The sequence below is a fragment of the Columba livia genome, chromosome 9 (assembly GCF_036013475.1).
Source record: "Columba livia isolate bColLiv1 breed racing homer chromosome 9, bColLiv1.pat.W.v2, whole genome shotgun sequence".
Taxonomy (NCBI): domain Eukaryota; kingdom Metazoa; phylum Chordata; class Aves; order Columbiformes; family Columbidae; genus Columba; species Columba livia.
The window spans coordinates 21,599,919-21,741,647 of record NC_088610.1 but is presented as its reverse complement, the minus strand read 5'-3'; the positions used below and the strand labels follow the sequence as shown (position 1 = coordinate 21,741,647).

Here is a 141,729-nt window from a genome sequence, read left to right as displayed (position 1 = left end):
TAGCGCACGTTTTTTAAAGGGATTTTTGCTCATTGTGTTTGAAGAGTTAAATCAGGTTTGGGCTATTAAAGGCTGCAGAAGGAGACCTGATTTGCATGTGTGCTGTTGGTAGGAATCTTATACTTCGGTCTGGCATGTCCCCAAATTGGACAGCGGGCAAGATGCTCCTGCCTGGCAGCTCCCCTGGTCCTGGATTAGTGCTGATGGGGTGGAGGAAATGGAAAGGAATGAGCAGGAGGGAGAATATTTAATAGCAAAGAGGAGCATGTCAGCAGCAGGTCCAGAGGAGCTGGGGCCTGGATCTCAGCCCTGGCAGCTCTGCAGCCGGTTCCATTAATGTCATCGTTCCAGGCGGAGCTGGGGGACGCAAAATCTGCCACCACTGTAGAATGTGATAGCATTGTGTTCTTTGGAAAGTGTTGAAATACTCGGTGGAGAAGGTGTGTGAGAAGAACCTGGTACCTGAGGGTCCTTCCCAGGTGGTGCCAGGAGACCCATCCCTTCAAGTTGAAGATAAGACATTTGTGGGAGAGCAAGACATGTTTTCTTCTTCATGTATTTCCTCTTTTTCTTTGCAGAAAAAAATATGTGGATGCTGAAACAGATAACCGGTAGATGCACTCAACCCTAGTGCAAATGTGTAGCAGGTTTCCCCCCCGCCCCCAACAAAGCATCAGAAGACTTGAAGGTTGATGGACTAGTACGGTCGTGTACCCACCTCTTGCTTAACAGACAGGGCCCTTGACCAATGAAATGCCTTGGATCAGAGAAGTTTCTAGGCCACTGACATAAATGAGCGCAGCTCAGCTGATCCTAGTTGAGTTAATCATGGTCTGAGTGATGCTTCTGTGGTGGAAGAGGTTCCTCCTTAGATGAGGATGCTCTCTAGAGATAATTAATTGAGGACGGAGACACCTTGCTGAACTGGTAAGTGATTCTATGTCGAGAGTGGATAGGTGCACATTTTGTGAATCATCATTTTGTGAATCATCACTCTTGAGTTTTGGGATCCCTTGAGTCTGACTCAGCTGTGTAGCAATTAAGCTGGTGCCTGAATGTGTGTTTTATAATGTTGGAGTGCTAAATAGTTTTGGATAACCCCTTTTTAGTTAGAACAAAGTCTGTTTGGAGCTTACCACTTGCCTAGATTAATTTTTGAGGTGCTTCCATGAGATGTGGATCGGTGCCAAAAAATGGACGAATTAGATGGGGGGGGGGGGGGGGGGGCAGCACACAGATTGATGGTTTGATCCTGGCGTGGTCGCGCCTGCAGAAATGTCCATAAGCAACGGGAAAAAGGGGAATTTTGAGAATTCTGAGAGATAATGGGGGATAAAGGTAAAATTTAAAGCGAAGGGGAGCGGACACGTGCGCTGGAACAAAGGGTCTGATGGCGCCGTCCCCGTATCCCCCCCGGTGTTTGGGTGCAAATCGCGAGGGATCGGGACGGCGAAATCTGAGGAAACCCTGGCGAAAATAGCACCGAAAAGGGAGGATTTAGGAGGAAAAACGTGCGGCCGGGAAACCCCCGGCTGTTGTCTGTGCGGTCCCGAGTATAGTGAATTGCGAACTAAGTTTAGGCGCAGATCGGGAGAAGCGGAGCCTGTTACGAAGAGCCGGGGGGGTGCAGGGGGCCCGGAGTGCCCCCCCTGCAACGGGAACCTGATCCTTTCCGCCGACCGAGGCGTTAATTAATTAGTTTTCGGGCCCCCCCTCCCGGGGACACAAAGGAAGCGCCGGCCATCCGGCGCTGGGGTCCCGAACGGCCCCCAACGGGGGTCGAATTTCCCATCCAGGGGGGGATTTGCTGGAGGGGAAGAGCGGTTTGGCAAGTGTAACCCCCCCCTCCCGCTTTAAGGGGGGAAACTTGACCCTTTCATGCCTCTGCGGGGGGAGCAAAGTGAGTTAAAACAAGTAAAAGCCGCGGTTTGGGGCATAGGCCGCCTGCCTGGGTGGTGAATTAATGCCAGTGGTCCACTGAGAACCTTGTATACATACCTCTCTGTGTTAAAAACGGGTAAATTGAGAGGTTTTTTCATTAAGAGGGGAGCGGTGGGGTGGACTGTGGTGCTGTTTGGCAGGATTTATGTTGGTCAGCCTGTGTATTTGTGGGTGAAGCTGTTGCCATTTCATGCCTTCCCGGGGTGGGGGGTGGGAACTGCGCAGAGCTGCAGCAGACTAGACTTGGTTTTTGCTGGTCTGAGCTTGCAGAGGACCTCTAAGAACCCTGTGACAGCACTGACCTGTACTGACAGGTGTGCAAGAATCCTCAAAATCCTCATGTTTCCTTGTATCTCTGAGCTGTGATGGGCACTGTCTCTCCTGGGGTTTCTCACTCTTCAGTGCAGCATCGTGCTGCATAATACAAAAAGGTGTACAATGCTCTTTCTGTCCTTGCAAATCCTTAAAACACAGCTCTCTACAACTGTGCGAAAAGAGGTTGGAGTGTGGAGGGTGTTGGTTTCTTCATCCAAGTAACAAGTGATGGGACGAGAGGAAACGGCCTCAAGTTGCGCCAGGGGAGGTTGAGGTTGGATGTGGGGAACAATTTCTTCCCCAAAGGGCTGTGGGGCATTGGAACAGGCTGCCCAGGGCAGTGCTGGAGTCACCATCCCTGGAGGGTTGGACAGATGGACATGAGGTTCTCAGGACATGGGGCAGTGCCAGGGCTGGGTTATGGTTGAACTTGATGACCTTGAGGGGCTTTTCCAACCAGAATGGTTCTGTGGAGGCCACAGGAGGTTCTTGCCTAATTTAATGTGTCTGTTTCCCTGGCAGATCCACGGGCACAGGGTGTTCTGCAGCCTGGTGCGGTCTGTTTGTTCCTGTTGTGTTCCTCAGTCTCTGGTGTGGGGATGTGATCTGCTCTAGTGTCAAACACAGGTGTTTTTTTGTGGGGGGAATGGTGCTGAGTAAGCGCTCCCTCGTATTTATCACCCCATTTTCCGTGTCCGGTGTGGGCAGTGGGAGAAGGGGGTGTGAAGGAGTGAAAGGCGTTCCGGAGCCATAGCCGTTCATACTCTGGCACATCAGCCAGACAGGCTTGCACGCTCCCCCAGCCTCCTGATCGCGTTATTATATTACACCTGACATTCCTTTCTTCCACTAATATGTTATTTTTGTTCTGACAGCTTTATGAAGGAGAAAAGAGAGAGAGAGACACGCACCGGGACAGATACAGACAGTATTCATGCCTTATCAGCGAGGAACGGGTCTGACTCAGACACGAGAGATGTGCTGATGGAAACATCTGGCTGTCTCCAGCAGCTCCCGATCTGCCATGGGAAGGAGATTGCCAGAGCACGAGAGGGGAAGGGGCAGGATCAGGTCCTCTGGGGATGTCACCTTCCTGAGGTGCTCCCTGGACTTTCCTTTTTTAGTTGTGGTCAATGGGGCAGAGTCCAGTTGAGGCCTGTATCTAGTGCAGTGCCTCAAGGGTTGGTACTGGGACCGGTACTATTGAATATATTCATCAGTGACTTGGATGAGGGAATCCAGTGACTGTCAGCAAGTTTGCTGATGACACCAAGCTGTGAGGAGTGGCTGACACTGGAAGCTGTGCTGCCATCCAGAGACCTGGTCAGGCTGGAGAGCTGGGCAGGGAGAAATTTAATGAAATAGAACAAGGGCAAATGTAGAGTCTTGAATCTGGGCAGGAACAACCCCAGGTTCCCGTGTAAGTTGGGGAATGACCTATTAGAGAGCAGTGTAGGGGAAAGGGACCTGGGGGTCCTGGGAACAGCAGGGTGAGCATGAGCCAGCACTGGGCCCTTGTGGCCAGGAAGGCCAATGGTACCTGGGGTGGGTTAGAAGGGGGTGGTCAGTAGGTCAGAGAGGTTCTCCTGCCCCTCTGCTCTGCCCTGGGGAGACCACACCTGGAATCTTGTGTCTAGTTGTGGCCCCTCAGTTCCAGCAGGACAGGGAACTGCTGGAGAGAGTCCAGCGCAGCCACCAAGATGCTGAAGGGAGTGGAGCATCTCCCGTGTGAGGAAAGGCTGAGGGAGCTGGGGCTCTGGAGCTGGAGAAGAGGAGGCTGAGGGGTGACTCATTCCTGGGGATCAAGATGGAAAGGGGGAGTGTCAGGAGGATGGAGCCAGGCTCTTCTTGGTGACAACCAGTGATAGGACAAGGGGCAATGGGTGCAAACTGGAACACAGGAGGTTCCACTTAAATTTGAGAAGAAACTTGTTTGGGGTGAGGGTGGCAGAGCCTGGCCCAGGCTGCCCAGGGAGGTTGTGGAGTCTCCTTCTCTGCAGACATTCCAACCTGCCTGGACACCTTCCTGTGTAACCTCATCTGGGTGTTCCTGCTCCATGGGGGGATTGCACTGGATGAGCTTTCCAGGGCCCTTCCAACCCCTCACATTCTGGGATTTTGTGGGATAGCTGGTTTGTGGGAGAAACCAGGCTCTTGCTTATCTTGAGACGTTGCCAAACATGGTGGGAAGTTGGTCATCTGTTTGCCCACAGCGTCACTTTTAGTTCCAGGTTCTTGTGTCATGTAGAAAAGGTTCCACAGGCACTTGTAGTTCATGGGGAGATGTCCACCATGCCCAGGGTAAAGCGGTGTCCATGCCTTGGTGGACAAGCGGTGACCCCAGGGTGTTGGGAGGCCTGGTGCTGGTTTCATTTTGCATGGAGGAAGAGGGGAAATGAAAAAGCGTGTGTGTGGGAAATGCCGTGTCAGACGCGGCTGCTGGTTATTGTGTTCCGTTCAAAGGCCAGCGGGCAGAAGGAAGCCGGTGTGGGAAGTGGGAGAGGCAGGGACGAAACCTGGATTGTGTAAGTGGAAAAAAAAAGGTGCCTGAGACAAGCAGGAGTTCATTTGAGCTGTGTTTGCTGGCAAAATGTAAAAAGGAAAAAAAAGCTGGGGATGAAAGTGAGGGAAAAAATGTTCCAATATGAAAATAATGCTGATGCCGTATCTGATCTTCATCCCGTGATTCCCCAGGTGACCTGTAAAAGCCACAGTGTTGATTCTCATGGCTGGAGAGGTGATGGGCCCCCCCAGGCCAGTGGTCGGTGAGGAGGTGACCCCTGGCACCAGGTCCTTTTGGGTGCACCGATCCTGGAGGGCAGCCATCAGCTGGAAAAAGAAAAAAACCCACCAACCTGGTATCCTACACATCATATGCTTCTCTGCCTTTGGCCTGTATGCTTTTGCCAGGATGCTGAAGCTCTCTGAACACCTTCTGCAACAATATTTGCGTTGTGCTGTCCCCAGAATAGCCCATTTTGCTGGCTGCACGCTGGACTGTGTTCATCTGCCAGGGAGAAGCCGCTTCAAGCCTCTTCGTTCCCACATTGCAGCAAAAACATCTAATTCCCAAGCATTGTGGGAGAAAGGCCGATCAAACAGAGCAATTAATTCAACAAACAATACAATTAAGCCACGGTCCCAGTGTAGTTTCCACCCAGAAACAGAATAAACAGCCTTCCCAGCATGGATAAATAAACTCGCAGATGGAGGCTTTTGCAAGCGGCAAAGTTTTCCCTCCGCAGCCTTCTGGAGAGCACATAAAAACCACGGAGTACATAAATCTCTGGCTCTCCATCCTCCGGCTGGGGGAGGAGGGAGCGTTGTGCCAGCTGTGGGACAGATGTGCGCTGGCTGGAGAGCCAGGGCAGGGACCTGGGGACACTGAGGCGTGTGCAGGGAGGCTGCTGGCAAACAGCTGCCTCCCAGTGTCCCCTGAGTCCCGGTGTCATCACAGCCCTGATGCAAAATGCACAGTGCGAAAAGCCATGAAGGAGGAGACGGACCTGCTTCACACTTGGCTGCACTTGCTTGTTACTGTGGGAGCTGGTGGAAATCCCCTTATTTTGAATCCCAGAATCCCGGAATGTCAGCGGTTGGGAGGGCCCTGGAAAGCTCATCCAGTGCAATCCCCCCATGGAGCAGGAACACCCAGATGAGGTTACACAGGAAGGTGTCCAGGCGGGTTGGAATGTCTGCAGAGAAGGAGACTCCACAACCTCCCTGGGCAGCCTGGGCCAGTGTTCTGTCACTCTCCCTGGGAAGAAGTTTCTTCTACTCTTCCAGTGGAACCTCCTGTGTTGCAGGTTGCACCCACTGCCCCTTGTCCTGTCACTGGTTGTCACCCAGAAGAGCCTGGCTCCATCCTCCCCTTTTCCATCTTGATCCCCAGGAATGAGTCACCCCTCAGTCTCCTCTTGTCCAGCTCCAGAGCCCCAGCTCCCTCAGCCTTTCCTCACATGGGAGATGCTCCACTCCCTTCAGCATCTTGGTGGCTGCGCTGGACTCTCTCCAGCAGTTCCCTGTCCTGCTGGAACTGAGGGGCCACAACTGGACACAAGATTCCAGATGTGGTCTCACCAGGGCAGAGCAGAGGGGCAGGAGAACCTTTCTGACCTACTGACCACCCCCTTCTAGTCCACCCCAGGTACCACTGGCTTCCTGGCCACAAGGGCCCATTGCCCTTTTGAAATGGGTTTTGAAACTGTCTGAGCTGGTGGTGGAAAAAGAGGTGTTTGTGGAGTCTGTACCAAGTGAGTTGTTTGCCCAAAGAAAAGGGAAATAAATATTCCCAGGGATGCCGCTGGCAGCGTGGAGGTGACAGGATCCAGGCTGGCTGCTCTGACCTTTTCTAAAATCAGCCGGAGGCTTCTGGGAAAGGTTTTTCTGTGACAAATCAGCCTTTTTGCTGAGCTGTGGGAGCCAGTGAGATGTTCCCCCCTGTGACAGCAGGATGGTCACGGCACCCTGGGGTAGGAGGTGATGAGAATCTGGGCTGGACACCTGTGGGAAGAGCAGCTGGAGAGGAGATACTTGGCTGGCACCAGGGGTGAAAAGGATGGAAAGGGCAGCCTGGGGTTATATTGCAGCTTGTACTGTATTTGGGCTCATTTCTTTCAGAAGCAGCCAAGACGGAAGCAGGAGGGAATTGTGCCGTTTCAGAGAGGTGTGAAAAGCCTGTGTGCTGTGACCCTGTGATGAGCAGTTGTGGCAGTCTGGATAGACAAAGACTTTTTTTTTCCCCCGAGAAGAGCTTATATGATTCTATATTGTCATTGTTCTGCTGTGGAGGGCTGCTTGGAGACCAGGGAGGAGATGGGAGCTTCAGGTGAACTCCAGCTCTGCAGAATCCCCTCTGCTCAGCATTGTGGGGCTGAGGAATCGCCCAGCAAAACTCCCTGAAAAAAGAGCTGGAGCCAAACTCTCTCATTTTTCCTGCTAGAGGATGTTTCTCTTGTTCTTTCCCTCCTGTTCCTGGATGCGTTACTCATGAACTTGTCGAACACCCAGATGGTTTGATTTAGCGTACAGGGTCCCTGAGCAGGGACTTGAGGCAGCGAACCTGGCATCTGTCGCTGCTGTTGGAGCCTTGGCAGGCTGCCGTGCTAATGATGAAATTAGCTGGGGAAATTATTTCCAGCCTCAAATCGGGTCAGTGTGAACAGTGGGAAGAGTCATGCCAAAGCCGTTCAAGTCTTGGGAATGTCCAGTGGATGGCACACAGAGCTGAGCACCTGCGGGTTGGTGCAGAAGCAGTTTTGAGTCTATTAGTGCCGTGGAAGTTGTACAGATGTGCATCAGCTCTTGTGTTCACGGCAGGGAGGTCCTTTTACACCAAAGGCCACAGCCCGGCTTTAGGGAGCTGCCTTTCAAACACAACTGGTGGATTCTCAAAATAAAAACCTTCAGATGGTTCGTTAAGCCCAAGTCCAATGACGACGGCATGTGTGCTGTCACCCAGCCAGGGGTTTCCCAGAGATGTTTGCTTGGACTGATGGTATTAATGTATTTTCTGGAAACTACCCTGCTGTGGCTTCACATTTGTTGTTGCTTTTGTATTGCTGTTAGCTGTTACGCAGTGGTTTTGATGGTAGCACAGCAGATTTTCCAAGCCTACGTGTACCATAGGTCGGGTTTTGACTTGAAAGAAGAAGAGGGAAAACGTTCCTTTTGTCCTGATGAGTGACTCGCATGGGCTGAGACCAGAGCTCTTCCACTTCCAAATAGGAAACGGCTGCCGTGGTGTTGGTTCTCCAAGAGCTCCCAGCACTGGCCACCCTCCAGTTTCCTGCAGGAACACCCCAGTGTGAACTGGGAGGCCACAGCTGGTCCAGCTGCTGTGACCCTGCCCTGTCCCCAAGCCCAGCACTGACACCGCCAAATCCTGGGATGGAGGACAAGAAACTCAACGTTAAAGGCGTAAACCACATCTGGTTTGAGAGATTTAGCAAGGGAGTGGCCACGTCAGATTTTGAAGGCAGATGTGTGCTCATGCTCTGAGCTGGCCAGGAAAAAACGTCCTTGCGTCTGCAGTTCTGTGGCTCTGAGCTAAGCTAAACCTAAACCAAGTTTAACCAAGAGGCCAAGTACGTGGCTTGTGCTCGGCAGGACTCCAGTTTGACTGCGTGACTTGCGGCCATCTCCAAGTGAGCTCAGGAAAGAGTCATGTGGCTGTGCTGAGTCCTGCAGAAAAGGCCAAGGGATTTGTTCTTCAGCACCATCGTGGCTGCTAAAACTTCATCCAGCTCTGCTTCTCATCAGAAATAGCCTTAAATCAGAACTCTTTAGGACAAGGATCTTGCTCCATGGGAGGTGTCTCCATGCAGCGTGGCTCTCGCTGTGTACAGGCAAACGGGCACCAAATCCAGAATATGTTTGGTTTCTCGCACTGTGGCTGGAAACCTGGGATGCAGCTGATGATGCTGACCTGGGTCTGTCCTCTTGGCGCTAGAACTAAGGTGGGAACCCACCTTCCAGAAGCTGGCAAGGCTCTGGCTGAGAAAGCAGCTGCTCTGGCCACTCCGTGGGCATCAGTTTAGTTGGTAGATCAGCTTCTCCCTGGAGCACCAGGCTCTCTATTAAAGTTCTAAAAGGTAGCCTTGCTCTTAGTGAGGTGTTAGCGTTGTTAAGTGCTCGGTGCTGTTCTCCTGGATGATACCTGGTCAGAAATGCTGCTGGATGATGGGACGTGGTCTGCACTGGTGTGTCACCTCCTTGTCCCTCTTGTTGGCACAGAGGGGATGGCCCAGAAGCCGTCCCCGTTTGGCAGGTAAGCCCTGGGGGAGCTGTGTCCCCTGACCCTCAGTCCTTGCTGTTACCTTTCTTTTGTCACTTACAAATTCTGGGTCCCCTTTCAGCAAATACTGTCACCTTTCTATTGTCATTTACAAATTCTGGGGCCCCTTTCAGCACATACCGTTAGTGCTGTGTGACAAAGCGCGTTCCTCTCCTTGGCATCCCTTTTCTGTTGGACAGACTGTTTGTGTTCATTGACGTGAAACACGCTCAGCTGGATTGGAATCATTTGTAAGAGGCGAGAGGATTTGGATATTAGCAGTTCGTTTCCTGCCACATTCACCAGGCTGCAATTAACAGCAACCTGGAAGATTTCACAGTTCCACTTGTCCTGTTTGTTCTCTTTGATCCCTTGCTTCCTTTTTCCTTCCTCATTTCCTTCTCTTCCGTGCTGGACATATTGTGTGTCTCTATTTTGATGTTTTTTTCCTCTTTTCTCTGGTTATTTAATTCTGTTTTACTTTCTTCCCTTCTCTTCATGCTTTCTGTTTCTTTGCTTCCCTCGTCCTTTGTGTTCTTTTCTTTCTCTTGCTTTATTCTCCCTCTACACTTAAACCCAGGCAAAAACAAATTATTTATGAAGGGCTGTAATTTATGATGCGTTCTTAATGGCTTGGAAGACACAGATAATTTATTTAATGAGTGAAGACATGATAATTCACAGATGATGATTCCAGTCAGAAAATTAGTTTCATTAATTTGCTGTAAATTCTCTGCCTTGATTTAGTGCAGAAGGAGTTCCCGACACCCAGTGCAGGTCTTTGCCACGGTAATTTTTGTCATCACTGAACAAGTGTGCTGGTTTCCCTACCCCTCGCTGTCTCTGTTGCACTCCTGCTTGTGTCCTACCAAAAGCAAACCATGGTTAGAAACCTTTCTATTCTGTTTATTTGCAGTGTGCTTGGTTTGGAGGCCGGGGCAAAACGGGGATGGACGTGGTGTTCCTGTTCCAGGAGACAATAAAACACACAGGACGGTCTCAAAAGGCTTCCCTGAGGTTTTGCCTGGTAAGTTCAGCTCTAACAGAGAATAAAAGTGTCGGTTTGCTTTTCTTTAATAGAGTGTAAAAGGTACTTTTTCAAATAAATTTCAAGGCAGATGATTTTACAGTAGAGTCTTGCTGATAACTGCAGTATATATAAATATTATAGGAAACCTATAGAAGTGATTCATGGTATGCTATTGATCTAATCAGACTTAACTACGTGTTTGCATCGTGCCTTGTTAATCACAGATAACAGGGCTCCAAGGACACCTTGCAGAATCAGGGCTTTGCTCTTCATGTGGCTGTATCTTGCTTGGACCACTGTAGTCCATGGATGTTCCCCAGGGATGAGATTCTTTACCTGTATTTCACATATTTTTTTTTTAAACAGGTGTGTCGATGGTGCTCTAAACCACCTTATTAGGGACACTGTTCTTCTAAGTGATGTCAGGGTAGGAAGGTTTTCGTCCCCCTGTGCTGGGCACTGGGGAGGCCAAACCTCAAATCCTGGGGGCAGTTTTGGGCCCCTCAGGACAATAAAGCCCTTGAGGTGCTGGAGCGAGTTGAGAGAAGGGAATGGAGGTGGTGAGGGGCTGGAGCACAAGTGTGATGGGAGCGGCTGAGGGACCTCGGGGTTCAGCTGGAGAACAGGAGCTGAGGGGAGACCTTCTGATCTCTGAACTGCCTGAAAGGAGCTTGGAGCCAGGGGGGTCAGGCTCTGCTCCCCAGGAACAAGCGCCAGGAGCAGAGGAAACGGCCTCAAGTTGTGCCAGGGGAGGTTGAGGTTGGATGTGGGGAACAATTTCTTCCCCAAAGGGCTGTGGGGCATTGGAACAGGCTGCCCAGGGCAGTGCTGGAGTCACCATCCCTGGAGGGTTGGACAGACGGACATGAGGTTCACAGGGACATGGGGCAGTGCCAGGGCTGGGGGAACGGTTGGACTCGATGGTCTTGAGGGTCTCTTCCAACCTGAATGATTCTGTGATAGTGGGCCCTACTGAAAGGCATTTAAAGGGCAGTGCGATCAGGCAAAGTCAACATGGGTTCACAAGTGGAAAGTCCTGTCCACTTCCATCTTTGTCAGTGATCTGGATGAAGCACCATTAGCAAGTTTGCTGATGATACTGAAGTAGGAGATGCTGTTGGTTGCCTTGAGTGACGGGAAAACTTAAAGTTCTAATTACAAATGGGGAGAGGAGGGGCTGGAGGGCAGCTCTGCAAGATGGGACCTGGGGGTGCTGGTTGGCAGCAGCTCAACGGAGGGCAGTTAGTGTTGGTGTTGCCTCACCTTGATTGCTGTGCACAATTCTGGGCCCCACCATTTAAAAAAAGATGTTCAGGTATTTGAATGTGGGTGGTCAAACACGGTAGCAAGCTTCCTAGAGAGGTGGTTGATGCCCTGAGCCTTTGAGTGTTCCAAAGGCATTTGGACAATGCCCATAATAAAATGTGTTAACTTTTGGTCAGCCCTGAAATGGTCAGGCAGTTGCATGAGATAATGGGTTTAGGTCCCTTCCAACTGGACTGTTTGTAGCCCCATTCCAGTGGAGGAGTACAGTAACAAACAGGTATTATCAGCGCTGGTGGTGCTGCACATAACAGAAAACTGAGCACAGGATGGGATTCAATTTCCTCCGTACAGGCTGGGAATAGGCTTGTTCTGGGATTGATGTTTTGAGTATCTCATCTCTGTGGACTATTACACACAATTCCAGGACAAGCTCTGTCACATGCGGCTGTTGGCACTGGCTGGCTGCCTGGCTGATTGAAGTGAGTTACATTTCTCCTTGGTTCTGCCCTGTGGCTTGTGTGTTTTGATAAACCACAGCTGAGTTGATGTAAGCAGGTCTTGAAGAGATGTTTTAGAAGGTTATGAATATGCTTCAGACTGGGAGATTCGTTCCCCTCCCCAAACACACTCTTGGTGCCTATGAAATCTTGTACAGAGGATTGCTCAGGGCTGTGCTTGGTTTGTGGAAGGTGAAAATTCAGCCTTCTGCTGGGGCAGTTAGTGTGAAGTGAAAGCCTCTAGGAATTACAGAAAATGGTTGGAAAGTGGGGGATCAAAATGGTATTAAATGTCCAGACCCTTTTGAAAAATAAGTGCTGTCGGTGAGATTTGATTGTGCAGCTCTGCCAGGCTCCCCTGATCAGCTCAATCAGCAGGGGCAGCTGATGAAGAGAGTTAGAGAGGGCGATTCCTTTCAGTACAAGGTCCTGGGGGTCTGTCACCTATTTGCTGCCTGGTCTGGTACATCTTGAGCTTGGAATCGCTTTTTTTATTGCTTCTATAGCGTGAGCCAGACCCTTGTTCACCGTGAGGGCGGTCTCCCCTGGGTTCTTGCACTGTATGAGCGCTGAAGCAGCCGTTGCTGTTTAGCAGGGGCTCTGCTGGAGTCAGGGCTGTGCAGGTCAAGGCCTTAGCTGCTTCGGGCACGTCTGCTGCTTGAGCCTTTTTTTGGTGAGACTTTGAGGCAAAATGGTTCAGTTTGGGCCTAGCAGAGCCAAAACTTCAGTTGCTTCTCAGGAGAGTGTGCACCTGTGGCTGACCCCATCTTGCTTCCTGAGGTGCTCTGAGCACTGAGCTGGACGCTCAAATGGGCCATGGTGTGTCCTTTGGAACAGGCACTTTCACAGCTTGAAATGTCCTCAGACTACCACCTCGAGGTTATTTCTTAACAGGAAAGCAGTCTTTGCATCATTTCCAAAACTGGTTTATTTGGAAGGAGATTTGGGCTTCCCTGTGCTAGAGGGACCGTGTGTGGATGGGTCGTGCGGCCTGCAGCCTGTGTGCTGGGCGGCAGGGAGGGGTGGGACACACAGACATCCATCTGAATTCACACCTTGACCGTCTGTGTAAGGGACCTACATCCATCTGAATTCACACCTTGACCCTCTGTGTAAGGGACCTGTGCACCGTGTTTCAGATTTGCTTGTTTGTAATTGAGGCGTTACAAGGCCTGGCGTTTGCGGGGCCTCAGTGGCAGGAATGTTCAGGGTGAAGGTCACTGTTGCCTGGGGCAGGTTGTGGGTTTAAAGGCTACTCATGGCCTGCAACAGCGTGATTTTATTGTGCTTGGCTCCGCTGCCGGCCGTGGCTTGCTCATCCTTTACTAGCAGTCATCACAACGTGACCCGATCGCATTGTTCTGCACAAGGAGCAAGAGCTGCATCTTGGCAGAATTTGTCTTCCCTCCTACACGCAGGGGATGAGGCTCCACAGGTGCTGTCTCAAGTGTGCACTTGAGCACTGGAAACCTCTGCTCGGAGCTCGGCAGGTGAGGAATGAATATCCCGTGCAAAAATGTCTCGCCTTCCCCCGCGGCGGCGGTTTAGCAGCACGTTGGGCCCAGCTGTACAAACACGGGAGCACGGCGCAGCGTGAGCATGTTGCTCGGCTGTCCTCCCTCCTCCCCGCCACGTCCCCTCCATCTCTGCTCCTTTCTGAGGCTCTGAGGTGGTACCTCAGGTCTTTAGGTTGGTGATACGGCCCCTGCCTGTGGCCAGAGTGGATGGCTGGTAGTGTTGTCCCACCCAGAAGCAGTGGCTGACCCATCTTGATGCAGAAGTATTCCTGACTTCATCCCTCCATTCAGCTTTAGAGGACTTGACGTATGGCTTGGATACTTTGGGTTTGGTAATAGGCCAGCTGCTCTTCACAGTGGTCAACAGGGGCACTGTATATGAGTTTTCTGCAGAAAACAGGATTAAATGCTTCCCTCTCTGCACCTGTCTGTGACATGGCCCGTTGGCCACATCCAAAAGCAGCGGGATTTGTCTGCTGTCTGCTGAACGTCATGCACTGCCGCTCCTGCCTCGACAAGGTCTCCATCCCGTTGCTCCCGAGCTGTGGCCATATGGAGCTGCTTCAGCCGAGCAGGAGAGAAGAGGGCTTGTCCTTCAGCTGCTTTTGTGCTGTTCTTGGTCTCCTTCAAGCTCTCAGATAAATTTGCCTTTTTCCTACCAGCAGCACAGAGTGCAGTCCTGCTGCTTCGCTGGTCATCCCTCAGGTGTCTGCCCCTGAGCATCCCTTTGTCCCTTGTCCCACAGTGGTGCCTTGGCCATCGTTCTCACTGCAGGACACAGGCTGCCAAGGGCTGTCGCTGCAGGGTAACACTGATTATTCCCTTTCCTGCCTTTTTTTGTTTGTTTTTCCTAGCTGTTTCGAAATCTCCTTTCTCGTGGTGGCATGATGCAGCCTTTGGTGGTTGTGCCAGTGTCCTCAGCCAGTGTCCTCCAGATTCCATCTGGAGGAATCTCCTCTCTTCCCCATGGATCCCACTGCACCTGTCGCCCTGCAGAAACATCCCACCCCACCAGTCAGGTCTGGTGACCTTCTTTCTTTTGGGTGACTATTGCTTTTTCAACTGTTGTAGCAGAAACGAGTGCAGAAGTTGCTTTTTGTAGTTGCACATACACCCCCCCATGCCTTACTAGAGTCTTGGCTGGAAGTGGGATTGGTGGCTTGCAGAGGGGTCTGCCACCTCCTTCTGAAGATGTCAAGCTGCCCTGGGAGTTGGGAAGGCAAATCCCTGAGGCTGTCGTGGTCCCAAACAGAGCAAATGATCAGTCAGACTCCCTGGGAAAGGTTGTGGCTCGCCTGGATCCCAGGCGGGGAAGAAACGGGTCTCACAGAGTGGCTCGGGCTGCCTGCTAAATGCAAGTTCACATCCAGAGACCCTTTTCAAAGCAGGCAGAGGAATGTCTGCCTGGGGATGTCGCTGAGTGGCGAGTCCACAAAGCAGTCTGTTTGTGTTAATCTCGCATGGCGCAGAGTAATAGTGCTCAGCCAGAGCTAAGTGCTGGGCAAATATTGGTGTCTTTTTTAATTTTTGATTTGACTTGTTGCAGAAACTGGAGCTTGTCATGCACAGCTACAGCGCCTGTCCCTGCGGGAGGGCTGGCAGGAGCCTGGCTTTCCTCCTGGAGCACCTCAGGACAAGATTTTGCAGAGGGGTAAGCAGGGAACCTCGTTCTTACTTGCGTTTTGGACTTCTGACTCCCCCTTCCCTGACTCCAGCATTAAAGGCTGGCCTGGTTAGCTGCTTCCCACACCTTCTACCCATAAAAATCCCCCTGTGGAGACTCATGGGGGGAGTAACCTCATGCCAGAAGTTAACCAGGGTGCAGCACGCTGGATTTGCATCTGTTTGGGTGTCGCTGCTCGTTTTCCGCAAGCTCCAGCAAATGCCAGGCTGCTCATTACCGTTGCGCTGCTCCCTACGTAATGAGGTAAAATAAAAATAACATTTTTTTTCACTGCAGCTATGTGATCTGGGAACTGGTAAAGGCTAAAAGAGCTTTTAATTATGAGCTTGTTCTGATTATACCCAGGCTTTCTGTTTCCTCCCACGGAGCGGGCCAGCCCGCTGGGGTCAAGATGAACTTCAGCTACAGAACTCCTGGCACGTGCACTTTGGAAAGCTGGAGAGTTTCCCCCTCCTAAAACCAGGCACCTGCAATGTGTGATCTGTTGTCCCCCGGAGACCCGTTCTCCTGGCTATAGCATTGCTGAAAGCAGAACAAACACATTTATTTCTGGACGTTAAAAAAGCTTTTTCTGTGGCTCCGCAGTGCAGCAGGAGCCCTGTGTTCTCCTCCCAGCTGCGCGGTGGCTGAGCCTAATGAAGCAAGAGGCCACAGCCTTTAGGTAGTTCAAACTTCTCGCTCCTGGGCTTGAAGTGGAGATTTCCTAAGCTAGACTCACTCCCTGCAGCCTGAACTTGAGCTGATGTGAGGATGAACTCTGAGCCCTCTCTGGAGGGTCTGCAAGCAGAGCTTTAATCTGGGAGACCCCATCAGTCCCCAGTACATGCAAAAGGACAGATTGGGTCCCAGGAGCCGTGTACAAGGGGTCTCTACCAGCACTGTGAGGGTGAAAAGCATTTTGTTCTGGTTTGAAGCAGGGTTATTGGGGAAACTTGCAGTGGTACTGCATCTCTGTGTAAGCACTATTGCCCTGTATTTTGCTGGATGCCGGTACAGCTGGAACGGTTATGGGCAATTAATTAGAACCGCTTCCCCTTGGTTTTCCCCTTATAAATCACTTCCTTTTTAGTTGGCCTGCAGAGAAAACAAAGGAAGAGCGAAATAAGTCTGAAGTAAAATATGAACCTCCCTTTTATTCCATATTTCAGACAATAGCAGCCTGCGGGACACCCGGGGCAGAGGCTTTCTGAGCCAGCGCTCCGTGAATTCACTCTCTCTTTATGAGCCTCCTCAGCCTGTAAAGTGAAGTTTTTAATGGCTGTGGCTGTTCCTTTTGAACGGCTGTGAAACCCAGGTCGTGGCGGAGCAGGTTGAATTCCCCTCTTCTCCAGTGCCATCACAGTTAGCTTTTTCTGACCTGCAAAGCCTGATGAGGGCGGGTCGGCTCGGACCTTGTCCGTGATGAGGAAGGAAGGGTGGGGTGTGCTTTTTTTTGGTGTGTTTTGCTTGTTTTAAAGACTCTCAAGAAATTATGTTTGGCCAGACATAGGTGGGATGCTCTGCCACTGCCTAGAGGTGAGTCCTCTCTGTTCTCCATGGAAAAAGGACCAGACTCTGTGTATAGCTGTGCTTGGATGGGATAAGTCTGGTCCTGAATATTAATCTGAGGGCTCTCATCCATGTGCACCTCCCTATCAAAAGTCATGGGTCTAAATGTGATTTTATGTAAAGCTGGCAACGTGAGGTGGGTGTTGGTGTCCCACGTGGCAGCGTGATGGATAGACAGGATGCTGAGCATCCTTTGAGTGGGCAAAGGGGGGAAAAAATAACCCTGCTCTGCTTTCCAGACGTCTTTGGTAAGATCCCAAGTGCACAGGGTTGCTGAGTAATTGCAAAGCTTAGTTACACACAGAGTTACACACAGAATCACACACAGAATTGAATGGGTTGGAAAAGACCTCATCAAGTCCAACCCTTGGTCTAACTCCAGTCCGTTTCCTAGATCATGGCACTAAGTGCCATGTCCAGTCTCAGTTTAAAAACCTCCAGGTCCGGTGAGTCCAGCACCTCCCTGGGCAGCCATTCCAATGCCTGACCACTCTCTCTGCAAAGAATTTCTTCCTAATACCCAGCCTAAATTTCCCCTGGCAGAGTTGAAGCCCATGCCCCCTTGTCCTATTGCTGACTGCCTGGGAGAAGAGACCAATCCGCGCCTGGCTAGAACAGCCCTTCAGGTAGTTCTAGAGAGTGCTGAGCTCACCTCTAAGCCTCCTCTTCTCTAGACTAAACAACCCCAGCTCCCTCAGCCTCTCCCCATAGGTCTTATGTTCAAGTCCCTTCACCAGTCGTGTTGCTCTTCTCTGGACCCGCTCCAGCACTTCAATCTCTTTCCTGAGCTGAGGGGCCCAGAACTGAACACAACACTCCAGGTGTGGCCTCCCCAATGCAGAGTACAGGGGAAGGATCACTGCCCTTGTCCTGCTGACCACGCTAGTTTGGATACAGGACAGGATACCGTTGGCCTTCTTGGCCACCTGGGCACACTGTTGGCTCATGTTGAGCTTCCTGTCCATTAGTCCCCCCAGGTCCCTTTCTGCCTGACTGCTCTTCAGCCACTCTGTGCCCAGCCTGGAGCACCGCAGGGGGTTGTTGTGGCCAAAGTGCAGGACCTGGTACTTGGCCTTGCTGAACTTCATCCCATTGGAATCAGCCCATATTTCCAGTCTATCCAGATCCCTCTGCAGAGCCCTCCTGCCTTCCAGCAGGTTGACACTCCCTTACAGCTTGGTGTACACCAACACCAACACCCATGTACTCCCTTACAGCAAATTTGCTGATGATGGTCTCAATCCCCTCATCTAAATCATCAATAAAGATGTTAAACAGGACTGGACCCGACACTGACCCCTGGGGGACACCACTAGTGACTGGCCGCCAGCTGGATGCAGCCCCATTCACCAGCACTTCTGGTTCTGCCGCTGTCCTTTGGTTCCACATATCGTTCTCCTGCAGGTTCATCCTTCAGTACACGGGTCAGTGGTCCAGTGCCGTGAAGCTCATGACATCTCTTGATTCTAGAGGAAAGCTGGAAGCTGCAGAAATGCGGGTAAGCCAGAAGAACGTGTGTCTCAGTGACAGGTCTTGGGTCTTCCTGCATGGAACTCAGTTTCTCTTCTATCCAAAATTCAGAAAGCTTAAATGGAATAGCCCCTTGGCATTGTTCCTAGGAAACCGCTCACCAGGCAGTGGGAAATAATCATACAGATAATTCACTTGAACGCTGCCGATATGCACATTTTAGTCGTCTTTTTCTATTTCAAAGGAAATTGGAAAGAGGGATAGTGTTACTGTCTTTTGCAATATAATAGAGGCAGAGGGTTATGCAGGCAGCAACTCTTAAATTTCTTTTGTGCCATTAAGGGAAAATTTTTAAAAAAACCCCACCTGACCTGCAAGGAGCAGTAAGTAAATTAATTCTCTTCTTTCTTAATATAGAACAAAGTTAATTGATATTTTTTCTTCTGTAAAAGTATCCAAAGGCTATTTGGAGTTCTAATGAAGTATCTGATTAGGCTCTTGTTTTGAAGAGGGATCACCAGAAGTTTGTGAAGGAAGCAGATTCTGGCCGACATGGTTGTATTGTTGTAATCTTCAACCCCCTTCCTAAGTTTCCTTCCAAAACTACAGATTTTAATTAAAAAAAAAGGGGGAAAAATCTCGGCCTTTCAGCTCGGCAGCACATACAGACAAATAAATTAAAAAGTAGGAGAAGTGGAACTAACCCAATAATCCGTGAAAACCTAATTTCCCTCACAAGCGTTGCTGACGCAAGCGTCTCCCCTCTCCCTTCCCATTCTCCAGTTCAGGGGCAGTGATTGGAGAAATTGGCTAACAAGATCAGAAAATTTAATTACTGTTCTGCCTCCCCTTCCCAAGTAATTTGATGTCACACTTCCTTGTAGCCTGGTTTAAAGATGTGGCGTAGCCGCTTTTGACGTGATTTGAACCCGACTCCCTACGTTCTCCCTGTTTCCCATGGAAATGTCCACCCAACACGGCTGATCCTTGGGAGAGGTGAGAGAGACCTGGGCTGTATTGAAAGCTGTGCTAAAACTCTGGCCTAAATAGAGCCGGTTTTGGTTCCTGGATGGATCTAGGGAAAAATTTCTTCCCCAAAGGGCTGTGGGGCATTGGAACAGGCTGCTCAGGGCAGTGCTGGAGTCACCATCCCTGGAGGGTTGGACAGATGGACATGAGGTTCTCAGGACATGGGGCAGTGCCGAGGGTGGGTTATGGTTGGACTCAATGAGCTTGAGGGTCTCTTCCAAGCAAAGTGGTCTTGTGATTCTGTTTCAAAGGGGAGAGAAAAGGGGATGGGATGCACATGGAGCATCGTCTCGAGGTGCTCCCCTTCTGTGCATTTCATGCTCTAACAGGCAAAAGGAGAGGAAAGGGCTGGGAGAGGTTTGGATTTTGCGTTGCTCTCACTCCTGTGGTGTTACGTCTGGGCCACAGGCAGCACAAGTAGGAGTTTTCCTGTCTATTCAAGCTGCAGGTCTCAGATCTGAGCTCTCTCTTTTTCCTCCTTGCTCCCGGGCTGAGGCTTTTGTGGGGACCCTCTGGGTACCACAGAGCAGAGGCTGTTTGTGCTGGGCTGTTGCAAGGGTCTGGGCAGGGCAGAGATGAATGCAGTGCAGAAGAGAGGAAACATGGTTTGCTTTGTAATGTCACTTCTGTCATTGGAAGGGATCTCAGACGTGTAATTAGCTAAAAAAGAGGCTGTTGTGCATAACACAAGGCTGTTGTATCCAGCTCAGCAGGCCCGGTGACCCAGGCTTTGGTCTCCTTGCTGCCTGTGTCACCAGCGTCCCCTGGTAGCAGAGCAGCCTCGCTGGAGGCAGCTGCTCTATTTATTTTCCCATTTGTATTCCCAGCGTGTCCCGTGCTGTGCTAACTATAAGCCCGGCTTAGAAATTCAGTGCAAGCACCTTATCAGATAATGAATAATGATTTATTGAACATACGGGTAAACAGCATAGATAAGGTATAAATACACTTTGAAAATGCGGTTGTATTTGTAAGAACGTATGCCAAATCAGCCCCGGGGCTTTGGGCTCTGTTTGCAGTTAAAAGGCATCGCCTGCACGGGCTGCCACGCGTCCCTGCGAGTCCCTGGCTCTGTGCACATGCCCACAGGAGAAAACAGAGGACAGGGTGTGATGCCGGAGTCATCTGCAGAGAGGAACTCCCATGTATTTGCTTTTGCTGTAGGAGCTGGTCTCGTGCGGGTTAAAGTGGCGTGAAGTGCATCCCCAGCGGGGAAATGCCGGTGCTGGGAGCAGCTGGATGCTGAACAAGGAGCAGGTTTGCAGAGCCTGTGTTGAAGTCTTGGCTTCCATGGTTGCGCACCTGCTGCAACCCAAGGAAAGTTATCCTCAGAAATGTATCTTGTATTTCTGAATGGGGCGTAAACATTATTTGAGCTGAAAGTTGAGTTTTGATTTGATTTTAGGCAAAGGTGGAGATGGTTCAGCCGCTTTTAAATAAACCACCGCTGTGGAAGCATCATTGCTTGCATCAGCTGGGGTCTGGGCTAAGCCAGAATGAAGATGTGGGTCACGGCTGCTCTGTGCACGTGGTGCAGGGACCTCCAGGCCAGCACATGGGGCAGTGTAAGGGCTGGTGCTGCATTCTGGAGAATGGGTTCATGTCATTGAACCCTTGCGTGTGCATAAACCCGCTCACTGGGGTCCTTTGCCCCGCTCTGCCTCGTGTTGTTGTATGGTGCACAGAGGTTTGCTCCGGGTGTGTGGATACCCAGTTTTTGCAGGTAGTACCATGGCCGCCTCTGGAGGAAGACAGAATGCAGGATTCAGTTATTAAACATAGACTTATATATATATGAACATGCAATTATCAGGCAAAGTCAGCATGGGTTCACAAAGGCGAAGTCCTGTCCAGTTCTCTTCAATACTTTTATCAATTATCTGGATGCAGGAGTTGAATGCACCATTAGTAAGTTTGCTGATGATACTAAGCTGGGAGGTGCTGTTGACTGTATTGAGGGACAAGAGAACTTCAAGTTCTGATCATAAATGGGGATAGGAGGGGCTGGAGAGCAGCCCTGCAGGATGGGACCTGGGGGTGCTGGTCGGCAGCAACTCAGCAGAGCCAGTGCTGAGCTGGGACACCATCAGGGCAAATGCATCCTGGGGGCATCAAATGTGGCACCAGGGGAGGTTGAGTTTGGCTCTGGGGAACAATTTCTTCCCCAAAGGGCTGTGGGGCATTGGAACAGGCTGCCCAGGGCAGTGCTGGAGTCACCATCCCTGGAGGGCTGGACAGACAGACATGAGGTTCTCAGGACGTGGGGCAGTGCCAGGGCTGGGGGAACGGGTGGACTCAGTGATCTTGAAGGGTCTCTTGCAACCAAAATGATTCTGTGATTCTCTGGTGACTGGTGCTGTTTGCAATACCCTAAGTGTAGAAAGGCTAACTTGTTTTCCCTTTTGAAGTAACTCATTCTCAGAAAATACCAGCTCGTGACTTTGCTCAGCTAAACAATGCTGCCATGTGCTGCTTGTTGCTCCTGCCACATCTCTGTTGCCCTTGGGGTCTTCTCCATCACCTTTTGGCCAAGGGCCCTGCCGCCGGTGAGCCAGTAGTATTTGCACCCCCCCTAGGGTCATGGATAAATGGTAGCTGCAGTTTTCCCCTTTGCTTTAATCACCAGTGACAAAAGCAGTGATGTTGGAATCCTTTAAATGAGAGACAAGTCCAGCCTTGTGGGATGGGTTGTTGGGTGTCTGAGCCGTGGACATTGCAGGGTTGTAAAACCAGGACATGTTCTAGTTGGGAGCCTGGCGTTTGGTTGTTGGCGATCCCGGCTTTCAGAGCTGTGGGAGGCAGATAGAGGCGATGCTGGGTTTTTTTCAAGCTAAGGTGATAATCCTTTAAGTCGCGGAGGGGACATGGTTCAGGTCCTCTGAGATCATCCTTTGCATGCAGTGAGTGTGGGAATGCAGCTAGTTGGGCTTTTCCAGCTTCGGTCCCACCACCTGCGAGTGGAAAGATATATATTGTTTTTTCATGTGCTCTACAATAGTGACTGTGACATTACTCTCCCCGAGGCTTTTGTGAAGACTTGGGGTATCACTTCTTTTTTTAACCTTACTATTTCTCAGTGTGTCACTGAGTAAATGCCTTCTTGCTTCCTCTCTGTTTGTGCTCATCATCCCCTTGTTTTTCCCCTGGTTCATCATCGTGTGACTTCTAGCCTAAAAGGTAAATTGCAAAAGCCTGGGGACCAAGAGCTTGATAAAGCTTTGCGATCCAATCTGTTGGCAAATACAGCCACAGAGAGAATTCGATTTGCATACATTTCCCACCCTGAATTCCTCCGGTGCTATTAGGAGTCACCATAGCTAACACAATCTCTGAACTGTGGGGCTTATACGCATGCAGAAATACACCTATTTGCTTGCTTGGAAAGAGATTTACTGAAGCGTTTTTCATGTTATTGTCCACCCCCCTCCCTCCTTTTCCTCCCTATCAGAGGATTTTGTGCTGCTGTAGAGACTCTTTGATCCGAGTTAATTCTTTGACGAAGCTTCACAAGACTATAGGAGAACTAAGCGCTGCTCTGGGGAGAATCCTTCCTGCTCAAAATAAAGGTGGAAATCACTTGGTGAAGTGGTGAAGCCCAAAGGCAGAGAGTCCTGTTGGCTGCTCTGGTGGTGGCCACCAAGCTGTGGGTGCTGCTCCGGGCAGGGGGAATATTTGAGAGAAAAAATGGTTGCATGAGGGTTGTTTGTATTGACCTGGGGACTAATTAGGGCAAGTGATTATCAGAGTGACCATGGGGAGTTGCTCGGGTGGAAGGTTGTGGACCACGTGCGCTTGCCTTGCTCAGATGCTTTAGAGATCCAACTCCGTGGCCTCCCCTGGTTTTGGGTGAGATCTCTTCTACGGGGTGTTTCAAAAAGATAGACCCAACCTGTTATAATGACACAAAAATTTATGGATGGTTTAAGTTTTAGTAACCTTTCTATAAATGTTCTATGTGCCTTCTGCCTGCTGTATAAGCTGTAAGAGTTTCATTCTTGGGTGGTTCATGGTTGCAGAGATTGGGTCCATCTTTTTGAAACACCCTGTATTTCGGCAGCACCCGGGGGGCTGCATTTAAGCATCACATCTGGAAGTTTTAAACCCGAGTTCCTCTTTTTCAGGGTATCTCGGCTTTCACGTACAAACCAGAGTGGTTGTAGCTATGGATTTATGTCCCACCATCTCAGACTCCTCTGGCTGGTCTTCACCTTGGTGAAGCATCCTCCAAACGAAGGTATGTTCGTCACGGGCTCTGCAGGACCGGCTCCCGTGGGAAAGTTGGCGAGCTCCGTCTGGTTGGCCTCGCGTTTCCTGCGTCCCCTTCTTGTGCCCGGCTGCCTCGTTAATTGATTACTCCGCTGTGGGGCTCTTGCTCCTGGAGCTGAATACGTCGAGTGAAAACCGCAGGAGCAGAGAAAGGGAACAGTGATTCCGAGCGCCGGGCTCGCATCTGAAAGATTACGGCACAATCTAATGAGCTCATTAATTTCATTTCATTAACCAAACAGTGCTCGTGGAGAATGGCAAATATTTAAAGAAGCCCAGCAGGGTCAGCAACACATTTAATTAATGTTGTCACGTGACGCTGAGAACAGAAGGGGGAATAAATCCTGGTGCTATATATTAACATCCATGGTGACTTCTCTTTTATATTTAATGAGGTTTTGGGGTGAAAGTCCGCTCGCTCTTGCGTGTCTGCCTGGCTCCTGTGATCACAGCTCCCTGATCTGAATGTGATTCCCCTTCCATGGAAATGGAGCAGTGCATTGTCCCGTTCTGAGGTTCTGCTCTGGGCAAGAGCAGAGGATCCAGCACCGCTGTGCCAAGGGCCCGTGGTGGATGATGCCACTTTCTCCGTGGTCCTTTTCTTTGGTCAGCCATGCCCGCTGTGATTATCACAGTTAATTAGCGACAATCCAAGCTCGTCAGCTTTTTCTTCATCCATGCCCCAGATGCCACGGAATGAGTGAAATCAGAAACACACACAGACTATGGGGAGGAGAGAGGGTCAGATCCTTTCTCAGACCCTTTAAGGTCTGGTGCGCTTGGCCTGGCTGTTCATAGAGCGTGGTGTGAGTCCCACTGGTTACAAAGCAGGTTTTCCCCTGTGTCTTAGAGAATTTGGATGTGGGGATTTTGGGTGTGAACCAGCTGTGTATTCATTTATCTGTTGTTGTTGAGTGGGGCTTTGCTAAAAGCTCATTTTGATTTGGGGGGGCGGATATCTCATTTGCGGTTCTTGGGTTAGGTGTGCTGTGAGGCATCCGATGGAAAACTACATATTGCTTTTCTGATTGTCCTGGTACGCTCTGCTTCTTGGGGAAAATTGAATTAGGATGGATACCTGGAATGCACCTGGAAGTTTCTCACTGGGCAATTATTTCTATGGTTTCTGGTTCAAGAAGCATCCCAGCTAAAACAATCTCAGAGGGAGTGGAATTGTATTTTTACCCTGAAGTCTGCGGGTGTTCCTGCGTTGGTGCATGTACTGCTTTGTGACATTGGGACAGTATTAGCTCTGATAAAGGGCCCTGTTTTTGAGAGGGGCCGGAGGTGGCTCTGGTAAGTGGTCAAATGAGCGTGTTTGGGATGCTGATAGGGCCAAGCCTGCAGTACTGTAAAAATCAGCATGGCCAAGGAATTGTAAAACCATGTCAGCTTTGCTGTTAGTGGTTAATTTGACAGAGTACTCAAAAGAAGCCGTGCCCTCCTGAATTGCCAGTAGGTCTTCATTTAAATCCATGGGTCACCCACTGCTGGGCAGGCAGGTGTGAATTGTTTTTAGCTAAAGGTGGGAGCGAAGTGGTCGCAAATGCGGTTGGGAGACCATCCTGCCGGCAAACCTCAGAATTTCACCTGTCCCATCGCAAACCCCTGGAGCCGAGCCATGCCAGAGGTGTGTGTAGGCAGGACCTTTGGCAATGTTCCTTAGCGGTGATTACACCCACATTCAAGAAGTATCTGCTGCTAATGCAGTATTGATAGTGCGAGGGGTTCAAAGGAGTGATGCTTTCTGGCCAGCCAGGTAGGGAGCAGGCAGAGGGGTTTGCTGCCATTAATTGTGGCAGCTGGAGGAAGAGACAGTGCTGAGAGGCCAGGCATAAATTGTGAAGCACCTATGAATTAGCCTTTTGGTGACAGCTTTGTCCGACAGCTTTCTCGGTGACGTCTGGCACTCGTGCAGGCGGTGGGGAGCGGAGAGGGTCTCGTTTCGCTTTGCACTGTGGCAGATCGCCCGTTAGCCCATCGCTCACCCCTTGGCTTGTCATCACTCAGTTCTTTATTACAATAAAATGAAGCCGTGCTTGGGGCTCGTGAGTTCATCCTCCATCGTAGAGCACTAACCCATGTGGTTGGGGGCCAGGGGGTCCCCCACGGCTTAGCAAAACCTGCTGCTGAGGAGCTGCGATGGACGGACAGATGGACCTGGCTGGTGCTGGGGCGTCTCAGCACAGTTCTCTGAGAGCTCATGACCCCAGTGTGAGGCTGTCCCCATGGGATGAGGGGTTTGTCCCCCTTTGCTGGGGACTTGGAGGTGCGGGTGGCTCAGGTGACATCCCTCTGGGGATGTCTGGTTGCTGTGCCTGCCGCTGACAAGAGAGGACATGGTGTCGATCATTGCATTAAGGTCGTAGCAAAAACATCTGCTGGAGTAAATTTGTTTGGTTGCAGGCTTTCTGTTCACCTAAGCGGGACGTCTCTGCGATGGAGCCTGTGTCCTGGGCTGGCAGATGTTGTCTCGTGCCGGATGAGAATGTGATTAATGCCCACGAGGCAGATCGTAATTATTTCCACAGTGAGTTGGTTGGATGGTCCTTTCTGTTCTGACAGATGGGCCTTGGGCAGCTCCAGCTTGTACCTTCTGCTTGGGTGCATGGTCCCCATGTTCCGCCTGGCTTAGCAAGAGGCAAAATCCCTCCCTGCTGCGAAGGCCTCACCTTTCCTTGGGAAAAGCAATTAGGAAAGGTCCCTCCGGGTCCAGCACAGCCCAGAAATGTTTTTGTCTGGGCCAAAATCCTGGCCTGGAGCAGGAGGTTTGAACTGTGGGGAGCCTGGTAGGGCTGAGCCGGGCTTAGGGGATGCTGCCAAGCATTTGCGATGCTGGAGGCCGATGGCGTTTCTGTGCTCTCGGTGACATGGGGTGCCCTTTCTCAGGAGGTTTTTGTCCTGGCCTTGGAGCTGGTGAGCGAGCCACCCACTGCATCCTGCTCATCTGCTTCTCGTGCCTGGGAAAAAGGAATAAAGAAAAAGACAATTCCATCTTACTGCATCACAGGGACAAAAACCTCCGGTGGCCGAGGAAACAGCTGTGCTGTTCGGATGGTGGGTTTGCTGTATTGCCGTTTGCGCACATTAAAGCAGAGCATCCCCATCGCTTCCTGGCTCCTGAAAAAGCCAGGTCGCACCGGGGGTGATGTGACAGATCGGCCGGTGACCTGGAAGGACATCAAATGGAAGGATTGAGCTCCTGGAGGGGGCTCGTCCGGGGAACTCGTGGGTGGAGAAACAAAGGGCTTTCCAAATACCAATGCTGTCTGTTCTGCTGCTGCTCAGAGGGAGAAACTGGAGCGAAAGAGCGTCTGACAGCAAAATGCTCCGGAACTGCAGCTTCTGTACGTAATTCCCATTCCCAGCCTCTTTGATTAAGTGTTTGACTGTCTTCAAAGGTGTTTTCTAGTCCATTGGTGTCATCCATGAAGAGATTTTCTTGCCCTGCTCTCTGAGATTTGGACCATGACCAGAAGTTTGTTTACCCCTTTTGTGCTCAAAACACTGGGATGCCTGTCAGCCCACCAGCTTCTGGAAGCAGAACAAACTTTGATTTCAAACCTTCCCAGCCATATTGCAAAATCAGAGTATTTACACGATCGGGAAGAGCTTTGCCAATAGGAAACTTGAAAGTAGAACATAAACCCAAACTTGTGGATTTCAACAGAAAATAATACTGTTGTATAGTTTTTTTTCGTCTTTCCAGGGAGAGAAATATTCCCTGCTCATGAGCTGAAAGGCAAAGGTTTTCTCCCAGCTCTGGTAGTGGCACCTTCTGCTGTCAGAATTAATGGCTTTAGATTCTCTAGATACTTAGGCTTCAATAGTTATGCTCCCTTAATTGAGGTATTACAGCTCTTATGGATTTTGTTTTTAGCACATCCTTTACTTTTTTGTTGTTTGCCACGGTTCGATGGTTGCCTCTATGGGAGAACCTGGAGCTCTGTCCAGAAGGTAAACACAAATCCTTAAAAAAATACAACAGTAGGCGAGCCTAAACATAAATCTGTCAAAATGAGACTTTTTCTCTGCGCAGCATTAAAGGAAACCAGTTGGTTGCTGGTATCTATGTCTGAAGAGCCGGGGGGAACATCTTACCACGGTGGTGCCAAATGTCCGTCGTGGACATGGAGATGGATGAAACGCGAAGAGAAACAGCATGTAAAGTCGTGTTTCTGCTGAAGTCTGGGGCAAAATCCTATGGACTTCCATGGATTTCACCCTTGAAGAAAAAGGAAAAAAAGAAAAAAGGCAACATCTTTTTCTCCAAGTTTGGCCCAAGCATTTACTCAAGTTACTGGTTGTCAGCAGTTTTGATTTTTAGAAGATGCCGAGTACCCACCTCCAGAAAATTCAATTTCTTCACTCCTAAGAGATGCGCACCCAAAGGCACAGATGTGTGGAATTCTTGACCTTGCAGAAAGTGGTTTCCTAACGATTTCTTGGTAGCCCAGCACTCAGTCCGTAGAACACACTGTTTCCCTGCTCTGGCTCTTCATCGCAGCTCTGGTTGGGTGCTCTGGTAGTCGCTTCAGTCCATGATATGTTGGCCTGTACCTGAAGTATTTTAGTTTTCATTTCTTTTTAAACCAAGGAAGAAAAAATCTTTCTTATAGAGAAGTTTAGACAAAAAATGGTTTTCATTAGAAATTCCCACGGGATGGTCTAGGAGCTGAAATCCTGTTTTCTCACTAACTCTTGTTTCAAATACTGAGGCAGAGTGAATCTTTTATAAGCCCTTTTAGAGGAGGGATTGTAAACAGAATTGCCCATGAAAATGGAAAAAATGTCTTGCACATCCTAAAAAGCGCCGGGCCATTGTTGTGCAGGGGTCGCTACTGCTCCACCTCCTCCCGTTAAATACGAACTGCATTTAAGCAAAGCCTCCAGGCAAGCTTTCCATATTCATAAGGCAGCGGCTTTATCAGGAAAGGAGGCATTTTGGGGAAATGTCAATATGAATATTACAGTCTCTTTGCTCTTTGTATTGTCCCCTAAATCGTCAAAGTGAAGTTGTAGGAGATAATGCGCAATTATGCTGTCACTAAAGTTTGGGGAGCTGTTTGCAGGAGCTGATGAGAGAGATCCTGCCGGGCATGGAGGGGCTGCACGTTCCCATCTATACCGTGCTTCAAAAATGGACCAAAAACTGCATTTCAGTGCCTCCGTGAGGCCTTCTCACTGTGCTCTCCAGTGATGGAAGCATTACAAATGCTGTATTTGGGGACAACAGAGAGGAGGTGAGGTGGGTACGTTGCTGGTCTTGGGGACCAGGCTCGCCTTGATTTTTGTGAGTGATGTCCCCATTTAGGGAGAAATAATATTTTTCATTCTATTTATTATTTATTTCCCCCGTTTAATATTTAAACATGCTCAATCTTTAAATCTTTGCGATGGCTGGAGCTGGGACACGCGGAGACCCAGAGGCAGCGTCGATCAAACAGGAGCGCAGGTGAAGGGTGATGGAGAGCGGGATGGGGAAGGAGTTTAACTCCTGTTGCTGCTGGGATATGAGAAAGTCTGTCCCGATGGCTGTTTCGAGTGGAAAAAGGAAGGTGCTGAGTACCTGGTGCTGTAGTTTGCATAGCATTTATTTAGCATCCGTATGGCAAACAAAGCGGTTGGGCATGAGTGAGAGAAGTTGGAGGAACCCGGGTGAGTGGTGGGTGAGAAAAACCCTTCTGTTGCAATGGAGTAGTTTTATTGCGAGCATTAACAGTATTTACTGTGTTTTCTTAGAGCCCCAGAGCCAGGTTTCACGCAGCTCGGCTGTCACTAAGAAGCAAATGTACGTTTCTAGCCCCCTTGGCCTTGTTGACATGGTGGAAAATGAGATTCCTGAGCAAGAAAGAGCCAGCAGGCAAATACCCGCTCTCCAAAGCGCGTTGTCTTCAGCTCCTGGAGCAAAATGGGGCGGTTTGGGAGGCTGTGCTTGGGTTCCTCGATGCCGAACATCTGCCCAAATTCTCTTTGGCTTGTTAAGTCTGTTGCTGAGACCCACAAGGCTTGGCCTGAAAATGTGTTATTCAATGGCATTGATCTCAGGGGTAGCGAGATGTTGCATTTAATTGTTCTTTCGTTTCCTTGGGTGTTTTCATACGTTTTTTGGCGTACGAGCCTGACACTGCTAGTTCAGCCTTATCAAGAGTGTCCCCATCATCTGGGGAGCATCTTTGGGGAGGCACCATCCCTCTGTGGGTTGAGCAGTGATGTGTGTCCCAGGCTTTCCGTTTTCTGGTGAAGAAAAACCCATCGGGATGCAGCTTTTTCCCCAAGGGATGAAGAACAGGGTGATGCCCAGGGAGCCTGAGATTGCTGCTGGACTTTCGACTGAGAAAACAGTGCCTGTTCTCTCTGCTACCTTCTTTTTTCCCAGTTGAGATAATTAAATGGAAGGTGATGGTTGCAGGCGGGGGATGGAGAGGAGTCAGGCATCCCTCCCTGCATGGGTCCTTGGTCCTTCCTTCCTCCCAAAATGCCACCTCTGAGCAGGCGTCCGGTCACGTTCCCTTTATTTTTTGTTTTGCTTTATTTATGAATAAATAATTGCCGTGGTGGAGAATAAATCAAGCGTCACTTGCTGTGCCGATGCGTGCAGCCAGCTGGTTGCTCTGCCTTTATCCAGCTCTGAGTGATGATGCCTGGCGGACTTGGGAGCTTTCTCAGCCCTTTTCCCCATCTCTATTGTCCTCCCCACAGACCTGCCCCCCCGTTTAATGCCCCGCTGGGTGATTCCTCCCCAGCCCACACATGTGAAAGCGTTTCCGAGGCTGAACGAGCTTTCCCCTGGGTGGGTAAGTGGTGGAAATGGCACAACGGAGCCGTTTGTTATTCTGTACAGAATCAGGCGCTCGTGCTGGTCGGGGGAAAATTTGCTCTGGGGTGGTTTTGTGTTTTTTTCCTTCTAGTTCATCAAGTATATTGAAAGTTGTTTGGTGCAGAAGGTGTGTGCATGGGGGAGCTCTGTAGCATATGCAGGACTTGGGTAAAAACAGGTGTAGATTTGTCCTTGCTCCTTGAAAGCTTACCAGGTATCTGCAGGGAGAAATTTCCTATTTCGTATCAGGTAGAAATAAAATTAGAGGGCAGGGTTGTTGTTTTGGCTGCATACTAGTATGGAGTTGCTTTTTTGATGTAAATAAGCCTTCTGACTGTGCTTGCCCAAACAGCAAAACTGCAGCCTCAGTTTTGGTCCAGGGTGTTACTGCTAATGTTGGGGTAATATATAATATGTAATATTACTGTAGTGCCTAATGGTGTGGAAGAAATCAGTAAGGGTGGGAGAAGATGGAGTGAGGGTTATGGATGTTCTTTGCCAACTGTACATGACCTCTTTAGGTTTATATGGACTGCTGGTGAGGGGTTAGGTCCCAAAATAGTCTGTAAGATTTCATAGAACAAAGGGTGGTGGTTTTAAATTAAAGGAGGGAGATTCAGGCTGGATAAAGGGGAATTGTTGTCCCTGAGGGTGGTGAGAGCCTGGCCCAGGTTGGGCAGAGAGGTGGTGGATGAACCATCCCTGGAGACATCCCAGGCCAGGCTGGACGGGGCTCTGAGCAACCTGAGCTGGTGAACATGTCCCTGCTCATGGCAGGGGGGGCCCTGGGGGAGCTGGGAAGGTCCCTTCACCCCAAACCGTCTGTGATTCTATGATTGGAGCTGAAAATGGGTTGTGTAATGCCACAGCAAGCCCAGCCAGCTGTGTGCTGCTGGATGTTCCTCCCAGGGCAGCTTTCCAGTGTAGCATGCTTTAGTGGGCTGGTGACAAGCAGTCATGGGATGTGTGGAACAAGAGCCAAGAAAAAAGCCCTGACACAGAGGAAAGGGCACATGGGGACTCCGGCGTCAGCTGATCCTGGTGCACCCCAGTTGCAGGGATATTTAGCGTTCTGTGGGAGGAGAGGTCACAGCAGCCAAAAAAATGCATAGGTCCGCAAATCTCTCTGTTGGTGGGTACTTGGTAGCCAAACCAACCAAGGAACAGGTCTCTCCGAAACCTGAGCAAGCTCCTAAAGCTGTAACGCAGCCTCCTGCCAGGCTGGAACAGCAGGATGGGGATGACATGTGGCTTGTTGTGACTGGGCTTGTGGGTCAGGCCACATTTGGACCTTAATGTAGTAGCTTGTTGCACGTTTCCAAGGAGGAGGAGCAAGATACTTGTCCCTTGTTCCTGATTGAGGGGCTTGGATGTAGTTTTTCAGTTCTGTATAAACTTGGTTATTGCTAAGGAGGATTCTCTGGGAGCTACATCTAACCCTAGAAACACTCCGCATTTTCCTTTTATTTTAAATGCTGCTCCCATCAACTTTGGGTTCAGTTTTGTGCTGTGTTAGTCTTGAGCTTCAGGAAACACGAGAAACACATGATGTCATCAATTGTGCGCTAGCACATGCTTCTAAAACGCCGTCAGACTCACTAAATATTCAGTGTGTACTCTGTCTCAGCAGACTGCGTTGGCTGAAACTGCTTATGCAGATGAAAAGCGGTACCCCTTTAATAGCTTATTACAAACTGATGCTGAATAATTGGCGTCGAGCGGAGCAGTAAGTGGGAGAAGTCAGCAGAGGCAGTAATTAAGCAAGTGGCTTGGTGTCTGGCCTGGGTGTGTGTCCCAGCAAAGCCTCTTGGAAGGCAGGATGGGCTCTTGTGTTCCTGCCATGGCGCCTCTTCCATCCGCAGCTCCGGTTCTGCAGACCCCTTGTTTAGGTGTTGCCCAGTGACTCCCAAGGGAAGCCTGTTAGAAAGTCTTTGTGCTTTGAGCCTCTTAGCATGTATTTCTAAACTCCAGCTTATATGAATTCACAGCTGCTTTGTTCTTGTTTGTTCTTCGACTCAAATGGCTCTTTTTCACCCTTATTTCCTCCCTCCTTTTTTCCCTGCTCTGGTTCTCCGTGTATTTCTAGACCACAGCCGTGTCCCTTCTTGGCTTTTGTTTTGCCACACTAAGGGAGCCGAGCTCTTTTCATCTCCTCTCAAAAGGCAATGCTTTCTGTTTCATATATCACCCTTTATTTCTTGCAGCTCTTTCTGATCTGGAGCAGACCCAGCCCCCTAAATCACGGCTTTGAAAGATGACAGGGCTGGGATGGTGGGTGCCGGAGCAAGGAACCCGCTTTCCGGCCACGACCAAGAAGCCCCAGAGAAAAGCAGCAGCAAAGAGCTTAATTTTTGCACTCAGGCCAAATCCCCCATAAAGCTGAGAATTTTTCCTGTTGTAAAATGGGATATATGCAAAAAAATGTAGAATTGATTTATCTCGGTGGCTTGTTAAGAGTTAATCAATAAAATAACAGTCGCCACCTTATTGCGAGGAACTAGCTGATTAGAAACTTGATTAATGGGATGATTTTTCATGACTATAATTAAAGCTCTGCGTGGCTTCTCGTATAATTGATATTTAATGCTTACATGGCAAGCTAGTTGTCTATAAGAAACAGTTTTTTTTTTTTCAGTTATTCACCTGTGGGATGGGCAGAGGAGAGGACAAGGGGCTCATCTCACACTGGCGAAGGAGGAAGAAGAGGATGGGATGCAACCAGTCAGGGCCAGAAAGCAACATTAATTGTCCGAGAAAGGGGAAAAAATCAATGTTTCATAGCCATGCATGGGCTAAGACACCTGTATTGGGGTCTGTATACAGGAGAGAGAACCTATAGAAAATCCAACCCAGAAACAATACGCCAGCTCCTATCGGGTGGTGATACAGGAGCAGGGAGTCCAGAGGTGGTACCTCTGTGTCTAATTGTCCTAGAGGAACTTTCTTCATGGGCTTTGTAGAGTTCTGGACCGTTTCCCAAGAGAGGCAGTGGAGCCTCCGCAATGTTTGATGCTTTTACAGAAAGATTCTGAAATATTTGGCTCCAGCCCCATCACCCCTTTGGGAAAGACTCCCTGGCTTGTGTTCCCAGGGCATAATATCGTTGATCTTCCCTGGCTTTGAGGTCCACTAACTCTTTAGCTAAAATCAGTGTATTGCATCTGGGTCCCTTTGCCTTGTAGATCCTTCAGCGCTGATAAAGACTTTGTCCAAAACCTGCGACAGGTCCTGTGCCAACGTTAATGGTTTTTGGGTAAGTGTGAAGGACGTGAAGACAGATGATGGAGATCCAGAGTGTTTGACGCATATTTTTAGGCTGTAGCTCGTATTGTGTTATATGATCTTAATTAGATTACTGGGACATGCTGTATACATTTAACCACTAAACATGATGATGTTTGGTTGTAACCACCATATTCTCAATCTCTTTTAATTAGCGTTAATCCAGATTTTCTTCCATGACAGAAGGAAACTGTAAACCAGCATATGGGTGCGAGGCTCATTCCTTTCAAAAAACAAGTCTCTTCATTCCCATGCACCCCAAGTTTTGTTGTTTCTGTGTCGGGCAGCAGCCGTCACCCCACTTCTGTCCCCTGTGCCCTTCTCCTCCCTGTCAATCTGTCCATCACCGTCAGGATGGCAGCTTGCTTGGGGTGTGCGTATGCGTAATGAATGTCGTGCCACCCCGAGCGAATCTGCAAATCTAATAACAATCAAAACTGTCGCTGATGCATTATTAACATTTTGTTTTGTTTGGAGTTTTTTTTTCTTCCCTGCGAGCAAGAAGCCGAGTGTTTGGAGGTGGGTAGACGGTGCTAAATTGCATTTATTGCACGTCTGTTGAATATATAACGCGTCCGTGCGGCCTCCCTGAAGAGTTAGACAAGCGTTCGCGCAACATAATAATTCGCAAACACTTGGAAATGCAAATACTCTTGTGCAAGGAGGGGGATTTCAGACCTCACGTGCTGGGTGATGGATGCTGCTGGGGACCTAGGTTTGCAAAATACCACCTCTTTTTTTTGTTGTTGTTTCCAGGAGCAAAACGTTAATGTGTTTTTCTGCAACGGCAAAGGATTCAGTGGGAGGTTTTAAAGCCAATAGGCCCGATGGCTTTTTACAGGGATGCTCTAGAAGTCCTTGAGGGCACAAGGCAGTCTGCTGTCCCTTTTTTACATTGTAGTCAGCCAAACGGCAAGAAATCTTAATCACAGAAAGTTTCCTTGTCATTTTTATTCTAAAGTAACACAATGGAATGTGTGGGCTTTTCCTTTGGAAGCTGAGAGTGCATACAAATCTTAATTTTCTTCCTAATTTTTAAAACATAAATGTTTTTACTCTGGCTTCAGATGACATTCTGTAAAAAGCAGACTCTGCCGAGCAAACATTTTAATTCTGAAGCGTTGTCTCAAAGTGCTGACTTCTTATTTGGGTGGAAAAGAATTCATTGTCTCGCTGCAAGTCAGGAGATGGGCAGCATTTTTGAGGGTTGTGGTGTTTGATTCAGAAAGGAGACGCGTTCCAAAATGCTGTTTCTGGGAAGGGATGGAACCTGGGGGAGAATTGTCCGAGTAGCTCCTGCAGCTTTTTCCGTGGGCAAATTGGGGAGGGAAGCTTGATTATACTGTAATTGTAATAGCGTGGAGTTAATCCTGATGTAGAGATACCTATAGACTCCAGGGAGAAATAGATGCCTTGGACTGAAATGGGGTCTTGCGTAGGAGGTAGCGATGCGACTTTTGGCAGATTGGGTCTGCACATACTTATGGTTGTTTGGGTTCTGTTGGTCTCTCCCTGTCTGGCGTCCTTACAAGAGCTTGGTTTTACTGGAGTGCTTTGACTTGTGTATCCCAGGGTTTGCTCTGCGGTTAATCGTGTTTGGATAGCTGGCAGATAGATCAGCAGTACCTGCCCTTGCCTCTGTTTGCTTTGCTAATAGCAGAACGATTCCGGTTGTTACTTACTTGAGAGTTTGACAGGATCAAACCGAAACGGGTCAGAATTCACATTTACCGAAGTCTGGCGTGGGAGAGCGGTTTAACAAGAGGAAAAACTTGGCTGAAATAGCCATGAGTGTAACCCTGGTTGTATAGAAATGTATATAAGTGTGTCACCTATAAAACAGCACATGCGCTGTGTGTGCAGCTGCCAAGTGATGGGTACATGAGTCTCCAGCGCTCGCTTGTAGAAGCTGAGCCTGTGACCAGAGAAACCCTTGCTATGGAAAGCTTTACCAGGACAAACCTCCTGCCAGCTACCGGTTAATGAGTGACGGGAAACAGAGTCAGAGATATCCAGAAAAACTCCCCATGGGCTCATGTCTCCCACAGAAATTGGGGAGGCTGAGGGTGGACCGTACGCTGAGCGCATTGTCTAGTTTTCTGGTAGTCTTATTTATTGATGTGGCCTCCTCAAGAATGTGCTTGCTGCTGGGGAAAAGGTGGTTGTTAGTCTTTGGAAGGAGGAACCAGAGAGCTTACAAAGCCGGACTCAAAGTCTGTCTCCAAGATGTGGTTTGCAGTGCTTGCAATGAGCTCCCCTGTGTCTTCCACTCACTCTCCTCGTTTTTGGGCGCAGGCCATAGATTTGAACATTCTGATGCAAAGCCCAGCTGTCAAACAGTGAGTCTTTCACCCTGACGTGACCCAGCGGGCGGATCCAGGTTACTTAAGTTACGGCTCGGCAGTAAATCACCGCGAAGCACTCGGCAGCCGCCCCGATTTCCATGGAGGTTATTCAGCTTCCTCGGCTTGCACGTGGCTCCGGGCAGCTCAGAACAACCTGGGCGCGTGTTCCCGTTGTCCTGCTGGGAGCGGGGACGTGGGACGAGTGTGACAGGGACAGGACAGCCCCTGGCTCTGCTCTTCGGCACAGCCACACTCGCTTTGGCAATGGGAGGCAAATCGCTCACTGATTACAAAGGGGATGGGAGGGAAGAATAAATTAATTAAAAAGATATTTTAAAAAATTCCAGCTACTTTTTAATTTTCCAAAGCGCCTGTTTTCTTAACTGTTCCTCCAAATTATCATCTCATTAGATTTATTCTGTTTCCTCGATGATGTTGTTGTTCTGTTTATCCCACGTCACTCGGCAAATGTCTCCCGTCTCCTTCCAGCCAACTCACACAATACATTACAATTACATAATTACGCCATTGTAATCAAATAATTAAGTTGCACATTAAACATGCATTAGAGCTCGCGAAGGAGCTTCAGACACAGGCGCGGAATAGGAGGGAGCGAGCCAGTCGGTGTTGGCGCTAATTGCATCTTGCTTTTAGTGACTGGAGGACTCCAGGTTTTTGGTCTCAGGTGGCAAAATGGGAGTGAGCTGAGGCTGCTGGGTTTTAAATAAGCAAGTAGGTTTAGCGAGCAGACTCCCCTGCGGAGAGAAACAAGGCTGGGTGACCAAACGCCTGCAGAAAGGAAAAGGGAATAATTGTGAAGCCTGTTGGCTTTGAGTCTATTGAAATCCGCTTTAATTGATGCTTGGAATGAGCTCTCTGAGGAGGAGGAGGAGGAGACCTGCCCGTTACCATCATGGGACTCAAGCAGAAGGTTCTGGTGACTTTGGGGTGTCATTATTTTAGCTGTGGTAGATGAGTCTGCGGGTAACTTTTATATGTAAGGTGTTTTCCCCCCCATTTTGTGTTTGATGATTGGGTAAAATAACACGAAGCGGATTCAGATCTGTATTTCGGCCTCATCCTGACTCATGGATGGGATTTTCTGTTCACGGAACACCCAAGAGGCAAAAGCTGTGGCGCCGCTATTAGAAATCCGAACCCCGCAGGATTCCTGTGAGATGACCCTGGTCTAGCAGATTTCTGCTTTTTGATACAGTTTGGGGTGAGTTTTTCAGAGGATCCTGTTGAATATTGGACAGAACACCTCTGAATATCTCCTGGGTGATGTTAACCAGCGCTGGGACATGGAGAGGTAACACGGCCACGTCCCACCAAGGTGCAGAGGGCTGGAGAACAAGGTGCAGACTTACCTTGCGTTCTCTAAGAACTTTTTCAATGAGTTCTTTAATCTTGCAATTAAAAACCAAGGTTTGCGCTAAGTAATTGCTCAAAGGGGAAAAGGGGTGTGTTCTCTGATGCATGAATAAGCCTTAGAAGGAGAAAAAGTGTTTAAAAGTGAGAAAACAGTTGCAGGAGCCTGCAAGTGACCCAAAAGGATGGTGTGTCGGTCTTTGGCTCCTGGGAAGTGAATATGATCCAAAACAGTTTTCACAAACCCCTACTTACGTACGTACCCACGCTTAAAAGAAAAGAAAAATGCTGAGCTTTAGATAAAGAGCACTTTACTGTATTAAATCTGATGTACTGGCTTCTCATACCACATCTAGACATCACCAAATGCAAATGGTGCAGATTAGATAAGCTGGTGTTTAAAAGGAAAAAAATGTCCAACTATTGAAAGAAGATGCAATTTGATTAGCTGACTCGAGGCTTTAAGTGGAGATGGAATGGGCTATAAACAATTTAAGGCTTGGGAGAAGGCCAGGGCTGGCTGGGTGTTCATTTGTAGTCCATTGTGCTGTCGCTCTAACACACCAGGAGAAAGCGAGGAATAATTTTGGGGCAGAGTGAATCTTTCACACTGAGAGCTCATCACGTCGTCTTCAGAGACTTCTGAGTATCTCCAGGTCCATCTAATATTGCACGTGTACTTAAAACAAATATATATATACGCACTAGAATGCCAGAGCTGTATACTTTCAGCCCTCCCACTCCTGTTGGTGTGTGTGTCTGTCTTGTTTAAATCTTGCGATTTGTGTTGTGTCCACATCCAGATGGATTGCAGTGAACTATCAGTGCACCTCACAGTGTTGCGGTTTAAGCGTGGTTTTAAAAACAATGCTTCCAATCTGCTGCTCATCGCGGTTTCTTTGCATGCACTTCCAGGGTCTGCTTAAGAATCTTTGGACGTTTTTCTGGGTGCATGAATACATTGTTTGGCTCCTTTGAGCAGCCTGTGCTGCTGGCTGGAGAGGGATGCAAGGGGCTCTTATGAGAATTAATGTTTTCTTACAGCACCCATTGTGGGAATGGAGTGTTTATATAGCTTGTATTGAAGGAAAAAGGGCTGCTGAGGGGGAAAAAAGAAGCTTGGGGGTAAAATTTGTGTTGTGTTATGAAATCAGACCAGCCACCCATCCCCAGGCTTTGAGCAATGGGACTGGACTCCCATGGGGTGGTTGTGGGGATGTCCATGGGGCAGATCTTAGGTCTCCATTGTGATGTTCATGAGCTTCTGACTTTCTGAGAGTTTCCTTTTCAGACAGAAAAGATCCCCATCAACTAATCATCTGACACGTGTAACCCTGGGCACTCTCTTCTGGGGACAGTTTTGGGTTTTGTTTAACAACACCTACAAATCTGAAATCCCAAAAGCCTTTGCAGAGCAGAATTTCTGGTTGCTTGAATGGTTTTGAATCCCCTCTGTAAATCTGTCTGGACAGACATTTTTCTTTGCTGTTTTTTATTTTCTACCCTGATTACTAACCTGTCTCCTAATTTGTTTTATGTTCCTCTCCTTCCCTGGTGATGGCAACACTTCCTTAATCTCACCTGGTCTGCCAGTTCTGTTATTTGCTCTTTCCTTCTTTCTCTTATTTGCCTTTTGCTTCTTTTTCCAGGTGGTTGATGAAGAGGTGACAACAGGCGGGTCTGACAGTGATCTCCGCTGCACCACACCAGGCACATCTCCCCATCTTGACAAACTGTCGTTCATCATTTTGCCTGGTTTACGGTTCCTTACTCGCTTTCTGAAGCACACGGCGTGTCCAAACCAGTTGGAATGGAGCATCAGAGTGATGTTCCACAGGATGCCGGACCAAATGCCTTTTTCAGGTAAAATACAATTTTCTGCTCGAGTTGGGTGGAGGACCAGAGGATGTTGACTAGATAGGGGCTGAAAAATCACTCTTCTTGTTCTGACAGGCCCTGTTGGGGTGTGGTTGCTATGGGTGAGGTGAGAGCAGGGCAATAAATTTCATATGAGAGGCTTGAAAAAGCAGTGTGCTTTGATTTTCCTGCCATCCTGTGACTGGGACCAGGCTTGATTTTCTTCCTTGGACGCAGCAGGATGTCCCAGCATGACTGTGCTCCACAATGGCCCCTGCTCATCACCGGGAGAACTGTGATTTACCTTATGGCATCCGATTATTTTTTCTCCCCTCCTCCCCTAATTGGTTCTGTTAATTTATTGTGGACAGGAGCTTGTTCTGCCAAGTGCTAATTAAAAAGGTTATTGTTTCTGCCCTTTCCAGAGCGCAGCAGGAAAACTTTCCATTCCACCACATGAAAAACATGACCAAAAAAGCCAAAAGTTTTTGGACTGGGTGTGAGCCCGTTTGCTGCGGAGCATGTGCTGCTCTCCCGCTGCCTTCCCAAGGTTTGGGATCCTCTGCAGCAAAGCACCATCAGAATTAAATGTCCCCTTGAGCAGAGGTGTCTTCCATCCTCTGAGCTGTTCACCCTGGGATTTCGGAGCACCTACTCAGTGGGTGACACACAAGTTAGTCTCAGTTTAGTTGAGCTGGGCTAAACTCGGCTTAGCCCATCTCCTTTACTTTGGAGGAGTTTTCCTAGCTGGAAAAGTTGAGTACCTTGGGTGAAGTGGGATTACTCCAAAGCCAGGCTTTGCCCTAGCATGGGAGGGGAAGAACAGTTATTTCTTGGCTGCTTTTTCTCTGTAGCTGCCATTTGCTGATGGGGCTCCAGAATCTGCCTGGATTAAGCTGGATTGTATGGTGACCCCCAGCCATTTATCCCAGATTTGAAGGTGACAGGCTCATTTGGAAAAACCCAGAGTCTTTCAAGGGAGTTCTGATATTGCTGAAAGCTCATCTCGGTTCTCCTAGTGGAGCTTTTCCTTGGCCGTAGGTGTTCATGCCAGGCAGGACAGTGTCCTTTCCTCCTGTTTTCCATGGTCTCTGTCCCTTAGGGCTCTATATTCACTGTCCCAGGCTTCCTTCCTGCTGCAGCATTAAATGTAGCTTTTTTTCTGTGTCCCATATAATCGCTGGAGTTTGGTTTTGTTCAGCTGCTCGGAAGCTTTTGGAAGTGAGTGTTTATGAAGAGAGGGATGCCTGACACGGCATTTGGACTCACAGGCAATCAGCAGGTTCCAGTGATATTTTGTACTGATTATGGGGAGGATTTTGTGCTCCTGCTCTACTCCCTTTCCCAATATCCTTCTCATTTTTCGTAAATGCTCCAAATTTCTCCATCTCAACTCTTTCCCATCTCACTCCCAGCTGCTACCCAAGGCCAACCACCCTTCCTTGGGCAGGTTTGCTCGGAGCACCACATTCATGGAATGCTTTATTCCACTGTATTCTGCTCTAATGAAACTTATAATAAATCTATGCGCGCTATTCAGTTTCCTCTATATATGAATCCTGGATGGTGTCTGTGGGCAGCACCTTCATGTGGAGCAAGCACAGTTAAAAATCTAGATTTCACTGAAGAAGTGCATATATCATATTTAAAGGAGCTTTTCTTGAGCTTACGGCATAAAGGAGAATTATATTTTATATTGTAAGTTTAATAGCTAAGGAGCTGTATCTGAAATTGCTTTACAAAGCAGCGAGGTAGATGGTGGCAGTTCAGGCAATATGAAGGGAGAAGTGCCAGCCCTATGTGTGGCCCCATCTCACACGCAGCCTTGGAGGTTGTTTATTTTTATTGAAGGGATGAATTTGCCAGGATGTGAGGCCTCGTGAATAAGCGCCATGCTTCAATCTACAAAGGTTTGTGACAGGAGGGAGGCGAGTGCTGCCTCGCCAGGTATCTCCTGATATTTTCCCCACTATTCCTGCATTTTGGTGAATGAGGCTGGGCTCAACTTCAGCCTTGTCTCTCTCCATAATTCACGTTTTTCCTGCGTGTCAGGCATCTTTCCTTCTGCATTTGTGCTTTCGATCTGTCTTTCTGCCTAGCCATCCTTCCTCACAAATTCACATAGCTGTTTTCTTCCCAAATTTTGGCTGGGTCTCCGTGTTTTCTGTGGTTTGTGCTTTTGTAAAGCCTCATGCTAACGCCTGGCTGGGGCAAAAGCTTGACTATGCGTAGCTGCTTGCGAGAACTCAGCGATGCAGCGACTTTATCGCGTTGGCCAGAAGACAACACCTACGTGTTTATCTTCACAGAACCCCAGAATCCCGGAATGTCAGGGGTTGGAAGGGACCTGGAAAGCTCATCCAGTGCAATCCCCCCATGGAGCAGGAACACCCAGATGAGGTTACACAGGAAGGTGTCCAGGCGGGTTGGAATGTCTGCACAGAAGGAGACTCCACAACCTCCCTGGGCAGCCTGGGCCAGGCTCTGACACCCTCACCGGGACGAAGTTTCTTCTCAAATTTAAGTGGAACCTCCTTTGTTCCAGTTTGTACCCATTGCCCCTTGTCCTGTCACTGGTTGTCACCGAGAAGAGCCTGGCTCCATCCTTCTGACACTCCCCCTTTCCATATTGATCCCCAGGAATGAGTCACCCCTCAGTCTCCTCTTGTCCAGCTCCAGAGCCCCAGCTCCCTCAGCCTTTCCTCACACGGGAGATGCTCCACTCCCTTCAGCATCTTGGTGGCTGCACTGGACTCTCTCCAGCAGTTCCCTGTCCTGCTGGAACTGAGGGGCCACAACTGGACACAATATTCCAGATGTGGTCTCCCCAGGGCAGAGCAGAGGGGCAGGAGAACCTCTCTGACCTACTGACCACCCCCTTCTAACCCACCCCAGGTACCATTGGCCTTCCTGGCCACAAGAGCCCAGTGCTGGCTCATGGTCACCCTGCTGTCCCCAGGACCCCCAGGTCCCTTTCCCCTACACTGCTCTCTAATAGGTCATCTTCCCGATATATTAAAGGTGTGTTCTTTTTACATGCCTGAGATGGAGCAAAAAATGTCGGTAGTGAAAAAAACGCCATCGCAAAGAAATCTTTCTTGGTTATCCAATTTGTGCAATATTTTATTATAGGGGGAAAAACAACTGTTTGTTGCCTGTAAAGGTTAATATAATAATAAGCAGATACTGACTTCTATTGAGATGAACATGATGATTTATTGACCTGAGAGGTAAATATTCAGTGAAGCAAAGCCAGGGTCAATACTTACCATGAGGAGAATAAATCCTTATATTTTCTACGATGGGGAGACCATACAGACCAGTCACCACTAAAATGTCAGCTGCTTCGGCGTTGGCTGTTGCCATTTGTAGTCAGACAGCTAAATAGGGTAGACTACCAACAAGCACTTCACTTTCTTTTTAAAGAAAATGTCAATGTAGAAACATTTCCTTTGGATGTTTTTGTTCTTCTATTAAGTATTTAGAAGTACTTGCCTAAAACCCAACCAAATAAAAAAAGCACGGCAGTTTTGAATTGCTAGGTGTGTTCCTTGAGTAACCGCTGTGATTTTATTGCGTTTTGTTTTCCTTTATTAGAGAAACACTCGGCTGCCAATTTGTAAGCCTGGCAACTTTGAAGTTATTTTCTGCGTGCGTATTCATTTTGATTGCGAAGCCGCCCTCCGTTTGAGAAACGCTTCAGCGCAGAAATGTCAAGCATCTCTTGTCATTCCTGTACAAAGACAAGCTCTGACTGTTGTCACCTGCTTCTGCGCTGGACCGCGCTGGCGCCAGGTGGGTTTTTGGGAACGAGGATGCAGCGGGTCTGTGCATATGGATAACCTGAGTTTGGGCTGCGATGGGTGACGCTTTTCTAGGAGAAATGTTAGGTGTGTTGTGCGGTTTGGCTGGGAATCGCAGCCGTTTTCTCGCTGGATGCGCCCAAAACGCGATGCTGCGAGGTGACACCTGTCGGCTGCTCTCACCTGGCTGAGAAATGTGAATTCCTGTCCCAGAACACATCAAGGGCTTGTTCCGCTGGTGATGGGGATGTAGGAACCGTAAGTACCCTTGGCACTGGGCAGGGAGAGGAATTGCACTATCTGTTATCCAACTCGAGCAAAGTGACATGAACAAGGATATTATTTTAGTAAGTTTATCTCCTTTTTGTATCTATGGTGACAAGATCCTTATCGGAGTAAGACAGACTCACAGGCTGGCTGCTCCTTGTTATCTTGGTGTAGGATGACAGTCTAAGTATCATGGCTGGAAATGTTATCTATCCGTTATTATTGCACTTGCGAGGGGCTAACAAGAGCGTTATCAGGGTGTTTACAATCAAAACACGTGCGGCTCAAGTGATAAAAGGGAGAACAGACATCTGATCTCCAAGGATATGAAAACAATGCAGCCTTGAGCGGGAGGAGATGGATCTTACGATTGAGGATGGTTTGGCAGGCTGGGAATGGACAAACAAACCTAGGCGACCGTTCAGATCGTCAGCTTGAGAGATGGGTTGTGGCGAGAGACACACACACACGTGCACACGTGGGCTTGCAGAAAATGAAAAGGTGATCGTATCGACAGCACTCGCAGCTAAAAGAGAAATATTTTCCAATATGTTTTTTAATGATTTTTTTTTCTTATGTACTCTGATCTCACTTGGAGTGGTGATGTGGTGAGCTGTTGGCACCAGCCGGTGGAGTAGAATTGCTTCAAGTCACAAGTGGAGGAAGCTCAGCCAGGCTGGGAGGGTGGCGAGCAGACAGCTGCCAAGGTTACTCATCGCAGAGTTCATTTAGATTAATTTCTTGTCTTGCTCGGGTCAGTGCTGTGTTAATTTAGGGGGTGCACAGACACAGGGTGAGTGGTGACTGTAAACCTTACCAAAATCTCCTTAGGGACAGAGGCTAAATCCCCAAAGGATTTAAAACTCTGACCCTGGGACCTTTCTGTTGCTTTTAATTGAGAGGAGTTCAAAGATATCCTAGACATCAGATTCTTGTTAGTCTATAACGCGGGCAAACCAGGTGCAAAGTGGTGTCAAATTCCAATCCTCTTATCTGTTCAGCCTGGAGAACAGGAGCTGAGGGGAGACCTTCTGATCTCTGAACTGCCTGAAAGGAGCTTGGAGCCAGGGGGGGTCGGGCTCTGCTCCCCAGGAACAAGCGCCAGGAGCAGAGGAAACGGCCTCAAGTTGCGCCAGGGGAGGTTGAGGTTGGATGTGGGGAACAATTTCTTCCCCAAAGGGCTGTGGGGCATTGGAACAGGCTGCCCAGGGCAGTGCTGGAGTCACCATCCCTGGAGGGTTGGACAGACGGACATGAGGTTCTCAGGACATGGGGCAGTGCCAGGGCTGGGGGAACGGTTGGACTCCATGAGCTTGAGGGTCTTTTCCAACCAAAATGATTCTGTGATTCTATGACACAAATTAGCCTCATTTGTTAAAAGCGGGGTTGTGCAACGCTCCATCCAAATCCAGGCCTTGCTCCTGGAGGACGTTGTGTTCTCTGCATAGAGTCCATCGGCTGGCTTTCTGTTGTAGACAGTGTGGCAGGGGACAGTTCATGTCTGCATTCCACTCTTGATACCGAAGTTTTCTAAGCCAGGCTTTGTGGCTTTTATCGCAGTAGACAAAATGTCTTTCTATCCTCTTTCCTCACTTGTGCTGTGACACGATGGGATGTGGAAGCTTGCGATGTTGGATGGGGAGCAAACAGCAGGATCTGTGGTGGCCTCTGAGCCGGGAGAGGAGCTAAACTGAAGGCACAAACTACAGTACTAGGTGTCCCCCTGTCCCTTGAGAAGGAGATGGGGAGGGTGGAGAGTGTCTCTGTGGGACACACGTGTTGTGAGGGACAATGGAGGATGCAAACAGTGGCTCCTAGTGACATCCCCATCTCCGAGTATCACTTGGTTTGACTTTAGGGCTGGCTGAAAATGGGGAGCTTTTTTAGATAACAGGGAGGGAATTAACGTTAACTTTTTGCATGCATCATCATTCTGCATTAGACTGTCTGCTTAACTTCATATTCATCATATTTTGGGTATCGCGTGAAGCCGTGTTCAACCTGTCTAAATGACTCTCACATCACCCTCTAATGGTTGTCAGCTGCTGGTAACCCTTCGTCACCTTGTGGAGACTGGCAGCAACACCTCTGCCATGTTTATGAGAAATAATCACTGGTTGTAATACAGGGTGGGTTTTATTTGCTTGAACCCCGAGCTTTGGAGGGCCAATGGGGCCGTTTTGTATGGTAATAGGTGACCCATCGCTCCTCTCCTGCCCTTCATCTCTCACACCTTTAATTGCACTTGTGTTTCTGCAGCATATGGAATTCATTATTCAGCAAACAATGTCCTTTGCAACATCAGCCTTAATTAACTGCTCCCCTCTGTATTTTCTTGCTCTTATCCTCTCCAAGTCTGCGCCCTGAGACAAGCTGACGGCCCCCCACATGCATCAGTGCCAGCCAGTGAGCCATGACCAGATAAGAAGAAATGGAATTCCTTATCTCTTTTTTTATAAATACATACACATGCACACACAAACACACAGACCTGGAAAAGGTCAAGGTTACTGGGAAGGGAGAAGGCCCTTCAAGACAACAAACCCCCCTTGTTTTTTTAAGTCTCCATAGCAACTCGATGGAGCATCATGGGATGTCAGGATGAGAGAGGACTATTCTTCTCCTACAACACTCTTTCCACTTCATTAGACTCTTTATCAAGTATCTCTGCACTGGGCTGAGTGTATTTTTTTTGTGTCGGGGCGCAGTGCGGATGACTCAAAAGCACGCTGACCTTTTCAGTGGGACGTGGGGAGTTCCTTGGGGGACTCGCATCCTCTCCCCTTGCCTTCCACCCCCACAGCCCCCTTGTCTCCAGTTCGCATGACCCTTCTCATCAAAACCCTGTGGCCGGTGAGGTATGAAGGGTTGCTTTAAAAAGAGAAAAGGGGGAGGAAAAAAACAAGAGAAAAGTATGAGAATGTCCTTTGCTGGCACTGGAGGTGTCAAGACCTCAGCTGTCAGAGCTGGGCATCTGTGGGGAAGATTAATGGCTGTGCTTAGAGGAAATCCAAGTAAAATAGAAGGGAATAAATACCGAGTGACTGTGTGGGTGAGGAGGGGAAGGGTGAAGAAGGAGCAGGGGAGTGTGACGGCACAGAAGAAGGTATTCCTCAGCCTCTGAAGTGTTTAAGTTCCCCTTGGAAGAGCAAGTCAGCGTAGGAAAGCTCTTTAGATTTAGTCCTGTGGTCTTGAATGCAGCTGTGTATTGGTCTGTGAGCCAGCTTATAAAGCACTAGTTGTACTAAGGTACAAACACTGTCTATTTTTGTTTTAGTTTCCCTGGGAAAGCATCCACCATAGGGAAACCTTTTGTTTTCGGTTTCTCACGGCATAGCCTGCCTTGTCCTCAAGGTCTCTTGAATTGCACTGGTTGTTCTTAGGAAGCGTCAATCCCTGTTTTATGTCGGGCCGGGGCATGTAATGCAGCTCGGAGGTGGGTTTGGTTCTGAGATGGGTACGAAGCAATGGAAGCCTTGCTATGGGTGGTGAGATCGCAGTTACTGCACCACAGGTGAGTTGGACCTTGGACCTGGCCCTCTGGGCAGAACCAGCGCATTGCTGCTGCCTTTACCTTTTAAGATGATCCTCTGGATTTTCGCTTCTTCCGTGGAGCCGTTACGTGATGGTTTGCAGCTTAATGTGAGCAGACTTCACGCCATAAGAACCCAGCTGAGCATCTTAGCACAACAGCTCGCCGTGTGGAGCTCCGTGTGTTTGGAACCGTATGAATCAGGCAAGGAGATGGGCTCGTTAGCAGAGATGACTGACGAGGCCAAAGTCATTTAAGTAAGTGTTTGTAAAAAGCCTTGAACCTGGACACGCTTAGACTGTGTGCTTCTAGTTAAAAGATTTACATGGGTGTTTTTATGGGGGAAAATCATTAAAAAAAAAAAATACTCTGCACTTACAGAGGAGTCAGGGTTATGAATATCCCAGTCCAGCTGCTTCAGTCCTCACAGGAGTAATTTTGAAGTGGGAAATCCCATTAAATCATAATAGGGCTCTTAAGTAGTTCCCTCTGATGAATTTGTGGCACTCTGCAAGTCCCATAATTCCCAATATACAGATGAGGGAGCTGAGGTTAAGTGACTTAGCCAAGGTCACGTAGCAAATCAATAACCACTCCAGCCCATGCAGGCAGCACCTCTGATTGACTTCACGTGGCTCTGGCTTCAGTGAGCACATGGTCGGTGCTTGCAAATGGGAATAACCATCCCCACCACCGTCCCAGTCCTGGCCATGGAAACCCAGGGTCTGAAATGTTATGTTGCTAAATCTGTGTCCAGGCATAGCTGAGCCATGGGAGCAGCCAGGGGGTTTCTTCCTGCAGCTCTGTGCATGGAGACGTCCCTGGTTCCTTATGCTGCTCCCTATAAGCAGCCAGGCTTGGGGCAGTGGGACAGCTGGGACCAACCTCCATCATCACATCTTGCTCCTGTGCATGGATGAATATGAGGCAGCATGTGCCCAGGTGGCCAAAAAGGCCACCAGCATCTTGGCTTGTGTCAGTACAAGTGTGGCCAGCAGGCCCAGGGCAGTGACCGTCCCTGTGCTGGCCACTGGGGAGGCCAAACCGTGAATCCTGGGGGCAATTCTGGGCCCCTCACACCAAGAAAGGCCTTGAGGTGCTGGAGCGAGTGGAGAGAAGGGAACGGAGCTGGTGAGGGGCTGGAGCACAAGTGTGATGGGAGCGGCTGAGGGACCTGGTGTGTAGGAGAGGTTGAGGTTAGATCCGGGTAACTATTTCTTCCCCAAAGGGCTGTGGGGCATTGGAACAGGCTGCCCAGGGCAGTGCTGCAGTCACCATCCCTGGAGGGTTGGACAGACGGACATGAGGTTCTCAGGGACATGGGGCAGTGCCAGGGGTGGGGGAACGGTTGGACTCTGATATCAGAGTCTTTTCCAATCAAAATTATTCTGTTACTTTATGGGTGAGAAGGTCTGGGGGGGAAGGTGGGTGCACCCTCCATTGGGGTATCACAGCTTAGCTGCCTTCATGGCTCTGTGGAAGTTCTCTCTAAGAAAGATGCTTTTAACATCTCGCACCCCAAACAGAGCAACGTTGCTTAACTATCCCTGACAGGTTTTGTCTTGTTCTCTTGATCGTCAAATACAGAAACTCCACAGTCTGCTGGTCCCCTCGCTGTCCCGGTTTACCCCAGCGCCCTGTGCCATCTGTCCCAGCACCGTTGCTTTTCTGTGGCACGGCAGGTGGGAGCTGGAGCCCCGAGTGCTCCATCTGTGCGAGGCGCTCTGGTTGCACTTCACAGCGTGTGTCTTGTCACCTGCAGTGTTTGCAGGGAGAGCATCTCGCTTGCAGGTGGTGTGATGTTGGGACAGGAGCATTATCCCTGCAGTAGAAGGAAATTGTCACATGTGGGAGCTGTCGGTTGTGACAGCCTGTTCCAGCATCTGTGGGAGACCTGTCAACCTGTTCTTCTTCCTCTGTTCCCTCTGCTTGGCTCTTACCGCCTATGTTTCAGCTTCCACTACTAATTTCTTTTGTCTTAGGATCATGACGGAGAACGTATGAGTAGCTTGGGGTGTCTCAGGAGTAGGGATTTGTGTTTTCTCCCTCACCTTGCTTCCCATGGGTTCCTGGTCCCAGGGAAAAAGGTGGTTTTTCCCAGGATCTGGCAGGTTTTATTTCTGGGACCTGAGGCTGCTTTTTGTGGTAACACTGATAGTCACTTACACATCTTTTTTATCTCTTGTGACTCTTCCTAGTGCGGAGTCACGCGAGAGTGAGAGATGCTGGATGTAGACATATTGCATGGCCCATGCAGGAGCACTGGCTTGCATCCCTGTTCTTTTTCTCCTGCTTTCCTTTAGCTAATTGATAGCTATTTGAATTACTGTTTTCTACTCTTGGTGTTGCACACTGTTAATGATCTGGCTCTGTTTCCTTTCCCAGGTAAATGGTACAAAAGCACAGCAAGTAACATGGAGCGTATGGTGGGATTAACCTGCTGCCATGTGGCTTCACTGTGTTTTCTGTAGAGCCTCCCGCAGCCCTATCAGACGGTTCTCTGGAAGGCTGAAGAGGTGAGGTTAATGATAAGGTGTGTTCATAATACCAGGATCCTTCCTACTTTGCTGTAAGGTCTCTCAAGGCCAGTATATATTTCATAGAATCATTTTGGTTGGAAAGGCCCCGAACATCATCGAGTCCAGCCGTAACCCAACCCTGGCACTAACCCACGTTGATATTTTTCATGCCTCGGGGCAGTTTTCTGAACTTCTTATTGGGGTGAAGATCTCAGCATCCCTGTGAAGAAAACCCTCCTTTCTGCAGCATGTGGCAAAGCACCAATATTTGAGATTGAGTGGGAAGCATAGGAGATATTTGGACTACAAACTGTGGCTTTAAAAAAAACCACACTCAGCAGTGGTTTGAGGTTTCCTTCGTGAAGCCTTACTGACTTTGAATATATATTGAGTCTCTTTTTGTATGCAGGCTCTAGAGCAAGACAGACTTGTTCCAGGGATTATTATAACCACAGGTGTTAGCTGTTTTATATGAGATGACTTAGGCCCTCGTTCCCTGCCGTCAGGTGGTTTGATTTCACCTTCCTTCACATCGTGGCATTTCGGAAAAAGCTGCTTGTTTTACGTCGCAGGTGTGTTGTCTTAATGCAGCTGTAATGCGTGTTTGTCCAGGCATCGCCTTTGGGGGACAGCAGGACTGGGAGGATGTTTTATTAGATCCTTCACAAGTCTTAATAATCTCCGAGTCGCTCTAATATCTTTGCGTGTCAGCTGTTCTGCTCTCGCTTTGTGGGATAGGGTTGTAACCTGAAGATGGGAAATTGCTTGTGTGTGATGCTTTGTCTTGGTTTTAGCTCTCCCTTTCTGGCTGTCACCAGCAGTCAGGAGTTAGTCCAGACCTTAAACCATCTATGGGAGGTGAAACAGAGGATCCTGTGCAGCTTGCTGGTGGCACTGGGGATCCTGCCCTGCAGACCGAATCCCTGGAGCGTCCCCGTCCCCTCACCTCCGCCTGCCAGCATTGGAATGACAGGTAAGGCTGCAGTTTTCCGGCTCCGAGGTGCATGGTTTGTGTGTGCTCAGCTTCCAGAGCTGGGCTTTGCTGGGTCCTTTGGCCGGAAGAATTAGTATTTCCTCAGTCGCTTGTATTTGGATATGGTTCAGTTTGTTCAGTGGCATGCAAATATTTTAATTTTTGTTTTGCAAGACTCCTCTGCCATGCTGTTTATTTTGTGATGGTGACTTTTCTGGACCAGAAATAACTATTACTCTCATAATGATTTTCTTTCAATACAGTGTATTTCCCCCAAAATATTGCTTTTGTAGTGTATTACTATATTGCTCTTACCCAGTTGTGATTGTAGTGTGCTTGAGAGCCATCCCACTCCTTCAAATACCATTTGATATTCTCTCTTGCAGAGATGATGTGGGGATTGTGGAGGTCACTCCCTCTTTCCATTCCTTCCTGCATGTGCATCTTCTTTTATATTCATTTCCTGCAGCTTTTGCGTGGTAGCTTCATGGATCAAGTTGTATTTTAGGCTCAGGTAGCAGCTCCTGCACTGGCTGTACTGCTGAGTATTGCAGTCTCTTGTAGTTTTCCTGGCCCTTCAGCTTATGACTTGCATTGTCTTCATGGTGTTGTGACTGGTAGAGTAGTTTTAATTTGGCTGTATTCAGTTACATCTTTGTTTCCTTACTTTGGGGAAGGTCTTTGCTGTCCAGCTTCACTATCTCTTTGCCTTCTTGTTTGCAAACTGCTGATTTTGTTAACTCAGCCTGGAAAGGGATGCAGATGTTATCCCTGGGCTGTTGCAGTCCATGTTCACAGCAAGGATCTACATCGTACAAGCAGCTTCTTGCCTCTTTATTAGGCTGCTTTTTGTATTGCAGTTTTATTTGCAATGTTCGGTGTAACGCATAAGGGGTTTTTGTGTTGCTCAGTTATTTTATACAAGTCTCCATTCAGGAAATTTCTTGTTACTTTTTACTTAATTGCATTTACTTCAGTTGCCTGAAATGCCACCTAAAGTTGGGCATTGTGGATCTGAACACACACCAGCGTAGGAAATGGATGTGATCCAGGCAGGTGTGACCCCAAATTAGGGACAATCCCCCCTTACATCTCTGAGCCAGGCTGTGAGCTGAGCCTACTATACACAAAACAAAGGGCACCTTGTTTTGAGGTTTATTCCTATGGTGGGTTCATTGTGCTGTTTAGCAGCACAAAGGCACATTTAGCATCAGGTCCACCTGAACAGAGATGACACCTTTTGTATTTCGAGGTCCACGTGGGTCAAAAATGGCTTTGTGGAGCTTCCACAGCGTTTTGTGTGTTTTATTCTGTTTGCTGCTGATGTGACCAGAGGCTCTGGAATACAAAGCCGCCTTTTCCCGCTGCACCTTAAGCATGTTTGCTGTCACTTTCCTCCTTTATCCAACCCCTCTTGTAATTTCTACAAGCTAAAGAGCGTCCTGGTGCTGAACGCATCCCCTTTCACCTGCTCAGGGATCGGGTATGAACAGCTTCCCCTGTTTATTTGGATTCTCTTTCTTGCCACATTCACACCTTTCCGCTTTCATGTACCTGCAGGAGCCGCCTTGCTTCTGACACCGAGTTGAGTCTCCAAACATAAAAAGAAGAGGAAGTCAGGACAGAAAGACATTCAGGCTTTCTTCTTTCCTCCACACCCGCTGTTCTCACTCGTCAAGCACTTCCTAAGGGTAGAGTTCTCCAAGTTCCTAGTCATTACCCTTTATATAAGCATAATACAGTTCTGTAACACTCCCCATGGGGAAGCTATCTATTGTAGCAATCTGTAAAACAAAAGCTGGATTGATCCTTCTCCCATTGCTTCCAGAAGAGAAAAAAAAAAAAGCCGCATGCTGTTCCTCAAATGGAAAGTCTGAAAGCCTTCATCAGAGGGTAGTTCATTTTTACACGACATTTTTACACTCAAGCAAAACTGAAAGCAAGGCATAATTTGAAACAGCTAAGCTGGCCGTTAGAGCAGAACCACACAAATAAAATGCCTGGGATGATGGAACTGAATGCGTTGCAGTTAGAAAAATGACAGTGTACTAGGAATGAGCAGAACTAGGCAGATGAATGGGAATTAGTCAGGAGCAGATTTTCAAGGCAGAAAAATAAATTGAGAGCATAGATGGTTATATTCAAAAGAATCAGGTAAGAAGTACACTAAATTATACCTTGAATGGCAAAACAAGTGCCTCCACCTCCAGGCGGAGTGGATGGAGCAGTGTGGGACCTGGGCGACCTGGCTACCGGTCGTGTCTTTGTCACTGGGCTTGGTGGCCTTGCTGGGATCACTGTGTGTCCTTGTGCATTCGCTTCTGTGCTTGTGAGATGGGGCAGGCAGCTGATGGCAGAGATGCAGGTCCTGTTTGACCAACCTGATGTCCCTTCTACAAGAAGGTGAGCCACCTGGTAGATGAGGGAAAGGCTGTGGGTGTTGTGTTCTTAGACTGCAGCAAAGCCTTTGACACCGTGTCCCACAGCATCTCCTGGAGAAGCTGCAGCTCATGGCCTGGATGGTGTATCTGCGATGGATGAAGAACTGGCTGGAGGGACAAGCCCAAAGAGCTGTGGTGGACGGAGCCAAATGCAGTTGTTGGCCGGTCACAAGTGGTGTCTCCAGGGCTCAGTACTGGGGCCAGTTCTGTTTAATCTCTTTATCAATGGTCTGGATGAGGGGATCAAGTGCACCCTTAGTAAGTTTGCAGATGACACCGTGTTGGGTGGGAGTGTTGATGTGCTGGAGGGTAGGATGCCCATACAGAGGGATGTGGCCTGACTGGATTGTTGGGCTGAGGCCAGTTGTATGAGGTTCAACAAGGCCAAGTGCCAGGTCCAACACTTGAGTCATGACAACCCCATGAACTCTACTTGGGGAGGAGTGGCTGGAAAGTGCCTGGTGGAAAAGGACCTGGGATTGACAGTGTTTGAACGTGAGCCAGTGTGTGCCCAGGTGGCCAGAAAGGCCACCAGCATCCTGGCTTGTGTCAGGAATAGTGTGGCCAGCAGGACTAGAGAAGTGATTGTGCCAATGTGCTCGGCACTGGTGAGGCCCCACCTTGAATACTCTGTTCAGTTTTGGGCCCATCATCATAAGAAGGACATTGAGGGACTAGAGAGAGTACAGAGAAGGGAACGGAGCTGGTGAGGGGCTGGAGCACAAGTGTGATGGGAGCGGCTGAGGGACCTGGGGGGTTCAGCTGGAGAACAGGAGCTGAGGGGAGACCTCCTGATCTCTGAACTGCCTGAAAGGAGCTTGGAGCCAGGGGGGTCGGGCTCTGCTCCCCAGGAACAAGCGCCAGGAGCAGAGGAAACGGCCTCAAGTTGTGCCAGGGGAGGCTGAGGTTGGATGTGGGGAACAATTTCTTCCCCAAAGGGCTGTGGGGCATTGGAACAGGCTGCCCAGGGAAGTGCTGGAGTCACCATCCCTGTAGGGGTTTAAAGGCGTTTAGACGAGGTTCTCAGAGACATGGGGTAGTGCTGGAGTCAGGGTATGGTTGGACTTGATGATCCTGAGGGTCTCTTCCAACTGAAATGTTTCTATGATTCTGTGCTTTTTAAGATGTGCAGATGGGACTAGTTCCCGAAGAGGTCACTGAAGGTCCTTTGTGTATGGAGTGTCTTCCCACCTGCCAGGGATATCGCTGATGATAGTAAGTTGAACTGCCTTATTACATTGGAGCTTTGCTGGATCCAAGGTTAACTAGTATAGTTGCATACAAAATTTGCTGTAAGTTTTTAATGTCTTGAACCATCCCCAATAACATGGGAGCTTGGGTACTTTTTATCATTAAAAAGAAAAACCAAAAATATAATTGAATATAATTAATCAATAAAAATATTAATTAAACTAGTGAGCACCAGTCTTAAAAGCTAGGATGTGCCAGTGCTGAGGGAGTCTTGACTTGGCCATGTCCAGATAAATGCACTTGCAACACTGACCGGAAGCCAGTTTGTCTCGGCATCTTGGGTGCACTGGCAACATCTGCAGCTGCTCCTTTCTGAGGGCTCTGGCTGCCTGAGCTGGGCTCAGCTCTGTTAGGCAGCAGCTCAAGCCTTGCCCAGGCTGCCGTGCAGAAGCTGCAGTTAGGATCCGGTTTTTGCTCTCGAGCCAATCCTGCCTGGCCAGATCCCATGTCAGAAGTGAAGCGAGATTGGCCGTAGCCATTTCTGCCGAGTCTCAAGGGAACCAGGGTTCATCTGACGTCCCTCCAGCTCTCAGCTGCTGTTCTGATCCAGTTCCCCCAAGCTAAATATTTGATCTGGGTATGGGTGGAGTGAGTTTCATCCAAATGAGTAACTTGCTAAATGGTCTTTTCCCTTGTTATTGCGCGGCTTTGCCAAGCTTTCACCTCGCTTTGCTGATCTCTGACAGATGTGAATTGGAGATACAAATTCCCTTGGATGTGGGATGGAGGACTTGGAGAAGAAATGGGTGCCAGTCTGGAAAATAGCTCTGAAGGCAGATGGGAAAACTAGTGAATTATCCCAGAACTTTGATGTTCTCTGTGACCGTCCCAGTTCTTGATGTTCCATCTGGTAGAGCTGTAGCCCCTGGTCACGCTTTCCAGCTGCATGGCAGGTGAAGGATGTCCCATTTTCCTCCTTGCTGGATGCTACCAGCGCTTTGTGTTTTCCAGACAACTTTATTTTTGAAGGTCTTTTAAATCTGCGTGGGACTGTGTAGATTCCTGCTGTAGCAACCATACTTAGAGGAGGAAAAACCACCTTGTCCTTTACCACGGTCAGCTGGGTCATCCTTCTTTTGTTAATTTAACACTACTTGTTTTTTCTATAATTCTGGAGGACCCTTCGCCCCTTCATTCTTTCATATTCTGGGGGTGTTGATTTATTTATTTTCGAAATCAAAGGCTTTAGTGCTGAAGATGTTGATGTCCAGGGACTTGCACTTCACTTAGCAGCCTCCGAGATTTAAACCTGTTATCGCACCCATCGCAACTTGTTTGCCGCAGAAGGTGTTACAGAGCCTGTTTGGTCGACAAATCTGTGATGTGGCTTCATGCAGCAGCTCTTAAGAAAACCTTTGCACATTCTTTATTTTTAATGGGTGCTCCGGCTGCTGTAAATGCTAGTTAAAATCTGAGCAAGTAGCTGGTGTTTTACAGTTGTCTCTTAGCAATTTTGGTCTCTGGTGGTGTTCATAGATGCATTTCCTCTTGTTTTTTCTAGGTATACTTTAGTGTTTGGTCATTTGCATTGTGACAGCTTGCTGCTGGTTTTTGGAAGAGCTTTGCAGTGAATTAACTTGGGAGTTGATACCGACCTGTTTCCTTGGCTTCAGCAGCCGCTTGTGCCATGGACGCCGATGCCGGAATGAATTTCTGTCGACGCTTTGCAGTCGATACGTTCGGCTTTTGCTGTATGTCATTCATTTCTGGTGCAAGGTTCCCTGGGATGTTCTGAGATGAAACGTGCACCTGCAGAAGTGCTTGGTTTGGGTCCTGGGGAGAGGAGAAGACTCAGCCTGTGGGGTTTGCTCGGGACACTGAACCTGTGTTCTCTCATTTCTGAGCCATCCCAGGAGGCCACTTCACCTTTTGCAGAATGATTTGGGAGGATGTGGTGTTCAGGATTCCCGTTCGAGTCTTATTTATTGGTTTTGTAGTATCTCGCAGGCTGCTTTCTTCAGTGCCTTGCTGGTCCTCTGGGGACAAAGGAAACAAAGGAAGGAAAATGCTCGCAGGAGTGATAAAACAGGAGTATGACTAATATCTTCTCTCTCTCTCCGTAGTGTTTTTTCACAGATCAAAAATCAATTAAGGGCGAATTTCACTGGGAACTCTTTAAACAATGTAATATTTCATGAGAGATTATTGCCGGTTCTTTCACATTAGCAGCCCAGGTGTGAATTACAAAATTAGCGCATTTCTTTTGATCATCTCCTCGGAGGTAACATCACTCTGAGCACCCTGTGTTTAGCGCAGGCTGTGCAGCTGCTGTTGGAAAGGGTGTATGTAGTGTATTTATTGTCTCCCCCTGCATCCCGATAGAGATGCAGGGCTGAAAGGATGGGTTTTGCGGTGTGACGGCCGCCTGGCTGGATGCAGGGAGACGATAATTGAAGAAAATAAGTCTTGATTTTATAGGAGACCTAGACAGGGACTTTGGGATGAGTGGATTTGGCTTTTTTCCAGTCTCTGCTCGAGCTGTCTGTTACTGGCACAAACCTTGAACAGTGCAAAGCATCCGTGTTTCTGTAACTCACCATCTCCTGCGTTCCTGGCTCTGTCCCTGCTGCTGCTCGACCCCGTTGTGCTGAAAAATAGAAGAACTTTGGTTGTATGAGAGCGTTTTCACTGGCGTCTGGATTCCTGACTGCGTCAGCTCCTCCTGACATGGCCATCCCTCCAAAATTTTCCATTCCTGAAGACATGTAGAGCCAAGGAGCGTCTTCTCTGCTCAAACTCCCCCTCTCCATCATTAGTTCTCCCTAGAACTTGCCCTTTTCAGTATCCATTTGCTATGCGGTCCATCTTTCCTTAGTCACAGCCTGGTTATTGATTCTTATTTGGGTGTCATCTGTCTTACTGAGTCTCGGGGAGGCCAGATTTGGAAGGAGAGGTAGCAGCTTTTGTAAGTTCCAGTGTGACGTAGTCGGGTGAGGGCAAAATAGGTGAGATTTTGGGATGCTTGAGAGTTGTTCTCAGTTCGATACAGGGTGTTTGCACATCCCCAAGGCTGGCTGCTTTCCCCACACGAGCGGGTACCTTACTCAAAGATGGTACCTTTGCCTTTGAACTTCACCTTCCTTCTGACACCATCACAGCTACAACAGCCCAACTACAGCTGCTCAGCCCTCACTTGAAATCAGTAAAACCTGGATTAGAGCTGTAAGACCAACTATATACATCTGTGTTCACCTCTGTCTCCGTTTTTCCATGTCTTGTCCCCTGACATCAGTTCATTTCTGTGCATTTTCTTCTCCAGGAGAGCGTTGAGGGTTGGCTTGGTCAGATTGGTACCTCATGCTGTAGGGAGGAACCAGTAAAGGCCATTCCTAAAAACCCTAAAAAGCCCACCAAAAATCTCTACAGAAACCCACTGGCCATAGTTGCTTTCTTAGAGAATAGCCAGAAGAGGCGAGCAGTTATGATACTTTCCTTGAGTGCTCTCTTGGGCTCTAATTATTTCCAGCTCAGGCTATTTTCTGTGTCTGATATGACCTATCTGTCTAATAACCCTCGCTGGATGTTCCTTCTAGGTACTTACCCAGCCTCACCTTGCACCCCTGTAAACTTTCTGCACCCCATCTTTTTGCAAGCATCTGCTGCCGTGGATTTGCTGTGGACCTGGTTGATGACTTTCCTCTCATTCCTGGGCTGGACAAGATCGTTTAACAAGTTTTCCCCACCTTTCCAGTGCACTCAAGGTTTTGTAAACCTCTTTAAAATCCCCCTTGCCTGCCTCTTCTCTTGGCTGAAGCACCCCAACCCATTGGGCTGGTTTTTATGAAGAAGCCATTATATCGTATTTGTTGTCCTTGGTGAACCTTTCCCTGCTGTATTCCTTCTGCCTTGTACTGCTGTAGCTCTGCAGTGACACTGTCCCTGGAGTTTTGGGGCACTATGTATTGCTGCAATGACCAGAATTAGCCACGTGTTTTGGAGAAGCTGGCCCTTATTTGCAAAGGCTTTTATTACATGAACCTTTTCAGCGAAACGGCAATTATTAGAATCCTGAAAGTGGACCCTCTGCAGCTTCCAATTACAATCCTGCCGGCATCCCATTTGAATGTCGTTTGCTATTTAGGGAACATTTGAAAATGCATTTTGGGTGGTGTCTTTTCATTTCATTTATAGCGGCTAGCATTATTTCTAATGCTAAAGGAAATTAAAAAGCGTTTCCTGCTTAGAATCAATTAGGTTTAATGAAAAAAATAACAGGTTGCTGTATGCTGGCCACACCGTAGCTTTGCTGTAGAGAGAAGAAACCAAAGTATGGGCTGATTAAGTCGTGTGCTGTTTACTCTCTTCACCTGTTGGAAGTTCAGTGAAGTGCAAGGGGGTAAAGGCTCATGACAATTTGGGTTTGGGATCTTTTGGTTAACCCAGTCATGTGCATTTTGTTTCCTCTCTGTTGAATTATCCAGATCTCATGACACAGATGTGGTGTTGACCTGTCACAGAACCTGATTTGAGTCTGGCCTTGGCTCACCACCTTGTGTTCCATACAAGGGACACTAGGACAGAATTCACAGTGCAAAAGATCCCTGGCAGCGCTTTTAATGTGTTTGCAGTTACACCTCCCTGCTTGGAAAGGCACACAAATGGGTCATAAAAAGTGGTCTGGTGGATTCCAGCATTAAGTCAAGTGACTATTGGATCTTTTTCCATGGGCTCACCCAACTCTGCTAAAAAGTGAGTTGTTACGTGTTGGTCTGGAGCCCTTTTGTTCAGCCTCAGGTGCTTTTGTTCCCTTGATGGTATTTACTGATAGAACAACAAGAACTCAAGGTGGCATCATGCAAAAATTCCGTGTTCAGAATGTGAGTGCTACGTTTTGGCTTTTCCTTGAATGCAACTGTGATACCTTCCCCCCATTTAAGTCAAGTATCGGTTTAGAAGACTAGAAAGTAAAAGAATAACCCCCCTAAATGAAAATCCCAGTGAAAGAAAACTGCATTGCATGGTTTTCCTCCTCTGTGTGTGGGGAGAGGTGGTAAGGGGAGGTCAGGGTGGGAGGATGCGAGAGAAGGTGTCGTGATTGACAGATGTCAGTCATGCTGTTTGACGCTCAGGCTGCACTTGTGTGGCATCGGTGAGGGCAAGATATAGAAACATGAACAGAACTTTAAGTAATTAACTGTAATTGAACTACCTCATCCAGTCCAGTTTTAGCTGCTTATGCAGCAACAGGTTTTTAGGGTTTTTTTCTTCTTCCTTTTGTTTAGTTTAAGGTGCATCTTATTAAAGAGTCAAGAAAAGTGTTTTATTTAATTTCCAGGACATATTCCTAACTTAGTTTGTAACTCAGCTTCCCAAAAGCTACTTGGCTGGGAAGCTCCAGAAACACTTGAATTTATTTGAGCTGTATGTCCTGGAGTTTTGCCTTGGTTTGGATGATGGATTTAAACTAAGGGGAGACTGAATAAGGAGGCTTGGCTCTGTGTTTTGTGCAGTGGATTTTGCAGGCAGAGATTTAATAAGGGAGATTCATTATGTTTTGTTCAATGGTACTGTTACCCATATGCCGCTTTTCAAAGCCTGCGTGCTTCCTGAAAACATCTCGGTGTACTTGTAGCCTCGTCTCGTGTTTTGATTTTTGCTTGAAAATGGAGGGCAGAGTTAAGATTATTTATGATATTTAGCTCTGACCATAGCATCTCATTTGTTTGCGTGACTTGTTCAGGGCTTTCTCAGAGCCACCTCATTACTGAATCTTCTGGTTTTCTAGATGAGCGTAGCGCTCTTTTTAAGGATCATTTTAGGCAGCTAAAGGTACGCAGAAGCATTTATCTGGTGATACATTTGTGAACAAGATCATGTCTATTTTCACCCTAGACGGTGAAACCAGTAAGTCAAAGCTTTCACAAGTGCAGCCACACGTGATTAAAACAAGCTGAAATCTAGAGCTTGTGGAAGTGATTAAAAAGTTTTAATCAGATGCTTTGTTAGAATCCATCGTCCTGGTCCTGACATCTGAACCGGAGAGGGGACCATGCCCAGGATGGGGTGTGCAGGAACCACTGGCATCCCGGAGCTAAACCCCCTGCTCAGCCCAGTGCTTCTCCATTCAGCCCTTCCCTCCCTCCCGCTTGTTTGATCACTGCTAATCTCTTTGGTACGGTGGGTATTTGTTGTTGGACTTAGCTGCAAAGCTGCTGCGGAGCTCGGGGTGAAGGCGGGGAGCAGCTGGCAAGACGTTCCTCTGATGGATGCGGGTAGCCCTCCCCACCTTGTGTGCTCACCTCTTTATTTTCCTTCCTTTCCCACCCCTTCCCTGCCATCTCTTTGCTCTCTTTATCCCACTCTTCTCACCCTTCTGCTCCTGCCACACGCATTGCAGAGTTCCCATCGCACATGACCCTGATGCGACATGTCCCTGCCCAGAAGCTGGGGAGACTTGGTACTGGGTATGAAGGATGCAACCAGCAAAATACAGCTGATTTCTGTCTATTTCAGGCTTCTTAAAATGGATGGCAAATCCTATTTCTCTTCCTCCTCCCCTTCATAAGGACGAGCAAGGCTCTGGAGGATCAGTGTGGCCTTTGCAGTGCTTCACCCATGGCCATTGCAGAAATCCCAAAAAAACCTGTGGCTCATGCAAGTCCTGCCTTCTGTTGCAAATTCGTGGCACCTCGTGGCCTCTGCCCTCTCCTGAGCTAACGAGGGAAGAGCCGGAGCAAAATCCTGCCGGGATGCTGCATATTCACACTGACTCGAGTCAAGACACCACCTCTTGCAGCTCTAGTCATGTGGCAGTGATGTTAAATATGACCACAGGCAGCTCTCTAAAAGATTTAAGCACATCAGGCTTTTGCCAGCTGTGCAGGTGAATGAAATCTTCCCCCCTCTCCATAGAGACCAGCTCCCCGCGGCCTGGCCTGCCAGCCAGCCACACGCTAATTGGGGCTGTCATCAAAAGAAATGAGTTTCCAGGCGAGCGGAGTTCAAGCAGGTCTGGATCTGAAGTGTGCAGCTGCCCGTTCCCTTTTGTCCCCCTTCCCTTCTACCTTGCCTTTGTCTTCTCTTGCCTCTGTTGCTTTTGCTTGTGTTTCTTTTTTTAATGTTTTATTTTGAGGTTATGAATGTAAATTCGCTCCTCAAAACAGGAGGGGTGAAGCTCAATATCCAAATGACTTTAGAGAGGGCTCTGCTGCTTGAGGGGGTAGTGGAACATCGGTGTTGTGGGAATGTTCCTTGGCATGGAGCAAAAGGAGCAAGTGATAGGACAAGAGGAAACGGCCTCAAGTTGCGCCAGGGGAGGTTGAGGTTGGATCTGGGAACAATTTCTTCCCCAAAGGGCTGTGGGGCATTGGAACAGGCTGCCCAGGGCAGTGCTGGAGTCACCATCCCTGGAGGGTTGGACAGACGGACATGAGGTTCTCAGGACATGGGGCAGTGCCAGGGCTGGTTTATGGTTGGACTCGATCTCGAGGGTCTTTCCCAACCAAAATGATTTCCTGATTCTGTGCTTCCTCCTTGACTCCCTTCTCGATGCAAAGCAAATGCAATTTGGTCCTCAGAGCATCATCAGTTTTGGTAGCACTCATTAACACTCCCTGTTTCTCATTCTTGCAGGGCTGTAGTGATGGTTGAAATGTGACGGGGCCTTCTGTGTCATGCCTGTAAGAAATTCCATTTCCATCACATGAAAACTTTCCAAGTGCCTGTATCCTTGGGGTTTGTCTGGGACACAGGAGATGTCTGCACCCTAATGGGCTTGAGAAGTTGAACTGTGCGAAGACTCATGAGAGGCTGCAGCTTTGGGCTACATCTTCGCTTAGATACCCTCCATGCTCTTTGGGTACCAAAGCCACCAAGTGCTGCTCTTTGCTCAGGTTTTCTGAACATACCAGCAGCCACATCAGCGCTGTTGCTACCGGTTTGGGTCACCAGATAATACAGTTCCAGCTCTTGAAGGAGCTGAGTTGTCCCCTGTTCCTAATGTCCCCTGGCAGTTTGCTCCCCAGACCTTCTGGAGACCACATGTGTGATTCGTCAGGTGCAAAAGGTCGAGGGAGGGAGCAGAGGGAGGCACAACAGATGGAGACACTGCTCTGTGCTGTGAGAGAGCCAGCAATGACTTATCGATCAGCTCAGAAGGTGACGCTCCAGCTTGTGCAGATGGCGTTTGGCCAGAGGACTCTGCTCCAGGGCAGATGCTGAGTAAGCACCTGTGTCAGGGAGGTGGGGTTTTCTTGCTGAGGAAAACAAGGGTAGATCCCACCCTGGGGGCTTTGCTGTCTCTGAGGAAAATGTGAGAAGTTTCCCTTATCCTGGTGCTGACAGGCACGTTATTAATGGAGTGAGAGGAGACGAGGTGAAGCCTGGGCTCTGCTCGATGGCCATTGGCGGCGAGGAGTGACACCAGCCTTGCTGTAAGCCTTGTCTTCTCCTTGGGAGCACTTAAATCCTGCGCATCACTGAATTCCATAGAATTATTTTGGTTGGAAAAGACCCTCAAGCTCATCAAGTCCAACCATACCCACCCCTGGCACTACCCCGTCTCCCATGATTCTGATGCAGAAGGTGCCAGATCCAGGCCCTGGGTCCTGGCTACCCAAATGCTAAGCCAGGACTGCCAGGAGCAGTAAAACCACGCTTGCTATTCAACTTCTTTATCCTGAAGTGCTGGCTGAGCTCAAGGTGTTGCCCCGTCCTTCCAGCAGCACTCAGTATGGATTTCTTTCAACACAGGAGCCATAACCAGCTGCTGGAAATGTGATCTGTAGGAGTTCTGGAGAAGGGTTTTTTGAGACAAATATAATAAAATTACTTTGGTTGGAAGAAACCCTCAGGATCATGGAGTCCAGCTGTTTCCCCAGCCCTGGCACTGCCCCATGTCCTGAGAACCTCATCTCCGTCTGTCCAACCCTCCAGGGATGGTGACTCCAGCACTGCCCTGGGCAGCCTGTTCCAATGCCCCACAGCCCTTTGGGGAAGAAATTGTTCCCCACATCCAACCTCAACCTTCCCTGGCACAACTTGAGAATTTATTGAGGGCTGGACTGGGGCAAACTGGGGAAGTACATCAGAAACCATCTCCCCGAGCCCCACTTTCCCAGGGAAGCAGAACAGAGCATCTCCCACCATCGGGGTGTTTCTTCCAACTTGCAAAATTCACGGTTTGGGAGGTCATGGAGCCAAATGTCACCAATGGGTTCCATAAAGGGCTGGGTAATTTTTATGGCCAGTAATAACATTTGTAGTTATACATGCTGCAAGAAGATAAGGCTAATCAATTCTCATGCTTCAGGTCAGCAGCTGATTGCTGCAGGGGTCAGGAAGGAATTATTTCCTCACCATTTACAGCTTTATTTAATTGGCCAGATGCATTAAGAGCCTTTTAATTATTTTTTCCCCTCTTATTTCCTCTGAAGCATATGGAATGAAGCACTTTCAGAGACAACACTGCACTGGTAGGACACCACTGCTCTTGTCTGGCAGGGCAAATCTCCTGCATTAATGAAGCCTTTTAACGCTGGGACTTTCTCTGGGAGTTAGCAGGGTGGGTTTTCTTTTATTCCAGAAGAGGGTATTTCATTAGTGCTTCCTGATAACTCATAGGAAAATCCATTTGGTTCTTAAATGCAGTTTGCAGGACCTGCTCTCTGTTTGGGTCCAGAACTGGGTGGGAATTTTCCACTGTAGTGCTGGTTACACAGGCATAGCAATTGCTGTAGTTTTGATTTGGTAGCTTACAGTTTAAAAAAAAAGGCAAGTGGAGTAAATCCACATGGAAGAGCTTTGTTTTGAATCAGTTCTTTGCTTCAAATGAACCATAGTCTGACAATCCCAACCTACCGTTCCTATGACTCCAAATGGCTCTGTGGAAATACACAGTGTCCAGCTCTGAAATGATCTTGCACCATCACAATTTAAGATAAAACTGATTTTTTTTTTTTTTTTAATTTCATTCTGAATCTCGGATTGGGGGAAGCTCCATTACATCCCAGTTGGTTAAGTGGGCAGCAGCACAACGAGTTTTGGGCTCCTCATCTAATTTCCTCGCTGGAGCTGGGCAGGTTATAATCAACCTCCACACCAGCTCAGGGTTTGTCCAGAAACACCAATCTTTTGCATCAGGAAAGCAGATAGATCCCATCCACTTCAGTGAAAAAATACATAATGCCCTTTTCTCTTCAGAGGAAACCTGGCAAAGAGTTGTTCATTTCAGGAGCTTGCCGCTGAAAACCTGCTTTTGCCAGGGAATTATCTTTAAAAACTAATTTTCTCACTTGACTGAAACAAAAAGACTCAAACCCAGCAAATCTGGGATGTTTAAAATACTCTCTTTAAGTTAAAAGCTGTTTGGGACGTTCAGGTGAGCTGAAGTTTGCCCTGGTGCAAGCTGGAACGGCACAATCCCTGCATCAGTTTCTTCTCTTACTATTATGGGGAGCTTTTGTGTGTTTTTGCAAATTTTAGGAATTGCTGACCTTTTGTCTGACTTTTGAGAGGAAAGTACATAAAAGGCCTTCCCTGCTGTTGCAGGACAGCAACAGTATATGCTTCCCTACTCTAATTTAACACGTCTTTTAGTAGGAAGGGGAAGCTCCAGGCAAAGCCTGGCACTGCCCCACGTCTCCCATAAGCATCCTGCATCATTTCCTCTAATTTCTCTGTTTTTTGGCCACTTTTGCCTTCTCTTTTTTGCTTTTTCAGGACTCTCTTTGCACAGCAGCATCTCCAGAAGGGTCTTCCCCTTCCTGCCCTGGGGTGGCGAGCTGCTCTGTCCTTGGGCAGAGCTCATGCTGGAGTAAATATGAGGTGCCTAATGAGGTGATTAGAATAACGAGGCAGCGATGTCAGCCCTTGTGTTACCACCCTGAGACTTGGACTGTGGTGACCACAGGGAGTTTGCAAGGTAGGAAAGGAGGTGAGAGCGAGGATGAGCTAGTGCTAAGAAAGGCTTAACTGAACCTGGGCTTGGGCTCCTCTTGAGGCAGTTTCTGACTCGTGTAAATCATTATTTTCATCCTGGCTGCAGCGAAAGAAACTCAGTTTATTCTTGCTCTTTAAAAATCCTTAAAAAGGGAGAGAGGGAGTGGGGTCTTGATGTGCGTCGTGGGGATCAGACCCTTCCCGCAGCCTGCGCTGGGTGAGGATTCTCCGTCTCTGGAGACATCTTTGGCCACAGAAATGGTCCGAGGCTGTGGAACAGGCTGAGAGAGTTGGGGTGTTCATCTAGAGAAACCTTATTTTGGCCCTTCTTTACTTAAAAGGGGCCGATAGGAAAGATGAGGACAGAATTTTCAGCAGGGCCTGTTGTGACAGGACAAGGGGTGATGGTTTTAAACTAAAGGAGGGAGATTCAGGCTGGACATGAAGAAGAAATTGTTGTCCCTGAGGGTGGTGAGAGCCTGGCCCAGGTTGGCCAGAGAGGTGGTGGATGAACCATCCCTGGAGACATCCCAGGTCAGGCTGGACGGGGCTCTGAGCAACCTGAGCTGGTGAAGATGTCCCTGCTCATGGCAGGGGGGGCACTGGGGGAGCTGGGAATGTCCCTTCAAACCAAACTGTTCTGTGATCTCGATTCCACAACAAATGCTTCCTGAAAATCATCTTGGCCCATCTATGGAGAGAGAGGTCCAACACACCCTGCAAAAACCTGTATTTTCCTTACAAGAACCTCTGCTGCAGGGTTTGGTTTCCCGAAGCGGCTGGGAGGCGATGCGGCAGCTCCGAGCGTACAGCATTTAGCAAGCTGGAGAGCATTGCAAGGGCATTCTCCGAACTGAAGGTGAGACCCTGCTGGGCTTCCACGCTCCAGCGCCTTGCAGGGGAGACATGTCCTTCTGTCCCTGCTTCTGTCCCTCTGCATCAGGACTTTTAAGTGTATTTATTGTCAGGAGTGTCTCTGAGGGGGCTGCTCTTTTGCCTGATGCCCACAGGAGGGGTTTGGGACAGCAGTGACAAGCTGCAGGTGTCACCCTGGTTTTGTCAGAGCTGCTGGGCTGTTTTGATGTGCAGCGGTCACACCTCCCCTTTTTACCTATTGAAAAATAGCAATAAATTAATTGAGGATTATTAATTAGATTAATTGTGAAGCTTAACACGAATCACCCACCGCCTTTCCCAGTCTATAATCACTTGCTTTCCACGATCAATTAGACAGTTCCAGTCAATATTGTAGATCTTTTCAATAGCAAGGCGGCAGTCTATGGTTTGTGCATTGGGCTGGAATAGAACAAATCAAGAAATCATTATTGTCATTGCTTTAATGTAGACTGGAGTTTACCTGCTACAACTCGAACTTATGGCAAATTAATTCTTTCAGTTGTGGTTTGCTGAGCGGGGCGGGGTGGAAGGGGCATTTTTTTGCTCTCTGGTCCATGGATGGGTAAGTCTTGGCTCAGTTTCAATGTTTCAATTCTGCCCCATTTTTGAATGTAATGTTGGAATGACAGCTGAGTTCCCTCCCAGTAGAGCTGGCTAAATAGGGAAGAAAAGAGGGAGATTTACACCTGTTCTCCCAGTTGGAAAAAATCTGCTCTCAGTGCTGAAACGTTGGAACTTTAGAAACGCAAGTCAGTTCTTCATTTTGATGCCGCATAACTGACTGTATGGATGGGAGAAGCAATATGACTAGTAATTGCAGACAAATTCTCCATTTCCTTTAATTGTTTCTGTAACTTGATTTACTCTTGAAATGCTCCGTGGATGCTTTGCTTATTTACTGTCTCTTCGCATTCCTATCACTTTTTCTGCCCTGAGTGATGAAGCACATTCATCATTTTTTCTCATTTGGTGTGGGCAGATACAGTTGTTCCTGATAGCAGCGTGCTTAGAGAAGGAGCTGCTGGCAAAATGGTTAATATCAATTAAAAATGGGATGAGCCATTTATAGGGAAGAGGCAGGAGTGGTGCGAAACTGAAGAGAACACCCTACAAACATTTTAAGAGCACTAAGGAAAATGTGAGCAGGATTATATAAGAAAAGGTTGGGGCAGGAGGTTGAGCTGGAGAAATAGAGGAGCTGTTGGGAACACGAGTACTAAAGCCGGGTCTACACTTGGTTCTGAGACAATCCACTGAAATATTAATACTTCCAGAAGGATTTCTGTGTGCCTTGAGGACCTCACATGGCCATTCAGGCTTGTCTAGAAGGTCCACGCTCCTTCAAAAGAAGGATTTAGCAGCTGCTTTAATTTCCTCAGGTCCAACTTGAACTTACTGCCTCTCAGCTCTGAGGACCCGATGCCTGCCTCAATTTAAACCCAGCAGTTTTTTTATGCCAAGACTCGAGACGCATTCTGTACTTATTTCCCATGTGCTCTATTTAATAGTTTGTCTCCAGACGTTTTTTGCTTTTAATTTTACAGTGAAAAATAACCTAAACTGGCTGAAAGAAGTGTTTGAAAGATGACTTGTTGATTGTAAGCCAGAGCTGGGGGCTGCCTTATATAGATGTTTCCTGGGCGTTTTCTTTGGGAATAATCAGCCCCAAAGCTGGTCTTGGAGGAGAGTCACGGATGAGAGTTACCAGCAGGGGTTTTTATGAAAGATGAAACTTGCACTCAAGTTTCAATTCAGATAAAACATGCCAATTGAAGTGTATCTTTCCCTTGTCACTTCTGCAGAGAGAGATTTTTATTAACACCAATTGCATGGAAACAGGGGTCGGCCACAGTGCCCCCACGTAGATAAAAAGACATTAATGCACTTAGGCTGTGACAGCAGAGAGCAGCTGGTTTTGTTCTATGTTCTTTTTGACTCTGGTGGGAGTTTTGCTGAGCAGTGCAGGACGTTGGGGCCGAGTTCAATGAGAGATCCCTTGAGTGAAAATATCCGATTAGCTTGGAGAACAGGAGCTGAGGGGAGACCTTCTGTTCTCTGAACTGCCTGAAAGGAGCTTGGAGCCAGGGGGGTCGGGCTCTGCTCCCCAGGAACAAGCACCAGGAGCAGAGGAAACGGCCTCAAGTTGTGCCAGGGGAGGTTGAGGTTGGATGTGGGGAACAATTTCTTCCCCAAAGGGCTGTGGGGCATTGGAACAGGCTGCCCAGGGCAGTGCTGGAGTCACCATCCCTGCAGGGCTGGACAGACATGGAGATGAGAGCCACCAAGATGCTGAAGGGAGTGGAGCATCTCCCGGGTGAGGAAAGGCTGAGGGAGCTGGGGCTCTGGAGCTGGACAAGAGGAGACTGAGGGGTGACTCATTCCTGGGGATCAATATGGAAAAGGGGGAGTGTCAGGAGGATGGAGCCAGGCTCTTCTCGGTGACAACCAGTGACAGGACAAGGGGCAATGGGTACAAACTGGAACAAAGGAGGTTCCACTTAAATTTGAGAAGAAACTTGTTCGCGGTGAGGGTGTCAGAGCCTGGCCCAGGCTGCCCAGGGGGGTTGTGGAGTCTCCTTCTCTGCAGACATTCCAACCCGCCTGGACACCTTCCTGTGTAACCTCATCTGGGTGTTCCTGCTCCATGGGGGGATTGCGTTGGATGAGCTTTCCAGGTCCCTTCCAACCCCTGACATTCTGGGACTCTGTGATTCTCAGGGCCATGGGGTAGTGCCAGGGCTGGGGTAATCACTGATCTGGAGGGTCTTTTCCAGTCAAGGTGATTCTGTGATCTTTTGCAGTTAGTCTCACTTGGTCCCCAAGCAGAAGGGTGGTGGCTCATGCGCAGGGTGCAGGGAAACCCATTTCCCAGCACCACGATCTCATCCCCAACCCAGCGTGATGCTGCTCCATTGCAAACTCCATCACAAGCCTCATCTCCTACCCTGGGACAGCGTCATTAAGAAGGCTGAGCTTTTAAAGCTCTGCTGCCCGTGTAGCCAGCTGTGATGATGGATGGATCTCTCAGTCCTCGGCAGGAATTGTACAACACCTCATGGCTGCACTGCCCGATCGATTAGTACATCTCCTTCAATCAAGCAGACTTATTTTACCCGAGCCTGGAGCTGCCTTCCCAACCCGTCGGTGCATTTTGCAGCTCGTGGGCCACCTCCCTGCTGAAAAGGGTGAGAGCTGCTTCTGGAAAAGCTTTCTCTTTCTAGGGCATCTAATTTGAAGCTTTCTAATAAATAGGCCGCTCGACATTTTTTGATATAAAGGTCAACATCCTCTGCTAGACTGGAGGATTTTAAGTGGAGGAAATGGTATTGGTAGGCTGATTTTGATAATGATACTAATCTTGTATCTGATCCTCGATAACAATACTAACCCCATCAGCATACTGCTCATATCTCTGAAAATGTGGCTGGTATCTTTTTTGGCAGAGCCAATGCCCATTAGCACAGAGGAGCTTTACTCGAGGCTTTAACTTGTGGAAGAGCTGCCATGCAGAATGCAGAAAAGGGAGCTTGAATTGTTTTTAGGGAAAAAAAGTCAATCAGAGCAAGTGCTTTTGGCTGAATGGGGTCTCAGCCTCCTGAGTCGGCTTTCCCAAACCTGGTACGTGTTTGCTAATTGATTATTGTAGCGCTGAGCGCACATTTGACATACCAGCCACGCTGCATTTATCAACAGAGAACACCCCTAAATGCTGCAAAATGGGGCTGATGTCTAGAGGGAAATGCCCAGGACACACAGCAGGTTTGGAATTCCTGAGAGGTGTCACCCAGCGGAGCTGGGAAGCACCTGAGGATTTCTGGGGACATCAGAGGCAGTGCGGTCTGGTTTCTAGTGTATTTGTGCTCCACGTGCTTTGCTGCCTATTGTGAATGCTGCTTAAAATTTTCTCAGGTTAGGGTGATGCAGGGTCCTCGAAATGATCCTCTGGTTCGAGCATCAATTTTCAGGTAGTTTTAGCGCCAGGTAACCTGCAGTTTGCTTGTCTTCTCTCTAAAAACCTGTGGGTTTTGTTTCTCAGGAGCTCCGTGTATGGTGTTGTCAGAACATGGCTTATGTGGCTCTGCTTTCTCCGCTGCACAATTTGTGTTTTTCTGGATTTCCACATGCCTCCCACAGTCCTGACAGCCTTTATTCCCTTGGCCTGTGATCTATCACAGGCATGCGCTGCAAGCTGATTAAAATCTCTCATCGGGTGGATCAGCTATTGCTCTGTATCTGGCTCAAGCCGAGGGGCTGTAGATGCTGGATTTCTTTGATAAGGTGCCAAAGTGACATTCATATGTCTGAGCCAAAGCACTGAGTAAATGCGTTTCCCATCTCCCACCACGGTAGACTCCCAAAGCCCAGTAGAAGCAACTTATTACGTGGCTCTTTGCTACAGGAATGATCTGCCCTAGCACAAGACAGTTTGTTTTTCCTGTGTGTGTTTAGGCTCTTACCGTTGCTTACCAAAGAAGTATAAAACTCCTTCCAGGTGACATTTGAAGGAAAAAAAATAAGAAAATCAATTGTTTATCAACATCCCGGCAATCAATAAATGCAGTGATAGGTGCAGCTATCTCTATTGGAGCTCAACCTTGATTTCAAGGAGCCAGGTTTTTTTCTCTAGGCACATGTGGCTGACACTTGGCTGTGTCTGGGCCAAAGCATGGAGTTGGACTCAGAGCAAAGGTCTTCAGAGGAGCAAAGAATTGTCTTGTGCCATCCTGAGCCCTTCCCTTCCTTGGGGTGGTGCTTATTGCTTTGTGCGTATTCACAGAATCCCAGGCTGGTTGGGTTGAAGGGACCTCTGGAGACCCCCCAGTGCAACCCCTGCTCACGCAGGGTCACAGAGCAGATCACACAGGTGGGTCCAGCGGGTTTGAATGTCTCAGAGAAGGAGACTCCACACCTGCTCTGGGCAGCCTGAGCCAGGCTCTGGCACCTCCCAGCAAACAAGTTTCTGCTCATGCTCAGATGGAGCCTCCTGTGTTTCAGTCTGTGCCCGGTGCCCCTCACCCTGGTGTTGGGCACCACTGGAAATTCTCTCTGATGTGTTGCTCTTTGTCCAGCTGCGGGAGCTCTGGAGATACTTGCACACACATGTGGTCCACGAGCTCCCAGGGAGGGAGCCTGTTGTCTGGGGATTTCTGCACCAAGCCACAGTTTCACAGGAAAGAGGTGAACCATGGGACAAAACACTCACCTTAGGAGGATTCCCCACTGGTTTAGAAGTCTGAAGTGGAGCAGTGTCTGCGTGGCTATCTCTGTGAAGCCCCCAGACAATCCTCCCTTTTTCTGAAGTTCCCCAGTGATAGGACAAGGGCTGATGGTTTGAAACTAAAGGAGGGAGAGTCAGCCTGGATAAAGGGAAATTGTTGTCCCTGAGGGTGGTGAGAGCCTGGCCCAGGTTGGCCAGAGAGGTGGTGGATGAACCATCCCTGGAGACATCCCAGGCCAGGCTGGACGGGGCTCTGAGCAACCTGAGCTGGTGAAGATGTCCCTGCTCATGGCAGGGGGGGCACTGGGGGAGCTTTCACAGTCCCTGCAACCCAAACCATCCTGTGACTCTACAGTTTTATGTCCGTATTGTATTTCCCTCCCTGATCCGCTCACCATCCCGGGACGCCTGTATCCTTTCACTCTTGCTTGAACCTCATTGGTGTCTCATTAAATGAAGGAATTTGATTTGCAAATGCAAACATGATATGCACAGGCTTCCTGAGCCTGAGCGTTCCCATCTGACCAGCCGTGAGGCCTCTTAGTGCCTTCCATGCAGCTGAGATACACAAAAAACACAGCTAGGGACTGAAGAGTTAACATCAGCAGCTCCCAGACACGCTGGAGAGTTACATCATGTTGCTGTGGAAACTAACTTTCTGAAACCACAGTGATGTATGGTAAAGCTTTGGGTCAGCAGGTAATAAATTCTGTTTAAAAAGTGATTTTTTCCCCATCTGCTGATGTAAACATCATTAAGAGAAATGACGGCTGAGAGATGGATTTCTTTTTATATCAATTTTCAGACAAAGAAAATAATTTTTTTTCATAATAAAAAAGTTGCTGGAAATCAGAGAGTGCTATAAATAATAAAATAAAGAAAAAGCACCGGTGATGGGACAGAAATTTTCCCTGGTGATTGGTTTACAGCTTTCTGTGATTTAATGGGGACTTGCGGTTGCCTGTGGGAAGCTGCAGCAAAGCCCTGGATGGGCAAATTGTACCCTGAATCTCAAACTTTGGAACATCACTGTCCCACGAGTCCTCTGTCACCTGCATTTTCTTGTTCTGCTTATTGCCATTGAGAAGGGGGCATGTTTTTGACCGTGCTGCAGTTGGGATGCTCACTAGTGTATCGGGGATTGATTTACTTTTTATTTATATATTTTTAAATGTCGTTTTTCATTCTTCAGTCCCAGGAGTGTCTGGAATGAGGCAGCGAAACCATCTGGGTTTACCCGACGTGGTGCGACAAGCCTGGCTAACCGTGAGCGTGCCCCTGGGAACGCAGACAAAGGTGTCACCGTGATTAATGGGGTAATTAATAAGCAATTAATGTGCTTTAGAGCATGGCTATAGCTTTTATCCCAGCCATCTCCGCTCAGCACTCCTCTGCTTTCTGTGACGAGCTTGGGCTGATGGAGATGATGCTTCTAGATCTTGAAGCAACCCTAGCCGCTCTGTGTTGGCCCAGCATGGAGTCCACTGGGGAGGGAAGGAAATATGGGTGTTTTGTTCACTAATTAATGGGATTTTAAAATGATTGCCCTTGAAATGAGTGCTCTGGAATATCCTTTTTTGGCAGTTTCTCCGTTCACATCCCCAGAGTTTCTGTCTCTGTGCAGATACCTGACGGGTGTCACAAGCTCACATTTCCCTTGTCTACAACCCAGGCGGGTGCTCTCACTTGCATTAAAGCCCATCAAGGTGTTACATTGATACCTAGAGCTGAGCAAGAAGTATATTTTCCATTTATGGCAAAATTATGGAGTTTAATTTAAATGGGTTTTTTTAATGTGTTCCAAAATGTCCCTGTGAAACCATTACAGAATTGTTTACGTATTCCGAGTCGATTTTGGCATTTAAAAGCAATTAGAACACAAGAGAAACTTCTAAGTGAAAAGTTATTTCAGAATGAAAATCAAAGTATTCCGTGCCCTCAAAATAATGAAACATCATGCTTTGACGTTATCAAAACACTCGAGTCATTTTTTTTTGTGTAGAAACAAGAACATATTGGTATTGCCATGCCCAGGTGAGTTGTTTCTTTTGCAAGAAATCAATGTTTTCCTGATGGAAAATCCCCCGGCAGCCGTGGTGGGAGCAGCCAAACCTTGGCCACTTGTGTAGTGCCATCCTTTTCATTCCGCAGCCTCCAGGCTTGTGCTCTGTGAGCAGTCCCAAAGGCTGATAATGAATCAGTGTAGCTGCTTCATAGAGAGGGAATACGATAGCAAAAATAATAATAATGCTTCAATGTTAGTGAGTGATGGGGTAGCCGTGGAGGGCAACCTGGGCAAACCTGGGTTTGCTGAAGTACCCATTGTGTTTTAGGGGATATGAATGTCAAGTCAACAAGAGGCAAAAGATACCACAGCTCTGACATGGCAGAGACAGGAGATTTTGCACTTTGTTGTACATTAAAGGAAACATCAGCAGAAGTGAAAGCTCAGCGGTTGCTTTTAAAAAGCCGGGAGAGGAAAAACAGGAAGGTGAGATTGCAAGAAGACTCATCTCCTGAAGACCAACACACACGTGGCACTTGAGCTGGGCATTCCGGGGTGTTTGGTGGTTGAAGGTGACTCTGTTGATGAAGATGAGGCGCCTGGCTGGTCCCACGGCTGCTCTTAAGCATTCCTGTCCCTGCGCAGGGGAGATCCTCACCCAGGACAATGGCTCTTGAGTGCTTGGTTGACTTTGCTGCAGGTTGGACATGGTCAAAAGTGTGGACACCAGGCTGAACCAGGACCATAGTGCTGGTCTTGCATAGTATAGAATAATTTTAGTTGGAAGAGACGCTCAAGATCATCAAGTCCAACCATTCCCCACCCCTGGCACTGCCCCATGTCCTGAGAACCTCACCTCGGTCTGTCCAACCCTCCAGGGATGGTGACTCCACCACTGCCCTGGGCAGCCTGTTCTAGTGCCCCACAGCCCTTTGGGGAAGAAATTGTTCCCAAAATCGAAATTAAACGTCCCCTGGCGCAACTCGAGGCCATGTCCTTTCATCCTATCATTTGTATCCAAGATGCTGTTTCTTAATTGCATCCTTCTGCGCACCTCCCAGCATGGGGTTGTCCTCCAGGAAACTCCTCAAACTGCCCTTTTCGGTGCCTCGATGATATGTATGCCATGCCCAGCCTGGCATGTGGATGTTTTAAAGGCCACTTCCAGCCTGTGTATCTGCCAGCACAGCTTGCCTGCTGTAACCAACCCATTCAGCATTTACCGCTCCTCCAATATTTGTGTCAGCCGTGATCTTTGCTGGCAGAAAGCTCCTGTTTTCCCTTCCAGGTGGTGGAGAATGATCTCCAGCCGCCCTGGGCTGGGAGCAGAGCCTGCCCTGAGCCCCCTTTGATCTCCTGGTTCCCACCAGAGCCAGATAATGCCCCACTTCGGAGGGGCCAAGATTCCAAGTCACAACCTCCAATTCTTTCACCTCCTTTTTGTCCGCCCGGCAAAACTAGAGGACGTGTGCTGGGGAAATGGTTTGAGCCGTGGTCTTTGCTTGACAGCAGTGGCGAGAGGGTGAATGATCTCTTTGTCAATACAGTGAAGGCCATTGCCTGCTATTGATTTATTTTTATTTTTCTTTTTTTGCTGTTAAGCAGAACACTCCATTCCAAGCAGTGCAAAATTGCTGCTTTGAACATTAATGCTTTTCCTCATCATTCTCCGTCTCTGTCCCTGGTCCCCATGCTGCTGCAGGACATTCCCATGGACGATGAGCAGGTTGGGGACGGTGCACAAAGGCTCAGCAGCGCACCTTTAATGTGAAAACAAGTTTTATTGCTACTCCTGAAAGCATCTGCAAACGTAGATTTAGCATCAGCCTCCAGGCTTAAGATACAGCTGTTATATTTTCCTTTTTTCCTTTAATTCTTTTTTTTTCCCTCTCCTTTACACTAATGTAATGCTTATTTAGGAGCTGCAGCCATCTGTGTCTGCTACGGATGGCACTGTTAAATTTGCTATTGCTTTCTCTCCTCTGGTTTGATGAGACTCCCAGTGCATAGAAAATTTCCCAGGACGGCAGAGACTTTTCTTTGATTGCTTTTTTGATTCCCTCCAAAAGAAATTGTTCACAGTACTCTTTCTCTGTGGAAAAAGGTGGTTGGGCGGAGAGCTGAGGATCCTGCCTTATGTTTGGTTAATGAGGTGAGTTTATGAAAAGCTGGGCAGAAGAAAAGGTGGTGAAATTAGAGGGGTTGGTTTTATCTGTGAATAAAGAGGGAGGGCAGGAGGAAGGGCGCTATGAGGAGCACTTTGGCAATGCCCTGTTTTAGACAGAGCCTCTAGTCCTGCAAGTTATTTACTGTTTTTTCTTCCTTTCTTTGCTTTAGTTGGGTGTTTTCTCTGCCATCTGCTCCTTCAATGCTCCTCCATGGGGACATTAGCTGCTCTTTGCACCCTCTGCCCTGCTGATTGCTCTCTTCATGGCAAGGTTAATAACGAGTTTATCCAGAAATACTTTACTATCCTACAAAGAATCACAGGGCCCAGGCATTAGGTGATGGAGGTGCCACTTTATGGTTTGTAGGGGTTGAGAAGTTGGGTCCTCTCTGACCATAAACCCTTTGGCTGCTGCTGTTTGGGTACCCAGGACTGTTCCTTGGCTCCTGTCTGTACTTCTCCTCCAAAGCTGTCTGTCTGTCTGCAGGTTATTCGCAGTGGCCTGGCCGTCTTGCAGAATGGGACAAGCTGTTCTTCATAGTGGTGATAAACTGGTTCAAAGCCATGGCTGCTGCAGTCACGAGATGGTGGAGCTGGTCAAGTGCCAGAAGGCAGGAAAGTCGGTTCAGTTCTCTAGGATGCCTGAAGGTCCCTGTTGCCTCAAGTCACAGACTTGCTTTACTGATGCCTCTCCGTCCTTCCAATTCAGGCGGTTAAGGGCTCAGAACCAGTCCAGGATGAACCCAGCATCCTGCAGAGCCCGCAGCACATTCGGCTCCTCGAGCCGAGACCTGGTTCGGTACCCGCGATGATGAAGGTTCACACGCACGCCACGAACACTTGAGAGCCTTTGCAAGATGGTTGTGCAGCTGTCAGCATGATGAATGGATGTTCTGTTTTATTTCCTGCTTTATCAAATACTAATTATGTCTATGATAATTCTAAGCATCATGGTTACTCTTGGCTCATTTGTTTTTCACTCTCTAGAGACATAATGGGGTATTTCTATTCCCCCCCAACTCCTATTCTTGAAATTCTGCTTTAATTGTTTTCTCTTTGGCTTTTGCTTAAGGTTCCCTACTCCGAATGGGTCAGTGTATTGATCCTGCACTTTGATAAGGTCAGCGGAGATCACCTGTGACATTTGGAAGAGATTTGCTCCTCCCCTAATGGGCTTAGTCATCAAAGAGTTTTACAAGGGACAGGGCAGGGCAGAGATTGAATTTGAACTCTTAACATGTGTTTATTTAGGCAGTCCTGCAGGGCTCTGAATAGCGATATCACTTGAGAGCATCCGATGGACGGGTTACGAATTCTGCATGTGATACCGACCATCGTAACAAAACTTCAGTGAACCTTCACATCTACGACAAAACTTCATGGAACCTCCAGATTTGGGACGCATGTTCCAGCAGCTGCTGTCAGGGTCATTGGGTGAGGTGACAGTGCCAATAACCGACCTTAAAGGGTGCAGGAAAAGGTGGCCCCCACTTTTGGCACATGTGCAAACCCTGGGCTGCGACTGGTGTCCCCAGCCAGAGTTAATCTCTCCTGATTCAGATGAAAGTGAGGAGAAAAAAAAGAAAAGAAATAGCAACATCTGTCTGGCCAAATGAGCCTGGAGGAGGAAAATAAATAAATGCATTCCTTCCTTATGTCTGCAGGCAAGCAGCTGAGGTCTTGGGGAATAGAGATTGGACTAAGCTACCAGCTTAATGAGCATCTCTGAGGTTGGGCAGCAGATAATGCAGAATTTCCTGTGCTTGTCGTGGCCGAGGAAAGAAGGAGGGGAGCCGGGACGTGGAGGCATGTCCTGCACCATCCAGCCCTGCTTGGTCCAAGCCTGGGCTTTGGATGTTCTCCCAGGAGCTGGATTAAAGCCTGGCTCTTCAAATTTATCTACTGCTAGGGTGACAGTGTCAAACAAGGAGGATCCACACCCTTGCAAGCTCCTCCAGTGTTCGGTTTCCCTCCCTGCTGGGGAATCGCACGATATTCTGGGATTTATCTGACCTGAACTTCCGGGCATTGAATGTCGCCCATGTGTTTGTCAAAGCCTGGGCAGTCCCCTGCAACCCAGGATATTTCCATGTTTCAGATGTCTAGACATCTTGTGATCTCTTAAGCAGCTCCTCGATAAGCTGAACAAGCTGAGTTATGAGTTTTTCCAGGTCTCATCCGTGTGTCAGACGCTCTCTGGTGTCTCCCTTCCCTACGTGGACACCAAGGGCTGGGCAGCAGGGCTCAGAAGGCTGTTTGCTCATGGTTAAATCTTCAGCAGCTTTGTTGTCACCTCCAAGTCCTGCTTGGCCTGTCCCCAAGGCAGGCCCTTTGTAGGGTGGTGCTGAGCCCAAACCTGCAGCATCCTACGTGAACCTTTGTATTGATGTCCCCTGCCTAAGACATCCTTACATCTCCTAGAAAAGCTCTGTAAATGCAGGGCTCTCCAAGCCACTGTTTAAACTGTTGGAATGGGTTGTTTGTTCCACATGGAGTCATGTAATTGTGGGTAAAAGCGGGGTCAGGTGGTGGGTAAGAGAGGAAGCAAATGCAAAAGGTTGGGGAAAGCCTGGCTCTGTTCCTGCTTGCATGAATATTCACTTACTCCACTGAAAGCATCTTGAGTCCTTGCTGCAGTCAGTGCTTTCTGAGGTAATCCCTCACACTTTAAATAGCTGTAATTTGCATTCCTGCTTCCCAGAGGTGTTATCTTGCATTCGGTTGCATCAGAGTACCCAGGCACTGTAGATGTGATGTGTGATTTTAGGTATCAGATGGAGCTTGTGGTTGAGGGACCACATATGGATGAAGAAAACAGTCTGTGTGTTGTGTCATCTGCTTCAACCCCGTACAAATGTTTGTCCCCTCGGATCCATGCTGGGTCACGCAGATCAGGGGTGGACTCTGTTGACACCTGATAGGACAAGGTGACAAAAATATATTTAGTGACTCTGTAATGGGCAACGAGTCCTGCCCCTTGTATCTGATCTCATTTAGCCGCCTCTGTAACCCATGCTGTTCTCATCGTTACTTGTTACGTGACCTCTCTTTCTGCTGTCTATAAATGTTCCCAGCAAAGAGTATCGCTCCAGCAAATGGGGGATAAAACGCTGAATGATGTGGACAGAGAGCAGAGCATTGGCATTGATCTAAACTGCAGGGAGGTCCCTGCCTATTCCAGAGCAAAAGCTTTTTGCTGATATTTTTAGGTTGAGAAGTGAGGCCATAAAGTCTTCAGGATATCCCAGGCGATGGCAGAGTGATTCAATCATTCTCTCTTATCAGATTCTCTTTGTCTTGCTTATCTTTCCCTTTTTTCCCCTTCTTTTTTAAGGGTGGGAAATGCCTTCTCTAAAGGGTTGGATAGGCATTGCTGTGACGGGCAGCTGCAGCCTTTAGCAGAGTAAGCAGCTAGGAAATGATGAGGTAAGCTAAAAATCCAGCTGTTTGATGAAACATCTGCTCTCCAGGCCCTCCCCAGCACACCTTCGTGTCTCGGGGCTCATCCTCAGGCTCCCCAGAATGGGAAAAATGTGGGTTTTTTTGTCTATCCTGTGCACACAGGTGGCTTCTTCATGGAGGATTTCCAAGGTACCAGTCTCTGAAATGCTTCTGGCTGCTGCTCTTCTTGGAGACACCCATCAACTTGAGGTAGGTCACTTAGTACAAAGTCACTTTAACCAACCTGTGCTCACCTGGATCTGCATTATCTCAAGGAACGGGATAGCTTTGGGTATTCTGGCTGTGGTCTCAGCCTTGCAAATCCTGGGTAGCTCAGGGGCTGCAGGATCAAGCAAAGTCAAGCAGAAGGTCCTTTGCAAGATGGGATGTCACCAGACCGTGCAGATGGCTCGGGTTTTGTGCTGTGATCAGGTTAATGCTTTGCAAACGCTACTTCCAGACAAGATGCAATAACTCCAATAATGTTTAAATAAGTTTGAAGACTTGGCATGAGATCCCTAGGCCTTGTGGATGGAGCAGGAGAGCTCAGAAGTGGATTTAAGATCCATGGCTGTCTTGTTTCTGGTTCTGTCTGGAGTACTGTGTGAGTCAGAGCAGTCACAGGGCTCCTGTGGTTTGAATTTGAGGTGTCACCAAGCCGATGGGTGCTGCATGGGCTGCGATGGTGCCCTATGTCCCCTCAGGGACATTCCCACCCGCTCCTGGGTGGGGTGGCACAGCATTAGCAATGGAGGGGTGGTGAGCAAGGTGCGGGACAGGGCTCGAAATGCCTTGGGGAGCTGGTTTGCCAAATACAGTTTGGGTCTCAACGCCAGTGGGGCTGTCGCCATCTTCCTGCCGAGGAGCATCCCTGGGCAGGCAGCTGGGATCTCCCTCTTTCCCTTTTCCTTCCACTTACTGCTTGCGTTAACTCTCTTCACTGCCCTCACCCTAATGGTCCCTCCCTCGGTTTATGTCCTTCAAACTCTTCCCCTTAAACACTTAGTCATCACTTAGCTAAACTACTGTATACAAATATAGCTCTTTTGATCTTCCTACGTAAATCAATACCTCCTGCCCTTTAATCTTTGTAGTGGCTTTCACTGAGCCCTCTCCAATTTACTACCTGTCTTTGAAACTGTTGTCTTTGGAGCCCGATAACTCCGCAATTTCAAATCCCCCAAAGCCCTGATACCTGCCCACAGCAGGAATATATGGTGGCTCTTTGCCACCGCTGTTTGTCCACAAGTGGCACAAATAGTTCTGAACATAGCATCTCTTGTCCCCTCGGACCACTGTGGCTCTGCATAAGCCCGTGCTGGCACTGAACTGGGTGCAGCCGAAGCTGCAGTCCCCAGGGCGGGTCTTACAGGACATGGAAAGCCAAGGCGCAAGCCAGCGTTGATGATGCTGTGTCATTTTGGGGTGAAGGACAGTTGTTCCACTTGGGTTATGGAAAGGGAATTCTGCAGTAATTCATAGAATTACAGAACAGTATGGTTGAAGGGACATTCCCAGCTCCCCCAGTGCCCCCCCTGCCACAAGCAGGGACATCTTCACCAGCTCAGGTTGCTCAGAGCCCCGTCCAGCCTGGCCTGGGATGTCTCCAGGGATGGTTCATCCACCACCTCTCTGGCCAACCTGGGCCAGGCTCTCACCACCCTCAGGGACAACAATTTCTTCCTCATGTCCAGCCTGAATCTCCCCTCTTTTAGTTTAAAACCATCACCCCTTGTTCTGTCACAACAGGCCCTGCTGAAAGGTCTGTCCCCATCTTTCTTACCGGCTGTAGAGATGAATCCCATGTTTTCTGTGACAACACAGCAAATACGTGACAGAGACACAAGTAAGTCCAAGGTGAATGAAGGACGAGAGAAAATGGCTTCAAGTTGCACCAGGGAACATTCAGATTGGATATTAGGAAAAATTTGGAAATTAGGAAAAGAATTCTTCCTGAAAGGGGCTGTTGGGCATTGGAACAGGCTGCCCAGGGCAGTGGTGGAGTCACCATCCCTGGAGGGTTAGACAGATGGGGATGAGGTTCTCAGGGACATGGGGCAGTGCCAGGGGTGGGGGAACGGTTGGACTTGATGATCCTGAGGGGCTTTTCCAACCAAAATGATTCTATGAAATGAGATACAAGGAGCCCCTCTTTGTCCCTTCAGTGAGGACATCCCTTCCTGGTGAGACAGCCAACCCTGTCTGGCTGCTGCTGGGGCACCTCCATCCATGGCTGAGATCCCAGGACCTGGGACACCCGTCCAAGGCACAGGTGGGGTGAGTGGCACTTGTCACGGCTGTGACGGGGACGAATTGGCTCACGTCACCTGCTGGCCTGGAGCCATTGCAGCACCAGGAGTGTATTGATAGACGGGGGTAGGAAACCTCGTGCCTGGATTAAGTGCAAGTGTCAGACCTGAGCCCAACTCACACTTTATCCCCAGGGTTTAGCCTTGTCAGTTGTGCTACATTTGGTAAATAAAACTGTCAGTGAAATGCTCTTTGAGCATGTGCCTGTGGCTTTAGGGCAAGAATTAAGGCTCTCTGTAGGGCTTGGAGAGACCATTGTGCAGCTACTCCCCCTCTCCTTGCCCTGACTGTTACCTCCAGTTAACCTGGGACCATTCCACCCCTGGACTGGGAACACTGGGAAAGTCATTTAAAGCCATTACAGTAAAGAGTGGGTTTTTTTTACCTTACAAATGAAAGGTTTATAATAGCAATAAACCCCTTATTTTAGCATCTCGTTTTGGGTCAAACAAAAGATGGTCAGAGCATTAGATGGAGAATCTCACTGTTCTGCTCATCCCTACTGGATGAATGTAGTAGTGCTGCCATGGGCCATATAGCTTAATTAGTCACTACTCTCTTCTGTTTCTAAAAGGAAGGAAAAAAACAACTTTGCAAAGCCTAGGCAGGCTGTCTGTGTCATATTTCCTGTGTTCTTAGAGGTGTTAATGAATTCATTAATCACTTAATGGCAAGGAGGGTCTTTAGGGACCGGCATCACAATTTACTGCTCCCAGGAGGCGGAACGGCTCTGTCACCGATCTAAAGTTTCAGCTCTGCTAATTTGTGGTGGCAGAGCCACCGAAGAGCTGCCTACAGTCCTGGGAGAACATGCCAAGCTCCAGCATCGCTGGTACCTGGAGCATTGTGACCAGGCTGCGTCTGCTGGGTCCGGTCCTGCAACGAGTGATGCTCTGGCTCCGAAAAGTTGAGAGGTTGAACAGGACAAAGGAAACATCTCCCCGCCCGCGTGGTTGTGTTGCTTTCTTTTTTTTTTAATTGTTTCCACTGGGACAGGCTTCCCGAAAAGCAACCGCAAAAGCTCTTCCTCGCGGTGGGCTTGGGAGCACATCGTGAGCCTCTGAGTTTTCTTGCTGACTTAGGAGATATAAGCTATGGCAACGCGGCCGTATAATCTGGTCTGGGACTGCAGGCTATGCCGTGAAATGAGTCTGTGAATCTTTTCTAATTGGAGAACGTCAGGGTGATGTATTTTGACTGAAGCTGTCAGTTCAGATGCGAATTTAAATGTTTGCATTTCTGTTCTGCGGAAAATGTTGATTATTTCAGTCTCTCGCCCCTGTTGCAGGAGAACGGCCAGAGTTCCCTCCTAAATGGCTCTTTTGGCTTATTTCTAATCACACGGCAGTTCAGGGAGAGGAGGACGTGCTCTGCTCATTCCCTTCCACCAGCCTGTCATCACTTTGCAATTGCACCTTTTTAAAGTTGTTTTTTTTCCCCTCCCTGCTTTTCTGTTCTCCTGTTTAACTTCTGCTCTGATTTCTCTTCCCATCTTTCCTCTCAGTCTGTTACTTTCCCAAATTGAGCACCGAGGGAAGCCAAGTACATGAGATGAGGGGTAGGATGTCAGGACCTGTGTGCAGGTGGTTGCTCCCCATCCCTGGTACCCTTCTGGGATTCATTCCCCACCATTGTGTTCTTGCTCAACAGTTGTTGCATAGATGTGCAAGATTAAAGGTGGAGAGAAGCTCCATGTTAGACTGAAAAAGAGGAGAAGGGGAGAGAAAATAGGAATACAAAACCACTTTGTCGTAGGAAACACAAAGAGAGGCAATTTCAATAAATGCCAGATGGCCAAAATTAACCGGAGACATGTAGAGCCCTACATGTCCAACTGTTTGCTTTGGCAGGGATCCTCAGCTTTCCAAATGAGAGTCTCTCAGGCGCCCTTTTCTTCTCCTTGGCCTTTCTCTTCACTTTCACTTACCTTCTAGTCTTTGCTTCTTACCCCCAGTATTCATCTTCTCCCTTGGGTCTCTCTCCTGCCCTCTCATCTCCTACTGCTGCCCGTGATTCATGTTGCACTTCAAATAATAGTATCATTCTGGTTGGAAAAGCCCCTCAAGATCAAGTCCAACTGTTCCCCAGTACCCCATGTCCCTGAGAACCTCATGTCCGTCTGTCCAACCCTCCAGGGATGGTGACTCCAGCACTGCCCTGGGCAGCCTGTTCCAATGCCCCACAGCCCTTTGGGGAAGAAATTGTTCCCCACATCCAACCTCAACCTCCCCTGGCGCAACTTGAGGCCGTTTCCTCTGCTCCTGGTGCTTGTTCCTGGGGAGCAGAGCCTGACCCCCCCTGGCTCCAAGCTCCTTTCAGGCAGTTGCAGGAAGTGACAAGGAGTGAAGGTTGACCCATGCATGGTAACCGGCCTCCTGCCACCATGACGAGATGTCCCTGTTCAGGGAACTGCTGCACGGCCAGATGGAGAATGCGTATCCTACTGGGATTTTGAGGTAGTACCTGCACGGGGTGGCTGCAGGGAAGAGCACTTGACAACACAGCCCCGTGGAAATCTGGAGCACCCCACCTCTGGGCTTGTCCTCCCCTCCTGACATGCTTGGATCACCTTTATTTCTTTGTTTTTGCTGGAAAATCAGCAGGATCCCTTGCCAAGCAGAATGGGGGAGACCCGGCGGTATTAAATTGGAGCCCCACCACACGACATGTTCCTCCAGACAATGCAATCAGGAGGGTCCTTGTGCACCTCCTTTGTGTGTCTGCGCGCTCGCCGCGTTCTGAACATTTATTATTCTAAATTGCCTTCTGCACATTCTACAATAATTACGACTAGTGTTTGCCTTGTTATCTCCGCAGTTTCTAACAAGAATGCCGTCATTATGCCAGTCGTTAGCAAAATGGATGTTGTCCGGCGTTGTGGGGCTGCTTGCAGGAGGAGGCTGGTGCTCTCCAACCTCGACGGCTCTTTTTTACAGGGGATATTGTTGTTCTCAGTAGGGTTGAACCCAAGGAGGTTACACGGAGAAGAATAGCTTGGAGGGAGCACTGGTGGGTGTCAAGATTAGCAGTGACGCACTCGGAGAAACTGCTAATGCCAACAACAGTAGAAATCGGAGAAGAAGCAGCCATTTCCTGATGCTTTTTCTGTGTTTAGGTCTGTTCCTGGTGGTAAACCCCGATATCTCTCTATTGAAGTCGCCGTCGCTTGGACCTGAAGAGATGTTCTTGCTGTGATGGTGGAGATGTGGGGATGAAGGTGAGGCCAACGATGAGCAGTCCCGTTACCTGCACGGTGGTACCCGACTCCTTAGAGAATCTGGGCCTGCTGAGTCTCCTTTGATAAACACAAAAGGCAGATTAGGTAGGTTGTGTTTTTCAACACGAGCCTTATTTTTTCCAAAGCCTCCCTCCCAAAATTTGACAACCCTGAAACAATTGGAAATACAGTTAGATTTCACTCAATTCAGGGAGGGGGAAATTGTACCCCCCAAAAAATTCCTTTTACCTCCTTGTCTTCTGCATCATGTCCTAATGAAAGTTGAATTTTGTATTTCAACTACCACATACATTTTTTTTCTTGAAATCCTACTGTTTATAACACTTGGTGACCAAATGACACATGTTGTGTAAGTTGAGTGACAGGTTTCATTCAAACCTCAACAATTATTTTTCCTCACTTCAGTAAAAATGAAATAAGTACTTCTTAATTTTCCTTCAGTTTTTGAAATCTTGGGAGAACCAGAGCTATTAAGTGTCTCTATCACGATGAGCCTCCAAAGGGAAGGTCTTAGTGGCTTGGAGTGTAAATATGCACAAACACAGAAGCAATTAAAGGCAAGGTTGGTTTGTTTGGTTGTTTTTTCCCCCAAAATACCCACAGTGCAAAAATTACCACATTATCCCATGATTCATTCTCACAGGGTTTGGTTTCTCATTGTTTAAAACCTACTTAGATCTTTGCAAGGCAGCCACATCCTTGGTACTTCTTAACAGCGGAATCGCATTTATTGTCCTTTTTCTTTTAATGGGAAGCTAGCGAAAAATTATTTATGGGCATATTTTCCTTCTTTCTAAATGCAAATTATGAATTCAAGGGAAGATGTATAATTGTTTCCTGAGATTAGGTATTTTTAGGTGTGCTCACATCTGTATGCTCGTAAGCAGGCCTTTTTCCATTGCACTTTGGAAAGAAAACCAAATTTCAATGGGATTGTATTTGTTGAATACTGATTAAAGTAACTAAACAGAATTTAGAGTTTACATAGGCAATGAGGTATAAAATGTGACTGAGTTGCCTCTATTTTAGAAGAGCATCGCCAGATTAAAACGTAACTATGATAAAATAGATCTCGTAATACAGGTGATAGAAAAAAGTTCCTTATAATGAAAAAGGATTTTTTTGTGTTATACTAAACTTGGAAGTGCAATATACACACCTAATGAATGACTTAATCTGCTACAAACCTTATAATTTGTGAATGTATTGAATTACTGCAGCATGTGATATTTAAAAGTTATTAAGGGTCTCCTTCAAGTCTTGAGTAAAGTCAAAAGCAAAGGTGATCTGTGATTTCTCTGGAGGTCAACTTGTCCCTGAAGATGATGCTCCAGAGACAAAATTAGGACAGTTTGGCTGATCCCATAGGCCAGGTTCACAAAGGTGGCTCCTTGTTGGTCCAGACCTTCAGGTTCTTCTGGTTTGTGACATTTAGAGAAGATCTTGTTCCTTGGGAGTTGTGGTTCCCATCAAGAAAAGCTGTCCTGCCCTGTTCCGCTTCTCCACCTTCCAGTGTGTGTAAGCTACAGTGGGTTACCAAGCCTCGGAGTTTGGATTTAACATATTGCTGATACACATTAACTCGTATGACCCCAGTCCCACAGATACCATGAGTGTGGTGTCTAGACATCAGGTGTCTTTTGGTGGCTGAAACTCAGATTAAGACAGTGACAATGTTGGAAGGTGGGGAAAAGAGGGAAGCTTTGAATGCAGGATAAGTGGATGATGGGCCGCAACATAGAAGGGATTTGGTTGTAGTGAAGACAGCAAACTACAGTTTTATGGCCAAAAAAGTGTCTGTTTGTGTGGACCTGAGCAACCTTGTCTTCCAAGAGTGACCTTGGTATTATTATTATCATATTGCTTTTGGGCAATTTGAGTTCACTGGTACCTCGAGGTCCCTCAGGAAGTGGAGAGCAGGTCTACATGGACAGCTTGCGATGCTGCATCTCTATGAACTGAACTAGATGGTGGTGTTGACTTTAAACCTCCCAATTCTGTGATCTCCTGCTGTGGTGCAGTTTGGATGCTGGTGAAGAGCAGGCAGGAGCTGTGCTGGGACTCTGGAATAGCAAGGCAGGGCTGGCGGCCAGGTTATTATCATTTTAGGATGGTCAGCGGTTGCTGAGGGAAGCGTGGAGAGCTTCAGCCTTCTCAAAATGTCCTTTACATCTTGGCCATTACAGAAAAGGGCAAAGATTTGAGCTGTGGCAGGTTTGGGGCTTCTAGAAGACCAGTTGCAATGCTGTAATTATGCATTTCAGTCTACAGAAAGCTCTTACTGATCTCTGCAATAAGCCCAAGTCCTGAATCAGATACATCTAGGTATAAATCAGATAACCTGTCTTGGTTGATAATCACAGGGTTGTAGAATGGTTTGGGTTGAAGGGACCTTCAAAGCTCATCCAGTCCAACCCCTGCTGTGAGCAGGGACCTCTTCACCAGCTCAGGTTGCTCAGCGCCCCGTCCAATAATCCCAAGTGCTTGAAAGGAGATAAAAGTGCCATTTTTGAGCAGACCACCTGGAGGAGGCTGGACTTGGTGACTTCATGGCCCTGTGCCAACCCAGGACATTACTGCTTCCATGCAGACACTGCCGTGACCAGAGCCCCAGGTCCTGTCCTGCTGGGCATCTCTGCTCAGAGGTGCCGCTAGGGAATTATGCTTAATTAACCAAGATGAAGAGGGCAGGAGAAGCAGAGGGATTAAAACTAGGGCTGAGGAGCCGGGAGTTGCCGTTGTTCGTGTTTATGCCGAGTCTCTCCACGGGGGATGTTCTTCACTTTGTCTCAGCATGCCTGGAGTCCTTTAAGTGAGAGGCTTGCAGTTTACAGAGTCAACAGATTTAAGCAGGCTACGAATATTAATTATTAATTACTCTTGGAGAGTGCTATATATTAGATTGGTGAAGTAGTTAACAGCTCTGCCTCCTCCTCCCCGCAGACGCGCTCTTGCTGTCAGATTTCTCTCCCTAAGACCCCAGTGCTAGAATTAGGCCAGAAACTATTTTCCAGTCGAGTGGCTTTTAATGGGCTCTCCAGATTTGTTCTGTGCATCCTGCGAGCGACTGGGTACGTGGGAGAGGAGAGGCGCTGGGATTGATCCGTACTGGAAGGAGGATTAGGGGTTTGACTAAGTGCGGCTCGGTGCTGCTGGAGGTTGGATCTCGTTCTCCAGAAGCATCTGTTAATTAAACACAACACAGGGCTGCTCCGGAGCAGCCCGTTTGCAGAGCTCCTGAGTGATGGTGTATTTCTGATGAAAGGCACAACGATGCTCTTTTTTTAGATCAACTCTTGTCAAGAGAGCATCTTACGGGCGTTCAGCATATCTCTGAGGGTCCTTCCCCCACCTCAGCTACAGCAGAAGGAACGAAGGTGGTTTTTTGTGTAATGAGCATGATGATTTGGAGATGGTGGCACGTCCTGGCTCTCTGCAGATGTTGAGGAGGTGTCTGAGTGTCGCTTAACAGCTTTTTAAAGTCATTAAGGTGTTGCTTCACTCCAGGGCTGTTCCTCTGGCTGTGATGTCTTGGTTTGGGGCATGTTCTCTGTTGCAGTCACCCCCAGCTTCTTGTGATCTGAAGCTTTGCCCGTGTGAAGGGACTTGCTGTAGGAGACAAGTGCCATGTTGGGATGAGGTTGGTGGGGTCTTCTGCTGAGCTAAGCCAGCCTAGCTCTGCTGGATTTAGGGCTGAGTCTGAGCTGGAGTCTTACAGCAGTGGATGGAGAAGACATTCCCAAATGACAAGTTCCTAATTACAGGAATCACTCAAGCAGCACCAAAAAGGGCAGCGGAGAGAAGGCTGGGGAGCTCCTTCTGCAAGGCGAAGGAGCATTGTGGTCTGTCAGCAGCTGCCTTGTTTCCAAACACCTCACACGCTTTGTTCCTGCCCTGCATTCAATACCCTGCAGAATCTTAATTCCTCTGGGAAAAAACCCAAAACAAAGCAACCTCCCCACCCCCAGAGCGTGGTGATGCTGTAATTGGGCTGTGACAAAGCTGAATGTCTCCCGATGGGGAGGGAAACGGGGGGGGTTGTTTGTAATTCTGTGCGGTAAGAGGGACGCGGCGTGATGCTCTGTCTGGGCAGACAGTTTGGCAGGGAAAGTCACAGCTGGGTGATTCCGGCTCCCCCAAACCGGCGCTTTTAGAGTGAAAACGCTGACAGATCCGCAGCAGTAGCGGGCAGGACTCTCATAATTTATTTTTAATGCCATGCTGTCTTTTAACTGTGCAATTTCCTCCGGGGTGTTTGCTTTGAGATTGCGAGATAATTACATCTCAGAAACCAGGCTAATTACAGTTAACAGCCTGAAAAAGTGAAGGGCCCCCATTTCCCTTCCCCCCAGCCCAGGTTTTTCCACCGGTCCCTTCCCATCCTCGCCCCGCGAGGTGATGCCCCGTTGAGTTGTGTTGGGTGGGGACATGGCAACTGGAGCCGGTGATGGAGAGCTCGGTAGTGGGGAGATCATCACTGGTGGGGAGGACCAGGAGACATGGGTGCTGTGGTTGGTGTGTCAGTGCCCAGCCTGCTCAGCCATGTGCACCTTGCTGTGATGAAGAAGGACGCTTCCTGCAGCCAAGTGGGAAAAAAGCTTCAGTTTTCCGAGCCTCACCATGCATGATCCAGGTCCAGCATCGTGCGTGCAAGCGGTTAGTGTGTGGTCTGCATCCAGCCGTCATGACTCGGTCCATCACAGAATAGTTTGTGTCAAAGGGACCTTCCCAGCTCCCCCAGTGCCCCCCCTGCCATGAGCAGGGGCATCTTCACCAGCTCAGGTTGCTCAGAGCCCCGTCCAGCCTGGCCTGGGATGTCTCCAGGGATGGTTCATCCACCACCTCTCTGGGTACCTGGGCCAGGCTCTCACCACCCTCAGGGGTGACAGTTTCTTCCTCATGTCCAGCCTGAATCTCCCCTCTTTCAGTTTAAAGCCATCACCCATCGTCTTATCACTGCATACCCTTGAGAAAAGTCCCTCTCCAGCTTTGTTCCTTTAGCTACTGGAGGCTGCTATAAGGTCTCCCCAGAGCCTTCTCTTCTCCAGGTTGAACAACCCAACTCTCTCAGCCTGTCTCCATACCAGAGGGGCTCCAGCCCTCTGAGCATTTTCATGGCCTCCTCTGGACTTGCTCCAACAGGTCCATGTCCTCCCTATGGCTGCTGTCCCAGCACTGTGGGGTGTCACACCAGAGGGACAGAATCCCCTCCCTCCACCTGCTGGCCGAGTTTCTTGTGGTGCAGCCCCTTTTCCACGCTGCAAGATGCTTCCCCCTCCTGCCCCAGTGCTCTTCTTTCTGCATTTCCCATCATTTAGTTTTAGTGGTGGTGGGGTTTTAATTGTGGTGAACTGTGGCTTCTGCAGAGCCATTAATACCTTTATTAGTCCAAATGGGAAAAGGAAAATTAAAAAAAATTGACTTAAGCCTGACAAGCATGTGGGGTTGGATTCTCATGAGACAGGAGTAGACTTTGTATCCAAGACGTGTCCTTGTTTCTGTCTCTTTGTCAGCTGGACTAATAGAAGCTCCCAGAAGGCCTCCCGCAGGCCTTGCTGCCTTAATTTCTGAGTTTGGCCAGGGACGAGGAGCCCACTCGGCTGTCAGAAACACGAGTGGCTGGGCAGGATGCTAATTTTCCTGGGAATACAGCAGCCAGAGCTCCGTGGGAAACAGCGATGTCCCTTCTCCAGAAGCCCAGGGGTGCTCCAGGTCCTCAGAAATCACTCATCCCAATGTGGTTGCCCGGCTTCGGAGGGAATTGATAGCGAAGAGCATCAAAGCGATGCAGAGCCTCTCACCCCATCCTCCCGCAGCCTCCGATGTTGTCTGGCAGCATGTCCCTACCCTTTCTCCTCATATTTTTACATGATCTGGGAGGTTGGCCCCTCATTCTTGCAGTCTTGAAAACTAATTCATTTTCTCTTCTGGGATTCCAGATCGGGGATTAACTTAATGCCTTTTTTTCCCCCTTCCTTTTCTCATTGTTTGTTTTTAATGATTAAGGTGATAGTTTTAAATGGCTAACAAGTTCTGGGGGAAATGTCATCCCCGGGAACTTATTTTTTTTAATGCTGAATAAAACAACAGTGAGATTGATTGAGCAAAGCCTGTTGAGTTGCTGTGTCTTCAAAGATTATCTTGGTTCTGCATGAAAGACAGATTTTCAAGAAGTATTTAGGCCTAACCGAAGTCAGGTGCTTAAGCACCTTCAAAATAAAGAGAAGCTTCTGTCTGTGGGGAGTGATAATATTGTGTGTTAAACCAAGCGGCGTATTAGACCTTTCTTTTTTTGGCTAGGTGATTTGTTTAGGCGGATTGTTTCCTTTGGCAAACTGCTGAGCTGGCACCGAGTTATTATTTTATGAAAGAAAAACCACCCCTCTTTTTCTGCTGGAAACAGCCCGTTTCCTTGCAGGTCACTGGGGCTTGTGAAGGTTGATGCTCGGCCGGTGACATCTCCATAGGGCACTTGGTGCAGCGGTATTTGGTATTTGGAGCTTGCGGGGTCGCACAGACTCGTTTTGCTTTCCTCTCCTCTTTAATGTTTGCTGATCTACAAAGCATTTACTCCTGGCAATTATTCTGATGAGGCAGGGGGTTATTTGAAAGCTGCGAACAAAGGTTTCTGGGAAAATATCTTCAAAGGACGATCTCCTCCCGATGGAGGTTGTAATTGTTTAATGATTTTCGGTATGGATTTCCGCGTGGGCCGCTCCAGGACAGCCAGGGCTGGTTTGTCGGCAGAGTTTCTGCCTCTCTTCCAGTGCCTGGTTTTCTGTGCATTATCGTGGTCTTTTGATTTGTATTTCCCGTGGTTTTGCTGCTCTGTGTCAGACCCAAACCTCAAACTCGTCATGTTTTTTTCCAATTAAACCACTTGACGGTGCTGTCTCTCCCAGCACATCTTGCCTCTCTGGCATCCAACAGAACCAGGGTTGGGACGGGACCTCCCAGACATCAAGTCCCTCTCTTTGCTGCTTTCTGCGGCTGATGAAGCATCTCGTCCCTCTAGGCTGAAAAAACCCCTTCATATTACACTGGCTTTTCCCCTGTTTGGACAGCGAGGAGCTTTATTCTGGTTTCTTATCTAAATTTATTCATGGGTGGTTTCTGACCTTTTGCTGAAGTTGTCCCTTCACCTTAAATAGCGCTTTCTCTTCCGTCATGTTAAACCTCCTGAGAGAACAGTTTTATCACCTCTCCGCCTTCATTTCCTTAGACTAACGAGTCAGGCTCTGCTGACTCTTGTGAAAAAGCACCTTTGCTCTGCTGGTCCAAGTAGGCTTTCTCTGAGCCAGTGCCAGCCTGGGCTCCCCATCCTTGACCCCAGTTTTGGGTGACAAGGATCACACAGCATCTCATGTGCGGTCTCGCCAGACTCTGCACAGTGACCGTTTGCCCACGTGAAGCTGCTTGTGAAGTCCCAGTGCGTGCATGGGGCTTCTGCAACATGGCAGGAGACCTTATTGCAGCCTCGGAAACCTTATTGCGGCCTCTTTGTACTTAAAAGGGGCTCATAAGAAAGATGGGCTAGGCTTTTGAGCAGGGCCTGTTGTGATAGGACAAGGGGTGATGGTTTTAAACTAAAAGAGGGAGATTCAGGCTAGATAAAGGGAAATTGTTGTCCCTGAGGGTGGTGAGAGCCTGGCCCAGGTTGGGCAGAGAGGTGGTGGATGAACCATCCCTGGAGACATCCCAGGCCAGGCTGGACGGGGCTCTGAGCAACCTGAGCTGGTGAAGATGTCCCTGCTCATGGCAGGGGGGGCACTGGGGGAGCTGGGAACGTCCCTTCACCTGAAACCGTCCTGTGATTCTATGACTCCAGAGACCTGGATGCTGAGCAGGCAGATTTTGGACACAGCCCACGCTGTGTTCTGTATCTGAGATGTCCTTTTACACAGGTGGGAACACTGAGAGCGGGTTATGAAGAGAGATGCAGGAGGATCCTCCTCTCCATCCACAGCACAGTGTTGGGAGCTGTGGTTGAGTCCCGATGCTGGCTGGAGATCAACCAGAGATCCTGTCTGATGGAAACAGAATCCTCCTGTTTCCTGCGCTCAGCCCTGTAACACAAAGCAGATGCAAAGGTCTGGCCCAGATCAGGAAATCTTTTGTGTGCGAGGTGGAGGCGAACGGCGACTCTGAGCCCGAGGAGGTGGGAGAGAGCAGGGGAAGGGGCTGTGAAGTATAACCCAGCTTTCTGGAGTGGTCCTGAGTTAAATAATATCATCTGCAGTGTCGGGGATGCTGTGCCTGGCTCTGCCTCGCCTCCATCATCTCCAGCCCTGCGCCGCGGAGGTCCCTTCTGCCAGCAGCTGCCTCCCGCGTCGCGGCACTGCGAGTCGCTAAACAAAGCAAGGGAAAATCAGGCACAAGCTGTGCAATTTGCAGATGATCTGTGTACCTGCTAGCTCGTAACAGATGTTTTCCTTCGCATGACCATTTGCGAGCTGCTTCCTTGTCACACAGTCTGCAGTAGCTGTTACGCTCGGGAGTGAGTGATACCTTACACCTGTACGCAGCGGCGTTCCCACCTGTAAACTTGCTTTGCAATTCCAGAAATCTCCCATTACGTGATTTTATATCCAGTGCAAACAATGGCAAAATAAGGCTGCGTAGTGTTTTTGATGTAGGTAAAAAAACAAACTAGAAGAGGGGAATTGCAGGAATAGGATGGGATCCACATAACTCCGTATCCTCTCCAAGGGGTGGCCAGGAGCGGATATTGTGAAGGGAGGTGAAGAAAGCAAACCTGCCCTGTGTTAGATCTGCTCATCATCTCAAATTGAGTTTGCCTGCAATATTAATACCACTTTCAGCGGAGATGTTGGTATTTAGCTGTTGCAACTCTGGCTATTCTTGTTAGCCGTGTCCACGCCTGCTTCCTCTCTGAAATGTCACAAATTCTTGGCGGCGGCAGCTTCCCGTGGAAGTCAGCTCCGGAGTTTAATCACGCATTGTGCAAACCCTGTGTTTCCTCTTGCAGGGCCGTGCTGGGGCGGCGGCGGCACCGCAGAAACGCCGGGTCAATTATCGCGGGGTCGCTTCTGAGCAGCGAAACGTCAGCACGGCGTGGCAGGTTGTGCTTGGATTTTCAGACAGGCCTCTAGCAGATGAAAGGATAAGAATTCCATATCTTCGCGGGTAGGTTGGCAGGTGCATGGGAATGTGATGCTTTCCTTTGGGTTATGTGCAAGGTGATTGTGCGGGATGCGTCTCAGAAAGGGTGTTGATTTTTCCTGGCTCCTTGCAAGCCCTACTACTGGAATGTATTTCAAATAAGTGTGCAGAAAAAAGTGAAATAAGTGAAGAAGACTCTTGTGCTGAAGAGACCAGTTTTGCAGTGTTTTTTCCCTGGGATGTCCCTCTCTCCTGGATAGCCAAGGTCTTGGGGTTTGCGTGTGCAGGGATGGGGACACTTCTGTGGTGCGGGAAAGATGCTCTGGCTGGGCTGTTTGTGTCAGCACGCCTCCCAGAAATACCTTTCTCATCCATGTGGAGGTGGGTGATGCTAAACCACAGTGATGACTCCTGGAAATGCGCTTCTCTGCTTATTTTGCACCAAATTCCCACATGGGCTTACCTGGATTCCCCATGGGCACTGCAGTCTGTTGGGAACGGCTGCTTGCCATCTGCTGCGGAGATGGGTAGCAGAGCAGGGATCGTGGTGGGTTTTACTGTGGTACCTTCAGGCACAGTGTCCTCCAGCATAGCTCTGGCCGGAGCAGCAGGATCAGACCCCTTGCAGCAGCTGAGCTGAGACCATAATATAAATTTATTTGCTATTTACAACAGATGAGAAACCACTGTTGCATGGCCGAGGTTTGTTGTGCTGCTGGCCCTGATAGCAAGAGCTTGGCTTGGTGGGGACTCTTGGAAGCTGGTTGGGTGAAGGGGGAGATGTGAGTGTGGGCAGCTGGGTGGATCCTGATGAAGAGAAGGATCCAGGGAGATCCAAGGATCCACCTTATTGTGGCCTTTCCGTACTTAAAAGGGGCTGATAAGAAAGTTGGGGACAGACATTTGAGTAGGGCCTGTTGCGATAGGACAAGGGGTGATGGTTTTAAACTAAAGGAGGGAGATTCAGGCTGGACATGAGGAAGAAATGGTTGGTGCTGAGGGTGGTGAGAGCCTGGCCCAGGTTGGCCAGAGAGGTGGTGGACGAACCATCCCTGGAGACATCCCAGGTCAGGCTGGACGGGGCTCTGAGCAACCTGAGCTGGTGAAGATGTCCCTGCTTATGGAAGGGGGGGCACTGGGGGAGCTGGGAACGTCCCTTCGCCCCAGACTGTTTGATGATTCTGTGATCCTTGTACCCCCACAACTCAGTGCCTCTTCCTCACCTCACAGTGTGAACCAGTTTGCTGCGACCAGAAACTCGAGATTTGGGATGGCACCTGCGTTTTGGTGAGTGACATGGGGTTTTGGGAAGTGCAAATAGTGGCAGGAGCTGCAGTCACAGGGGATCTTGCTTAGGGCATCTGTGGTTTGGAGATAACACACATTTGAGGAAGGAGCAAGGAGTGGGAAGACAAGGAGCATCTCATGTCATGGATGAAAGGCAAACAGGCTTTTTCTGTGTGTAGCTTCAAAACCCTGGGACAAAACAGAAGCCAAAAAATCTCCTCTGAGACGGAGCTCTAGACAAGGGGATTATCCCCATCAGCTCACATCTCCTGCCCGTCTTGAAAGGGCCCAAGTGCTGTTTAATTTGGAAATGTGGGACAAGGTCGGGACAAACAGGGGGCTTTGCCTTGGGACACTGGCCCTGCCAGCGTGACCCCCTCCCTTGTGACCCACTTTGCTCTGTGTGCAGGGGGAAATTTGTCTTCCCATCCCTTTCCTGTTGTCAAATTCATGCCCAGCTGACCGACAAATCCATCTCTTCAGAGATCAATTACAGTGTCTGGCTGTGAAGCCTGGAAATCCAATTAACTCCCAAATACTTTTTTTCTGTTCTTAAAAAAAAAAGGGAGGGGAAAGAGAGAGAAACAGAGAGAGAGAGAGAGAGAGAAGCACATTGAAGCAGGGGCATAAATCACCTGAAAAACATTCCAAACATTAAAATAAACAAGAACAAGTTTCAACTTCATTTGTCTCTTTTTGAGACTCTGTCAGTGATTTATTTTACTGCTCTGTCTGAGCTTCATTTTTATCTTTGCTGGCGTTGGGAGCCGGTCGCTGTCTCTGGAGCGGAGCCCTGGGGCTGGTTGCCTGTGGTGGTGATGCTGGGATGTGCTGCCCACGTCCATCATCCTTTTTGCTGAGCTGGGCTCCACTCCCCGGGGGTTTTAAGGGGTTAAACTGTCCCTAAATGCCCTACGGGATGGAGACTAATTAAAACGGATGTTCAGCTCTGCCTGGGCTGGTGGTTTGGGTGAGGAGCGTGACCCGCCGGGCTTCTAGGAGGAAATAACTCTGCTTCTCCATCACAGACTTCTGACATCTTGCAGCCACCCAGAACCGGCTGTTCAAACTGAACGTGAACATCTCAGCCTCATGTCCTTGATCTTTCAGGTGACTTTATTGCGTTTGACCAACTCTACCACGTCTTCAGGCCTCTCGACAAGTTAGAGGAGGCTCTTCTCAACACGAGTGAAATGGAGGAAGTGCCTTGTGGTGGTTCAAGTGCCCAAAGGTGAGCAGGGCCCAGGAGTGTCTTGAGCCGGTGGGAAATACTAGGAAATACAGCAAGAAATTTAAGGGAGTGAATTAAGGATTGAAGTATTTGTGATGTTTCTGGCTTTGGGAATTGGCCAACTAAGGGTCTAGGACGTCATCAGTGATACAGCTGCCTATCAAATCAAATTGTTTAAGTGGTAGTGGAGGTAGAAGCGGCATCTTTGCCTGAATAAGAGGATTTTCTTTCTCAAGTGCCCACTATTTGGTTGAAGACATTTTGGGGCAGGAATGCAGACACCTAACTGCAGTGGTTGGTACCAGTGGCAAGTACAGAGCGTCTGTACGGTAGCTGTGGTTACGACATAGCATCATAGAATCACAGAATCATTTGGTTGGAAGAGACCCCCAGATCATCAAGTCCAACCATAACCTAACTCTAGCACTAACCCATGTCCTTAAGAACCTCGTCTCAATGCCTTTTAAACACCTTGAGGGGCTGGTGCCCATTTGGAGTGGTGGCAAACTGGAGAATAATACCCTGGGCCTTCCCTGGTCTCTGGGGCTAGAGAACCTCTGTCTTGCTCAGGGAACCGGAATGTGAACATAAAGCATCTGTGCTGTCTGCAGATCCTCTCCTTCTCCTTCAAGAAGCTTTAGTTTTCATTCCAGAGGAGGAGGAATAATCCTTGGGGGTTGTTGTGAAGAGGAATTGTCACCCTTCCTTCAGCTCTATCAGAAACTCTTCAAGAGGCTGTTAACAAATAACCTTCCCTTGGGATAAATTAGATCCCAATCCCAATTCAATAGCTGCTCATTTTAAGATGTCCTTGTTACCTCGTGCGAGTGGCTGATCTTCCTTTGAACCCCGCTGTGTTGTCAGACCCCGTGATTGCTGCCAGCAATCAGGAGCTCCACGTTAACAGCTCATGCGCTGATTGCGCCGAGCAATCCCAACACAACCTTTTGTCAAAAGTTGGGGAAAGTTGAGCTCAGAACACGGCACAGACCTCACTCCATCATGTATTCTGGGGACTGTAGCTTCAAATGAGGACGGATTTGCAGAGGAGATCTGTGCTTCAGAGTCTGGCTTTAGAAAGAAAATCTTGTAGGCATTGTCAAGGAAACCTGGTAATGGCGCAGAGTTGTCCAACAGCCTCCAGGCAGCCTGGAGCGAAGGCTCTGAGATGTGCAAATAGTAATCCAAATGGACTTTTTTTTAAAATTATATCTTTTTTTTTTTTTTTTTCTCTCTCTAGCCCAACATTGTTGCAGTAGGAGAACAGCATTGGTTTAGCTCAAAAAAAGAACTACATCAGAAAGAAAACCTCCTGCCCGGTCATCGTGCCCGTCGTCTCCCATCTCCATTGAGGACCATCTCTCCCGTGCCAAAACCATTGCCGCTGTTTGCAAAGAGTAAGTCATCCTTATTAACAAGCCTCTCCAAGAACAATGAACTTGAAACATGCAGTCTTGCACGGATGCTCCAATATATTATATCTTCGACTCTCAGGACTGCCGTGAGATTTGTGTTTCCTCTCACGCCAATGGCAGCTGCATTGTAAGGTATCTTGTGTTGATTAAAAACCTCTTTAATCAAATACTGCCAGGGGAAGTGTTGAAAATAGTTGAAGAATGACTCCTGAAAGCTGCAGCTTGACTGTGAGCGAATTCATCCAGAGATTAGCCTGCCAGACGGGCGTGCAATACAAAATCTCCCCTCACCTTTATTTCCAGAGCTGCCAACGAACTGCAGTGATGGGTATCAAGAGAAATCTGTGTCCAATAGGACAGAGCAGGCTACAGTCAGTTCATTTGCGGGAGATATTGCCCCAAGAAACCTTTGTTACAGACAAAACCCGTTACTCAATTTATCAATCCCTAGTTACGCTTCACATTCCTATATCCCAAATCCATGGGATAGATTAGGTAGCTTGATTTGAAATGTGAAAGCGCGCTCGAAATTGTTGCCGTGCAAATTGTGTAGAGGAGTGTTTTGTTTGGTTTTCTTCTGTTCCGTGGCTGAACTGGATTTCAAAAGAATAAATAAACCCATTCTGGTAACTCCCAGTGAGGAGGACTCTTCTTCGGAGAAATTAAAAATACCCAACAACTCACAATATTTTATTCAACCCAGAGTGAAGCGTTTTGTTTTGAGGGAATTCAGCTAATTTTCTTACTCCTCAAAATAGGTCAGCTTTGAAATAGAAATGTCACTTCGAAATGGAAAGTTGAATAGAAATGTTTAGAAAACGTTAGGATTATATATACACACATTTGGAAGTTTAACAAGTCTGTGAATGGAAAGAAAGCATCCAGGCTATTTATAATTCAATTAGGCTTAGATTTAGGACTAGCTTTCACTCTCTGTAAACTGCATTTCTCTGTCATTTAGAACAATCTTCTTCCCTCATCAAAGCCCCTTCTCCTGCGGTAAGCTGGGAATATATCGCTGTAATATAGCTGGAATGACTGTAGCTATCCCGTGTCGGCTCACCGCTGTATTTTTGTTTCCCAGGGCTCTCTAGGCAGATGCGTTCACTTTGGGAGCATTGACATTTGGAACTGAGGTACAGAAAATGTGGGGGTGTGTGCTGGAAATCTAATCCAGCAACCTGCAGGGCTCCTCAAAGCTTTGTCTCTTTCCCTTTTGTTAGCAAAAAAACGTTAAAAAATAGTCTTCACCTTTATATTCTTGGTGGATTCTTGGTGTTCTCGCCCCACGTCTCTTTGCGGCACGGGTTATGTATGTGTAAGTAGTAGGTTAGTTGCTATTCTCACTCTGGGGGGTTGGCTTCCAAACTGTTTATTGAGTAATAAAAAGAGAAAATTACAAGCCGTTGCCCAGGGATAATGTGCTAATAATTTTATGACTGGACAAACGGTTGGAACAGCCCACAAATGATGGTGAGCAGGAAACCTGGGATCTATTGCCGCCAGAGCCACCCCCGAGGAGATAAAACCTCTCTGCGAGTCATCAAAGCTGATGCAACAACTGTGAGCTATTAAAAATCACTTTGGGGATGGGTGGTAGGATGATCGTGATTGCTTTCAGAGTCAAAGTGGCAGAGAAGCTTTTTGGAAGGTGTTTAGAAGTTCGTCCTGCGTGGAGCGTATGTGACGGACCACCGTGTCTGCTCGCGCTCGGGTCCGCAGCTGCTCGGGCTGCAGGCTGGGGATTCCTGGAAAAACAAAGATTAAAGGGTGTTAATGCTTTCAAGCAAACATGAATCATCCCAGAGTTAACAAAGGGATTAAGTTTCCTTAGGCTTGTCTTAATTGCGTGGCGCTGAAGCCCACTGAGCCGTGTCCCAGCTTCGGTGCTGCCGAGCACGGAGCCAGAAGCGGCTGCTGCGGGGTAACCGTGGGGTTGCACCCAGCTACGTGACAATGTGCCCCATCCCTCTCACCCCCAAACCTGTGGTTTTAATTATTTCTATTTTTAAGCCCGTATCTGTAGCTGGTTTTGTTCCCATCCAGTAAATCAGACAGATAAACCCCTGGGCTCTGCGATACTGTGGGTACAACAGGAGCTATGGGCTGGTTGTATGTGTGCCTCTGACAACTAAACGTGGTCAACTGGTGCCATTTAAACTCCACTATTCAATTACCAAAGGTGTAGGAGAAAACAGGGCCGCTCAGCTTGCTTATCCGAAACCGTTCTGAGAAGATGTGCCCCATTCACCATGTCCAGGAGGATATTCTAATTTTTCCTGGGGGCAGAACATCACGTCTGCTCCACGGTCTTTCCAAGGACGTGAAGGTCAGTGGAGGGTTGGGTGGGGAGAGCCCTTGGGAGGTCTCACTCTGCCCATCTCCCATGAGTAGAATGAGCTGTACCTCTTCCAAACCAGATCCAGGCCTCGAGGTGGGCAGGAAGCCACAGAACTGGGAGTAGCTGTTGGCAGCTGCCAAGACCTCACATTTGTATGTTGGCAATGCAGATAGAATCTCATAAACCAGCCTCCAGCCTGCTTTACTGCTGATTTAATGATCGGAGGAAAAACTTGACTGTTTATTAAAGACATTAGACAGTAAACTTTAACAATAGACAGTAAAGGGGATTGTTTTTCCATCCTTCTGATTGTTAAAGCAACAAGATGTTGGGCTGGAGAGGGACTTGCTCCCAACCTTGGAGCTTGCCAGAGCTGTTTGCTCCATCACCCCTTCTCCTTCCTCCCTGGCAGAAGTCGCCTCTGCTCGGAGGCCCTGGCAGGAGCCAAGCGTGAAAGTGGCTCCTTAGGGTTGTTTCATGCTTTTTTTGGCAATTTCTATGGGTTGTGGGGTTCTCTCCTGACATCCTCTTTTCAGTACTGGTTCGTGTTCTGGTCGGCCTGGCTTCTCCTGGGGTCAGCGGAGCATGACAGGACTTGTAGGATCATTGATCCTGTCTAAGGAGAGTTCAGTCAGCATCCAGAGGGCCTGACTTCTCTCCACAGATTGTAGTGGGACTCTAGATGGAATATTTCAAACACCTGACATGTAGACGGGCTAATGCCTGCAGAGGTAAATCTTGCTGCAGACCCTAAAACACAGTAGATGTGTCCTTCAGCATCCACCTACCTTGGAGAAGACAAGGGGTGGTGGTTGTAAACTATAAGAGGGGAAGTTCAGGCTGGACATGAGGAAGAAATTGTTGTCCCTGAGGGTGGTGAGAGCCTGGCCCAGGTTGGCCAGAGAGGTGGTGGATGAACCATCCCTGGAGACATCCCAGGCCAGGCTGGACGGGGCTCTGAGCAACCTGAGCTGGTGAAGATGTCCCTGCTCATGGCAGGGGGGGCACTGGGGGAGCTGGGAATGTCCCTTCCTACCCAAACTATTTTATGATGATAAGAGCCCTGACTGCAGGCCCCACAGCTCTACTGAGGGGTGATGTCCTTTCTGAACCTTCCTGAGCCCTTTGAGATCTGGGGAAGCCCAAAGCAAGTTCCCTTCTAGTTCGTCTTGGTCCTCATAAAGGTGCCTATGCAGTGTGTGCCGGGTGGATCACACAGGAGGCTTGGTGGTCCAGATGTAGGAGAAGCTTCTGCCCTTGTGCTGCAGTGGGGTGTGAGGCCCAAATGTTGCTGGAGGCCAGTCTGGTGGGTGAGGAGCTGGTTTGTTAGGAAGCTGTTCTGTTATCCAACAGACCAGACCCCTAGTGTGAGAGCAGGGTGAGATGTGTCTTTGCCAGGCTTGAGGGGAGATGAGGGACAGAAGGCAAGTATGCCTGTGCCCCAGGATGGAGAGGAGAGGGTTGATTGCTCATGGTCTTGGCATGAAGAAGTATTTGTGTAAGCTCAGTACATTTTGGGCACTGAACCGCTTTTCTGAGTCCTCCAAAAAGCTGTCAAAAACATAGCTGCCTTGGGACAGGAGTGGAGATATTGTTGTGAACCAGCAAGCCTCAGGTTGCACCAGGAGAGGTTGAGGTTGGATCTGGGGAATAATTTCCTCCCCAAAGGACTGTGGGGCATTGGAACAGGCTGCCCAGGGCAGTGCTGGAGTCACCATCCCTGGAGGGTTGGACAGACGGAGATGAGGTTCTCAGGACATGGGGCAGTGCCAGAGCTGGGGAAACAGTTGGACTTGATGATCTTGAGGGTCTTTTCCAAGCAAAATGATTCTGTGAACACCCTTCTCCAGCGCTGTCTGAGACAAAGCAATCCCTTGGCATGGTGGGCAGGGATGGCACATAAAGTCTTCCAAGAATCTGTGGTGGGGCCTGTGCTGTCCTGTCTGCAAACGATCTGGAAGGGCTAGCAGACAGAGAACAGAATTTGCAAGGATGGATCGTTACTCAGAACAGTTCCAAACAAAAGCTGACTGCCAAGAAGTGCAGAAGGGTTGCAGCTTACTGATGGCTACATGAAGACATGACAGAGAAGATGTGTTCTTGGCAGCTGTACCTGCAGAAGAATCACCAGTAGCTGTATCTGTAGAGCAGCACAGTCTAAACGAGCTATTACCTTTCTGGAAGGAGATTGTGGAGGCATTGTAAGCCATTTCTGGAAATGTCAGCAGTGATCACAAAGGCAGGGGCAATGCAGAGGGAGAAATGGAGGGCAAACCAGAGCCCGTCATTATGTGACACCCATGGTGCACCCCATGGTGCTGGGATGCTCTGTGTAGTCCTGGTGTCCATGTCTCGGGGTCAGGCACAAGGAAAGACATGAAGCTCCAGAGTACCTGGTATCATAGCAGCAGGACCTCACGGGACCTTGATCTGAAGAGGACAAAAGCAAAGGGTCAAACAAGAGGAAGAAAAGCCATGGGTGGCTTGGAGGAGGTGGACGTGGAACTGGCTGGACTTCTGCTTTGGCCAGGGCTGATGCTGGGTGGAGACCCCAAAAACACATCACTGGGGAAACACTAGAAGTGACACACCTGATGTGACCCCTGCAAGCCCCACATTGTTCCCTGTCCTTGTTCTGGCCATGCCCATCACCCCTCCTGCTTGAGAGGCTCACAAGCCAAATAGCAGGAAGGTGCCAAAACTTCAGCCCTGAAAGACTTTAGATGGACTCAGCCCTGGAAAATCTCCCCAGTGAAAAGAACTCAGCATTTTCTGGTTGAGTCTGGTGGGCCAGGTCATAGAGAAGATATATTTATATAGATATATAGATATATAGATAGATAGATATATAGATATATAGATATATAGATATATAGATACGTAGATATAGAACCAGACTTCTCAGCCTCTGAATATCCCACCAAGATGGGCAGAGTGGCTGGTCAATCCGTGGGTCAGGAGAGGAGCTGGGACTGCCCCTGGGGAGCAGGCAAAGCCCTTGGCTTTTGAAAGGCCAAAGTGCTGTTGGTATGTTTGCATTGGTGCACAGGCTGTTTGGAGTGTGCTTGTGCGTATATATTTATATACGTATACACACATGCCTCCCTATAAGTGCATGCACCAAAATGCATGTATTTCCTCAGTCTGCACCTTTCTGTAAATTGCAAAAAATGTAGACAAAAAGAATAAAATTTAAGTCCCTTATCATTGCAAAGTCATCAGAAACTAATATTACAGCTACTGGGCAATTTTTTCCTGAGCCGTGCCCATTTCAAGATCCTAATTCAGTGGTTCTTTCTGTAGCTCTTTACATTCTATTATTTATAAGAAACAATATTCAGCCCTCCCTTGACAGTATTTGCAGGGCTGCAGAAAGCAGTGCAGCAGAAAGGTGGTAGAACAATTTTGGTTATGTTTCCATAGCTACCTAGCTGCTAAATGTGGTTTATTCCATTTTAAAGTCAAGCAACACACACACACACATACGTACCCTCTCACACACAGGCACTCGCAAATCACCAAATGAAGTATATTCAGACTAATCCCTGCTCTGCCCATTACACCCTAATGTTCCTGGGATTTGTATATTTAAAGGGCTACTTGCTGCATAAATAAATGGCAGGGCAGCGTTCCGGCTGGATATAGCAGGGTGATAAACATATTGTTTCTTTCTTGCTCTCCTCTCCCGACGTGTGTGTTCCAGTCGGTCCCTGTAATATTATTATGGATATTTTTACCCAGGCGTTGAGCGCTTAGGAAGTCGGAGGTGGGATGGTGTCCTCTCGTGGTCAATGGCATCTCTGCAGCCTCACTAACAGAAAAAGGGAAAAAAGGGGTGTCTGGGAACTGTGGGGGGTATTTTAGGGGCAAATCTCTTTGGCTGGAGCTTCCTACTTGTGCAAATGCTTGAAAAAACAGCGTGGCAGCTTCCATCCTTACAATATGTACAAAGGAAAGTACACCCCTTGCATGCTGTTTGCAGACTGTTTGCATGTATTATATTATAGCAGGCTGCTGGTTGCAGTCAGTTTTCTGAGCCTGTCCCTGATTTAGGTGAGTTGAAGGAAGAAGAGAATGAAGAACTGGAAACGCTTGGTGTTATATATATAATTATTATGATAATTATATATATAATATCAGCTTTCTGGAGCAGAGGAGGTTCAGCTTGGGGAAGCGTGCATGGCTGGAGAGGGCTGGGTTTTGTCAGAGCATCCCAGCGGTTGGGATGGTGCGCAACAGCATGGACTTGAGAATCACAGCGTCCTAGGCTGGATGGGTTGAAGGGACCTCCATAGACCCCCCAGTGCAACCCCTGCTCACGCAGGGTCACAGAGCAGATCACACAGGTGGGTCCAGGTGGGTTTGAGTGTCTCAGAGAAGGAGACTCCACACCCGCTCTGGGCAGCCTGGGCCAGGCTCTGGCACCTCCCAGCAAACAAGTTTCTGCTCATGTTCCGATGGAGCCTCCTGTGTTTCAGTCTGTGCCCGTTGCCCCTCACCCTGGCGTTGGGCACCACTGAACAGAGTCTGGTCCATCCTCTGACACCCACCCTGGAGATATTTGTTGGCATCAATAAGATCTCCCAGCAGCTGGAGGGGCGGGAAGGGGTAAGGATGCAGAAAAGCAGGTTTAAGGTGTTTTTCAGCCATCTCTCACCTGGGAGCCCGCAGGGGTGGCATCCCGCTCCTCCAGGGATGCATCTCCTCACCCCCTGCGCACCTGCTGCTCTGCCCGGCATGACATGACTCCCGTTTACTGTCTGTGAAAAGGAAGATGAGGAGCCTGACAGTTCCCACCGCCTCCTCGTTAGTGATGTGCGTTTGCAACACGCGCTCTGACAGCTCAGCCCTGACAGTGCCCTGGGGCGGGCAGCGCCAGCACTGCCCCAGCCGTGCGGCTCCTTCCCAGCCCGCTAACGAAGGATGCTAACGAAGGAGACCTGCAGCTCGGGCAGCCCGTTGATCAGGAGAGAGCCGCAGGGCTGAAGCCAGCCGTAGTGCTGCGTACGTGGAGCTCAGCCCTCTCGCGTTCTAGTTTTTCGAGCAGACGTGGGCTGTGGGATCGCTCCCTCCTGGGGACGCGTTTCCCTGGGAAATGGGACAGGTAAAAGCAGGCAAGAAATAGCGGCGAACAGGGACAATGGGTAGAGAGTCCGTAAGAAAATAAGGGTAAAGATATACCCACAGGAATCTCCTGATCACAAAGTCCCAGAATGTCAGGGACTGGAAGGGACCTGGGAAGCTCATCCAGTGCAATCCCCCCATGGAGCAGGAACACCCAGATGAGGTTACACAGGAAGGTGTCCAGGCGGGTTGGAATGTCTGCACAGAAGGAGACTCCACAACCTCCCTGGGCAGCCTGGGCCAGGCTCTGGGAAGAAGTTTTTTCTCATATTCAAGTGGAACCTCCTGTGTTCCAGTTTGCACCCATTGCCCCTTGTCCTGTCACTGGTTGTCACCCAGAAGAGCCTGGCTCCATCCTGCTGACACTCCCCCTTTCCATATTGATCCCCAGGAATGAGTCACCCCTCAGTCTCCTCTTGTCCAGCTCCAGAGCCCCAGCTCCCTCAGCCTTTCCTCACACGGGAGATGCTCCACTCCCTTCAGCATCTTCGTGGCTCTAATGATGTAAATAAAATGTATGTGAGGGGGGTAATATATGGATAAGTAAATATGTATATGAAGGTGGCATTTATTTTTTGTCTGTCCATCCTGGCCTGAACATCCAGCCTCAGTTCCCTCCCTCATCTCTGCGGTGTTATGTCCTCTGTCACACTGTGACTCCTGTGTGACAGGTGGTCTCGGTGGTGACATGTGTCCATAGCACACAGGCTGGGGCAGCTGCAGCTGTTACTGGGAGATGTCTCGGTCAGTGGTATTCGTTCCTCTGCTGCATCCCGACAGCCCGTGCGCCGAGGGATGCTCTGGGCAATCTGTGCCAGAGCTCTCCTGCAGTCATGATTAGTGACGGTTTGTACACCTCACCCTGCAAGAAGTCTCTGTGGCATCATCAGGTTAGCAGTGTTTGCTGTTCCCTGTTACCTTTTTTCCCTGTTACTGTGGAGTAGGAAGCGTGGTCATGGTGATGCTCCTTTCCAAGCAGCACGTCCTGTCCATGTCACTGCTAGATCACAACAAAAAAGGCTTGTAAGAGACAGGGAATTCTCTTCTCAAGCAAAGCCTGTTTGTCACTTTTTTGTTGTCACAGAAAAAAATAGTTTAATTGCCGCTGGAAATCATGTTTTATAAGCGTGTGTAACCAGGTGCAAAACAAGTCGTTGTTGTAAAACAAAAAAAAGATCTCCAACCATCCCTCATCTGCTCGTACTACTTGTTGTTTTGCAGGTTCCCTCTGCTCCACGAGGTCGCCTGGGGTCTGTCAAGGTGCATTTGGTCACATCCTTCTGTGTTGCTTGTGCTGAATGAGGAGTGGTGGAGAGCTCGCAGGTACCTCCAGGTGAGTCGCTGGCTTTGCATGGAGCTCACATTAGAGCTAACCTGGGGACAAACGGGTGGATTTTAGTGTCCCAGCCCTGTTGTTTCCCAGGCACAGACCTTGCTCTTGTACCAGCCCCTTGTGCCCCAGCAGTTTGGGTGTCCTGGCTTTGTGGGGAATATGCTTCCACTTTTCTATGTGAGTTTTTTCTATAGTGCTAAGTGGCTAATGATGCTCAGTCCAGGGCCAACCTATCCTGCCGTGTAAAACTGGATCCCTTTTGCTTCCAAGGCTTGCTCCAGCTCTCAGTGCCAGCCATCCTTCCTCCAGCCGTCCTCCCTTGCACACACCTCATTTTCCCCCTGTGATATTGCCGTCTTTTTCACACCTGTTTGTGCCAGGAGAGCGCAGAAGCACAGGGTTGGTTTGGGCCAGTGTGGACACGAGCTGTTACACGTCACCCCAGGGCTTGGTTGTGCATCGTCACATAGAATCATAGAATCATCTTGGTTGGAAAAGCCCCTCAAGGTCATTGAGTCAAACCACAACCCACCCCTGGCACTGCCCCATGTCCTGAGAACCTCATGTCCGTCTGTCCAACCCTCCAGGGATGGTGACTCCAGCACTGCCCTGGGCAGCCTGTTCCAATGCCCCACAGCCCTTTGGAGAAGAAACTGTTCCCCACATCCAGCCTCAACCTCCCCTGGCGCAACTTGAGGCCGTTTCCTCTGCTCCTGGTGCTTGTTCCTGGGGAGCAGAGCTGTGATGGTGTACGTATGAAAATTTAAAATTGAAACCTTATAAGTAAGTACGGCCACAGCAGCCTACAACTACGTTAATTTTCTCCAAAATATAAGATCTAGTAGTGGGCCAAGAGACCCCATCACCGAGGCAGGTGTCCAGTTTGTGACCGAGACACTAACACGCTCATGGTTGTCTCACCTCTTTGCTGCTTTCTGTCGGACCGGGAGGGGCTGGTGATAAATTGATTCCCTATGGCCACGGTGCTCTCCTGTGCCGTCATTATGTGTGATTATCAGCAATAGCAATAATCATCGTGTCAGTGTTTCCAAGGCAGGCTTTGCTGCCTTTGTACTGGCGCTCTTTCATCTCCAGCCCCCAAACAGGCAGGTGCTGGAGGTCACCGTGTTTTGCTGACTCTTGTAGTGACAGGTATTAATCTGGAGGCTACAATATCATCATCCAGGTCCTTTTCTAGTAAGAAGCAGTAGTACACACACATCTTTTCCTGTCTTTTCTGCCCCTTTAGCATCTGGCATTGGGCAGGAGGGTTGTGGGACCTGGCAGGACCCAGCTTTGGCTGTGGGAAAGGGGTTGGTGCCCTTCCTGTCACCCTGGGACATGGCAGAGTTGATAGAGAAAGCAAAGACATGGCTGGCTGAAACGTCCATCCTTTTCTCTAGATTAAGGAGGACTTTTTTAAAATCAGCTCAGTGTTTTACAGCTCAAATTCAAACAGGAGCTTAAGAGCTTAAACAACGAAACACAAAGATGTGTTGGCATGGATGGAGTATCTTCCCTCTCCCTGCCTGCTGAGCCCGTGCACAGCTCTGCTTGGTGTCAGTGTGGAGACAGAAATACCTGTTCCTCCCCATCATGAGTTGATCAGCCCTTCCAGGCGCTTCACTGGGTTGCTGGCAATGTGAGACACACAGGCAGACCTTCAGCTGCACCTTTCAGCCTGGAGAAGGCTCTGGAGAGACCTTATTGTGGCCTTTCTGTACTTAAAGGGGACCAATAAGAAAGATGGGGACAGACTTTTCAGTAGGGCCTGTTGTGATAGGACAAGGGGTGATGATTTTAAACTAAAGGAGGGAGATTCATGCTGGATAAAGGGAAATTGTTGTCCCTGAGGGTGGTGAGAGCCTGGCCCAGGTTGGCCAGAGAGGTGGTGGATGAACCATCCCTGGAGACATCCCAGGCCAGGCTGGACGGGGCTCTGAGCAACCTGAGCTGGTGAAGATGTCCCTGCTCATGGCAGGGGGGGCACTGGGGGAGCTGGGAATGTCCCTTCACCCCAAACCATTCTGTGATAACACTTAATCCTAATAGGGTTGTGCATCTTTTCCCCTCTGCCCCACTCTGCCCCTTTGTGTGGCTTCTCCCTCTCCCCTGATGCCGACATCTGGGTGCTGGGTGGGTGCTGGTTGCTTGGGGGGTCCCCGGGGCTTTTTGGGAGGTTGCAGTAGTGGGGCACATTCAGAGATGGGGGAAGAGCAGGCAGGGTTCAGGCATAGGGACATGGACTCCAAAGAACCTCCCTGTTCCAGATGGACGGCGCTGCCTGGAAATCATTGCAGGGAAGCTGCCCAGCGCTGGGAAAGCTTGTTGCTATTCAGCATCAGCTGCTGTCTGCTCCTTCGCTTGGGCAACTCCGCATCCCAATGAAGCCTGGCTGTCCCCTGCCACCAGCTCTCTTGCTCCATCTCCTCCATCCTTGGCAGCCTCTCTTCCTCCTCTTCCTCCCTCTCTCTGCATGCCCAGCTCGTATCACAGAGCGCCTTTCCAAAGCGAGAACTTCACCTCCCTCCCCGTAGTTCTGCTGAGAAAAAGTGATTGTCCAAAGGGGCGAAGGAAAACCCGAGAGACAGATTGCAGATCAGAAAAGGTGGCTTTTTTCTGCCCACTGTGATGTGTCTAACGGAAATGCAACTGCCCCCAGGCTATTGTGTTGTCAGGACAGAGAACAGAGTGTGTCTGAAGCCTGGATGCTGCTCCATTTGGGGAAGGGAGACTCCTCCCAGGCTCCTGGACCAGATCCCCAGCTGGTGCCAATAAAAAAGAGCTAGACTGGTTTACTCTGGCTGCAGCTGCTGGAAAACACGTTTTCCAAAGCATTGCTTGTTCCTTCTTTTTCTATCTTCCTTCAATTTAAAATGTCATCGCCAAATTCTAGATGGGTCCCACCGTGTCCCTTGCAGCCACCCCCAGTACCCCCAGTCTCCTTCCTGTGAGGATTGTTGGACTTGGCGTGCCAGACTGAGCTGGCAGGAGGAACATCATCCTGACTGATGGTTCTGGATCTGGGGAACGCGTCTCTGCCGACGTCCCCGCTTTGGTGTCGCGGTGCAGCGCTGGGGACGGTCACACCGGCCGGAGGACACGGACCTGGGCTGAGCATCCTCCAGTATCCCTGGTAGGTGAGCTCGTCTTTGAAGCCGCCTTCCTCAAAATGAGCCATCTGGGCTGTTTTCTCTCTGAATGATAAACACTTAAGGGTCACTTGCTTTCTTTAATCTCCCCCGGCTCCTATTAATCTGAGCCGTGCATCTTATTAATTATATCCCTTTTATTCTTGTCCATGCTAACACAGGGGTATCATTTCTGCTATTGCTTTCTCTTTTTATTATTTGTACGCTCTCAGTCACCAGCCCCTGATATTCTGTACCACAAGAGCACACTTTCCTGATCACCTTCCTTCATTAAGAAAACTTAATTTCGGTGCTGACGGGAAATGAATTAGATTAAAGAAAATAAACCACCCTAAAACAACCATAAGGTTTCTTGTTGGATTAAATATTAAAATTAATAATCCAGTGCTGCATTCAGCTCGGTATTTATGTTAATATTTAATTCAATAAAAGCCCGTGTTTCAGAATGCTTTCCCGTTTGTTTAAAGCTACAGCTGAAATTGCAATTTCCGCATAAAGTAGAACAACGCATGGCTAATGGTTTCGTGGTAATGAGGAGCAATGGCAGCTCAGAAATGCTCTACCTGGCAGGGACGGGAGCTTTGAGCAGCGGGAATGGCAAGGTCTGTGGAGGAATGCATTGGGAGATACTGCAAAAGCCCTTTACTTGCCCAGAATAAAACCCCCCCAACATAATTATATTGCTTGATATAACATAAAGGAAGAACGTGGAGCACGTAGAAGTGATCAGTAAAACTTAAATGCTTTGCCGGTGGAGTTACCAAGTGAGTTTTCTGAAGTTTAGATTCATACCCAAACTTTCTTGAACCTTTTGGGGCCTAATTAAATTCGAGGGGATTTATAAAAAAAAAGCGCATGGAAGATAATACTTTTTTTTTTCTATTAAGAAGCTGCTTAGTAAAACAGATTACGTGTAAAATAGAAATATGGGCCTTGCGAAGGAAGAGTGAAAAGACACTAATGAGCGGAGTCTGAGTGTTAATGAATCGTATTAGCATGCCATTACCTGCAGATATTATAAATAGACCAACTAGTTTTAGGTTCCTTTTTTCTCCAAAGAGCCTTATGTGGTATCTGAAGGTGGTTTGATGCCATTAGTCCTGTTTAGTAGGAGGAACTGTAGCAGAAGTGGATCACTTGCGTTCGTTCCTCGAGCTGACGGTGGAGGTGGAGATGAAAACATTGGGGTTTTTGGTTTTATATGGTACAAGGAATGAGACGAGAGGAAACGGCCTCAAGTTGCGCCAGGGGAGGCTGAGGTTGGATCTTGTTGATGTCTGGTTTAAAAGATGGCAAAGCGTCTCCCTCCTCCATCCCCGTGTAATCTTCAGCCTGTGCACTGAAAACCAGCAGTGGTTTAATGTTCGTTTCCTCACTTGTTTGACTAGGAGATGTAATGTGTGCAGTAAATGTGTGTTCATGGCTGTCTTTGTCACCTCAGGCTGTTGCTGTGGGGAAGGAGATGACAGCATTTCATCTGGGCTTAACCTAAAGAGACCGACTTTGGGGATAAAGGTGTAAAGGGGAGAAAATGGCAGCGTTGGGGAAGGCCAGGCAGGGCTTGGGGGCTGCAGCACTTCACCCAGAACACTCATTCTTATTAATATTTACAGCAGAACTCCCCATTGCAGCGATGGACACCTTCAATAACGCTCTGGGGACAGAACGAGGCACTACTAATAATCACAAAGGATGTCAAGAAGGAAGAACTGATGTGTTTAAACATATGGGCCGGGATTCCTCTCACCTCACCAATCACATAAAAATGAGGTGCGTGCTCATTTTAGCTCTCTGTAGCCCGTGCAGGAACAGGGTCCTTCCAGAAGACCGTTTGTGCCGTCCCAAAGGGGTATCCATGACAGATGGGCTCAGTCAGAGAGAGCACAGACAACTTTTAGACTAAACACGTGAGTTTTAGTTGGTGCCGTTAGCAGAGACCAACTCTCTTCCCTCCCGGGGAAAAGCACAAATAACTATAATTTCACAAAATTTCTGAGAGCGAGTCTTCATTATCTTAAACAGCCCTGGCTGTCAGGAATAGCCGATGCATTTGAAGAAGAGGGTGGTGGTTGTAAAATGTGAAGAAGCAGCTGCTGACAGAGCGATCGCATTTTCTGATGTCTCATCGGCTTCAGAGCCCATGTCCAGACCTTGGGGTTGCCCTGCCCAGCTGTAGACTTGCTGAAAGCCATGTGGACTTTGCCTCTTACAACCCCAAATAACGTTGACAAAAGGATTCATGGGTTGAGTATCGCATCCCAGGAGCAGAAAACAGGAAGGTGTTTTCTTTGTCTGTTTGCCTGATGAGTTATGGTAGCTTTGCGCCACTGTCTGGGTTTGTTGTGGGTCTTCTATTTTCCTTCTCATTTGCTGGAGGAGGGTGTGAGTGTGTTTTACGTTTGCTCTGGAGGCACCTGCATTAACAGCCTCAGCCCGGTGTTTTGGGCTGGACTCATCGCTCATGAAAGCATCACTTCTTTGGGGGTGCATGTTCCTCCGGGTTGGGGATCCTCCTTGCAGAGGAGAGGCTGTTGTGCAGTTTTTTCCCTCCATGAACAGATGAGGGGGGAAAAAAGGGCACAGATAACAATATTTTGCTTTCTTTGGCTGCTGGAAGCAAGGAGGAGCAGCTTTGCTTCAGCAGCCGTGTCTCTGCAGGCTCCTGGCAGGTTGTCACCTGTGATGGGGAGCTGTGACTCGGCGTGCTGGGGGACAAAGCTTCATCCCCTGCTTTCATTTCATATACAGCTTTGGGAAGTCTCCCTGTATTCACAGCCCCTGTCCTGCTCTCAGGTGTTGCCCCGAGGGCAGCTCAAAGGTGGGTCCTGCAAGCTGCAGCGAGCTGGGGTCTCTAGAGCTCGCCCAGCTCATCGTGCAACATCTTTAAATGTGTTTTATTTTGGCATGCAGGCTGCCGGGGAGATCTGCCGCGCCAGGACACACAGATACCTGCATACAGACACTCCTGCTTGTCCCTCTGTCTCCGGGTGAGTACCAGCCTGGGCAGAGGTGTTTGCGGTTCGTCTGCCACTGCTCAGACACAGCATCTGTATCCTGAAACACCTAAAAAACCCACTTAGAGTCCTAAAAATCCCCTTTATTTGGTTCAGAGCAACCAGCATCCTCCCTCCTGCAAAGCAAGATGTAGCACAATTGCAAACGTCCAAGCCTACGAGGATTTTGCTGCGCATTCAGCAGCCCCGCATAGCTCTTTTTTTTTTCCACCTTAGGGGTTTAGACTGCACAGCAAGTCCAGTAATGAACTGTTACTCTGGAAAATAAGACTTTCATTAGGTTAGGATTCTGCCAGGGTATTTGCGTTGCTTTATAATGAACCATGATATTGTGCAAAGCCCCGGCATGGAGCGGAGCGCTGCTTATCTCACCGCTATCGTTTACCCACTGCTCATCGTCAGCGGGGGGATGCAGGGGGACGGTGCGGGGCTGTGATGACATTTTGGGATCTTTTTTGGGGCTTTGATTCCAAGCGTGGGTCAAACAGTGGTTTTAACTGTTGATCGTACCCCTCCCTTCTCGTTACCCATGTCCTATAAACAAACGCTGATTTTTCTTCTTTTCTTTGTGAGATGTTCATTATTCATCCCTAGCAGGCACTGAAATCGCAACGCGTGTCTCTTCTGCTGTGAAAACATTAATAACTGCTTTGGCTAAGCACAGAAAGGATCATTTATTTTACAAATACACAGAAAATTCAGGCGGGCTGGGATTAAAGCACAGCGTTCCTTTGTAGGTGAGGCTTTCAGGGCACGTTTTACCACGCAAATGAATTAAGTTTTACGCAGATCTGTGCTGCCATGAGCCGGGCTGCTCCCCAACCTTAAGCCATGGGGCTGGTAGAGTGCAACATGTTGGGATGTGCAAGGCATGAGCAGCGGGGCTGGGAGCTATTTCTGCCCTATTTAAAGGTCTTGAGCAGAATCCGTGTTGGGCTGATGCTTTTTTCCTGCATCTCCCCTTCCGCGTGCATGTACCAACAAGTTGGGTCCTGATTTTGGGACCACAGTGTTACAACCCCATCCCTCCACCAGGCTTTGGATGCACCTCCCCTCCATCAGGACAAGGAGCAGTAAATCTCAGCATCCTCCTAAAAACCCATTTTAATTAAAAAACAACCAACATAACAGGAGCTTTAAAGGACATGAAACAAAACAGCTGTGGAGCTCCTCTCTGCACCCCCTTCCTTTTTCCTCCCCCCTCTCTGCTGTGTTTTCCGGAGCAATTTTCATTTAAAGCTGTTTTGATTGGATCAGCTCTGGACTCCATGAGTGGTTTTCAGTGCAGGCCTGGATGGACGAGGTGACAGCCCATCTGCTGAGGCTGGAATTTGGGCATCAACGAGGAAGAGGAGGGTCTGAGGGGCCTTTGATGGCTCCCAGGAGTTGGGGGCTGCAGCCCAGACCAGTGCGAGGACTCAGGGGAGTTGGTGTCTTGGTGTCCAGCTGGAGATGTGACATGCTGCTGGTCCCACAGGGCAAGGGGGTCTCCTTTGGAGATGGCCCAACCATCAAAACCGAGCCCAAGGTGGTCCTGGTTTGGCTTGTCCATCCAAGCTTGGGCCAGTTTCTGGTGTATTTAAGCCGGGTTTTGCTGGGAGCTGGATGGCTTCCCAACCTGGTAGTCACCTCTCTGGCAGTGGTGGCAAACCGAGTGACACACAGGCCTTGGTGCAGAAATGCAGAGGTGCCACCATGGCTGCTCCATCCAGGCTGAGCTGCTGAAGGCTGAACTCTGCAGTGAGTGACCTTTTTTAGCCTATTTTACTTAAAATGTCTTTGGTGAGACCACCACTCACAGTGTCAGTCTGGAGCTGGGGATGTCCAATCATCTCATCCTTCTAGGGGGTGTGAAGATCCCCTAGGACCACTGAGCTGGGCTGGACTTCAGCTAAAGGTGTTTCCAAACTCCATTGCTAATATTAACATACAATTTGAAATAAAACGTAATTTGAGGGTGGTAAAACAGAACACGTTGGCCAGAGAGGTGGTGGATGAACCATCCCTGGGGACATCCCAGGCCAGGCCAGATGGGGCTCTGAGCAACCTGAAAACTTTCTCAGTTAAAAAAACCCGAAGAAGAAGTGATTTGGATCAGCGCAAAGCACAGACCCTTGGATTTTTTCCCCCCTTTTCCTCCCCACTACGATTAATTTTAGATCAAATGAAATGCTTTATTCCATTTCAGACTGAAACGTCATTTCAGAACGTTAGCTAGAATAATATTCCTTTTTAAAAAGTAGCAGAGCAAAAAAGTTCAACTTTGAAAACTTTGTATGGGTGTAGGAACAAGTATGTTTTCTGGGGAAAATAAATCTGGTTTTTGAATCTTTTTGGCGAGCACCCCATGTCAGTGTAATCCCTCAGGAGAAGGGGGTTGACCTTGCTAGAGCTGCTCACAGTGAAGGTGATTTTGGCCAAAATCATCTTTATTGCCCAAGATCTTCTTTCTGCTTCTCCACTGACTGCTCTTTAATCAACTATTTAAAACTAAGTAAAACTTTAATCACTTTTTAAATCCGTAGGACTTAAAAGACAGGAGAAGATACCAGGTCGGTGGCCATTGGCATGGAGAGGTGGGTCTGGGCTGGGGGCAAGAGGGAGGTTTTGGGCAATGGGCAATAAATGGATTTTAATTGGGGCTACAACCCGCATCGCAGGCAGATCTGGAGGCCGGGCCCCAAAGGGATGAGCAAAGATTTGTTTTCTTCTTTTTCTGGAGTGAGATGAAAGTGGGGAGGGGTGGGAGAGATGAGCACGGAGTCCTGCAGAAAGGAACTCATTATTTTTTATCTTTTCCAATGACCTTGTTTGTTTTATTCTGACTTGAAAGCAGTTTCTTTCCTTGTGAAAGTCTGGAGATGTCTGGAGACTGGGGCCAGCGAGAAAGGGGGAAGAAAAGGAGTGAGGTGAAGGGAAGAAACATGGGAAAGAAACAGAATAAATGTAAAGTAGATGATGTTCTGCTAGGTGATGTTCCTCCAAGGAGAAACACCCATCTGGTGGGGGTCAAGGGTCTGCTCCCCAGGAACAAGCACCAGGAGCAGAGGAAACGGCCTCAAGTTGCGCCAGGGGAGGTTGAGGTTGGATCTGGGGAACAATTTCTTCCCCAAAGGGCTGTGGGGCATTGGAACAGGCTGCCCAGGGCAGTGCTGGAGTCACCATCCCTGGAGGGTTGGACAGACGGAGATGAGGTTCTCAGGACATGGGGCAGTGTCAGGGCTGGGTTATGGTTGGTCTCAATGATCTTGAGGAGCTTTTCCAACCAAAGCGATTCCTTGATTCTATGATGTTGTGATTCTATGTAAATCAGCCCATGTGGCAAGCAGAAGCATCATTTCTGTGACTCCCCTGGTCCTCACCCTGTGCATCTCCCAAAGGAATTGCTTCAGAGCCATTACAAGAGGCATTTTATTTGTTTTTCCCCCTCTGTAGCTGATGGGCTTTGATTCAGCCTGGGGAGCAATGGAAGCTCATTAACACTTCCCTTCTCTTCCCTTCTTGGCCGACACGGGCAGCTGAAAGGTGGAGGTGGCCGCCAGGGATTCCCGTTGCTCAGAGTTTTGATTTTGCCTTGCAGCACCCCAGTAATTTAACCCTGCTGAGTTATCTTCCTATTTTTTACCCTTAAGCACCCTGTTCTGGTGGCTTCTGCACGTGGGCTCTGGAAGAAGGTGGCCACATCCCGGAGCTGACCATCCTGCAGCCGCAAGCCGTGGTGCAAAGGACCACCAGGAGACCTTGTGAGTGCTCCCAACCCATTCTGCCTTTGTGGGGTGAGAAGAGCCTCCCAAACCCCTGAGAGATGCCCCATGACCCTGATAACCCCCTGTGGTCCCCATAACGTCCATAGGCCTGCGCCAAGATGGTGCACGTATCCATGGCCACCAGGTTTTACCCTTGAATTGCAAAGACTCAGTGGCCTCTTTGCATTAAATTGGTGGAATTTAACCTGTAAGTGCTGTTAAAAAATAAAACCTAAAAAGCATGTTTCCCAAAGAAAACCCAACCCTTGCTTCCAGTTGGTGGCTCTGGTTCATCTTCTCGTGGTTACTCATAAATACTTAGGAAAATGCTTCAGGTGCTCGATTTGCATAGCTGTAAAGTCTCATAAATAATTCTAGGTAACAGCGTTTAATTAGGTGACCTATACCGTGGAGGAATTTTCACCTCGTTTATGGAGATGCCTTCTGAATGGAGACCGGGGTACTAAGTGGCCACTGAGTTGATGTCAGAGCAGCTGTAGAGAAGAAAGAAAGGGATATGGACCCAAGCCAAATGCTTACACCAATACCAGCACTAAGCAAGGATAATTTAACTTAAAATACAGTTTTTATTAATAGTATTGGGAGCTGCATTTGTGTCCCAGAGGAGCCCATGTAGGGCAACGTTTCCCAGTGATGCTGAGGTGCTACCTGCTGAAAACTGTTCTGGACACTGTTAGTTCTAATGAATGTGCTTGCAGAGAGGGTACAGTGCTAACACAAGGTAGGCATGCATGGGAAAATTCAGATAAACTAAGGGGTTTTGGGCTGGCTCTGATAAGCCATGAATTCAGTGGGAAAGCTCCTTCTCTAGATTTAGCCCTTGGAATAAAAAAAAAATATATCTTTTTATTTTAAGCCACCGCACTGAGCTGCATCTGAAGAGGAGCAGCCGTACAATAGGGAGCAAAGGGAGAGGGAAGAGAAGAATGAAATGAAAAGGTCTTTGCAGTAACTGAGCTCCAGTGAGAGACTTGGCAGCTCCTGTGAGCATCGCGCGGGGGCAAAGCCCGACCCCGCTGCCCACAAACAGAACCCTGGGCGGGAGAAAACGCCCTTTTATTTATAACCCTCCCAAGGGGTTTTTCCCCTTCCCAAAGCATCCCAGGTCCCCTTTTGAGGGGGATTTGCTGCCCCCATCCAGCATCACTGCGTGTTAGTGTGAGGCAGCAAGGGTATTAGAAATAATTCATTCTTTGGGCAGGGAGGAGAGGAAGAGAGAGCGAGCTTTTAATTAAAATGATATCTCACAGATCAAATAAATACGAATAAGATGCCAAAAACAACTGTACGAATCCCAAACATTCTCTTGTGTTTTAATTATTTGTGTTGATAAAACACAAGCGAAGGCATTTTACTCTGCTCGGAGGGCGAGGAGCCAAAAGGTTACGCCGGCGTTTTTTATGTTCTTTTCAAAGAACAAATGTTTCAGAAGCACACATCTGACAAACTATAATTCATATCAGGAATTAAATTGGAATTTAGAGAACAATTGTTAATATTTCAAAGTAATTGTTTAAGAAATTATCATTTTGGTATCTGCCTCAAAAATAATTACCCACCACTAATTTTTCTTTTTCAAAGGCTGGAATAGGGGGAAGACGAGGAGTTTTTGCCGTGGGCTATTTATGTAGTTCAAATGAGGAGATAAATAGGAAGGGACTTTCATGTTCCTAGGCAAATGAGTCTGACTAATGTACAGCTCCAAAGTGGGAATTTTTTAATGGATGAGCTTTGCGAGTTACAGCAGGCAAGTGAAGAATCAAGACCTGTGTGTGTTAATTAGAAACGGGACCCCAAATAAAGCCCTGGAAACCCTGCCCGCCCGGCGAGGGGATCTTAAACATCATCTCGTGCGTCCCGCAGCCTCGGGGTGGGGTTACGGAGCATCCGCAAAGGACAAACGGCAGCGCTGGCAGCACCAGGAAAGGTCCAGAAAACGGCACGTTCAAGGGATCACTGCTGACTTCTCCGCTTAGGAAATGGCCAAGGGAACCCGCTTCGGTGAAAATGCAACTGGAAATGCAGAAGGAGAGATTATTTCCTTTCTTCACCAAAAAAAAAACACCCCAAAAAAACTGTTTTTAGAGCTGAACTGTCACCTCAATGTCAAGATAACCCTCCGGATTCCCCAGACGCGACCTGGGCCCCCAGTCAACCTGCCCGGTTGACCACTGGGATGTTTTCCCAGGCAGGTTGGTTCCTGCACCCTGTGGAGGAATAAATAATGCCAATAAATCCATCGTGGGGGACGATGCGATGGCTCTTGGGTTGCTAAAGCATCTTACGCCCCCTCCGGGCTCTTCCCTTTCATCTCAAGGACTCCAGACGCTGGTGAAGCCGCTGGTCTGGAGGCTAATGAGGAATTCACTTGACCTTTGCAGACGCTGTGATTAAAATTACCAGAGAATGCGAGGGAAGAAAATAATAATAATACAAAACCCCAAACTCCTTTTGGCTTTGTTGTAAGGATCCCAATTACAAAGCAGATCACAGGGGCAGTGTTGGAAGACACCGGTATCAGCAAATGAGCAGGCGGGAGCGGTAATTAAGGCGGATTTGTGTGCTTGGGGTTGTCACTGTGCGTGGTGCTTGGGTTCCCGGTCCCTTTGCATGCTCAAATTTGGGATCCTGCTGTGCCAACATGCGGCTCGTGCCGTAGCCACCATGCTCTTTAAATAATTGCTGCCTTCTAGGAATTAATTGCAGGCGAAGGACAAAACGCAGGCAAAACAGCGATGGTTTGTGCTGCTGCAGCCTAGAGAAGTATTGATAAAACATCTGAGCACGGGCAGGAGAAATTGGAGAGGAGAACGTTCTTTTTCCCCCATGGAAAAGGGAGGATGATGGATTTATGCCCTCTCAGACCTCCTGCTCTTGTAAGGCAGGTTTTGGTAGCTCCTGCTACATGGGAGAGCTTGGAAAAGGGGGGGGATCAATAAGCACATTGCTGGAGGAGCAGCATGGTCCTTGTTCAGTGGTTCGAGAGCAGGATTTGCAGCGCTTCCCTTGGGAAGCCAGTTTGTAGCACAACAGATGTCTCTGCCAGGAAGTTTCCCCCTGGTATTAAGCCAATATTTTCCTATTCTTAATTTAAGCCTATACTACTTGTTTTGCATCTGTGTAGGGGTATTAAAAAGAAAAAAAAAAAAAAATCTCCTTTTCATGCTGTTTATCATCTCTAAATATCAGAGCTAACAACCCGGTTTGCTTTGCTCTTTGCAGCGTGCCTCGTAAATCATCCGCAGGCTGGTGGGATCGTTCGGGAGCTCGTCCCCGCCCGTGGTCCACGTGGAGCAGATCGGAATTGGTTGTCTTAACCCAGAGGCTAAAGAAGCAGTGAAACAGCGATCCTTGGCGCTCCTGCAACACGTTTATTTCAAAAAGGCTAAAAACCGGATTTATTTTCTTCGGCATAATGACTTTTCACACTGATTTTGCAGCAACACAAACACTCCATGAACCACGACCGAGGAGCACACCTTAGAATAACAACATAAGCTTTAGCCTGAAGTTCTCACTTTCTTTTTATTCCTTAAAGCATTTATAATAAATCAATTTATTGTTCTAGACCCCAAAACGACCCGTGAGCATCCAGAGCATCTCCAGGAGTCCAGACAGAGCTGGTACCTGAGGCCGAGCAGGTGAAAACGTTGATTCCCCGTGGGACATCCCAGCACCCAGGATGCTTTATCTGCAGGTATCTTCACATTAAACCATGTGTTTTTTTCTAGTAAATGCATCACCAGAGCTGCCTTGGCTGAGGGAGGATTATTGGGGAGCACAGTCAGAGGAAGGGATGCATGGAACAACTTTTTCCCCTCTTGGGTAAGCTATTCACTTGCAGCGAGGGGAACACAGGTGTATTATTGTGTGTTGGCAATACCACTGGTCCCGTGGGACCCTCTGGGCAGCGAGGGAGGTGTCGATATATAATATTTTTGCTGCTCGCGAGGAAAGCGCTCTAATTAGAGGAAAAACATTTGATCTCTGTAGGCTTTTGGTGAAATATCTTGGAAAGGCAGCAGATGTTGCTGAAATGATTTCATTCAGCTGTTTTGCCCCTTTTTTCTTCCCTTGTATGAGGCGCTTTGAATTAAAATTTGATAAACAGCTCATGGCGGTTTATTGGGGGGGTACCAAAACCTTGCTTTAAATCAAAGTTCCTCCAAACTCAAGTATATGCACCAACATCCCTGTGCTTTACTTTTCACAGTATCACAGTATCACAGTATGTTAGGGATTGGAAGGGACCTCAAAAGATCATCTCGTCCAATCCCCCTGCTGGAGCAGGAACGCCTAGGTGAGGTCGCACAGGAACATGTCCAGGTGGGTTTTGAATGTCTCCAGAGCAGGAGACTCCACAACCTCCCTGGGCAGCCTGTTCCAGTGTTCTGTCACCCTTACTGAGAAGAAGTTTTTTCTCAAATTTAAGCGGAACCTCTTGTGTTCCAGCTTGATCCCATTGCCCCTTGTCCTATCATTGTTCGCCACCAAGAAGAGCCTGGCTCCATCCTCATGGCACTCACCCTTTATATATTTATAAACATTAATGAAGTCCCCCCTTAGTCTCCTCTTCTCCAAACTAAAGAGACCCAGCTCCCTCAGCCTTTCTTCATAAGGGAGGTGCTCCACTCCCTTAATCATCTTGGTTGCCCTACGCTGGACCCTCTCCAGCAGTTCCCTGTCCTTCTTGAACTGAGGGGCCCAGAACTGGACACAATATTCCAGATGTGGTCTCACCAGGGCAGAGTAGAGGGGAAGGAGGACCTCTCTCGATCTACTAACCACTCCCCTTCTAATCCACCCCAGGATGCCATTGGCCTTCCTGGCCACAAGGGCACAGTGCTGGCTCATGGTCATCCTGTTGTCCACCAGGACCCCCAGGTCCCTTTCCCCTACACTGCTCTCTAATATGTAATTTCCCAACCTATACTGGAACCTGGGGTTTTTCCTGCCCAGATGCAGGACTCTACACTTTCCCTTGTTAAATTTCATTAGGTTATTCCCCGCCCAACTCTCCAGCCATTCTTTTGAAAGCCACAAGTTAGTTAGAACCTGCAGCGAGCTACTAGACTCCCCAAAATTATGTCGTAGCACAATCAGCACATATTTCTCCACCGTATCTGGTGTCACGGTGTCCCCTCCACCTGGTCCTGCCTTGCCCAGGAATTCGCCTTCTCTGATGAGCCAGAAACCTGCAAATCTGGCTCCTCAGCCCCAAAATACGACGTGTATAATACAGGATTACCTGAAAGACTTTGCAGAAGGTCTCGTGGTGGCATCTGCCTTCTCCTGCAGGGGTAAATGAGGCATGTGTGGTGGTCTGCAAGCAAGCGGTGGGTAGAAGACAGCAAATGCAAAAGATATTGCATCCTGTGTGAAATTTTGCCTTCAATGTCCAGAAATAAAGGGATTTTTCCTCCAGAGAAGGGGCGCTGTTCTGGAACCCATTCAGACCACGTCCTAAACGCCATCAGGGTGTCCCGCGAGCACAGGCGGCTCCATTCAAACCGGGAATGATCACAGGCTTTTCTCCTTGAAATGTCCTGACCCTCTCTCCCGCAGAGAACCGGCTCCGCATCAAACGAATCGGAAACGCCATCATTCGGATTGCCGAGTCAAACCCGCATGGGTCTTGTCACCCCAAAAAAGGACCACGCCGAACCCCACAGGACAGGTCAGTTAATTATGGTGAGGGAGTCAATACATCGATCGGTTTATCAAATGATAAACAGGGTTTCTGCTTTCATCAGCGCTGTGAATATTAATTGATTTGACAGGCTGAAGCTTGGTAAAACAAGTGGAAGGGGCATCGGGGCATCACTGTATTAATTAGCCATGTTGAAGCTGCTTTTAGCTGCTTCCGAAGTTTAATCAATATGCTACGTTTGAGTCCCAAAAGGCTTATGAAAACAGCCTTTGAAATCCTTTAAATTGTTGCCTCTGTGAGGTTTTAGACTCCTGGCATATTCTTGTTCTGCTGTTTTTTCTTGACTTCTTATTTTCCCTCCTGAAATCAATAGTGACCCGTAAGGACTGGTAGGGGCGGGATTTCTTATTTGTCTCGCAAATTTGCATTCACTAGGAATAGAAATAAAATTACAAAGAGCTTCTGTTTTAGTACAATAATAGTAATAATCCTAGACATTAATGAGCTGCGCTCTGCCTTCCAGTTTCTATATGCAGTAAATTACGTCCGTAGACTTAATCTGAAGTGAATGGGCACGGCACCATTTAAATCACGTTTTCCTGAGCCCTTGCGTACTGTTCTGACTTTGATTTAATGCAAAGTTAAGGTTTGAGCTTGTGAAGATGTTTTACTGAGAGGGAGGGAGGAGAAGGTGGAGCTGAACATCGAGGTGGGAATGGGAGTGTGGAGAGAAGAGGATGGAGGGACCGTGACCACAGGATGGGGAGGGCAAGGCAGAGGATGCTCAGTCTTGACATCTCAGGACGGGAAAGAAAAGCAACTGGAGGAGACAATGGGAACATGGGAGATGTGAAGGCAGAGATGAAGATGAATGGTCTGGAGCACAAGTGTGATGGGAGCGGCTGAGGGACCTGGGGGTTCAGCTGGAGAACAGGAGCTGAGGGGAGACCTTCTGATCTCTGAACTGCCTGAAAGGAGCTTGGAGCCAGGGGGGTTGGGCTCTGCTCCCCAGGAACAAGCGCCAGGAGCAGAGGAAACGGCCTCAAGTTGCACCAGGGGAGGTTGAGGTTGGATCTGGGAACAATTTCTTCCCCAAAGGGCTGTGGGGCATTGGAACAGGCTGCCCAGGGCAGTGCTGGAGTCACCATCCCTGGAGGGTTGGACAGACGGACATGAGGTTCTCAGGACATGGGGCAGTGCAAGGGCTGGGTTATGGTTGGACTCAATCTTGAGGGTCATTTCCAACCAAAATGATTGTGTGATTCTATGAATTCACACCCTATGACTGCCTGGGGAGGACACGGTGTCTCTGTCAGCTCTATGGGGAGGTTGGACAAGGTGTGATGAAGTGCAGAGGTGCTTGCTTGCATTCCCGCAGCCTTTTTGATGGCTTCGCAATGAACTCGGTGCTTCCCCAAGAGCCCGGCTGGCTCTGGGACACAAGGGCTGGAGTCTTTGGTGTCCCCTGGCCACCGCTCCAGAGACCAGCAAGAAATTTCCTGAATGCCTGAGCTTCTGCCCTCACAATTTGTCGCAGCGTTCTGCTGTTTCATCCTTTCCGAGACACCCTTCCCCGTCTGAGCCCGTAACAGGTTTGCCAGCATGTTCCCCCCCGCCCGGTGCCTTCAGCAATTCCGCTTGTGTTGTCACCGCTGCAGATGTCTCTCCTGCGCAGGCGACACAGGGACACCCACAGCACTCCAAACAGTACTCGGGGCCCCAGCATAATTAAAACAATTAGAGAGCCAGGCCCTGAGCTGTGGTTTCTGATGCACACATCTGCCACGTGGACTCCATCACCATTGTTAATAATGGAAGATGCCCCAGTCTCCGGGGGCAACACTCTTTGCTACGGGCAAGGTACTAAATCACATTTGAAGTTTCTAGGCCAAAACATTACTTTATTTTTTTTGAGAAATAGTTCCCCAAAAGCGTGAGGCAAATTTCCAGGCCTGATTAACTTGCTTCAGCTGGTGATGGGTAGAAAAGGAGGCACCTTGCAGCTGGATCATCCCGTAGTGATGGTGTAGAAGCGATTAGATGAACTAGAGAAAAATAAGGCTGAAAGGGACCTAAGAGTCATGCATGTGTGGACTCATGAGGGTTCGTCTACCTTGATCTCGAAGCGTAAAATTAAGGCAACCAAAATGCCAAGGGGTTATAATTCAATCAGCGTTACTTTACTATTTTGCCCATAAAGCGGCACGCGATAGTAGAGAAAAGGGGAAAGGAAGAAGAAAAAGGGAAAGGAAAGGTGGAAATGAGGATTTGATTACCACCAGATGAGTCCCAAAGGCGTCCCTCTGGTCTGCGGTCCCGTGGAGTCCTGCTGGTCTTGCGTCGTGGTCCAGGATCTTCTGGTGGGAAGATCTTTATAGTGTCCATTCGGGAGTCATCCCTTATGTCTCTCTCTGGTCTGTTGGGTGACCTCAGAACCCATGGCGACTTTCTGGGCATGCTCCTTTTCATTGGCCTTTGTTTCAGGGAGGAGGCGGAGAGCAGGTGTGTGACTGAGGTAGCAGGTGAGAATCCATCTTCTGGATGGCAGTTACTGTCCCCAGGTCGGAGAGACATGCATAACAGTCCCTTTCAGGAGGTGGGGGCTGGTTTGTCTGATGGAGCAGGCAAAGTCCATACAGCAGCCATTGTTATCAGTAGCCCCCCAGGTCAGAGAGACCTGTGCAACACAATTCTTCTCCTCAGGCCTCTCTCCAAGTCATTGTCCATCTGTTCTTCCTGTCATGGCCTCAGTTCTCTCAGTTCCTGATGACGATGTTTCAGGCAAATACTGCTCCACATTCAGACCGACTCTTGCAGCTTGCCACCCCACTCCAAGGCAGAGTTAACTCGTCGCCACCCACAGAGCCCTGGGAACGGGAGGACATCTCAGCAACGTGCCTGCAAGCATCGCTCATTTCTCAGGTCTTTGGATCACCTGCTACCAACCAGCCCCAAATTCCCTGCAACCCTTGGAGCCACAAGGCACAAAACACTTTCACCGGTGGCTTTTTGGAAGCGTAGGTTGGTTGGCACATGGTAAGGACACCTCTGCTGCTTGTTGTCCCCTCTCTGGCCTGAGGGGACTCTGGGGACATTGATGCCTGTGGGTTCAGATGTCTCCTTGTTCATTCCTTCCCTCTATACCCAAAGGACGTGGCTGCAACATCCATGTTTAAGGCACATCTTGGGCTCATCATCAATACTCCCAGGACAAAAAGACAAGAGGTGTCAGAGCTGGGCAAGAAAGGCACCGAGGAAGAGGGGGGAATGAAAATGCATGTTCTGTAGCCAAGTAAGCCCTGTGCCCAATGTTGGAGGAAATAGATCACTGTGATTCCTAACTTGTAGGAAAGGCCTGGATGGTCAGGGACCACGACACATGCAGAAATGGAAAAGATATTTGAGAAGGAGGCACCAAGGGAAATCTCACCCCATGTGGGTGGGAGAGCAGAATGATGCTGACGGCTTGAAGAGCAATGTCACCCAAACCTCTGAAGACTCCGGAAGGGTTTGCTGGTTGCCTCTTTCTTGGACCAAAAACAAAGAGCGAAGCCACTTGATGTGTGGGACGTGGGTAGAAGAGGCTGCAGGACAGCATGGACTGTGTGAATAAATGGGTTCTTGCAGAGGAGAATGACACAAGGGCTTCAAAACCAGTTTGGAAACGAGCCCCGTTCATGTCTCCATCACTCCTGGTTCCAGGGGACCAGACTGTGCATCGCCCTTTATGACACTCAATACTTGCGATTTGTCCAGTAAAAGAGCTGCAAAATCTGTCCCTTGTTTTATTGTAGGGAAACCAGGAGCGGTGTCAGAGGAAAGCCTGGTGAATATAATATATATGTAATCAGTATATACATTTATATACGCTCACCTCGTGCATTGCCGCAGACCCACCTCCTCCGTGGGGTTAGTCCTGACAATCCACCTCCTCTGAGGGGAAAAGAACTTTCCTGGAGAGAAATAATACACCCCTCATGTCATCGTTAGCTTTAAAATCATAAAGGAAACCCTCCGTCGGCACTGCCGCAATTACCTTCCCATTTCCCTGCTCCACCTCATTAAAAGGAAAATGTTACAATTAAGGCACGGATGGGAGGAACAGATTAATGTTCTGTTCCTAATGCATTGATGAATTGGCACTTAGTCAAGGGGTTTAAAAATGTTAAACCCTCCTCAAGAACCAGCCCAAAAAGGAGTGTTTCTTACTCGAGAGGTACTTCTGAGCTCGGAGCGGTGCTTCTCCATCACTGCTGATAAGATGTTGTACATCGGTTTGTTGTCCATGGTCATACAACTCCAGGATGGGCTTTCTCCATAATGATTGTTTTCGCATCTAGAGAGGGATTTTTGTGTGTGTATGAATGGGTATTTTACATGGAATTAGTTGTCACCCACTTTTATTCTTGCTTTTCTCTCTGTCCCACATGCCTTGGTTAGAGTCGTGGTTTGTTCTGTCAAACACAAAAACCCTTCAGGTTTTTATTCTGTGTTTTTAGGCTGGGTCCTCGCTGTGTGAAGGAAGAGTCAAGCAGGTAAGGGGGAAAGGTTGTTCCAAATCCCTGTTGCCTTTGGGAAAAGGAGTTACCCTGGCTGCACCTTCAGTGATCCACCTCCAAACCCAAAACCTGCCTATAATCCAGTTTCAACACGTTTTCATCCCATTTCGAAGCCTTTCTTCATGCCCACATTTCCTCCGCAGTCGGTAAGTCCTAGCCCTCCTATAATAGAAATGTCACTAATGATCAATATTTAAAGCGATGCAATGCTTATCTTTATATTTACTACCCTGACCTTTATATATTTGGATTTTATTTTATGTTTTATGTGGCCTTTTTCCGGAGCAAGAGCAACCGCAGCAGCTCCGGGATTGCTGTTGCATTATAACTACGCACGCAGTACATACAATTACAGAACTTTAATGCCTGGTATAATTACTGTCTGCAGTTCGCGTTAATGCTCAGGGTGATATAGTGAAGCCAACAGCCCCGACACCGAGAGATCTGCATCCCAAGGGGTGACGCAAAACCGTCGCTTACGATCCCGCCATTAATTATTGCGCCTTGTGCGGAGAGGATGAGGCTTTCCCGAAGCGTTTTGCACCCAGACTCGATGGAAAAGCCGACACGGGAATGACGTTGCGGTGCGTAATGCTTTATAACCAAGAACACGGCTTTGATTTGCATCTGGTATTACGGAAAGGGAAAAAATTAGGGGAAAAAGGGATTGTTGTGGCTGGCAGCCTTGGCCATTTAAAGGAAGGAGTTAATAGGTTTGATTGGACTGTGCTGAAAAGCCAAGAAAAGAAACGGAGAAGTGCTGAGGCAGCTCCTTGTTGTGGCTTTGAACTTGCAGCTTTGAAAAGAGGTGGGGAAAATCTTAAGGAATTAACGAGGACTACTGGGAAATTACTCAGGAGGAACTTGAGTGCTCTCAGTTTGGAAAGAAAGAGAAAAAAAAACCCTTTATATATATATATATATATATATATATATATATGCATTTGTATGTATGTGAGAGTGTGACCCCTTGGGCCGGCCGTTTGCCATCACCTCGCTGATTTTTTATAACGATGTATTAATTACGAGGTTGCTGGCAAGGGCAAGAGCTGCATTTCTGCTGCTTGAGGGGCAAATTCAGCCTTGATCAGAATAGCTCTCCTTTCAGGAAATAGCACCTTTTTTTTTATTTCGTCAAAAAAAAAAAAAGCCTCAAGATAAATATTCTTGGATGAAAATCTATAAAAAGCTCAGACTGACAAACTGGGTTTTTTTTTCGGCACTTCTTTTTCTCCCAACAAGAATATATCTGTCAAGAGAAACAGATGTTCTCTATGAAAAATCTTCTTTAATTACAACTCTGTCAAAAAAACTGGAGACAGATTTCTCTTCTTTTTCCCCCCCAAGTCCATTAAAATGTATGCGAATGGCCACGGTTTTAAAGCCACGGCTCGTATTGTAATATAACAGTTAAATCAAACATCTCCCTATTAAGCAGCCTGAGTAGCAGCAAAGCCACAAGTAAAAATACACAGACAAATCCAAGTTGGTTAAGGGCTGATGTTTAAAGTGAGGCATCAGGCCTAAACTTGAGCTTTCCTAGGCCGTGGTCTCTTTGGGGACCACAAACAACCCAAATTTCTTCCGTCAGGGACTAAGGTGAGATGAATCCCCTCCAGAATTTGGCAAATCAAGCCAAATATTTGCATCATAATAGCTGAAGAAGCGGCCATTCTTTAAACCTCACGCTGTTCCTTCCGTGATTCTCGCCGTGTGCGCCGTGAATCTTATTTTTTAGTAAATCTTATATTAAAGGTCTAGCTAGCAGCCCTGGTTTCTCCAGCAGACGATGGCAATGATGTGACATAAATGTTAAAAGAGTTTTCTCCAGCACAGCGGTTCCCCCAGGCTGGGAATAAAGTTCTACTGGAGATAGTGGCAGCAATGCAAGGTTGGTATTTCTTTATTTATTGGTTACAGTAATTGGCCAGAACACGTCTGAGTAGGTGGAGGAAAATAATCAATAGTTCTTGTCCACTAATGAATGATTTTCCAGCAGTCGCCGGTGTAAATAGGTTTCATTAAAATAGCAAATCCTCCCAAACAAGAAAATTAACGAGAGCTTATGAAACCTATGAAATTGCCTGGGTCTGAATTTCTGACAGAGGTGACAAATATCTGCTATTGTTATTTTTGGTAAACAGATTTTCTTTTCAGTTTTCGCTCTTGTCACTTAAATAATAACAATACTTAGCAAATCCATTATTCCTCTCCCAGAAATCTTGGAGTGCAAAAACGTGTCAGCCCCAACTCAGGGAAAAATGTCCTAATAAACCAGGAGTTTTAGGAGTTGAATCACCAGCCCAGCCCATTTAAATCAAGCAGCTTTTCTTAATTCCTGGGAATAAAGTTGCTAATTTTGCTCTTTCTTTTAGCATCACTTCCATTTATTTTGTTCAGAGAAGAAAGCTCAAACGTGTATTTGTTTTGGCCAGCCTGCAGTGTGGCTGCTTCAGCCCCAGGGGAATGTCAAACACTTCATCCGCAGCTCAAAAACCGACCCAAAATTCTGAAGCCACTTGGTGAAAAGTTTCCTGACACATTTTCTCAGTTTCTCGGTTACCGCTGGAAGAGTCCGGAGTCCTTGGGGGAGCAGCGAGGACGGTTCTGCAAGCGGCAAAACACTTGGTAACTCTCAGCGGCAGAGAAAGCTCTTGCTCTGCTTCTGGCTCTCAAAATCATCTCCTCATTTTCTCATCCTTCTTATCTTTTCTCCTTCTCCTCTCTTCTTCCTCTTCTTTTTCTCCTCCTTCTCCCCCTTTTTTTTCTTCTCCTTGTTCTCATCCTTTTCCTTCTTTTCTCCTCCTCCTCCTTTTTTCCTTCTTCTCATCCTTCTCCTTTTCTCTTCCCTCCCCTTGTTGTCCTCCTTTTCTCCTCCTCCCCTTTTCTTCCTCCTCATCCTGCTCCTTTTCTCCCTTTCCTCCTCCTTGTCCTCCTCCTTCTTGACCTTCTCCCCTTCTCTTCCTCCTTGTCCTACTCCTATTCTCCTTCTCCCCTTCTCCTCCTTTTCACCCTTTTCTCCTCCTTGTTCTCCTCCTTCTTGTCCTTCTCCTTTTCGCCTTCTCCCCTTCTACTCCTTGTCCTTCTCCACGTCCTTCTCTTTTTCTCCTTGTCATTCTCCTTCCCTTCTTCTCCTTTTCTCCTTCTTTTCTCCTCCCTTCTTTCCTCTTTTCCCTTCCCTCATCCCCCCAGACCTCTCTCCCCCCATCTTTCCTCCCTCTCCCCGTCACCCTCTCGATGGACAAGGCTCAAGAGCAGGAGCAGGTTTGAGGCACCACGTGTCTGTGCATCGACCAGACAGCAGATGGGAAATTGCTCTGGTAATCTCCCTTCAACAGAGGTGCTCCCATTTTTCACGACAGCCAGTCCTTTCGGGATGTGGATGAAAAGAGAAAGCATTTCATTTGCTCTTCGGCAACCGGAGCTATAGATCAAGGCCCTGCTCATTCCCCTGAACACTAGAAATGCATTTTTTTGTGCAAGAATTGAGGCTATCCTCCGTGAAAACTAAAACAGTTACCTACACTTTCATCTAGAGGTCAAGAGTAGAGATTTTTTTTCTCCAAAAGCTGGATAAATCCAGGCTGTTGGTGCCTCTCCTTAGTTATTGCTTTTTGCTACATGAAGATCAAGCAAACACCTCTGCTTCCCAACTTGCCTTGCCTGTTTGTACAAATTGGCCAAACATCTTCTTTGGTGATGCAGATGCCCAGGTCTGTTGAACCCTCGCAGGTGGCCCAGGAAAGGCTATTGTTTTAGAGCACAACCCACAGCCGGGCACCTCACCCATTGAGCCGGTATGTTGGGTGGGTTTGGGATGTCTTCTCCTCCTCCAGGCAGCTTGTCCTCCTGCCACTTGTCTTCTGCACCCTGGGGGCTGTTTTTGGGGAGATGGTGACTCCATCTGTTCAGGGAAAACAGATCCTGGTGTTGCACAGACACCTGAGAACTGTCATCATGTAGCAGAAGATAAATCTTGACCTGTTCCCCAGGAGAGGAGTTGCCTCCAGCTAAAGCATCACCTTCATGCAGCCTCCACTGGTGTTACACTGGGGTTCCACTCTGAAAAGTGGCTGTGACTGGTTTGCACTGGGCAAGTTGGTGCATTGCCCAGTGCTCATCACCTTGTCTCAGCCACATGGAGACCACAGCTCTCCAGCAGCCACCCAAGAGGCCAAGCGTGTGTGGGCAGAGTTGTCTTTGTGTACCAAAGAGATCTGGGGTAAATCTCCATAGCTCAGGCTCAGCTTTGCGAGGAGACGGCTTTGCCACCAGCCACCCCAGTGCATGTCCTGCCTTGGGAGTCACAGCTCTTGGGGACTTCCCAACACAGAGTCATTTTGGTTGGAAAAGCCCCTCAAGACCATCAAGTCCAACCGTTCCCCCAGCCCTGGCACTGCCCCATGTCCTGAGAGCCTCATCTCCGTCTGTCCAACCCTCCAGGGACGGTGACTCCAGCACTGCCCTGGGCAGCCTGTTCCAATGCCCCACAGCCCTTTGGGGAAGAAATTGTTCCCCAGATCCAACCTCAACCTCCCCTGGCGCAACTTGAGGCCGTTTCCTCTGGTTCTGGCGCTTGTTCCTGGGGAGCAGAGACCAACAAGTTTCAAAGTTAGACATTAGGAGAAAGTTTTGGAGTATAGTGGTTGCTGATCTCCAGAGGGTTCTCTTCCTCCTCTAGTTTTAAGAGGAGAATCTCATTACAGGGTGGGGGATCAGGAAGGTGTAAGCCAAAGCTGGATGTGTGTTTTGGCTTTTAGAGCAGCCTGTGTGCACCGTGTGAACCCCAAAGCCAAAGCTCACAGCTAACATTGCAGCACGGCCTGAGCACGAGGAATGTGATTGCCCTTGGCTCTGCTATAGGGGAAGCCACTTCCAGCCTCTTCCGCCTCTCCAGAGCATCACAAAACATTTAAAGACAGAAAATGCCATTCAGGTGACTTCAACCAGGGCCCTGTGGGCTGAACTCTGTGTCTTGACCTTCTCTTGGTGTTACTGTCGTGGCTACCACCCCTGTCACTGTCCCTGCTCCACTCACCTGGCACGGGTGCGATGGGACTGGGGCCACTTCTGCTCTCTGGACCCAGTATTGTGGCAGATGCAGAAGCCATTCTGCACTCTGATCCTCGCAGCCATAAATCCTGTGCCACTGTCACAAGCAGTGATTGAGCCTGTCTGGCATAATTTATTCCTCTGGAGCCCACGCAGTTACAGCGGAGATGATCACCCGCTCAAGGAGCAACGCGCAGGATGAAATCTTCCCCTCCTGAGAGCTCCTATGGAAAAACACAGCAGTGTCCATAAACCGCCAGCATCGGTATATACCATATATCCCCACTTCCCTGGGATGCTTTAACCCCCCTCCCAACCCTTTCTCCTGGCACCATGCTCACGTTTCTTTGAAGAAATGGAGGGATGGAGCAGCCCCAGGGAGAAATTATTAATTTTGGAGCCTCAGCAGCCTACCCAGCACTCATGGCCTTGCAGCTCCATCTCTATATCCCGGATTTCAGCCGTTCTGCAGGGCTTTGCTTGGTGCTGATGCCCCGAGAGAGTCTCAGCCTATACTGTGGGATGAATAGTTTTATCTAGGGAGAGATGCCCCCCCATCATGTCCCCTGTTCCCCCTTGCTTGGCTCCTCCTGAAGTGTGCTTTATTGTTTGTCACCTGAAGCACTTGGAAAAAAATTACACAAATCCATCAAAGTAATGAATCTTCTCAGCAGTGGCAAATAGACAGAGACAGACGGGTGCTCATCCGAAACAAGCCAGCGTCAAAAATTAATACTAAATAAACAGTTTGGCTCTGTTTCCGGGGTGGTTTGGGCAAGGGGATGGGCAGGTGATGGCCCTTGATGTGAGCGCGACACTGGAGTAGGGACATGTCTTCCTCCAGGTCCCTGTCACCATTGTGGTGTCAATGCAACACCTCCATCCTCACAAACATCTGGCAGCCCCGATGATGGAGCAACACACTGGTCAATGCTACATTATTCTGGTGACTTATGCTTAGGATAGGGCTGCATTTTGGGGGTGTCAGAGCCTCATCACCCCCCTCCACCCTCAGCCAGTTCCCCCAGCCCTCTGGGTTCTCAAACCAGTTTGTGTCTGAGCAAGCGTGTAAACGCCTTAGGGGAGAGACCGTGCTTGCTGCTACGCCTGGGCACTGCTTGTCACAGCGCGGGCTCCATAAATAATAAATAGTGGCGGTTCTGGCTCCTCTGAGCTTTCATTTTGTTACCCAGCTATAATATGTCTGTATCTATGTGTGTGTGTGTGTGTGTGTATATATATATACATGTATATTGAGCATATAAACACATATACTTTTAGTGTACATATTACCATTATATGGACTCAGAGGGGACAGGTCTGAGGCCACTGCGTGCATGATGCAGATGTATTAATATCAGTTGCACACCAAGCTCCCCAACTCCATAAAGTTCCTATATACCCTGTGCTTGCTGCTGCTTTTGAAGCCCCCGCCCTTCTAGTCCAGCTGTTGCAATGAGTTTTGAAAGATGCAAAAACTCTACTTGCTCAAAAATCTCACAAAGCCCACCAGTTGGGGGGTGGGGGAAATTTAAATAAACCAAACCCAGCTCCCATTTGAACAAAACACAGAAAAATATAATGATGAGCTTACCTGGGGAATGGGATTTTGTAAGTCTTTAGAACATCGGTGTTGCTCCCTGAGGCTGCCATTGTCACCAAGCTGGGATGCTCCTGGGGATGTGACATTTTACCTCCGACCACCATCCAGCTCGTCTCTGCATCTAAAGGGAGGAAAAGAGCAGAAGACAAATTGGTTTTGACCACAAGAATCTCTCTTGTTTGAACTCTCCCATCTTGAGTGTTGTTTTGGCTTTTTTTTGAATTTATTACTCTACAAAGAGTGCCGGTACCTGCGGGGCTGCCCTTGCCCTGCAGAAAGACGCGGGGACGGAGAGCGGGACGGAAGACGGATGGATCCTGAATTGTTTGTAATTTATGGGGCTCCGTGATTCCTGCCGCCGTATGTCTCCGAGAAATGACACCACTACTTCAGGAGCAGAGATTAATCTGAGCCGGCAGGAGAAGGACAGAACAAATCATCTACTGCAGGAATCTCATTTGATGCCTGTTAGTAAGAGCATCGGGATGAATGGCTTTTGTAAAGACTGCACTGCAACATGTATTTTTTCTCCTTTTCTCTGCTCTTTTTGCAAATTGAAGTCTATAAGGTGCACAAGGAGGCAATCCCGGGGCTGCTTTTGGAGCAGGGGAGTCGCCGTTCCATGCCGGCTCTGGCAAGAGATGTGGGATGGTGTGTTTTGGGTTGGAACTGGGTGAACCTCAGGGCATGGGATTTAAGAGCAATGAGAGAGCTGGAAGCCAAACCCCAGGTTCAGTGGTGCCTCTATGCACAGGGATGGGGAGAGGGGCATTAAAAACCACTTTTTAACCATGAACTCACCTGGAGGTCAAGGAGAAGGGGCAGGTTGTGAAGGGGCCAGCATCTTCTGCAAGAAAATCTGAGCGGGCATGGCGCATGTTTCCAGGGCATCGTCCCCATACGGCCAAGGAAGAGCCACTCTACTATTAAAGCATACATTCTCAAATTAGAAAGCCAGCAGGGTCACGGCAACCTACAAATCCAGCCTGCACAGCTCTGCAGAGCTCAGCCTCTCCCTTCACCCATCAAATCCATCACAACATGTCCCATAGATTACAGTCTGGACACGAAGGAACTGTTGTCCCTGAGGGTGGTGAGAGCCTGGCCCAGGTTGGGCAGAGAGGTGGTAGATGAACCATCCCTGGAGACACCCCAGGCCAGGCTGGACGGGGCTCTGAGCAACCTGAGCTGGTGAAGATGTCCCTTCAACCCAAACTGCTCTATAATTCTATTCTTACCCTACCCAAGCAGCTCATCCTGAGCACTATTCCAGCGCTACACGGTGCCGCTCAGATCAATCCCAAATCAATTTAATTGATCTTTTTTTAAGGTGCAGTCTTGGAATAGCTGAGACTGTGTAAGGCGCAGCTAAGCATGTACTTCCACAAAATAATTTGTCAGGCCCCACTGTAGAAATCTAATGACGGCTGTAATTTATTGCTGACAGACAATATTTATCACCCCAGCATCCTCTCTTTTCTTTCTCTGTCTCGTTAGGAAATGGCATCAATAATGTTTATTGTAGCTTTTAATTTTTTATCATTGGTATTCTTACCTTATGCTTGGCTGGAGATGAGAAAAGGCTTTAGAGCAGACAGAGGGTTTGATATGTATAAAGGGGCAAATGATGAATTCAGGAAATTCTTCCTACCTGTAGGGTGTACATCTAATGGGGAAAAAATGGGGTGTTTCCTCCCAGAATCTTGCCCTCCCTTTCCCACCAAGCCTGTGCAAGGTCTGCGGACGATGCTCTGACCCTGCACCCAGCCCAGAAAAATATCCCAAACGTGGATTCACACTGGGGGTGTTTCCTCCAATTTACCCCCCAAAATGTTGTTCCTGGCCCAAACCTCATGCCAGGCAGTGACGGTGAGCAGGAGCAACCTCTGCAGCGTTTTCCACCCAGGTTTACAAACAATCCGGCCTTGCCATCCAGAACACCTACTCATATACCTAAAAATACTTGAAATCCCCCTCACCTTGATTTTCTTTCCTTTTTTCCCAATACTTTTCTCCTGAGCTTTGTTGCAACAATTCCCAAATGGGATTTTTTTTCCTCTTTCCAGACATGAATAATTACCAACCCAATGGTTATTTTAGCATCGTTACAGGAGCCTCTCAGCCGAGCCGGTCATTTACAGATTAGATAGATGTTGCTTGCATTGTTCATAACTGATTACGGGATTGACGGTTTGGCTTTCTCCCAAAATTCAGAGTCCCAGTTTAGCATAATTGGAACTGAACAGCAAGAGCGGGTTGGGGGAAGGGGATGGTGACTGCTGACGATTTCGTTAACGCTGATTTTATTGATCCCTGAAAAGGCTCTGGTGTTGCAGGTTACTCTTTATAGGGCAATAAAGTTTATAGTTTGGGTTGTCCTGGGGGAGTCACGTCTACGTGTCTCCAAATGCTGCCGGGTGATTGCAGAGGCCGTCGCCAACCCCAGTTTCCTGGTTAATAAGCAGAATCCAAGCAAAAAGACAGAATTTGCTTATTGTCATGGAATCAGAACTCCAGAAAAGCCAAGATGACCAAACTAAAAGGTAAATCCCTCCCAAACATAGGGTTTTGCTGCTTTAAAAGTAAATATTTTACTTATTCTAGTCTAGTCTAGTCTAATCCTAGCCTATTCCTAGCCTAGTCTATTGCTATTCTAGTCTATTGCTATTCTATTCCTATTCTCTTCCTATTCCTATTCTATTCCATTCCATTCCAAATTCTGTTCCAAATTCTATTCTACAAATATTCACGGCCCATCTCATCCTCTACTTCTGCTTAATTCTTCTATTTCTTATTTTGTCTCACAAAATGCTGAAATTTCTGATGTTCACCTTTAATATACTTGTAGCCTTTCTTGCATTTATTCTCACAATCCCTCTCTGATGTAGGCTGGGCTCAGCACCTTTAAAAGCACAAAATAACCAAACGGTTTCTCCAAAGCAAGAAAACAAAATCCATGGCAGGAGCAAGACAGATTCTGGATGCTTCAGCAAGTCCCCAGCGGGTTCCAATTGTGAACTGGGGGGGATTTCTGGAGGGGGTCGAGGCTTTTTTCCCCCTCCCGACCCCTTCGCTGCTTCCCTCTGACCGCTGAGTTCTCTCTAATGTTCTGGCAAAGCTCCGGTTCCTCGTCCTGCGCCTTGGAGCTCATTTGTCAAACCCAGAGATCTCTATGAAAGGCTGTTAGCAGAACATTTACTTCCCATTTCTCATCCTACACTGTCAGCACCTTCCAAGATTAATTAAGGAAAAAAGAATAGACATCTTGTCTCTCTTTTGTTGCCCCCTTTGTTTTTTTTCTTTTGTTTTTACAGCCCCTTTCTCTCCCTGTCTGAATGCTGGGGAGCAAAACCAGCAAAACTCAATCCTTCCCTCTTGCGGATAGTATATTCATTTTTGTGCCTCTCTGTAAGTAAAAGTGGTTGGGTGAGCTTTGAACATCAATCCTCTCACACTGAGCCAGGAAAGATCCCAAATCCGTTCACTTACGGTTGCTCCGAGCGCTCGTTCCAGACGTACAGGGGTGGGTGTCCTATCCCTGCATCGCTCTCAGGGTCACACGTCACCATCCGTCTTGTCACCGCAGGGTAATCAAGCACATTTTTCCAGGCTTGGGTTCATAGACATGCTCCTTGTACCATCTGTGAGGAACCAGAACCTGCGGTTATCATGGGGCGATGGGCTTTTCCACAGCCCCATGTGCCCAAGATCCCAAAAAACCCACTGTGCTTGCTCTAACTTGGGCTATTTGCTCCTGATCCCACCCTGGTCCCAGCCGTGTGGGGGTATTATTATAATAATATTAAAATAAACTGCTGTCACCTCCCTCTGTCCCCAGCACTGCCCGAGCTCCCCAAGCCCAGCTCCAGTCACCGCCACCACCTTTTCACCTTTTATTCAGTGCCAAACTCTCGTGTCGTGTTACACAGAGGCTGATTTTACAGCGGACTGTTCCCACAGCTCTCCTGTCTGTCCCCAGTCTGACCAGTTCACCCTGTACCCCAAACTGGTTGCTCCCGCAGGACGGCACCATCGGTCCCGCTTTGCTGTTGGGTGGCGCCTGCATCCCCAGGGTGTTCTCCAACATGTTCTGCTGTGCATTTGCAAACCTCAGCCCACAAAAACACTGTGGCAAGAGGATTAAAATACTTTTTCCTTTCTCCTCGCTCTCCCAGCAACTCGGACCAATTAAACTCTCTCCCAGGCTTTGCTGGGTCCAGCCTTGCGGTAGTACCAGTTTAGCCCCCTGGTTTTTTGAAGCCGTCAAAAAATCCCCACCCTGAGCCACACACAGAATGAAGATGTGAAGCAGCAGATCCCCAGCTGATGTAAATCAATGCAGATCTCCCATCATCGGCAGAGTTAAACTCACGACCAGCCGGGGACGTAACCCAAAATTCTGCTCGTCGGAGCAAAAGAAATTTCTGCAGTAATTAGATCTGGAGCGTGATTACCCAAAGGGAAACGAAAAACAAATGTGGGTGACAGATATTTCCAGGATAACTGCAGTTATTAATGCTTTTCTCTACCAGTGACAGGCACAGGGGATTAGTATTGCCTGAAAAAGTCTGGTTTATTGTGGGAAAAAATGAGGGCTGGAAATGAAGCAAGTGGAAGGCCATATGCTGCTCGGTGTGCTCGCAGGCCCAGGGAGGATCGCTTTAGCCAAAACAACAAAAGGCAAATATGTGAGGCATATGTGAGAAGAAACAGGAACCTGTTGCTTCTAAGTTACCAGTTTAAAAAAGAAATTAGGAACCTGTTATTCTTAGTTGCTCACTCGACTACATCAAAACCTTTTGTTAATAAGTTTGCAAGGAAGTCGGGCTAAAAAAATAACAGTAAAATGAGAACGAGGATTCTTTTTTTGTTTTGTTTTAAATATAAGGAGCATTGGCATCTGAGGAGTAACATTAATTTCTAACGTGTTTTTTTGTCAATAAGCATAATTTGGAGCAAACGGCTTGTTTTCAGGAGTCTGCCCATGGCAAAGGCTCCATCCAGCCCATGGCCCCATCTCTGCCGGAGCCACATTCTCCAAGAGCTTTATAGCAGCCAACTGTGTGATAATCTGGCCACGTTTAAGCTGAAATTTTAGCTAAAAATCATATATTTAATAGACCGTTAAAAATACATGGCACCATCCTACCACAATCAGTCTTACCTGCTGAAAAGCCACTTGTATCTTTATTTCTTCTACGGATTCGAAGGGATGACGGTACCAGGGGTTTCCCACCTGGTTTCATGGATGAGATGGTGGTTTCAGTGCTTCAAATGGGTCTTGAAACATCCCTCCAGGTATCGGGGCTGAAAGAAAAGCGCAGCCCCTTCTTGCAAGACATATTCACTAAAAGCCAACTATCTTATGAGCAATAATCAGAATTTCACACAGACACCAAAACCTAATAAAGCCAAGCCCAAAACTCCCCCATGTTGCCAAAGCTCAATATGCCAGTGAAGAAAACTCCAGACAGCTGCAGAGATGCATCCCAGGTACCTGGACCTCTTCCAACAGGAAAGCCAGATATTTATTTAAATACAGATTGAAATGCAACAGATGCAAGGAAATGTCAAAATATCCCACAAGTAGGAAGAGGAACAAATACAACTGTCTCTGTAGCTTGCACAGAATGGATAATTTAGAGCCTGCTCGAAGCAAAAATCATAATAGAGCGAGTGAAAGCGAAGCACTGCTAAATGGGTGTTTACGGAGGGGAATGGCGCTTTTTGCCTTGGCCAAAATGTCTTCAAAAAGCTCATGTAAACTGAGTGCTGACAGGGCAGGTGGCAGAGAAAAACATCACATTTTACTCACGTTTTACACATAGGTGCCTTCCATCTTGACCAAAGTAGCCCCAGGAGAGCGCGGTGCTGCTGGTGCCAATCTCCTGAAATAAAAGGGAACCGTAACGACAAATTTAGGCTTAAAACCTCAATTCTGAATGGTTAAAATTAGAGAAATGACCACCCTCCCGCACGCCGCATGAATGATTCGCAGCAGAGGGATGTGATGCATTAAAGTATTCAAAAATTCCTGCTCAAAACCATCTGAGAGCCGCATTCCAACAGAGCTGTGTTTTGGGGAGGATAGCGGGATTTAGGATTTGTTTTCAATTCACAACTGAAACCGAGAATTAAATTTTGCCGCATACAGGCTTGTAGAGTCCTGCCAATTCCCATTATAATGCCTTTATTTAGTGCCTCTTTCCCAAACACAAATGGGAGATAACTTCACTAGGCAAAGCAGTTTTGTTCAGTTAGCCAAGACTGGCACTTTTAAAAATACTTTCAAATATACTTAGATTGGGGCGGAGGGAAGTGCAGAAAGTTCTCTAAAAAGGGACAGAATAATTTTAGAAATCGGCTTCAGAACTGAAGGATTTTGAAAATGTCTAAACCTAAAAATAGAGGGAAACGGATAGTGGTGGTTTTTTTCACCTCCCTTAATTATTTTCTCTTGTTTTCGCTCCTCACATTGGGGTGATTTCTAAGTTTACACCCAGCCTATGAGCCATTTTTGCTGTTATTCTTGCCTAAGTGGCTGCCCTGGGCGGCATCCGAGCACAATCCCAACAACCCCAAAGCAACTGTGAACATCAAAACCTGAGCAATGTCACCGCCAAACCCAGCCCTGCCCGTGGGACTGTCACCTGTGCAGGGGCCCCGAGCCACAAACCCCTCAGGGGGGTCTTGGCTGGGGTCTGGTAGGAGCCAAGCCCTGGTAGAGATGCTCGTTTCTGCTGGAAATACATTTTTGGGGGTGTGCGAAGTGGAAAATTGGCTCATTGTACCTGCAATCTGCCCTTTTTTTTGCAGTCTGATGGCTCTAATGTCGCTGCGGCACCACAACTCAAACTGGAGTCCCTGGGCGGGCAGGATGGACATTTTTGGACCCTTTGGCTTCAGTGATGGGGATGACAACGCAGCGCAAAGCTCAGCACAACCTGGTTGCTTCCCCACTCCTGGAAAGGTCTCTGCTTTAGACTTAGCAGCTGCTTGGCATTTGGGAGTACTACAGCGTCCATCAAAGCTGGATGAATTAAAAAAGAGAAACGGTGATGAATTCATCCTTCACTGTGGCATTAGCACAACCCCAGCCCTCTCTCTCCTCCTCGTCAGCGGTGAAAAATGCCTCCTCTCCACCGACAATTACCTGTTTGGGCTCAGCCCTGCTGGAAATGGCAGCGGCGGCCCCGCCGCTGTGATGGATGAGCCCCGGCCCCCTCCCCGCACCCCGACAATTGACACTCGTGTCCCTTCGCCGCGGATCAAGGGCGAGCGGGGAAAATAAAAAGCGGTGGCAGTGATAAAAGGCGCCTGGAAAAGGGTGAATTAGCCCAGGGAAGAGAGGAGATGAATGAAAAGGCGTAGGGTGGGAGGAGATGATGCAAAGACAGGAGACGAAGGGGGGGGACTCCGTGGTCCCCATCCAGACCCCCCCAGGGTTTATTCGGCTCCCCTGGGTTTGTTTGCTTGCTCACGGCTCTCCTGAGCAAATGGAGTTTGTCCCATCCCGATCTACAAGGGCACTGGATTAAATTATTCAAATATTGAGAACAAAACAAACCAGGGTGATGTGGAGCAGATAAACTTGTCCTCTGGTGCCAGGGTGACTGGAGGTGTCTTGGAAGCGTGAAGCCAAGCGTCACCTCTGGATTCCTCTTGTGTTTTGTTCTTCTGTGGGAACGGGGAGGGCATCTGAGGGTTTCTGGTTTAGTCTGATGTTTTTGGGAACGTCTGCACCCTTAAGTCTCTGGGAAGCTGCTGCTTTGGTGAAATCGCTGTCACCTCCAGAACCAGCTCAGAGGGACCTGGACGGCCAAACCTGCCAGTATTTTTCAGGTTTATCATGTCTTTAAGACATTCAGCTGGGGCAACTCAGCTTCCAAGCAGAATCACTTCAGAGGGTAGTTGTTTATATATCACTAAAAGCTCTGGATTAAATTTATAGTGGTAATAAACCCACTTCCTGGGTGTGATGCCAGATTTGCTTTGCGCTGCTCAGGTCAAACCAAGCTTTACGTTTGAGCTGGAATCCTTCTTCAGTCTAGATTTACAAACAAAAACCCCCATATGACAGAGGAGAAAGGCTGGCGCTTCTAAAGATGGTCTAAAAATGCTTGCACAAGCAGAAACGGCCCCAAAAGAATTATCCCCATCCTGCCAGCCACAGCAAACCCCAGGACACTGTCCTTGCCCCCATGTCAGCGCAGCTTCCGATACCCAACTAACCTCATTGAACAGTCACCATAGATTTAGCGAACGCTGCACATAATACCATGGAGCCCCTTTCAAACGAGAGATAAACTGTTCTCCATTTCCAGGTGTGCTGGTTGTAAGGGAGATAGAAACACCAACATGGTTCCCAGTGAATGCAATAACAATGGCTTACATGAGGATATAGGTCAGGCCTTTTTGCAGGTGGGAATAGCTGAGGTTACTCTTCATCTCTTCCATTTAGAAGTGGATTTGGCAGTAACGCTATAGAGGAATCTTCTGAAGGCATATTTGGTCCCTGCAAGGTCAGGACTGGTGGTGGCTTAATGTCTTTTGAGGAAGTAAAGCAGGGGTTAGTCACAATCACTATATCTATATCTACATCTATATCTGCATCTACATCTGCATCATCTATATCTATATATTTTTATTTTCAGAAAGTGTTAGTTTGGGAATAATGCATTAATGGTCAGGAACTTGTAATTCCAAAAGCATGTTAAGGAGAAACACATCCTCCCTAAAGTTTGACAGGCTCTGAGTATTTTGGTCTACAGAAGATGTGCGTTCTCTGACAGACAAAAGTTTGGGAGTCAAAATAGTGGCAACAAGGAAAAAAATGACATTTCCCTGTTGCTCTGGGTTTTAAATCCTCCTAATTTTTGCAAGCAACCTTAACACTTGTAAGCTAAAATATTAATTTTAAAATAGAGAACACATTCTCCCCCTCCTTCTTCCTTTCCCCCCAGTCCTTTTCTCACACATTTTTCTCTAGTAGAAAAAAACAAATAATCTAATTTGACGTTTTGGGATATATTCCCTGCAGGAACTGTAGAAATGCCACCTGCTACCTGCATGTTAGATTGGATCACAAATCAACAGCACCCAGCGCTGTACAGGATCTCTTGATA

General features: G+C 48.3%; 1 protein-coding gene and 1 long non-coding RNA gene across 5 annotated transcripts; both read left to right on the top strand.

The window, feature by feature from the left end:
* The first annotated feature begins 64,803 nt into the window (after positions 1-64,803).
* On the top strand, positions 64,804-120,239 carry LOC135580261 (uncharacterized). The gene is made up of 17 exons (XM_065074249.1): positions 64,804-65,536; positions 71,985-72,108; positions 78,299-78,390; positions 78,529-78,615; positions 83,831-84,037; positions 92,943-93,100; positions 94,307-94,363; positions 95,474-95,594; positions 96,835-96,991; positions 105,696-105,807; positions 108,704-108,943; positions 110,573-110,729; positions 111,870-111,946; positions 114,499-114,549; positions 115,606-115,716; positions 119,309-119,381; positions 119,472-120,239. Exons 12-17 carry the CDS (start codon positions 110,593-110,595, stop codon positions 119,671-119,673), a joined length of 651 nt encoding a protein of 216 aa, XP_064930321.1. The 5' UTR covers positions 64,804-65,536; positions 71,985-72,108; positions 78,299-78,390; positions 78,529-78,615; positions 83,831-84,037; positions 92,943-93,100; positions 94,307-94,363; positions 95,474-95,594; positions 96,835-96,991; positions 105,696-105,807; positions 108,704-108,943; positions 110,573-110,592; the 3' UTR covers positions 119,674-120,239.
* Positions 120,240-120,535: 296 nt separating this feature from the next.
* LOC135580262 (uncharacterized) lies at positions 120,536-132,189 on the top strand. 4 transcript variants are annotated; one of them, XR_010474764.1, is made up of 3 exons: positions 120,537-121,417; positions 125,890-126,095; positions 126,338-132,189. It is a non-coding gene; the product is annotated as an uncharacterized LOC135580262 (long non-coding RNA). The 4 variants fall into 4 exon arrangements; XR_010474766.1 differs by having other exon boundaries at positions 125,890-127,840; positions 128,325-132,189; XR_010474765.1 differs by having other exon boundaries at positions 120,540-121,417; positions 125,890-126,533; positions 127,736-132,189.
* Positions 132,190-141,729: the final 9,540 nt, after the last annotated feature.

What these genes read in the sequence shown, in the direction of transcription:
- LOC135580261 (XM_065074249.1), top strand. Translation starts at nt 110,593, where the DNA reads ATGGACACCTTCAATAACGCTCTGGGGACAGAACGAGGCACTACTAAT. An exon ending in ACCAATCACATAAAAATGAG is followed by an intron (nt 110,730 to 111,869) that starts GTGCGTGCTCAT and finishes TTTGGCATGCAG; the next exon opens with GCTGCCGGGGAGATCTGCCG. An exon ending in AAGGACCACCAGGAGACCTT is followed by an intron (nt 115,717 to 119,308) that starts GTGAGTGCTCCC and finishes TTATTGTTCTAG; the next exon opens with ACCCCAAAACGACCCGTGAG.